Genomic DNA, 142,917 nt, shown 5'->3' with positions numbered 1-142,917 from the left:
ACATTCAGAGTGTTTCTGTAAGTAAAATCTGCCGTGGGATTGGACTTTCTGAGCAGTAAAAGTATCCTTCATTATACTTCATCAAGAGATCATTAAAACCAACCTTTAGCCCTTTTGAGTTCTGTGGTTTAGAACAGAGATGGGCAAAGGACAGACGTTTCCATTTGCTCTGGCTGGAGATATGGTTTTTCCTCATGATACAGCTGTTGCAATTTGATTTTTCTTTAAAGACAATAATAACGTATCAGTGTGCACCCTTATTACTGTTTGCCATTAGCCCTTACAAGGATCCCTGCATTTTTGTCACAGGCACTATCAAAGGAAAAGAAACAAGAAGCAGATACATGTGCGTGTATGTGTGTGTGTGTGCATGTGTGTGTGAGCTCACTGCAAGAAAGACAATTTTGCTGCTGGCCTTTCACATGGGTAATATTGGAATAAAGAATTACATAAAAAGGAAAAGGAGCATCTCTGGTACAGAACTCAATCTGCTGAAGGGAAGGTATTATTTTGAGCGATGCAGTCATTTAATTTATTACCCTCTGACAACCTAAGCTATAATTTTGCTTTGATTATATCAAACCTGGTCATCACACACTAATTCTCCACATCTCCAAAACCATGATGCTGCACAGAAATCTGTGCCACAGCGTCAGCTTGGACTGCAAGAGAAAACCTGTCCTTCACCAAGGTGGTGTTCCCTTTTCCTTTCTTGCCCTTGTCCTCCTGAAAGGAAGCACGACCCAGAACCAATTCCCAGCACATGACAGCAGGAAACAGGGACATTTATATTCTGTATAAACATTCAGTCTTTCTCACATGGCCATTAGCACTCACAGTGATGTGCAACAACTGCTAAATACGGGCTTGCGGTCACAGCACTAATTGTCTGTAGCAGTTCAGCCTGCTCCTGGGTCTGCTCTGTATCTCAGCAAACTTAGCGTAAGTGGGGTTAGCAGCCCCTGGCACCCTGTCCCACGTACACAAACTTGAATGTTTAGGGCTGTGAGAGCATGGTTTCTGGAAGCGCTGACTGCAAGAAACATGTTCACCTTGCTGTAGATGAAAATCATGAGGTACTGTGAAAGCAGTGCTTTAGATGTCTATTTTAGGGTGAGATGATCTGTGCTCTGCAAGTGACTATTTCTTTCCGCTGTTATGGATGAAGCCTAGATGAGGTATTTACACAGGAGATGTCTGCATTGGCTTAGATCAATCCCACCCCTAAAACCAAATCTAATTTTCACTATGTGTAAGTTAAAACCATTATTCCTTGTCCCTCTCACCACACACCCTGCCCCCAACCAGATAGTCCCTTTGTGGTTATAGCTACCCTTGAAGTATTCAAAGACCTTTCCTACATCACTCCTTCATGCTCTCTTTGGGTAAACAACCACACAACCTTGCAGGTCTTATTTTCTAGGCTTTCAAATTTGTGTCATTGGGGATCTTTTCAGCAGGCTGGCCTTCCTGAGGCGGTCCATTCTTAGGCATAGCATACCTACACAACTTGCGTTTAGCGGACCTCTGCTTCTGTGGTCTTCCTGCAGTACCGCACTCACCGTGGTACAACATGATCTCACCACTTTTCCTACCTTGTAGCCACTGCTGGTTTTGGAGTGCCTGAGCAAATCTCCCAGTCTTGACTGCCAAAGGCCTCCTCTCTCTTCATGCTATTTAATATAATTCTGTGGAATAGACTATAACAGAAATTATATTCTATGAAGAATAAATTGCCTGCTATAAATGCCAGATGGAATTCAGAAGCATGCTCCATGGAAATGTATCTTTTGACTATGAGAGTAGGTTCATCATCAAACCCCTAACAATGGAGAATGTTCTGTTTTCTCAGCATCTAACAAAAGTGAAGAACTCCATCTTGAAAGTCCAAATCATATCTTTTCTGTGCTAAAATAGCCTGCAGCAAAGCAATAGAAAATAATTGATTTGGTAGGTCCAGTTTCATGCTATACTCAATTCCAGCCTTTCCCGAAGGGTCTCCAACTAATAGTATCTTAAATTTATGCTGACTACTTGAAAAGGAAGGAGCTGGGAACAATGCGTGTTCTATCTGAGTGAAGTCAGGCAAACATCTAATTACTGGAGTGTGGATTTTCAGATAGCTGTTGTTTGACCCATGAAGACATTGAAAAGTCATCCCCTCCTCTAACAAACTTCACTGGTAGAGGCAGGAGCCTTGACTGAACCTTGAAAATAACACATATAACACCTTTGTTAAACTAGTTTCCATGGTAACAATTTCATGTCATTGTACATTATTAAAGACTATAAGAAATAACGAACTATTCAGTTAGCTTGTCTTTAGGGTTTTATTGACCTCCCTTTCTGAATAACTGTTCTCCTGGGACATAAGACTCAGGGCAAAACATGGGATGCAGGAGGTGTACTGCTTTGCTGTTGCGTTATTAGCAACCCTTTCCTTTGATTTTTCAGCTTGGGATTTCAGAACGAACTCTGTAAATATGAGTAGGCATGGAAACGTGGCACAGATATTTCTGTCTCTAACACAAAAATAAGGCAACTAAAGATGACTGCAGTCAAGTGGCTTGTCCAGAGGCGTAAAAAAGGGAAACATAAGGAAGCTGCATGAGAAATTACTCCCCCATTTAGCATCCTTGCCAGAATGCTATTGTTCCACTTCAAGTTTAAAGCTCGATTAAACCATTGTCAGGATCCTTTGCCACCTGCCCCTCTGGCACAGCAGAAAAAATGAAAACCCTATCAAATCTCTACATATGTGAGTAGCTTAACTCTTCTTACAGGAAGCTCTAGCAATAAAAAGGAGTGAGATAGAGTAGCAGAAAAATTCAGCAGTTGCCTGTGATTTTCTCGGTGTACTCACTTGGGTTTTTTTAGCTTACATAATTGACATTTGTTTTCTTACCCAGTGGTTCTTCGTGTACTACAGTCTCCTCTCATGGGCAACATTTGTCACTTCTGCTAGGGCAGGATTGTAGCCCCAGAAATGGGAGCAAACTATGTCTTGACTCTGGCTCTAAAATCACACTGGCTTTCCAGCAGTTTGAAGGTCTCCTATGTCATGTCACTTGTCAGGACTTCCACAGCACTAAGGAAAGACCCTTGAAAACTACTACTGAGAAAGGAAGTCAGTAAGAAGTACCCTGTGGCAACGCTGCTGTGGTTTTCCAGGCACTAGGCCTGGTTGAAAGAATCCATGAATGCCTTCTGCTCTACATGACAGCCACAGCAAGCTGGGAATGGTCCTCCAGAGGGAGGGGAGGACTGGGGAAAAAATGTCTGTGCTTTTTTTGGGCCAGAACCAAGCCCATGGATCCAAATATTTTGCATTTTGATATGCAGATTTGGTATTTGCAGGTATGACTACAGACAGCCCCTGTTCCTCCAATGTGTTATGCTGGGGTGTCAACTATATCCAGAAGGTGCAGACCATAGATTTCAAAAGACAAATGGTTCACCAGCTGAGATATGCATTCAGGATGCTACTGTCCTATCACAAACAGCTAATTGCCTCTTATCACCAGCAGGATGCCTGCACAGATATCAAAGGAAGGCTAAAGGTTTAATTTTTTCCTGGTAGAAAGCTGTTTGAGGGGGAATGAAGTAATGCACTGTATTACTGTAGAGTTATGATACAATAAAGAGAGATCCCTTTTGGAGTGACCCCAATATCAAGCATTGTTTTTCACACCAAAAGAAAAAGACTGAGAAACTGTTTCAGGTTAAATGAAAACATTTATAAAGCATTTCACAGAGGTCTTCAGCAGCTTCTGCTGCAACCTGAGCAGGAGGAGGTGGAACACAGCTGGGAGGGAGCAAGAGGAAAGGTGACATTCCTGCTTCTTTAAAAAGTTCCAGAATTATTTCTATTCAGGTACAGCATCACGCTGTTTGTTCTGGATACTGAAGACTGACATGGTCATGATATTTCTTCCCCCTTCCCGTAGAAGCCTAGAATTTGGGGGATACAGCCTAGATGTTGGAGGACGAAGTTGGACTTCATAATCTTCGAGGTGAAAGCTGTAGCTCCAAAATGCATTTCTTTAAAAATACTCTAAAATACTTGAAATTACACTGAGTCAGCAATTCCATAACCTGGTGGTGACAGGCTCAGTGGGTGGAGGGCAGGTGGGTCCTAGTTTCCAATCCACTGAGTAGTAAGATGCGGATTTTCCCACGCCGCTCCCCCATCTAGTGAAGGAATTGACACCACCAAGTGCTTTCCTCTGTTTTCTTTAGCTTTTCAATGCTGCATGAGAATGAAACATCAAAAACTCAAAGTAAAATGGTCTGATATTTTCTAAATATTTTTTTCTGCCCAAATTATTCAATAAATTCAACATGAAACCTGAATAAGAATAGTGGGTCCTAAGCTGTGTCTCACTGACAAAAAAATTATTTGTTACAAAAATTAATTTAGGTACCCACTATGATTGAATGAAGCATGAAAATATGTTACATTAACATTCCAGTTTTGTAATTTCTAAAAAAAATAATAAAATAAAAAATTTTTGCATTACATTGTCATTTTTTTAAAATAAAATTCTGGCTGCTGGGCTGAAAGGAAATCCAGGGGCTTTGAAATGAGGGAAATCTCAAATACAATCCCACTTCCAGATTTTTTAGCTGAGTTCTGCGTATTTCCCCAATCCCAAGGCAAGCAGTTCCTGAGGTTACTGAACTCTTTTGGCCGGTCCAATGCTCCTTGCCTGCTGTGTCTGCCTGATGGAGCTGTGCAGAGCTGCATGCAGCAGGGCTCCAGGACGTCCTGGCTCTGAGACAGGCTGGTTGGCTGAGCTGATAGAAATCCAGGATGAAATAATAAGAACAAAACTTTGGATTTCAATTATCAAAACATTTTTCATGTGACTTCTCTCCAATGACCTTTTAAAATTAATTCAGCCTTCTTGGCACATTTATTATCAGTGAGAAAACAACCTTACCTTTAAGCCTACCCATGATCTTTTGCTTTCCCTTTGTGCTTTCTGTGCTTCACTCTCTCTTTCAGACCTTAGCAACCCTTCTATTTTTCTCCTTCTCTTGCAGTAAATCCCAAATCTGAACAGAAATGTGTCTCATTCTGTTGGTACAGGTAGGGAACCTACCATTTACATGGGCATGGACCATGGTGTCCTTCAACAGTGATACTCATATCAGATGAAGATGATGGTGATGCAGAGAAGGAGAGGGTGGCCAGACTTTTCTGTGTTACTCTTTCAAATGACATACATTATGTTAGATGCATTTTCTTTCTCTTTAAAAGTACAGTGTCCTTGCTTAGTCCTAAAAATTATTGTCCAAACCTCCTTTCTACTTTGAGAAAATTAAAAGCTGCGACTAAGGCTCATCTCTATCAACATCTCAGATCATTCTCTAATGAAGAGAACAAAGGTCTCTGTTTTCACACAGGCTTCAGTTCAAAGCAGCTTGCTTGCAGATAGCATTTAATTGACCTCAGTGATGGAGCACGTGCAGGATACCTCTTGCCTATCAACAACCACCAGGTAGGGAAGCTTTAAGAACTGCTGGGATTTAGAAACTAGAGAAAGCTATTGTGCAGCAGTGGTGGCTTCTGAGCAGCCCAGAAGTGAGCCATCGGTGCAGGCTGGCTTCCCTAAGACAACCTTAGACCGGGGAGGCTGGCTCATAGGTCATGAGCTGTCTACCCAAACAGCTCTACTCCCAGACCCTAGCAGCAGGGTGGTCCCCATGCAAGGTGGGGTACACTGCTGGCGGTGTGAAGGAAGGTTGCTGCAAACACCAAGAGGTTGCCCCTGGATCTAATGGCACACCCAACCCTGCTCTGTCCTGCAAGCTGCAAGGATACACACAAGGATAAGGTAGTAATCCTTCGCCCATGAGCCGCTGCTGGTGCTCCTTGGCTCTCTGAGGGATGTGGTACAGGGGTTGTGGCTTTCAGCTTTGCACAGACAGCTTGTAGGTCAGGCTGGCTACTTCACCCAAGTGGTTTGCAGAGAAATATGTGGAAACTTGAAATTTCAGATGGTAATCAGAACTGTGCCTCTTTGGTAAATAAGCAACTATTACCTGGCCAGGGTTATTTTTATGCTATAAAGTATGCTATGTGACAGACCAACCAAAGCAAAAAACATGGAAAAAAGGGACTTGGAGTCAAATTAAGTGTATCCAAACCATTTTGACAGAGAGCTTTTCTCTGCACCTTCAGTTTCTAACAAAAGAGAGAATTTCCAAAGCCAGCTAACAAACAGGGTTTTCTATGATTCATCCTACTAAGCCAATGTTGGGGTCAAGTCCTTTGTGTTTTAAATACAGAGCACTTTGGAAAAATGAAGCTGATAAAGAGCATATAAAAGAACAGTCAATATTTCCATTTATCTCCATTCCAGGTACAGTTTTATTTTTGGGATTTGTGAAGAACTGTGCTGCAAAGAGTCTGTGTATGTAATAACTAAGCATTTCTTACATTTGTCTCCCTACTTTCAGAAATGTCCTTCTGCTAGTTTTCAGTAGTCTTTTATTACTCATTTTTGACTGCTTGGGATTTTTATATTATATACATGTGTGTGTGCTTGTTTCTGTATGTATATATAACTCATACAACATTCTGATGGACTTTGCAGTCAGCTCCCCCTTCTGTACTTTCTTCCCCCAAATCCCTTGTTTTTCTTGGTGTAAATCCTCAAAACAGCCATGATACCTAACACCATGACTAGATACAAGAAGCAAATCTGGTAGTTACTGTGGTACTCCTAGTCCTCTGAGCATCAGTATCCACAGCCACTCAAGGGGATGCCACGTTAGAGGTGAATAGAGCCAGGCCTTGCTAGATGAGACTGGTGCTCAAGAGGAGAGGAATGCAGGTCCACAGCCACAAGGGCTGGAATGATCTTTTGGGATGGGCTAAACTGAGGAAAAGAGGATTATGTGAGCAAAGTGTGATAAAACCGAAGAGTTCCCCCCTAAGTGCTCAAGTATCTCACATGGACACCGTTAACCTGCATTACTCTTCTCCAGCTTGTACCTTGCTGCAAAATCTGTTTAGGCCAGGAACCTGCCCATTTCTTCCCTGCTGCCATCAAAGTCTTGGACTACAAATGTCTCAGGACCAAGAATTTCTTTATGGTGTTAGTCAAGCACCATTCATGCCTGCAGTATTGTACCAGCAAAATAACCGCACTGGGGATCTGCTTTAGTGTTGAAGTCGCCAGACCCAAGAATAGGGACGCATGCCACAAACTGGCCTTGTCTGTCAAGGAGTCTTATCCCATGGCTCACTGAACCTGTCTGGTCTTTCTCAGTGGGACCTCGTTAAGCCCCAGCACAGTTTGTTTCGTGGTATCTCAGATCAGGATAATCCTATGGGGAAAAATGAAACCCTGAGTCTATTGTCTTGCTCTGTGGCTGTATCCTGCTCCATGTGAAGCTAGCAGAAGGTATCGGTCTTGTGACCTGCACTCATTTGGCCAGTGTCCTCTGGTGCAGCCATGCTCTGATGTTGGTAATGACCTGCAAGGGAGAAGACAGAGACTGATGTACACGTCTTAGTCACTGGGGTGCAAGAAAAGTTTCCAAGCTTCTTCTGCTTTTCCTTCCTGTGCTTTGTCCAGGAACATATCTCTGTGGAGTTTTGCATCCTCACACGACTCAGCTCAGCCCACACTCTGAGAGTCAGCTCTGAGATGGAAGATGGAGAGCTGCGATCTGCGTGGAGCTGAGTCCAGTGCAGAAGCACCATCCTATGAGGGACTGTAGCTAGTGCAGGTCCAACACTGTCCTAACCTGGCTGTATTATTTCTGCCTGGCTCAGAGCACTACTAAGGCAAGCTAACATTTCCCTGAAAAAAAAGCATGTAATCTTATCGCTGGTTTGTTAGTCCAAGCATCTAATAGAAACACGGTTTTCAGACATGTCTAGCTCAAATCTGGAGTAGCTGGCCATGAGATTTCAGAGGAAATTACATGTTCTCAGAAGCGTGCTCCTTTTGGCTTTACTCAAAGGCAAAAACAGAGTAGTGGATTTTGTCCTCTGCCGCCTCAGAGGGAGTTTCCAGTGACATTATGGACAGCAGTGGGGTTATTCTCCATTTATACCAGCAGAGAGTTGAGTCTGGCCTTCAGTCAAGCCAGTAGGTCTCATGGGATCTTATCTACACTGTTTTTAAAACCTATTTCTTAAGGAGAACAAAGGTAGTTCACTTAAAGTTCGTAATGTTTGCAGTAATCCAAATACTCAAAACCTATGCCCCTCCCCCCAAGTAAAACTCCGTTTCAATGGAAACGAACATGTCTTTTCCTGGTGCTTTTCTTTCTATGCGAAGGACCATCTGTATTTTCTTCAGGAGTCGACACAAAGACTACAGTGCATGTATACCTCACCAAGAAGGGATGGCTGAAAGGCAGGCTGGACTTGGGCTGGGGGGATTCAATCCCCGCTCTCGCACGAACTGCCTGGTTGGACTCGAGCATTGCTTTGCTTCTATTCCCTATCCGTCAGATGGGATTATCAGGCACTACAGGGATGGGGGCCGGGAAGGAGCCTGTAGCAAGATGAAGGCTCTCTGATCTTGCAGCTCCTGACATCTGTGCCTACGCTGGTAACAAAAAGGCCACTTTTGTGGTGTAGGTGGCTTTTTGATGTGGAAACTGAAATGAGACCTGAAGTGAACTAAGACCACTTGCTTCTGTGTCGTAATGAAAGCAACTGAACAGAGAGTAGAGCCTTTTTATTTCTAACAGGTTTGTTCTGAGAACAGGAATCCTGGTTCTTGGTGGGGGTTAGGATTATCACTTCCCATTCATGTTTACGCTGCTCCCAGTAATACCTCGCCTTGTCTTTTGCTTGTATCCTTTCCTCCCAATCCCCCTCTATTTCCTGTTTCCCTTCCATGCTCCTGCTTTTCTTTTTTCCTTCCTTCAGTTCTCAGAGTTTTTTCAAAGCAAGGCTAACTGTTAAAATCACAGCCTTCTTTCACAAACTGTGACTCCTGCTCTCTGCTCACATTTTAATGAAAATGAATTTTTCCCATCCTGCCCCTACGTGGCTGAAACAAGCAGAATGCATAAACACACTGAGGAGCATGTTTCTAATGTGTAAGGAAGGGAGATTAAGGAAAATCAGTAGCCCTGAGACTCCCAGGCATACTGGGAGCAGATACCGCTCCTTTCCCCCAGTGCTGCAGGTACCCAGGTGCCTGTTCTCTAATCCGGTGACTGGGCTTACGCTGATGTGATGGTAGCTATATTCACACTGTAATCAACATCCACCTCCTGGCTGTATTTTAAATTGGATTAGGGTGTGAGTTTCCTTCTCACTTTACAATCAACATGAGCAAATGCTTTGTTTATCAAAGCAATCTGAGTGATGCATAATGGAAAGCACTGGATCTATCCGGAACAATTATAACCATGGAATAGGTGCGTTACAATAACGGGAAATCTATTCTGCTAAAAGCTTCCTTCAAGATCATTATCTAGAGACCTGCTAACCCTGTAATTGTTCCCTCAGCACAAGCACCCTCTTCAGAAAAAAAATGAAGACCATAGCAATCTGCTTCTGAATATGAACAGCCTGGCTTGCTGGTGCTCTGATGCATGCAGCTCCCCATGTGAATGCAATGCTTCTCTCCCCCCAGTGAGAAAATGCACATCAAGGACTTTGCACAGGGATTTCCTTACTAGTGCAAATCCTTCTTGTTTAAAAACATTGGGGGAAAGAGTACCTCTCTGTGTCCAATAGCCTCCTTGATGTCTTTTTAACTAAACAGAAGAGTTTTATCTCAATTAGTCCCAAATGTATGTTTCCAAAGAGTGAGAAACTGATGTCTGTGTATAAATCAATGGTATCCATTTGTACAAAGCAGAATATTTAATGTGATATTTTCATAAAATTGTTTAAAAAAAAGTTGCTTCCTTTCTTCTCAAGGTTATTTACTCATTTTATACATGGGCAAGAAATATGTCTGGTATTTTGAGTGAGTTTTTCCTGAGCTCACCAAATGATTCCCCTATAACAAGGTTTATGTTTATAACGTTTTTTATTCATATGACCAGTCTTGATATTTAGAGATTAATTTATGGCAACACACTTTATCCTTGAACTTTTTCATAAACTTGTTGCTATGGCTGCTGTCACGTGCATGGTAAAATAGATCCGTTCAGCCTAGCAGCAGATATCGCTTGGTATGAGCAGGGAAGGGACTGAGCCCTAGCTTTGTCTCTAGCTGGTTGGAGATTCTGCCTTGGGCTCAGCCTACCTAAGTTACAATAGAGGTTGCTCCTGGTCTGTCTCATCTGCCAAGTGGACCGTTAAAACAACCAATACCTGAATATTATCACAGAAACCTCCTTTAGTCTATCTACTTAAACAAGCATTAAGCCCTTCTCAACAGAGCTTTGGCACTCACAACAACAAATGCAAAAATAATAATGAGCCCAAATTAAAAAAAAGAAGGACAAATAACAGCAGGACAGTCAGACTTGCAAAGGAGATGTTGCCTTGCAAGGCTGTCCTGCTTATCTCCCATGATTAATCCCAGGATGCACTTAAGTTAAATTGGATACCCTTGGATAGGCAGCACGTAGTGAGTAAGTTGGAGAAGGTCGAATCAGAGGGGAAATGCTTTGTAAAGTGGATATTTGAGTGTGTTAGCAATAGAAGGGAAAACAAAGGCTGGGCAGGTGAGTAATATCTGTGGCAAGGCAAAAATCTGCAGAGAATGAAAGACAGGGACAGAGCCAGGGGAGAGCTTTGCACTGGTGGGGAAGGAGAAGCTGAAGTCAATGTGAGAGCTCAGCATCCCGCTGCCCTTGCTTAAGATCCTGACTTGAACACAAAGTGCCTGCATGCCCCTGAGCTGGTCATTTTGGGCAGTAGATTGCACTAACCATGGCAACCCATGAATCAGAGCTAAAATCATCACTTTTTGTATGTCTGCCTACCAGTGTAGCACCTCCTGGTGTATTGCTCCTCTGCTAGAACCTGTTCCAGCTGTTCTTAAGCCTACATCTGTAAATCAATGAAATTAAAACAATTTGGTAGCTGCCCTGGCTCTTTCATAGTAGCAAAGCCTCCCATCACATCAGTAATACCCATTGTTCACAATAGGGCAATATGTGGCATTGCTATGGACATGGTTTTTGCAGAGATACTCCTCTGGTAAATAGGTTTTCAGTGTGTGGAGGGAGGGCTTTCCCCATCCACAGTACCTGTAGATTTCACATCAAAAGAGTTTTCTGGTGGTATAGGTTTGGACTTATATTATATTAAATTGGTTGCATTATTGTATTATATTGGGTTTTGTACTTTTTTTTTAGTAACATTAAGCATCTAACTGACTTAAAACCACACTTGAAATTTTCACTAAGAACAAGGGTTGGTGGTAATAATTATGTTTCACCTGTTAAGAAACCCTAAACCTTAGGTTTCGAGGCACTGTTGGTGTTGTGACATTCCCAGGAGCTTTGGGACACGATGAGAAGGGATTTTTTTGAGAACTGATGCAACACTAAAAAGCTACTGTCTCTTAGAAAGACAGCAGAGACCTTGGGAAGGTGGGTACACTTCTCCCTCTGATAAAGGCTGTGCACTGCTGCTAAAGAAATGCTGATTTTCCAAGCAAAGTGGCCATCTGCTAAAAGGAGTCAGGACTAGCTCCATCTGCCACTGAAGTCAAAAGAAAAGCTCACATTAAAGCAGGTCATTGTGGTCCAGCCACACAGTATCAGGAAAGTAATTTTTATTTCTCATTACTGCTGTGAGTGGCTAAAGAAGCTCTTAAATGCCTACCAGCGGTACAAAAGGATGCTGTTTATCTCCTGAGAACGCGTTAGATAAAGATGCTAGAATCTGGAGGGAATAATGTCTTTTATATAGCAGCCTGATGCAGAGGCCTGCATCCATCAGCTGCACTTGAAGGACTAGGAAAAGATGTACAAATAAACCACAAGCCAATATCCATTTGAATTTTAAATACATTCACTCTAGATATGCTGTCACACCTTTTGTGTTCATTTGCTTGCAGATATGGGGGAAATCATGGTTTCCAAATTCAAATAAACTCGGAAGAGAATTTTCAAAGTTTATATGCCTATTTGAAAAACTAAGCATTGCATTCATATTTATGAACATTTGTACTGGAAATGACTGCAGATTTATTTACCCAGGGAATAAATATGACATCACTTGATGTATTTGACCAGCCACTAGAAAACAATGTGCATATTAACGAATGTGAATAATTACTTAAAATTAACATTCAATCTACAGAGCAGTAGGTTCATTAAGATGTATCAAATAAACTTAACTAAGGAATAAATTCAAAAGAAATTTGTGATCCTCTGGCAGTTATTATATAAATAGGAGAAAAGACTGCATTAATTATATAAATTATTCATTTTTAATTATTTACTCAGCTGCGGTAAGTATTGATAATAACTTTCTGTCTCAGGGAGGGAAGAATGATGCACAAAGAAACTTTTCTTATTCTTCTTACAATGGCAAAGTAAACAAAACTGGAGAACAAACTGAAAAGTCTGGGAGCGTTTCTAAGTGCATTGGGAAGATCTTGTTCATTGTTTTCTCTTCTCTCTGCCCTTCTACAGAGCACTAGTGAGCCTTTCCAACAGACATGTTTTTTGAAAACTTGACTGATTAAAATGTTGGTTGAAAGAATTACACAAAATAAAGCAATCTTTGATCCATGGAAAGGTTAGATGATAAATGGCAAATATACTCTCTACAGAAGGTGCATGTGGCTGCAAATAAAACTTGCGGCAGCCTGGTGAGCCGTTTTGATCCTCAGAAATATGCAAGTAGAAGCATTGCGTGCTTTGGGGATCCATGAGGGTGCAGTAAAAATAAATTAAGATTCTTCTGCTTCTCAATGTGTAACTTGCAGCTTTTGATAGCTGCCGATATGCAGTGGTAGTCCCCGAGCTCCCCAAACCTCTTCCTGGAGCAGGTGTTAAATGCAGAGAGCAGCAGGGATGGTACCCGTGTTGGTGCCAGCAGACCATCCTCCTGCTTTCTTCCCACCAGGACGGGCAAAGCTGTGTGCCTTCCTCACCAGGCATTATACTGAAGACAATGCTGCAGATCTCCTCCTGGGATTTTCTCTGGTATTTGCTTTGGGATCTAGTCGGATGAAATTTTCAGGTAAGACAAACTTTTGTCAAAAACGTTGGTTCTGGTGCTTTAGCCTGAGACCACTAGGAACATTTTACCCTGACTTACAACAGCACTGCCCCATCTCCTCCCTTGTTCCCTTTCTCACGTCACCTCTAGAGCTTGTTGCCATAAGCTTGTTGGCTCAGCAAACTGGAACACCTGAAAACTACACAGCATCAGCAACAGAAGCTGAAGAGCTTTCAGACGGCTGGAAATCTTGGAAAACCCAGGACAGACATACCACCCTCACACTATTTCTAATTCTTGCTCCAAAGGATGTGAACAGCAGAAATCTTTTGAAAAAAAATGGTCACCATATATTTTCACAGATAATAAATTGATTAGTTTATTGAAATAAATTTGGCTAGAATGTACTCAATGAATTCACATTGAAGTAAATAGTTGGCATGAAAAATTTCAGCACAAAGAGCATGACAAGCTTGCAAACAATCAAAAACAATTTTAGAGAGGGAAGCATCAGACAATCTTAACTAGAGGTGCCATTTCCAATCTATAATGGATGAATATCACATCTCCCATTAAATGCCACGTATGATATTATGGGTACCTCCTACAGTACAGAGCTGTTTCTTCGAATAATGATGATGATGATGATGATTTCCCTTGCTGTACACTATATTTTCAGATATTCAGCAGGGACTGTTATTAAAGAAGCACTATTCCTCCATGCAAGAATTATTCCCTTGGCAGATCCAGCATCAGTTTATACTACCTGTATAAGACTTTTGACTTCTGCAAAGGAACATATGTCCCAGTGAAATGTTTGGCACTAATAATTTTTTCTACCTGCAGCTGTTGTCTAGTGAGAAATGAGAAACTGGCTTTCCACTTAGCACTGTCTCCCTCCAAAATGAACTAGCCATCACTCTATGTGTAAGTTATCATTCTGCTGAAATAACCTGGGGGGCACTCAGCCTCCACACAGTGAATGCGGCATTCGGCAGAGCAATCAAACTGAATCACTCCGACAGTCTCTACTCCCTTCCAAGAAACCTGCTGGTCTCACCAATTTCCTGGGGACAGTGTATAAGTAATCACTGCATGATCAGGAGGTACCACTGATATAAAAGGATGCTGTAAGCTGCAACATGTTGTGTAGCTCACCAAAAAAAGTGCCATCTGACAGCACAAGGATATTCAAGAATATTTCAGGATGCAATTATCATCTGTGTAACAAATGCTCCTGAGTGGCCAAGCTTTAGGGACATTCACTAGGATTTTCAGATGATTTGGCATCCCAGCGCTAAACCTAGATTTTTTTTACATTTGCTGCATATTGTTGGGAATGAGGGGACAGAAAAGGTGTCTCACCTCCTTCTTTGTCCCAACAAACCTGCACCAAAGGCCTCTCCTAAACTGATGTGAACATACCTGGCTACCCTGTTGTTCTCTCTGGTGTCTCAAGGGTGCAAGACGTCCTTGTGCACAGAACCTGGTGCCTCTTAGCCATGTTAGCTCTGCAGGACATCAGCCATAACCTCTATTTTGAATGTGTTGCAGAATCAAATGTGCAGAATTTGAAGTCAAGAAATTTTAAAGCACTTAATCAGGACATAGGTATAAATATTGTGACAGGATTTGCCTCTGCTCTCTTCCATAAATATGAAATTCCCTGATGTAAAAAGCTGACAGAGGGCTTGAGGTTCCAGCAGGGGATAGATTTGTGCGTGATCTCTCTGCAGTGGTGACATTTGCGTTCAGCTGACTCTACCTGTGTAGAACAGCAGGAATATTTGACAGCACAAAGAAAAAGTCAAATGAAATCAAGCAAGGCAAAGAACATAATTTAAAGCATACACCAAAGGCTTACACTATGTCTTGTTACAGAATTAAATGGAGACAGTTCTGCACCTACATTTCTCAGAGTATTTGAGATGAAAGATGTGAATTCATGTTTTGCTAAATATGGAGTGAGAGCCAACTGATTTTCACAATTAATTCATGGTACAGATGCAGTGTCCTAGAGAATACGCTCCTGTCCTGTTTTATGTACAGCTTTGCTAGGAGGAAGGGAGCAGGCTCAGTCTGTAAGGGCTCATTTGGGAGGGCTTGGTGCCGTCTGCTGAGCTTGAATGCACAGGCAGTGATCAGGGAAGAACAAGATGTTGAACCTTTTCAGGCAGAAGGATCTTAGTTGCCTGCTGTCACTAGCGCCTTCTCCTTGTCCAGTATATTGGACTTTTGCAAAGTAATTTTTCACCTAGACTGTGTTCCTCCTGGGGATTCGATAAGCCTTTTTAGTATAAAGTAGATGTTTTCTGAAGTCCAGATCTAAAATCCTAGGGGAGAAGTTCTCTTTGCTAGAAACTTTATTTGCTCTTGAAAAAACTGACATCCGTGCCAGGTAAATGCATTCTGGTTTGCAGATCCCACAGTACTTTTATAATCACCGTTGGCAATCTGTGGCAATTATCTTCTGAGAAATGCTGATTTTCTAGTAATGGCCTTTCACCTGAGTTTTGGTCTTTAACGTAGAAGCTTGGGGATTCGTGAATGTATCATCTCTGCGGCAGAAGTACAGCAGCATGTACTACGAAGTTAGTACCCAAAAGAGCAGCGGATCATCTGTGGACACAGAACCAGAGTTAGACCTTGCCCCATGACTGTATGTTCTTGGTATTAACAGGTTCTACAGAAAGTTTCTGCTGATCCATGCCTTCAGCATCCAGGATACCTGTTTTCTGGGGGCTGGGATTCAGCTCTTCTGAAACCTGACTCCTCTCCCCAGAGGGCACAGCAGCCTCTTCTCCAGCTGCTTTTGAAAACAAGGGACCTACTGAAGTCCACAACTTCAACCAACACTAAAATTTCTCAACATTTACACAATCTCCATTGCCACAGCATCAGAGATCACCCTACCATCCCCAGTTTTGAATGTATTTGATCACTGATGAAAAAGATGTTGCTATTTTTCCTTGTTAAGCATTTGGCAACTGAGGCACAGAAAGACTAAGACTACATCTGCACAAGGCAAAGCAGCTGTCAACCAGCAGGATCTGAAGAGGGTGACACAAAATCCAGTACAGCCCAGTAAGTTCTCTGCCTAGTTAACTCACCCCGCTGGCAAGCTTGGCAAAGCAGGGCTGTAGATGTGCACAGGGAGGGTGGGTGGGAAATGATGGGCAGATGTCTAATTACTGCCAAGTATGAGGACTGACTGCTGTGTCCCCATTTCTGAAAAGACTTACATATCACACTTTGTTCCTACGAACCTGAGTTAGCATGCTGGACCTACACACTACGGATTCCTAGAAAGCTGAATTCAAATCAAGATGACAGCTTCTTAGCTTATCACCCTGTAAGCCTGCAGAAATTATTACAGCAGCATTGGGAGCTGCTTGAACAATCAAAGTGTAAATGCAACATCACTGGAGCACCACGTCCAACTCTTCAAGGCTTTGGTGACAACTGTATCTAACTGCAAACTTTTCAGCTAAAACAAAAAAAAATTTAACACTTCACATTATCCTGTTGGGCAGAATCTCACTTTTTTGGTACATTTTGTATAACTTAAAATAACTTCAGCATATGCTCACTTCTTCCTCATTAAATATTTCCAGGAAAGTCTTAGTGGTTTTACACAAGAACAAAAACTTCAGCTTCAGTTTCCTGGACAACCTGCTACAACTGCACCTCAGACATCACGACAAAATCTCATTAAAGTCCACAGCTGTCTTTAATCACTGACTTAGTCCTTTTTTTTCCTTGTCCACCTGAGATGGCCAATATTGTGCCAGAATGGGACCAGGTATGACTGACAACAGAAAATCAAATCCTGGGATGAAACCCCTCTGTCTGGGAGCTTTATAAATCCAGGATGGAAAGACTGTCAGTGCTAGGCACAACTGGTGTCTGTGTGAGTTGGATCATTTCAGCACTTAACACAATCCATTTAAAGGCAGAATATTATGCAGCAGGCGCCTGATTCCCTTTCCTGACGAAGTCATAGACCTTTATGAAGGCATGGGAATGTTAGAACATGTGCGCAATTCAAGGAGAAAGCCTCAGTGTCTCAAGCTCTTTCCAACTTTACTATGTTTTTATCAGAATAGCTAATAGTGCAGACAAATCACTAATAATAGTTCCCACATTTAAAGGATCCATTACATACGTGCCAGCATGAGAGCCATGGTCTCCCCATGGAGTCCCTTATGTTATGCCTCACGCTGTCTCTACTAAGTGTACATATAGGCATATGTGTTATTTGGCAGTGGTATCCTATTCTACAAGTTGTTTACCACACATACTATTTATATCTTTTGTTATCAGAGCTTGAACATCTGTACCAGAGATGTCCATATAAACCGACAGATACATACAGTATGCAATAAATAACCAGTCCTTAAGCGTCGAGGAATGTTCCTGCTGTTAAGCTGGTTTGTTGTGATTTCACTTAGTGACAGATAAAGATGATGGAATATGACTTCTCCCTGACAAAAAATTGGGTTTCTTCCCAGAGACTCAGAAATGCCCGAGCCTCGAGACTCTCTCTGCTGTCTCCTTTGCCTGTCTGTTGATATATGATGAGTGCTCCTTTCCTATGCAAGCAGGTTCCTCCTTTCAGATCACAATGTCTCATTGGTAAGGCAAAATATTTTATGCTGACCCCTGACCACCATTTGGGAGCAGATGGATACAAACCAGCCAAATAGCCACTGTGGCTTGCTGATATTTTTTTTTCTTCCCCTGTATTTTGCATAGCACAAAGAAGAAGGGGGGCAGACAGCCCCTCATGAAGTCCTGCTTCTGTTTCTTTTAAAAGTCCCTTTAAAATGAGAGCAAGAAGAAAGCAATAACTTTATCCCAAAGACAAACAAAACATACTGGGGGCAGCAATCTTTCTCCCATGATATTGTAACAGCACCACATTCATCACACCCAAATTCACAGGAAAATTGCAAGCTATCTGTTTACTGAAGCATGCTCAGGGATAGATCCTGCTCATCTTCTTTATGTGAATGAGTAACTCTTATTTGAATGAGCAGTTCAGCCAGGGGCAGAGTTACCACACGGTTTGTGACCCACCTCCTCCTTTGCTCAGGGCACAGCTTTTCGCATCCCCTCTCTGCTTTGCCACTCCATCCAGCCCCACTTGTGAAGTCTTGGGCAAAGGGCAAAAGATCACAGGATAAGACCTTGCACGTATAACTTGCAATCTTTAAGCAAGCCTGATTGTCTAATCAATTTCTCATCACTGCTACGATGAGAAAAAAGCCCCATGCTAACTAATTGACTGAAGGGTAACTGGTTGGCTCAGGGGCTGTTTGTTTTGTGGCAAAAAATCATTGAACAAGCTGTAACAAGTGTTTCTGCACTCGCTGTGCAGTGTACCTGCCAAGTCAAATCAGAGATATCAACAAGAACATTTCAAATGTTTTGGCAAGAGAAGGCTTTCTTTAAGCTATTGGGGTGCTTTATAGGTGTATTTTCAGGTAACAAGCCTTGGCTCAAAGCCCTGCATTCAAACATCACTGAATCTCATTCGTATTCAAAAACCTCATCAGAATCTGTATTCAAGTGCTGTAAGCAGTCCCTATGCTTCCTACAATTCATCTAACCACCATGAATAACTTGGAAATAATTAAGCTTTTGACCAAAATTATGTGCTGCATGACTTCAGTCTATGGAAGATTGATTTGTTGACTCCAAAATACGCCATGGATCATTATTGTAGCTGGGCCTAATTATTTTCTCTTTTTTTTTTTTTTTTTTTTTATGATCAGTAATGTATATATTATGACAGATCATGCAGAGCTGTATGGCTTATTTAGCATCATGTCTATTCTTGTTAAACACTGTAATAGAGTAGCTCCCAAATACAGCAAATGGGTGTTCTGCAGCACAGATACACTTCAACTCAGGATACTCTTATTTCCAGAATAGCCTGAAGCAAGTACCTAACTTGAAACAATGGAATTTAAGTATTTACAAATAATTCTATTTTATTGTGGGAAATCCTATTCTATCCTATCTATAGACTTAATCCTGTGTCCAGAGTCTTGAGCAGACTAGAGCCAGTGTCAGTATGGCATTGATCACACTGATTACAAAATTATGTAAGTACGTACCTGCATTTATCAGAAGGGCCCTGACTTTGATGCACCTTGGCTCTTATGTTCGCTCTCTTCCCTTGCTTCTCTTGAGTCACTTGCATCTCCCAAGAAGTGACTCACCAGACCTGGTGAGGGGCACTGGGGCAGACTTAGCCTGTGGAATCATTTTAGTAAAAGAATTGCTTTAAGAAGTTATCAAAGGAGTGGAAATGTGCTCATATGGCTCGTATTTTCACAAATACGCAGAAGATCGTGTGGGGCTGTACACCGACAGGCAATAAAAATCCCATCTCCTGCTGTATTTGTTGAGGTAGTCAAGAGACTCCAACTCCTTCTTCTCCACACAGCTGCCACAAACAGCAGAGACGTGTTGCATCCCTGAAGTGCCATGAAGGATGTGCCATATTACTATAGCTGGATATTCCTGCTAGGATTGAAGTGGAGGTAACAGTGACTTTGGTTCTCTTGAACAGGGTCAAGGGAACATAGGATGTTCTTTGGTCTTTCCTTAATATTAATCTGCCCTGTCTTAATTAGTCTGCTAGGATGATGCAACTACTGTACAAGGGAAAGATATTGCTATCATAAAGCACGGTAAGTAAAAACAGCTTAAAAAATAAATATGCTATTACATATTTCCATGCCTACCTCAGTCAGGAGGAAGCACATTCACACGCCAGGAATTTGCTAGTCCTGTGCTCTTGCAAGAGGTATTATACTTTTTAACATTCTCCAACCATGCTGACCTTCCAGCATGGGAAAGCAGGTGCAGTGCATCATTGCTGTTCTCAACTGCAGCAGAACTGGAGAGGCAGTGCACAGCAATTGCCCTGGTACGTCAGATCCCAGTGAAGCATAGCTGCACTCACCCCTGTCCGGTGCATACAGACACCAACAGCCCCAGGTTCTGCTCCCTCTGACACATCCTCTTCTCCGTTATGGGCTTCTGCCACCTTTTGCTTATGTATTTGCAAGCTCCGAGGAGCAAGGCTCGCTCTCAGTGTTGGCATGGTGCCTAGGGTGAAGCTGCCCTTGTTAGGTATGGTCTGTAGGCATAACCACAGTATATAGTTGTAAAGCAGCTGCTTGGTCTGATCTTTTTAATAAAAGAGGACATGAAATAATTGGAAATTCAGCTAGAACACCCAGTGAGTGCCCTACTTCTCACCAGTGCGGGTGAGTACTCGTCTGGTGCTCTTTGGGCAGCTGGATGAGTGTCATGCAGCTGGGCTGAAAGCTGTTTTGGTTTACACAGTGAAAGCAAATGCTATCTCATACAGCAGCTGTGTTTCAAGCATGATGACCTGCATATTGATTAGTCTCTTTGAGACTGCATCGGCTCTTCTACCACCTGCTTCATGGACGTCTGCACTAAATACACACTCGGTTGTTTCAGGATTTGCTGAGTTTGTTTTGCTGTTGAGAATCAGAGCACGGTAGAAACCACCAACCTGAAAATCACTCAGGTGAACTTTTTCTCATTAGGACAAAGAGCACGTTTACATGTGTCTATGTCAGTGTGAGGTTATTGGATATTTCCTCAGCAGAATTTCCCCCGGGCTGACTGGGAGTCTGTGCCCATGTGCCTGTATGGTTATCACTTTAATAATTTCATTCTAGGTGAAAAAAAGTATGGAGCGGAATCTCTCATTGACAGCTATTGGTAGGAACAACACTGGCTTAGTCTTGGTGTGTTCATTTAGCTATATTACACACACTGAATGTGGGGGTAAAGAAGCTGAAGTGGGAGATCTGCTCCTCAAAAGTAGTATGGTTTAGAGTTCATGTGCTTCCATTTATAGCTTTTCAGTGTTTTCTTGTAACTTGCTTTGTGTAATTTATAGGGCATTTCCATGCAAAGGATACAATTCCTATAGACAAAGGAGAGGAATATATTTGACTAGCCAGTATATACATGTTTTTTCTCATTTTATCCCATTAGTATCTTTTCCCTGGATTCGCTTTCTAAACTCACATTCCCAAGATGATTAATCCCAGCTCTTTCTCCGAAGTGTATCGACGTTACTGTGGTCACCCATTCAGTTAAACTCATCACTGAACAATGATACATGGCCCATGTGAAACGGCTGCTGCAAAGCACTTCAAGTCTTGCAGAAGAATACTATGAAAGTGACAAATAATGTTAACAAGGATTAAACCCTCTGATTTTCTACACAATTTCCAGCTGGACCAGGGCACTGTCCATTAAGCTAATGAGAGCTTAAGGCCAAATTAGCCAGTTTTGATGGAGCTTTCATTGTGTGTGGGCACGCTCTAAATGCAGATGCAATTATTTCTCAATCCGTGGGAGCTTCAATCCATAGACTTGCATACCACATTAAGCTGTTCCAGTAAGGCTGGCCCCCAGATCTGACCTGGCTGACTCTTGTCTGAGGAAATGACTGTAGGGCAGGGAGGAGGAATGTAAAATGATACGTGCTGTTCTTGCTTGTCTCCAGCCTGAGATGGTAGGGATGCTTACAAACACTTTCACATTTAACACACATTGGGACCAAATCAGGATCCTTCCCATTACTGTTAATATATAAGCATAACCAAAAAGGAAAGAAAACCAGAAATATCTTAAGCACAAAAAAAAAGAGAAGATGGAACAACTAAAAAGAAATTCTTTGTCTTCAATAAAAAGACTGACTGAGGGAATTGTTCATCAGCTGCACCAGCCAAAATAGACACATGGACAAATTCACACTATCACAAGAGTATCACACTTTCTCAAGAAAATACACTGAAGTGAAAGTCGATAGCTATTTCAAGGGAAATTTTGATAAAAAGACGTGTGAAAGTGGGAGGGTCTCTTACTCTTCCTCCAATTTTCCTTCTTTCTTCATTTTAAAAACAAAATTGAGACAATTAAAGTCATAGCAAAGCAGATTTAGGTACTTTTGTGCTTAGCAGATCAACTCTTGTGACTGGAGTGACAATTCTTCACCTCTAGTCCTCACTCTTTGCAGACAGAGGAGAAAGGTCTGATTTTAGCAGGGTACCTATTTAACAGTATTCACCTTCAGAGCATGCTTTCTTACCTCCTAAATGCTGGAGCATCATCACAGAGAGTGGTACACCTCCATTTGCACTGTACTCTGGGGATCAGGGTGTTTTGGGGTAGACACATGGAACAACTCTTTAGCCCTGCCAACACCCAGGACTCTGCTATAGCATCCTGGCATGCCTAGACAGAAGGTGTTGATGGAGGTTAACTCCTTCACTGGAGCTGATACTACAACCAGGATTGCTACGGCTGTAAGGAAGTGCATTAGCTGTGCAAGCCTTAATAAAGTCAATGGAAAATGGCTTCACTTTGTGTTGGTGTTTTTTCCTCCATGGAATTATGTGTACAGACAGTCAATGTTTTTTGATTTGAAGTGGCCGTTTCTGCATGCTTTCCCATGCCAAATATTTTAAACATCTTAATCCAGCTATCTAAACTCTTTATGCAACAGTAGATGTACAAATCCACTAGGAAGTGACTCTCATAGCTAGCCAGTCCATCACTACACAGCCCTCTCAGCACTACGGATGAGCACTCAACTCTCTTGTGACATGGACAGTCTCACGGACTGTCTGTCCCTCGGTCCATCATCTCCGAATCAGAGGCAACTGAAAGCTGTCTCACAAAATGTAATGTTACCCTGGCTAGTTAATGCTTATAGAACTTACAAATGGAATTAGATGATGATGTGCTCGTTTGGAAATGCTGGTGACCAGAGGGGTGACTGAGGAGAACGTAAGAGCAGCCAGACAGTGGGTGATTTCTGGTTCTGTGTTCCTACATCAGAATCACAAAGAGCAGAATAGTGCTAAGAATCATAACAAATGAAAACCCACATCCATTTTAGGAAGTCTACCATGCTTTTTCCATGTTTTGATCTGGAAAAATGATAAGAGGAATCGTAAGGTAGTATAAAGCTGACATAAGAGTTACTTTCAGTGGGAAAGTACTGAATTTTATGAAGATGTGAAACTTGGTAAGACACAACCGAAATAAAGTAAAAGCTGTGCCTTGGCCAAAAGCTTTCCTAATTCTCCAGTAGGAGAAAATAAAACCCCCAGCCTTTCCTTATTTTATTATGTTAATGAATCAGCATCAGAACTGATTTGACCCCCTAAGAAATCATTCTGTTCCTCCTCATATGTCTGCAAAACTCCTACCCGTTCATTTCTCTGCAGTCATATAACCAGTTAATTGCTTTCTTATTAAAAGTGTTCATTTCTGAAGACCGATTTTTGTTTTGCCATACACATTTTCTTTTAACTGCACCTTCTTCATTAAGATGAGTAAAAAGTTGTATTATGCAGAAGACCACTGAACAATAGATTTATTATAAAAGAGGTGTCAAGATCTCTCAGGAGAGATGAGTATCCTTGTTTCCAGCTGAAATTAGCAAGAGCGAAGGGTCTTCAGTCTTCTCTAAAGCTTGGCCTTAAATATGTAAAAGATCATGAACTTCTGACACCATTTTGATTTTCTTCTTCTTTGAATGTGAATATTCCTGTGTACATTTCTGGAATACCCAGGTGATGTTGTGGGCTAGTATAAACGTACTGCGTTTTTGTAATGGTGTTGTCAAAAAGACAAATGCTCCAAAGCAACTGTGTGGAATTACTAGAAGATGAGCTGTCTGATATTAGTAAGGTATTTACTCACTGGGCAAACATCTACTCTTGACCACGTCACGATGGTTTCTGCTCAGAGGTTTTTTTCATCGCAAAGTTCCCAAACATTTCAGAGCAGAATACAAGGTACAAGAACCTATAAGAGGAACTGTGTGAAACGTGGCCCTTCCAAACACAGAATCACAGAATGGTTTGGGCTGGAAGGGACCATTAAAGGTCATCTAGTCCAACTCCCCTGCAATGGGCAGGGACATCTTCAACTCAATCAGGTTGCTCAGAGCCCCGTCCAGCCTGGCCTTGAATGTTTCCAGGGACGGGGCACCTACCACCCCTCTGGGCACCTGTTCCAGTGTTCGCCGCCCCCAATGTAATAGGTTTTTTCCCTTATACCTGGTCCGAATCTACCCTCCTTCAGTTCCCGACCATCGCCCCTTCTCCTACCGCCCCGACGGCCCCGCCCCTCCCCGACGGCGCGCCGGGGGCGGGGCCCCGGCGGGGGGGCGGAGCTTCACCCGCCCCGCCCCGCCCCGCCAGGTGCGAGGTGGAGCCGGAAGCGGCGGTGGCGCCGGAGGGGACCCGCGCCCGCCTCGGCGCCGGGCCCGTGCGGGGAGATGGCGGCGGGCCGGGCGCTGGCCGCGCTCCTCGCCGTCCTCCTCGCCGTCTCGGCGCAGCTCCTCCAGCGGGACGGTAGGGACGGGACGGGGCGGAGCGGGGCGAGGCGAGGCGAGGCGACTGTCCCTCGGCCACGGGTCACCCGGCGGCGCTGCCCGGGGCGCGGCTGAGCCCTGCCTCGCTTTTCTTGGCTGCACTGTAGGCGGGAGACCGGTGACTCCGTGTTTATCTCCGTGTGCATCTCCGTGTGCTCTGCTCATTTAATACGGTGCCTTACGGCAGCCCGGGCCCCCGGGGCGTGTGCGGGTCGTCCTGCGGCGGCGGGCGGGGGTGAGGGCCGGGGTTTGCCCGGGGGTGGCCGCTCTCCTTCCCGGGGGGAAGTCGGGCTCCTCGGCCGGGGGGGCGGCCGGCTGAGGCGTGGGGTCGGGCGTCGCTCAGAAAGGGACGGCGCGGCAGGGACATCCACTTTCAGCGCCCGTCGTTTGAACCTTCCTTTTTTCTTCCTCGGTGAAACAAATACTAGCAAGATCAAATTATTTGATCTCTACATCCTCGCTGGCTGGAATATTGATTAAGCAAGTAACTTCACAGAGTCCTTCCCCTGCGTGCCGGAGAGGCACCGAGTTATCCGTCAGGAGCAGGAGCTTGCAGGGCCGTGCTCTGTGTCGGACCGTGCCGCTGTGTCAGCTTTCGAGCAAAGAGAATGATATTTTTCCTAAGGAGCGATGGATGAACAGTACGTGCAGGGACACGGAATGGCTCGTATGCCTGCCCGGGTCAGATAGTTCAATGGGAGGCTGCCGCTCACTACCAACACTGTGTCTCTTGAAATTCTGGGGTGCTTGATGCAATCGCATGTGTATAACCTGTGAATAATTTTCTTAAATCCTGCCTGCAACCCCAAAAGAATTCCAGTTATGAACACAGAGACAGTGTGTGGGGTTTTCCTCAATTTCCAAAGTTGCTTGATTGCAAAAAATGCCCATCCTCAAATCTAAACAGTCTGGTTTATAGCCATTAGTCCTGTTAAAGACTCTTGAAGTATGAGTCCTTCTATACAAAATAACTGCTGAGTTATTTGCAGTGACTATAATAACCTAAAGAGTCTGACATTAAATTTGTGCCTTTTTAATGTTTGTTACCTTTTAGTTCAATGTTTATGCTGAAGTGTGGACTCATGGCTATTGTTATAAACAATGCAGTCTAAACATTGAGTGTGAAACTGGACAGCACTGAGGTTCAAGTTTCAAGCTGTGTAGTTTTCTAAATATTTGCATTTAATGTATTGCCTCTGAGTAGAGTGAATGACAGCTATTTGCCTCTCTAAGTATTTTCAAAGGAAAAAGAAAAACTGTTATACTGTGGTTAATTGTGTGTTGTTTTCAAAGGAAACTAACTTTTGAAGGCTTAGGTTGGATCAGTGTTAGAAGGAGAGGAGTTAGACTTTCCAAAGGTCTTGTATTATTGAAGTAGCAAATTAAAAAATCATCAGTTGCATATTTTTTCATACATAGGTCTAGACCTTCACTGGGAGATGCAGCAGCGTATTAATCATGCATTTGCACGTTATTCCTCACCCTCTGGTCAAACTGTGTTATCAAAATCCTTTGTTCCTTTTATCCCCCCAAATCTTTTTCATGTCTCACATTAAACTTCATGGGCTTTCTTTTGAGGCATAGTACAGCTCTTTTTGAGACAGTGTCTTTGATTTTTGATTATTGTCATCGTCTACTCCAACTTTCTTCCCTTCTGTCATGTTTCAAGCATCCAAATGAATTATGCATTTGCGTCAGCATTTAGAAAAAAAGTTTATACCTGTTTTATGCAAAGTTGAGCCCATACCATTGTTTTGGTTGAGTGTAGGAGTGAGCAGGATACCAACTGTGTGGTGGCAGGGAATGCAGGCTGTGTCCCTGGAGAACCAAGCAAGTCTCCTTCACGTGTGATTGTAATAGCTCTTGTCTGGAAGGTGACAAAACCAAATCAGGTGGGAAGGTGCAGGAAGTGGAAGGAAGGTGGTGAGTCTGACAAATTATGTCTAGTCAATCCTTATTGTGCAAACCTTCCCCACAAACAAGATGTCCGTGTGGGCTTTCTTAGCTTAATCTAGAGGAACTGGGGAGAGACAGCTCCCCAGCCGCTGACTTTGCCCTCAGGCAAACTGTGAAGTTGCTCTGTAAAGCAAAGTTGGCTACAGTGAAGTTGCACAAAACACCACTGGTGCACCCTGCGGTTTGCTGCCACTGATGGTGTTCTCTCTTCCTACCTTCTTCAGTCCCTTCCTTTCCAACTGTATGCTTCTGCCTGCTTGTTCCTCTCCTGCACAAGCATCCCTGCTCCTGTGTGCCAGGTCCTCTGTCATCCTGTCAGAGTCTCTAACTTGGTGCCTTCCTGTTCTTTGTGGATCCCCAGCTCACCCTGAAAAGAGGTAGCTCAGTCTCGACTGCATTAGTGGTGTGGGTTGGTAGGCTGAAGGTTGCGATGGTGTGAGCAGGACCGGAGAGGGGAATGGTGCCCTTTGTTGGCAGTTCTCATGTGCCTTGTACGCCCTTCATCCCAGTGGGAGCTGCTTTTGTTTTTGCACAACCAAAACTGGAGCTGGAATGTTTCCTTGAGCCAAGGTTTGTCCTGAAAACCCAAGATAGTTCAGATTAAGATTTTCCCCCACACCCCTATGTAGTTTGTAATTTTTAAGGGGTTCCCTTTGCCCTGGTGCTGGTGTTGGTACTGGCTCTGCTTGTTGCTGCGTTTTGGCTGCAAGTTGCAGCAATCTCCCTTTCAGCAAGGGCAGGTTTAGGCTGGGTGTGCAGAGCCGTGCATGAGGTGGGTGTGAGGCATGTGTGCCTCTTCTCAGGGACTAGTGACTCTGGTGGGACGGCTACAAATCTGGTGCACCTATCCCTAAAGCTGTCTCTTGTCATTCTTGATGACATCCTTTCTTCTCTTGCTTTCTCCCTCCACCCTTTCCCAGGAGGCACGGTGTTACGGTGCTGTCCTTACTGTCCTGTAGGAACGTGTAGGTCGAGCATGGCTGGCCACATTGTCTTCAGAAGAGCTTGTGGGTTTTCTTCAAAAGCAGCTTTACGCATAAAGTAAATTATCAAATGAAACATTTGTTAACTCATAGGTGGAGAACTACAGAAGAAAGTATTTGGTGCAATAGCTGTGCATAGATGTGGGAGTGTGAATGAAGTACTGCGTGTCTGACCTTTGAAAATGTGTTTTCCAATTAAAACCGTGTTTCTTTGAAGTACTAATAATAAAGTTAATCAGATTTTTGTGATGTCTATGAAACAAACAAATACTTCAGATTTAAAGTATCCTTATATGTATTTTGGGGTTCGTCTTTAAAGTGACATTGTTATAAGGGAATTTGCAGATAACGCTGCGTTGTTTCTTACTCTACCCTCCAGTTAACTTTTCCTTGGCAACTGCCTGATTTGAGTCACATGTTTCTTAACATTTAAAGATGCTTCTTTTAATAAAATTTAAAAAACCCCAAGCTCTTAGCAGGGTTTTTCTGCTGTTCTGACACAATGTAAATAATTGGCCTGTTTTGTGCTCCTCTGAAAGTCTGTGGAAGCTGGATTATTTCCATTCTGAATTGCTGTTTGCTCACTCAATCGAAACCTCTCCTTTTAAGACCACAACTGATGTGCATGAGTATTCGGTTGTACCTTTTTTTTTTTTGCTTGTCTCATGCCATTAATCATCTGGAATGCTTAGTTTTTACTCTCTAGAAAATAACGTGTGTAGTAAGTTACTTATTATGTGTCTTGGCTTTGGTGCTAGTACCTTATATTTTCTGCCAGAAAATATGTTTTTTTTCCTCTCAATTTCAAATTTTTGCAGGTTTGAGGTGTGTGTTTTTAACAGGTGAGTCTTGTCTGTGTCTGTTTTGCATTTGTTTGTCTTTAAGTCTGAAAGGGTGTAGAGGAAATGTGAGGTGGTGGAAATATGGAAATGTTTGAGAATTAATACACTGAATTGAACTTGTCCATAGCAGCACAAATGACCACCAATTTGAGTGCCCCCACCAGAGATCCTCAGATAGGTCGTGGTCTCATGTGTGAATGAAGTTTCTCTAACAGCCGTACTCATGGTCATGGTGTTACTCGTATGCAGAACTGAAAGCACCAGCCAATAGCAGCCATTTGGTAAGAAGTGCCCCAGGAGAGAAGAAATGTAATGTGGTAGACCAGCTCCTGAGCCTGGCTCTTTACACGGCTGGCAAGTCTTTTGTGCCTGGGGTTGTCATTTGATGAGCTGCGGTGGCTCATCAGCCAAAAAATAATTAAGGAGGAGCGGGCTGAAAAGGATTCTTTTTTGGTATTGGCTTGAAGGACTGGCCAAGGGAGAAACGGGATGGAAGGGCTGGAGGCTGCTGGAGCTCATGTCCAGGGTACCACTATGGACCTGTGGCATGGAGAAGATTATTCTTTAGCTAGAAGATTGCTCTCCTTTCGTTTTTATAATGACTGGTGTGCGTTGTTTTGCTACACTGTAACAGCAGTTTCTAGAGAGAAACCAGGGCTTGCTTTATGAAACAAGGTAAGAACCTTTCCCCTACCTGATATCACATATCCTTTGGGTCAGTTGTGTTCAGTCGTCTTTATTATTTAAATGAATTAATCTTACCTATAAATAATATTGGGATAGAAAGAAAGTAGGAGGAAAGCTACTGGAAAAAAAAGTTTTGACTTCTTGAAATATGTAGTAACAGTATTTTCTCAAATATCGCTGAAGCATAGTTTATTGGTATAGCCCTTATCACCCAGCTTAACTGATACTTATACATGTATGTATGTTAAATAAAAAGCTTTGGAATCCACATCTGTTAAATCCTCAGTCTTGGGTAGAGACTGAGCAACTTTGCCCTTAGTTCATTCCAGAAATATTTCATAAGAGGAGTCACCCTTTTCTGAGAAGAAAATACACTTTTGACTTTACCTGTGTCGACTGCTACAGCTGTGTGTGACAGGGATATGGTGTGCTTGCAAATTAGTGTAAATAACAAGTGGGTGACTCTTTTCCTTCTTCACCAGTTTCACTGTATTGATTAGATTTTTCATTTGCTTTTTGTAATTGCTGGTGGCAAAACATTCCACCTTCTTCAGGTCCTGGGCAGGGACAGATGAACACAACCTGAGAGCAGTGTGTGTGTGTGTGGAGTTGCACCCCTTTGTGTTGTGGCTGGCACGGGGCTGCTGGTGGTGGCAGGTTAGTGCTGGGGCTGTGCTGGGGGAAGCTGGGTGTTGCTCACCACTCTCATGAGTGGACTGTTCCACTGAACTGAGCTGACCAGCGATTTTCTTGCTGTGTCCAAGTCCTCCTACTGTCTTCTGGGTGTTCCTCTGAGGTCTCCCTTTGGATGCTTTCTGGCCTTGGTTTCCATGCAAGAGCATCTAGAAAGGCTCAGCTGCAGCAGCAAAGTGTGTGTTAGGCTGGAGGATATGGGAAAAATGGGCCTTGGATGCTGGTTTTGATCTAACTGGGCTCTTTTTGGGTAATCCCATATCTGCTCACCTTGCTTTTCTTAAATTTAACTTAAAATCTTTTCACAATTCTACATATTTAATAATTTTTATAATTTATAAGCCTTTGTCCAGCTGGGGGAAAGACTAAAGATGTTACCTTAACGCAGAACTTCCAGCAGTTTCTGGGACATCAGCCATCTCAGTGATGCTGCTCAGGTATTCCTGTCAAACCTCAGCTCTGGAGCAGACACCACACCTGCTGCAGCATGGGTTGATTTGTTGGAGCTAAACCATTAACCAGTTCCTGTAGAGCACCTGGTAACTTTTGGTGGTTCTTAGTAGGATTCAGCCAATAGAGGCTGGTCACCATCCCTCAACTCAAACTTTTCAAACCTGACAGGTGTGGCCATACAGGTTCCTCTTGCTCAACATCTGTTTGTGTGCCAGGGAGTGAAGGAAAGGCCGTGAGTTGTGCTGTGCTTAGTTAACTGTTGACTTCTGGCTGTTATGTCAGAGCAAACCTTAGTGTTTCTGCGTTAGCTGGTGTCAGAGGCAAGGGTTGGCTGCCTCTAGCTCAGCCTGCCCAGTGTAGATAGTATTGATGGGACCTCCTGGAAGACCTTCAGGAAGAGGCAGCTGAAGAATCTTGCCATCCCATCTGGTAGATGTAGTTTTCACACGTTAGTAAGGTCTAGTCTGCTTATGAGTGCCCAGGCTGCCAATACTAGGGGAAAACAGATTATTTTTTTTACCTATCTCCTATACGGGGGGGAAAAAGTCTCAACTTTGCCTGTTTCACTGGACACCTTTTAACAACCATCCTCAAGGGTGCCATGGGACAGCCTGCATTGATCTGTGCATTTTGATTTCTTGGGGAACAAAGTGAGCGTGGTTACTCACTGTCAGAGCAAACTCTTATTTTGAGAGGTATGATCACACTGGCATTTTGGAGTTGGCCCTGGCTTTTCTGGGTCTGTGGGTGGAGCTGAGAGGTTACCATATGGAGACAGCAAACTGTGAGGGGTGAAGAGGGATGATCTGAAATTTGTCAGAAGTGAGAGACAAAGAGCTGCCAGCAGGATGTTTGGAATGGGAGGGACCCCTGATTGTGAAATGCGCTTTTCCACCTTCGTTAACCAGAGCCAAGACCGAAGAGCTGTTCAGACATGCTCCAAGATGCTGTCGTCTTGTTAGCTTACATCAAGGTAGGGATAAACTTCAAGAAAACACCCCTTTGATCAAGGGAGGCTCCTGCAGCAACTTGTGTGGTGTCTTAGTGTTCCTTGTGCCAGCGTGACATTTTCTCGTCAAGTTGTGCAGACCCATCTATAGTACATTTTGTATGTTGTGGGCAAGTTGGCAGTCAGCTTGCAGACAGCATTTGCTGAGCTCTGCCTCTCACTTCTACAGAAGCAACAAAACTTCATATCTGTAAAATAAGAATTAAGAAAAGGCAGCTCAGAGTCAACATTCTCCTTTCTGTAATTACAGCTAAGCTTGCCAAATCACAAAGCGTCTATTTTTGCCACTTTTGGTGAAAAAAGCTTCTTTCAAAAATGTCATTTACACAAGCTATATGAGTGTCTTAATAATCTTCCAAAAAGGTTCTAGAGAAAGGGTAAATACACCTTTGAAATTTATAATTTTTTAAAAGCTAATTTAAATCTGAAGGTATGTTATTCCTGCTAGGCATTACAAATTTAATGAATTAACAACTTTTGAGTGAGCAGCTTTGTTGACCTAGGGATACTGACAGACCTTCTCTGGTGAGTTGTGCTGGGATGGCTTGTAACATCACTTCCCCAGAAGTGTCCACCCTTCCTCCCTGATGAGGAGAACTGGATGTGTGACATCTCACCTGCTTTGCAGCCCCATCCTGCTATCAGTTTAAACCATCGGTGAATATTAGGGGGCCCTGCTGTGGTGGCTGAGGAATGGATATTCTCCCCCAGGTATATTCCTGAGATATGGGTGGTTACCCTGGTAGAATAGTTATTGGCAGCATCTATCTGTAAGAGTTTACAAATTTGGCAGATTTTAAGCTTTACTTTTCTCAGTGATTTACTGAAAGCAATCCTTTGATAAAATATAGACCTCGTATCCTAAGCAAGTGTGATGTTGGAAGTCCAAATAGAAAGAAATCATTGAGCAATGTTAAGAGTGGTTAGTTTGTTTTAACTATAAACAGAAAACCTGTTTGCTTTATAAAAGTCCAACAGAATTTCAGGCAGCTTGCAACAAGCAGGGTTGGCTATAATTTGTGTTTGTGCTCATGATCTCAGTTTGCTGCTTACAGCACCATTTAGTAGGTGAGAAGAGTATAGATGGTGTGTATTCCCTGGCTGACTTTGAGGGCTTGAAGAATGTGAAGGTGATTACCTGGATGGGCATTGCAGGTGGAATAGGAGGAGTGGGTAATACTTGGGTGCTGTAGTTAAACTGGAGAGTTGGACTCAAATTGACAAGGAAAGATTCAGTAAGGCAGGTACAAAACATTCAAGTCAGCAAAGCAGGGAGACATACAGTCTTTTAAATATTCTTTGATCAGTTGTTGGCAAATTTGAGCCAACTCTGCAGTGAATAGTGTTGGAGGAGATGGGGAAATGGATGATCAGGTACAGCTGTTGGTGTGCCTGTTAGCTGAGCCGTTGGGGCATTTGCTTGGGATATGGGAGCTGGAGCCTGCAATCCTCATCACACAGGAGACAGCCTTGAGGTCCCCTCACTAGGTGTGGCGTGTTTTGGATGGATTGGCCTGAATGTGTCCTGCTAATGCTGCTGTCCTGTGCACAAAGGCTGTCCATTAGGTCATGGAGAAGAGTTTGTATGTCTTGAAGCTGAAGTAATCCAGCGTATGGCCATGTTACTGTGTTATTGGGTCATACCCCTTGTTTCCTGCCGTGTTGCCATGACCCTTGCAGTAGATTATGTGTAGTGGAACAACCTCAGCAGGCCAGGAGTGTGTCTGTGGGCCAGCATCCCTGCAAGGGCTCAGAAGAAGTGGGGAGCCTTCCAGGAGAGCCTACTGAGCTGTAGAAGCAGGCAGCATTGTGGCGCTATCCCTGTCCCGAGGCGGTGGCACAACATGCTGTGGTGGACGAGCCCATTCTCTGGAGAGGTGTGTTGATTGTGTGGGTTCAGAACACCCTCAGGCAGAACAAGGATTTGGTTCCAGGTACTTCATATCCGGGGCCAGTGTTGCTGCTGCTCATCTTCTGCAGCAGCCTGTCTCCTTCAGCTGCCACTGCCTCGTGAATGGTGTCTGAGTCAGCCCCATGAAACTGTTTTTTATTAAAAATGGCTGTAGTGGGACAAGCCCATGACTTAACCAGAACAAGCAAACCAATGGTTTCTGTATGTTATTTTGTGATAAATTAACATCTGGGTTTTTTTGGTGGTGATTCTTGTGGGTTTTGGTTTCTTGGTCTGTTTAGGGCTTTTCTCATTTTGATCCATCCAGTGGTCACATTAAACGATCCATAGATCCTTATGGATAAATTGCTGCAATAAAACACAGCCCTCTAGCCAAAACTAGTTGGACTTTGTTCTAACTCCTGCTTTGTTTAGCAAGGCACTGTACATAGCCATAAAAATCACTGTCCTGCCAAGTTCATTCCTTGTACGTACATATGCACACTCTGTGAGTGCCACTGGCTCTACTATTCTCCAGCTGTCTTTTACATTGCACTCCCTTCTCATACAAGAAAAATGTCCTTTTGACATTCATATATACATATTAAAAAATACTAGGATATTAGTGTCAGATGCAACCATAGTAGATAAATTTAGGCTAAACTCTGTGGAGTAGTCTGGCTTGGTTTACACTAAGCAGTTTGTTTCTAATTCAAGTTGGAGAGCTTGGAGCAATAAAATTGGTGAAGAGTTTGGAAAAATACTGTTGAGAAAGTTAGCCAAGGTGCGTTTATGCAGAAAGGAACATTAGTGATAAAGGGATGCTGTGACGAGACAACTGTCATGAAGGCGCAGTCTTAAACAAGGATGAGCAGTAGTGAAACCCAGTTGTGGCAGGGAAGATATAGATTTAGATTGGAGTGGTTGAAGAAAGAGCCAAAGGAAGCTGCAAAACTAATTGCTTAGAGGAAAAAAATTTAGGGTGAGATCAGATGTTCCTGTTAGCCTGTGAACCGGCTCAGGGCTGGAGGCTTTACCTCTGACATCTTCTAGCCCAGCAATTTCATTGTTGTGTAGACAGAGACTAGATCCAGCTTGGTGATGCTTTGTTGGTTTAGATATCCTGTGTGTCATCCCTGTGCAGCATCAACAAGGCGTGGAAATTCCTTCTTTACAAGAAATGTGTACAGTTACTGGTAATCCTAATAAGGCATGCAGTGAGAGTCACAGACAAAGACAGATTAGTGTGAGTCACGAAGAGACTCACTCATGTTTATAAAAGCTCTGCAGTAAAGGTGCTTTTTAAGTAGTCTCTCTATTGTGCAGCATGTGTGTGGCTATAGTTTTGGGGGGGTTAATTTTTTTAGTGACTTTGGGATCACTGGATATATTTTCCACATGATTCTTTCTCCATTTTTCCTATGAAAATTAGATTTGATAGTCTAATGTATCTTATCACGTCCCTAGCAGCTGCCTGCTGTTGACATAACAGCACTGTGCTCTCATTTCTTGGCCAAAATGATTATCTGTGGAGTTTCATTTTAGCAAGCTGTTTGTTTATGCACTAATCTAGGTGTGTGTCCTTGTGTGGGCTTCTAGCAGACAGCTTTGCCTAATTGGGTATAGATCTGCATCCTTGCTGCCTAGGGGGATGCTGATATATTGGTAATTGCAGCACTTCTGTGATTCTGGGCAGATCCTGTTTTGGAAAGCTGAGGCATGGGCCATTGTCCATGCTAGGAAGTGATACTGAGCTGACAAGGATTTGATCTTCTTGCAGGTTGACCAGATGAATGGCTACATGGTCATGAAGTCTGGAAAAGGCCGGGGGGGAGGGATGGGACAGGGGGGACAGGCAGCAGAATTCAGGCCTTTCAAAGGCTGGGGAAGACAATGCTTTGTTTTAACCCTTGTAGAAACATTTTGTTTCTTTCAAAATGTTGAACATTTCTGTTCCTTGATTTGAGCTCAGGGCATGTATTTGTTTTGTTTCAAAACTGGGCATGTGCTTAAGGTTATGCTTATACTTAATCCTCATGACTAAAAATGGTGTTAGAGCCATGTGCGAGCGTTTGGTGCAGAACTGCTGGCTGGTAGTGGCACTGGTGTGTTTCTCCATCCTGTTAGGTTGGCCATGTGGCTGTGCTGTCCCAGGGATGGGAAACGGACTTTTCAGTAATACTTAAACTGCAGATGAGAATGGCAATTACTGTGTGCAAGAAAGAAGTCTCTTTTGTTCATAGTTATTAATTAATGGTATTATGCTATTAACACTTCATATCTGGATGATATAAACATCAGAAAAATGATGATCACCATGGTCAAAGGGTATTTTGTGTACTAAGCATGATAAATAAAAACCCCAAAAGAACCCAAAAATCATCCAGTAATGTGGAAGACAAAACTCTGGGCTAGGCTGGGAGTAGTTGTTTCACTTTCTCTTCTGCTTCCTTCAAAAGAATGAGGAGGAGCAGCCCTAGTTGCTGGCTCTGCATTTGCTCTTTTCTCCACCCTGTGGACATTGCCCCTGAAATTGTCTCCTGTGTTCTTGGAAGGTTATTGCACAAGGCAGTTCCTACAAGGCAGTTCCTAGTTTATCTGGTCACTTTTTTTCTTTCCCTTGGGAAAACTCGGATTGAAAATCTTTGTGAAAGCATTTCTATGGCAACAATGTAGATGTTGAGTAGTGCCAGCCATTGGAAGAGGCAAGGGAATTCAGTGTAGGCTCTTGGGTGAGAGGACTGTCCCATCACTTAAAAGCTGTAGGAAAGTTACTCAGTGACCAGGTTCTCACTAATGGTATTAGAGGGTTGGTAAACTTGTCATTATAAGTATGTGCAGAAATTCGGCAAGCCTTGTGGTGGTTGAGGTTTTCATTTAAAGCTTTTGATCCTGGAGGCAAATAGATAAGGCAGTTTCAAGGGCTTGCTAAGTCTCTTGATTATGAGATTGTGTAGAAAAGCCAGAAAGGCTGGAAGAAGGCTCAAGACCAACAAAACTTAAATAAAAGCACAATGAGGTATCTCTGAGAACTCTTCTCTGCCCTACTCCCCCTAGCAGTGAGATTTTTGATGCCTTGTGTTTGCAAACCTGGAGCTGCTGTGTTCCCAGTGGCAGGGAAGGACAGTAGCCCATGTGATTGCTCCATCCCCAGGGCTTTTGCAAAACATTGCAGCGGAAGTCGGGCCCTGTAGAACCATGAGATTGCTGTAAAAATCAGGATATTTTAAATGGGAGGCTTAAAAATATGACAGGTGGGTTTTATGGGAAATTGAGTCACTAATACAATACGCTTTTCCCTGCAGCTGCAATGACTGAAGTTTTGAGTTGGGTGGGTAGGTTGGTTGAGGGTCTCTGGTGTGCTCATCTGCCACGAGAGGGCTCTGCCGATCAAGGGTTCCTGTGGTGTGCTCAGCCTTGCTCCCCACAACCCTCACCAGGTAAGCCCCCAGGACTCTGTGTCCTTACCACTGCGACAATAGCAGCTGTCACGGACCAGACTGGATGCTTAGATGCTCAAGGGATGCTTAGATGAGCATTTGGGCACAGCCTGGGGCATCTTGCAGATGTGTGTTTCTGAGCCAGCTGTTCTCCCGAGCCTTGCTGGCACACTGCCTGGCGATGGGAATGGCTGCGGGGGCTCTCCTGGGGGGCTGCGCTGCTGGGTTTGCTAGGGTAAATCTCTTTAGGGTTACAAACCAAGAGGATTCCCAACCTGGCGTATGGGCAGCGCTTTGTCGTGCAGCCCTGCATGATGTCCCACTCAAGGACAAGACCTTTTTGAACAAAAGTTGGGGCACGCTTATTTCTAGATCTGTTATATTTCTTTTTTATATACATAAATTATTCTTTTTTCTATAAACACTAAAAGCACAAATGCTGTAGACACTGATTTATCTTCCATACACTGAAATAAGAAAGGGAGAGCAGTGAAAACAAATACCAGAAAACTTAACAACTGACCTGTTCTCAGATTTTCACCTGGGGCTGGGATACGGTTGACTTCAGTACAAACTTTACTCACTACAGGCAGGGCTGGGCTTTAATCTTTGCTAAGCTGATGCTAATAACTTTTCTAGTCATCTTGAATGTCCAGACAGTGCTTCTTGCTGTCTTATAATGCATGTATATTTTTAGAAGACAGTCAGGTCTGGTCCATTTGTTGATAAACAGACCCATAAAATAAAAATATTGAACAAGCAGTTTATTCTGTGGCTCCAGTATTTCCTGTGAGAGCTGCTCCTTCATTCAGTAGTGCTTGAGGATGGGTTGAAATCTGTGAAGACTGTTGAGGCTTTTATGTATTCTCCGAAAGCTGTAAGTCTATGATGGTCATGTCAAGGATGGAGAGGAGATACCCAAGCACACACGGTCCATCCCAGGCCACAGATGCCTTCTGTGCTGCTCAGGATCATTGCGTAGATGTCCTGTACCTTCAGGGAATGAGTTGTAAAGGGTGGGGAGGGTGGGAGTGGACCACGACCACACGTGTAAATGTCTGTTGGTACGTGCTTTTGGTATCACCAGAATACCTCATCTGGTCTGCAGTAATTGTTGAGGTATAGCCAGAGATTCACCCGTTACCATCATGTGCAATTGAAGTTGATGCTTGCTTTGTTGTTTGGTGCTGAATAAACTTCCCAAGCTGACTTCATGGGTGCCTTCAGAAATGAAGCAGGCTGTATGATGGGCATAACAGAACAAAACCCCAAACTGGGACAACAGAAATTTGAAAGGAATAGCTGAGCTACTTTTTAAATGTGAAATAAATAACACTGCTGAAGGTAAACCGGAGCAGAACTGGTCCCACGGAGATTCCATGTATACCTCTCTCTGAGTGTGTGCAGCAAGTGGATTTCTGTGTTGTCTGCATCGGACTGGAAAAGCAGAGTTTTCTGTTGGTCCAACACCAGAGACTTCCGAGAACATGGATGTGAATATTTGTTCTGACAATGTGGCATCTGTGAGGAAGTGTGGAGAGGCTGCTGATATTTGTACCTACTAGTAACAAAACACATCTTTTTTTTTTTTTTTTTCTTAGCTGCTTTTATGATCTCTCTTCGTACAGTGGACAACATCACAGTTATGATTAAACTGAGACCTGGTGTTTTACCAAGGTGTCAAATTCGTGTTAAAAATGTCATCAGGTCTGAACTCAAGATAAAACCAGGGGACAACGTGACTTTTACCTTCACTTGTAGTACTCCAGAGAAGTATTTTATCATGGAAATTCAGAAAAATATTGGTAAGATACAGGTTTTTAATTTTTTCCCCCAATGGTAATGTTCCTGTAGGAAAACCACATGTTTTTTTTTTTTTTTTCTTGTTACTGCATTAAGGTATCCCTTATAGTCTTGGGTAAGAAGAAGTCTTTGAACACGGATAAATAACCCTGAATTACTAAAACTATGCAAATTAATGAAGTCTGTATTATGGCTAGCAGAATTAATGTTAGGTTGGCTGTTCTGGAAACAGTTAAATGGTAGTTTGTTGCTTCACTTCCTTGCCTCTTTCCCTTTTCCCATGGTTTATAAACCCATCAAAGAATCTTTTTTCCTGTCAAAAGCTTCTAAACACTAATAATGATATATTACCCACATTATTTGTTTTGACAGCTTGATTGTGCCTATAAGGGCCACAAACTTTGAAGACATGCACATGTTTCCCTATATTTAGTGAACATTATTGAAGTCAAGAAACTAAAGATTTGGAAGTGTTGTAACTAAAGCTTTGTTTGGTTTAGGTGTTATCCCTGGTGTATGTATGTTAATGTACTCTTTAATGTCATGAACATGTGCTACTTCTCAACAAGATCCCAAACTTCACTGGGCATTCAGTCTTTGGTAACATCTTTATTTTCGGGGTGGTGTTCAAGGATAGTTCTCTTCCTGTTTTGCAGTTTTATTTATATAATTCATGCAAATAGTAACGGTCACAACATTTCGTGATATATTTGTAAGATGTGTTTGTGGTATTTCTTCTAAGTTGGAGCCTAAACGTAGATTAAAGTGTCCTTATTTTCAGTGTCCAGATTGAAATATCGATAATTTGGATTTTTCAGATAAAAACTTTCTAAGTTCTCTCCAGAATTCTGCAGTGGCAGTTGTTGTTATTTACCACTTCTGCAAAGTGCAGGGCCCAGATTGTTCATCAGGGCACCAAGGAAAGGAAGATACAGTTCATGGCAAGCAGTGGAAAATTTAAAGATGAATGATTTGCCAGGAATTCTCTGAGCAAGATGGAACAAAATCAGTTCTTTAGATCTGTAATTTCTAGCTCTCCTGATATTGAATTTCTCCCTTTTGCCCATTCAGTACTCTACCCTATTCACTAAATACCTTCTAAATTCTTCAGCAAACAAGGCAGGAATACTGGAGACAATGAATCACTTCTGTTAGTCAGCCTGACTAAAGCAGGTTTATCCTGTCTACCTTATGGGCTAGGAGTCCTGTTTAGATACACCAGGTGACTGTGTTGTAGGAGTATCTTTTAATGCATGTAGAAGGCACATTAAGTGCAACCTAAAAATTGCGAAAATAGCAATGAAGGGGAAAGTGTCAAACTCCTTGTTTACTTCAGTGATATCCAGAATGTATTATGGCTGTTCTCTCTCTGCATTTAGACTGTGTATCAGGCCTGTGTCCCTTTGGAGATGTTCATCTTTACCCACCGGGGCTACCTCGCCTTAACAGGACTTTCGTCTGGGACGTGAAGGCGAGTACAAAGGCTGGACTTGAACTGAAATTTTCAACCCCGTGGCTAAGACAGATTGAACCAGGAGAGACATGCCCAGATTTTGTTAGCTACAACATCAACAGCTGTATCGATACAGCCATAGTCAACATTGGCACCTTCTGCAGGAATGGCTCGGTGTCTCGTGTCAAGCTGCTGGGAGGAGTTGTCATGTCTCTGCACCTCCCGTGGGACTCGCCTCTCACCACCTCAGGCTTCAGCATAGCTAACAGGGCTTCCATAAAACGTAAGTAAGGAGTAGTGTTTCCTCACCTGTAATCACTTTGTGCAGATTGCAGCAGAATTATTTAAACCTTTCTTCTCAGGTAACCTTCTAGTTTTGGTCTGTTATCTCTAACTCCTTTCCACTTCATCTTTTCTGAAAGCTGTCGTTGTATGGTTTTTAGTTTGGTAGCTGGTGCTCTTCTGGGGTCAGAATATCTTAGTTTGGCTAATAATGATGAACACTGTTGTGTTGCTGCTTTTGGTGCACATTACTTGTTTTCAAATTCGTTAAACTTCCTAAAACTTAAACATACCTGCTTTGTTGGTTTTGTGTTTTCAGCTAGGTGAGACTAGATATCATAATTAGAATGAGCCAAGAGAATTATTTGCTGGTTGCCGTGTGTATAAATAAGGCTTCCTTAACTTCTGGAGCCTCAATCCTATGCCTCTCTTCAGGAGAGGAAGGTAGGAAAAGGGGAAGCAGCACCTGGAAAGGTCCTGAGCCTGCTCAGATACGCTATGTGTTTCAACCTGCACGGTAACATAAAACATAGTGTAGTCATCTTCTTAAAATACCTGTGATATTACATAGCAATCCATTGGTTACTTTGATCTCATGACAAACCCTCCTTGGGGGATGTTCTTCCTCTGTACTTGAACTCTGCAGTTGTTGCCATCAGCTATAAAAGAAACCTGGTCCATGTTTGAGCTTCTAGAGCACAAGTTTCTGTAACTCCTGGCACTCCTCACAGTTGCACGTGGTTGCTGGATTCCTAGAGTGGGACCATGATCTCTTCACACTGACAAGAGTCATCCAAGCATGAAGTGTCTTGCACAGCCTCTGGGGTTCGCACTCATGCTTTATCATGAGGCTCTTTGCTGGCATGCTCTTCTTAGATCTGGGAGGTTTTCGGACCGAGAGCTCTGTGCTAGTATAAAAGTTTACATCTTTTGTTTCCCAAAACCCAGTGAAGCAGGAGTTATCAGGTTGTGTGTTTGCTCTTGTAAAGCCAGGGTCAGAAGTAGGAACTTGGATCTTTCCTGTCCAAAAAATAAAGGCTTCTCTGTCCATGTGCTTGAAAGGTGAACCCAGTAAGCTGAAAATACAACATTAGTATTTCCATTACTTTTTCTGTAATTGAAGACCAAATCATCAACTCGAGTGTATGTTTTAGTCTGAGGGTTTTGTAATAACCTGTAGATGAAGTGGATGATCTCACTGTCAAAATAAAAATTTGCTGCTGGGGTGCTAGATATGTCAGTGTGTCTTCATTAATTGCAACTTGTTTTGTATGGGTTTTCCCCCCCGCCCCGTTTTAGGGTTATGCATTATTGAATCAATTTTGAAGGGAGAATCTTCAATCACCTTGATGTCCCCAAACTACCCACTGGGCTTTCCCGAAGACGAGCTCATGACATGGCAGTTTGTGGTTCCTTCCAACATGAGAGCAAGCGTGTTTTTCCACAACTACAGCCTCTCCAACTGTGAAAGGAAAGAAGAGAGGGTGGAGTACTACATCCCTGGCTCCCTCAGCAATCCAGAGGTGTTTAAGCTGAGCGACAGTCAGCCTGCCAATATTGCTGGCAGTTTCAACCTATCCCTGCAGGGCTGTGATCAGGATGCCCAGAACCCCGGCATTCTCCGCTTGCTCTTCCAAGTTGTCGTTCAGCACCCGCAGGTCGATGAGAGTAAGTACCTGTCTGCTCCTTCTGTTGCTTTTGCTTACAGATGCCTGGGCTGAGCATCGCAAGAAAGAGAAATACTGAGGTTTTTGTCATTTTCCTTAGATCTTCCTTGAGTTTAAGGAGGTGGGTTGCCAAGCAACACGGAGGCCTGTTTTACTGCCTGGGTTACCACTGGCCATCATTATGGCAAGGCAGACAGTGGTGCTAAAATTTGCAATTTGCAATGGAGCATAAAGCTCCTTTGTAGATTTTACACTGTAGCTTGAAAATGGAGATTCCTCTCCTTTTCTAGTACCTGCATCATGTAATTGAAAAATACCTTTAATGCCTGCAGTATCAGGTCTTGCATGTTGTATAAGCAAAGCTAAGCACCAGCTAGCCCTTCCTTGTGACTGTGTTCCCTCTGGGGGCCTGATCCAGCTATTGGGCAGGGGCTGCAGCTACTTGATTGGAATTGTCCAGACTCACATGTTGCTGCCTGTTCTTCAATACAGAAATAAAGTTTAAGCTTATTCATACAGTTTTATTTTTATCTGTAAGATTCAACAGTTTAAAGATAATTCTTAAAATGTGAGCCCATGTTTCTGCTCTGGATGTAAGCAGTTGTGCTTAGCCAGGTGAAACCTGCTGTCATGGCTGATCATGATCCCTAGCCTGAACTGGTGAAACTGGAGATGTCTTCATACTATTAATGGCACCAGTATGCATTTCTTACCTTCCTTTCTTCTTTCCTCTGAGTTTTATTTTGCTTCCTAGGGAAGCCTGAACATCATCTAGTGTGAAGAAGTCACACTAGACATGGAAAATGTCAGTGATAATATTCTCAGCACATTTGGATGTTCTTTAGGTTTCTTGCTACTTGTTGCTACGCTAAGAAATTTTTTTTCTGTTTACTTGCCTCAAAATCAGATGGCTTAACACAATGATTTGTAATACCAGAGCATTTATCTAAAAACAGAAATAAAAGGCCTGGCTAGGTAATGAGCTATGAAGTTAGTGATTTATCCTCTGGCTTCTTAGCTCTGACCTCAGTTCTTGGTGGAGGTCAATAATCAAGGTACCCTCACTGCAGAGGAGCAGGTGGAGGAAAGTCCACGGTCTGGAGGAAGGCCCCCTGCAGCAGGAGCTACTTGAAGGCCTTCGAAGTAATTTTAGAGGGCATAAAGTTTGAATGGCCTGTACCTTGAAGTCCACGTATCCAGAAAGGGTCTGTAACATCTCACCACTGTAATCCTGAGTTCTTTGTCTGTCTAGCCTGGCTCCATTCATGAACAGCAAATCCTCCTGAAATTGTTAACTAAATCACATTTGCTTACATTTATTGTGTGTTGCATCTTGGAAGCTGGACAGAGTGAAAACACTGTATTCGGTTAATCAGCTTTATTTCCCTTCTACTTTGGAAAACAAAGAGTAATTTTAATGTATTTTTGGTCAGTAGACAAGACGATAATCACCTAAAAAATTAAAAACAGATTGTCATTTACTGAGTGAAATGCAAGTAATACACCACTTGGATTTAAGAGACAACGGTGGTTTCTCTAGGGGTTTTGTAGGATTTCATGAGTGATTTTGTACTTATGTAAGTCCCATCAAAGATTCAAATTCAGCCCTCAGGACAGTATTGAAACTTTAATTTAAAAAACAAACAAACAAAACCCCAAACCAAGAAATGCCATCTGCAGTGTGCAAGTTAAACATGGCTCTTATTAAAAATGTATTGGTATCTGCATATTCTCAAAGCTTCCCAAATATTTGGGTATTCCACAGCTGTCTGTGGTACTTGTCATTAAATCAGAGGAGAATATAGCTCTTTCCAGTCGAAATAACTTCTTGATCTAACCCTCTCTGTGTTTAGCTGCTACAAAAAACCCCACAACATTCTGAAGAAAGAGTTACCTTGTGGTAGAAATTCTTGGTTCTGTGCTTGGTTGTGCCAGTGACTTGGAGAATTTCATCTGACCTCTTGCCTTTTTGTGTGTCTGGTTTTCCACACAGGAGAGAGCTATTTTATTCCCCTTTTGTTTATGACTTTGAGATCCATAGCTAAAACCAGAAAATTAAGAGTAATAATAGTGTATATGTATAGATTTGGTTTTTAATCTTCTTTATAGAATCATAGAATCACAGAATGTCTTGTGTTGAAAGGGACCTTAAAGATCATCTCGTTCTAACCCCCCTGCCATGGGCAGGAACACCTTCCACTAATCAAGTTGCTTTCTTTTGACATCAGAGACACATGCCTTGTTAACAGTGTAAGGATACTGTGTGGATCCAATATCGATCTTTCCATGTGATAGTTAATCTTTAAACTAGGCTGTGATTTGGGATTTTTTTCCTCTTTCCCTATCTTCCCCATTCCAGATGTTCTGACTATTTGTAACTGCCATTAGCTTATGCGGGAGAAGGTTTTTGTCATCCCTGCTTACCCTTGTTGTTCCAACTTGCTGTAGCTGCCCCAGATAGTACATGATGGAAGACAAGGCCTTGAAGCCAGTTGGTTAGGGAAAGTCAGAAAAAAATCATAACCCTTTCCTCTTTAATATGTCTATTTTTTGTATTGTGCAAGAGTTGCTCTTATGGAGCACGCTTAAGAGACTCATGGAAGTAGGTCTTAGAAGGGCTCATGATTTTTCAGTTAGATTGGAGTAGATATGGTTTCTATCAGTCATCTAGGATATCAGACTCACAGAAATGGCTGAGGTTGGCAGGGACCTCTTGAGATCATCTAGTCAAACGCCCCTGCTCAGGCAGGGTCAGCTAGAACAGGTTGCCTAGCACTGTGTCTAGTTGGGTTTGGAGTATCTCCAAAGACTTCACAACTTCTCTGGGTAGCCTGTTTCAGTGTTTAACCAACCTGGCTTTTTTTTAATGTTTAAGCAGAATTTCCTATATTTCAATTTGTGCCTTTTGCCCTGTCACTGGGCACCACTGAGAAGAGTCTGGCACCATATCATTTACACATGCCCACATCCCCCTGAGCCACCACCTTCAGGCTAAACAGGCCCAGCTCTCATTCTCTTCTCCTATTAGAGATCCTTCTATCCCTTGAGCATCTTTGTGGCTCCTTGCTGGCTTTACTCCAGTACATCCATGTGTCTCTTGTGCTGGGGAGCTCAAAACTTGACCCAGCACTTGCAGATGCCTCACCAGTGCTTTAGCAGAGGGGGAGAGAGAGACACGCATTGCTTAGCCTTCTGTTGATGCCTTTTCTGATCAACTGTTGTGTGATCGGTAGAATTGACTTTAAAAGAAATGCAAGAAACCTCTTAGGGAAAACAATTCCAACATAGTTGGCTGAATTCCTTACGTTATAGCCTAACCTGTTCAAAAGGGGCTAGCATGCGTGTTACACTGTTAGAGCTGGCAAGTAGTAGGGGAATGGGATTTGTGTGTGGAAAGGATCAAACCTCTAAATTAGGAAGGCGATAGGATACTGCCTAAGTTCGTATTACGCTGATGCAAAGAAGTAAATAATGTTTTCTTAGCTCATAAAGAAATGGCTATGACAGCTGCTCGTCTTAACAGGGTGAGAAGATGGAGAAAGTTCTGCTTCACACCATGCTTCTTGCCAGTAATTGCTGTGGGATGTTTTTCATTGCAGATGTCACCCATCTGGTCGACCTGAGCAAGGAGTGGAATATGACTGTAACAATACACTTTGAAGGGTGGCCCAGCCGCATCCCGCTCATGTCTGAACCGATATGCCTGATCTGCAAGGATCCTCGCACCTGTGACCGCGTCTTGACTTTGGTGTCTGGAGCCATTTACAAGATCTCCTTTCTATGCAAGGACTTGTCCCATCTGAGGATCACAGCTGAAAAAGGCATAAGTATGACAAAAGTGGCTTAACGTTGTTTCCTAGAGAATGCTTTTGCATGCTTTTCCTCAGGGGTCAAACAAACCTTCTCTCACTTGGGCTTTAAATAGAGTGGTTAGAAACCAGGCGTTGGCCAGCTGGGAGATGGGTACAATGAATCTGGAGATGACCGTGTTCATTACCTCATTCTACCTTTAAAAATAGAAACTGTGTAGCTATTCCTAAAAGGGAAAGGACAGAAGGCACCTAAGAATCTTCACACTGAAAACTGCAAAATATGGAAACAGAGCAGGGGAACCATAAATCTGCCTATGAAAATGCAGGACCAAGGTGGCCATCAGGAATGCGTCTTGTGCCTCTTGCATATCCACTTGGTGTAGGATATTCCCAAATACTTTCAACTACCAGCAGAGAAAGAGTTTTTAAGTATATATCTGGACCTTGGCTAGTCTGCAACAGTGTCCCAATCAGCAAGTGTTACAGCGAAAGTAGTATCTTGATTTGAGGGATTTTGAATATGTTTGTATCTGTTGGTTTCTTTGGTGTCGTGCACCATTTTAAGGAAAGCTCTTTACTCAAACGTGTCATTTCTATTAAAAAAATTGTCTTAGGCAGATGCTTATCTGGGTCTGTAACACAAAACCAACAGTACTCTGTGTGTGTGTGTACTCTGGTACACAGGAAAACTTACTTTTCCTAGCTATTTCCTCTGCAAGAAAAATACAACCCTTGGGACTTGTTTTTTGTGATTGCAGGCTGTGTCGATCTTCGGTGGTGTCAGAGGAAGATCTATTCCCTTTCGGTGCCCAAGACTATTACCCAATTGCCAATTCGACTGCATAAGTTTATTTGGAAGCTCTTGGCTCCTGATCTGATCAACATAGAAATTATGTCTCCGTCCTTGAAACTTCAGCAACACGTCCCAGAGCAGAGGTGCAACACAAGCTACAGTTACAGTATTGTTAGTGCCACCCCAGAGGCAGAGTTGAATGTTGGTGTATTCTGTCCTGGTGGATCCATTGAAAAGATTCAGTTGAGGAATAATATCACCATATCCTTAAAAACATTTGGTAAAGGATTCCTTAATGAGTCTAACCATCAGGATCTGAAAATGTCTTTTGTGCCACATATTAAAGGTAAGGTAGCATTTTGTACCACTTTGTTGTGCAGTGTTGGATCTCTCGATACGCTTCTTAGAGCACATACGAACAAATATAAATAAGAGTTCAATTCTGTAGAGTCTAGTCCTGGAGCCATTGCTAGCATCAATCTTTATCTAAATCGGTGAGGTAGATTATTCCTGGAAGATGAAAGGAACTTTGTACTCCAGGTGGTAGATAGTTGGTTTTGGGAAATTCTGCATATATATCTGTGCTAATTGTGATAATTATTGATGGGAGAGGGGACAATAGGTGAGTTTTGTTGCTGATACTGAGATGCAATTGACTGTATAAATTTGCTGATCACAGGTATAAGTGGTGCTTTTTTGTTATGAAGAAAACCCAGATAATTTTACATGCTGAAAGAGAAGGCTTTAAAAAGAAATATCAAAACTAAGTTCTCATTCCTTTATTCTTTTTCCTTTGCTACAGATGAGTGTGCTTTCACTGTGAGTCCAGATGCAAAAGCTAAAGTTTACTTGCAGACTCCCAACTGGCCTTATGGTCTACCTCCTTATGTCTCCATATCCTGGTACATCATTGTGCCCAGCAAGCAAGTTGCCCGCCTTGGGTTCTCCAAGAATCGCATGGGCATCATTTGTGAGACAGGCCGTGCCTATGTCAACATAAAGGAAGAGACACTGGGGGCGGAGGAGACCGTGTGCCGTGAGGACGAGCAGCTGCCCGAGCCCCGAAACATGTATCACGACTTCTGGGTAAATGTCTCCAACTGTAAACCCGTGGATAAGACACAGCTGACCTTGCAGTTCTGGGTGACTTTTGCTGACAAGCAGATAGGTGAGTCCTGTAAGGTGGTTGTAGGGGTTTGCTTTCTGCTTGTTTCCTTTCTTTTCCCTGGGGGAGTAATAATGGATGCTGGTTCTCCTTGGGTGTAGGTTTTATGGGATCCCTACCCTTGGAAATAGCTGTCCCTCAAAAACCTCTGAGAGTTACAGCTGGGGAGAAAGGAGGAGTTTTAACATAATGCGGGTCTTTTTGTGGTTTTTAGGAGGTTTTTTTGAGATGCAGGATTGCAGGTCTTGGAGGAAGTAAGACTAGATTTATTTTTTTTTTAAATTTAGCTTTTTAAGTTGAAGATCACCTGATCTTAAACATTCTGGATGTGATATTTTTACCCTCCCAAGGTCACAGACCTGGTGAATGACTTGGTATTTGGTTGTGCCAACTTATTCATCCAAGTAGTCCTTACTTCCTGTTAGCAGTTCAATTAGTCATCAGAGCACTCTGCACTATATGGTGAGACCTGTCCCAGGGATGATTTCTTGCTCATATGAACAGTGACACTAACAGCAAAAACTGTATTCTTGTTGTCTTTTATCTCCCTGAAACATAAGTAGTCAAAAAAAAAAAAAAAAAAAAGCGGGGAATGAGGGGTGTATTTTTAGGGTAGCTTTTGCATATGCAAACTTACTTCACATTTGCACTTCATCTTCACCTGTGGGAGACTACTGTGTGCAGAAGTATTGGCTACGCAGGCTAGAACTGAAACACTATCAAATTAATTTTTAGTTTTTAGTCTTTTGTGTAATGTATATTCCTTTTAAAACATGTGGCATTTTTCTTTGCTTATACATGGACTTTCCAGATCAATTTTATGACTCCTAGAAAAGCCCAGGTCTGGAGAACTTTTGCATTTCAGAGGAAAGGATGGTATTGAGGGGAAGTTGGTGAAATGTCACTGTTTCCTCTGTTGAATCCCTCTCTGTCTCCCTGTGCACTTTCTTCTCTTCCCTGCCTGTTCAGCCAGAGGCATGTGAGATGCTGTGGGTTAAGTTTAGCAGCACATGAGCTGAACTCTTGGAGGTGGTGGGTTGGTTGGGTTTTTTTGGTTGTGCTCCACTGCTAGCAGCAGGAGTTTGTTATTGCTTGGCCTCCAACCTCGTGGAAATGGCTTATGTTGCCCCACAGTGAGCACAGCTTGGAAACTCCTGCTCTGCAGGCAGCTGCTATGCTTAGAAACTCTTGAGAAGGTTCAGACCCAGACAGCTTTAAGGAGAAAGCTGGATGTTGTGTCTCTTGGTAAGTGTCCTTGTACCTTGTCTGTTTGCAGACCTAGGAGTGGTACTTGCTGTTGTGGCCGGGGCCGGAGTTCTTGCAGCGATTGGACTGACTGTGTTCTGTGTTAAGAAGAAGTAAGTTAATAGTTTGGCATGTGTAGCTTAGCAGTTCAAGAAGGCATTTTGGGAGTAGTGCTGGGCCCTCTGTTTCATGTGTTGATATAGATCCCTTGAATAAGGTTCTGAAGCATGATGTAGGCAGTAGTGGTGGAATTAATGTGAGTCCAGGAATGCTGCTTTACACTAAATTGACTAACTTAAGGCTTAGAGCAGCATTCCTCGAGTTGCATTACTTCAGTCCACAGTGCATTGTCTACCTTGGCCTTTAGTACAGCCAGAAGCCTGTGCTATAAGTAAGGTATTGGTTGGACTTCATCAGCAATTCCTGTGAAATGAAATTGCAATGAACGTGGCTGCTGCACGTGTGACTCTAGACAAGATTTTATTCAAACAAGCTGTAAATTCACCCAGATATACTAGGAGCTATTGTTCATCTATGCAACCTCCAGCAACTTCTCTTGGAGTTTGCACATCAAGTAGGAGCATTTTTCTATGCGATGAGCCCTTGCGGAGAGAACTAGGTTGTGCAAAGACAACGTGCATAGCATTATTCATGCAAACGGAGTTGAAGTCATCAATAGTTTGGGATTTCTGATACATGTCTGATCAGTGCTGCCAAGGTGATTGGGTCCTGAAGCTGTAGAGCTGGAATGAATTTGTGCAATGTGATGACTAGAGCAGCCATGAGCTCACTTCTCTGCCACGCAGGAAAGACTTGACAAATATAGGCTTAAAAATCTTCAGTTTAGCCTTTGGTCTTTCCACTTTGGGGACAGTCACTCCAGAAAGTGCAACCAAGAAAAGTTCATTCGACTTTCATAGAGGACCCTCTATCTCACTCGTCTTCAGTAATGCTCAGCCTTGTTTTGTGAGGACCTGATGGCCTCTAGGTCCTATTAATGTCTGTGGATGTTGGGAGACATGGTACACTGCAAAGCCGGAACCTCCATGCCTGGGAGGCGATTGGAGTTAATTTTTGAAACTTCAGGGTCAGCAGAGCAGTAGTAGGTAACCAAATAGCATGAAGTTATCTTCTGCTCTGTTAGAAAAGCATGTCTAGACTCAAGAGTTATTTTTCCTAAGACTGGAAGTAGAGCCTTCCATCCAGGTAGACTGCTTGACACTGGGTGGCTGGGATGGGTAAACAAGCTGGTTTTATTGAGTCCAAACGTACCAGCCATGTGTTGTTTCTGACCTGTTAACAATTTCAACTGTAACAGGAAGAAGAAAAGCCAGAATCCCATGGTGGGAGTGTACAATGCCAACGTAAATACCCAGGTGCCTGGAAAACAAGGCTTATTCACAAAAGGGAGGAAAAACAATGAGTCTCATGTCTATGCAGTTATTGATGATGCTATGGTCTATGGGCACTTGCTGAAGGAATCCAATGGCTCTGTTGCTCCAGAAGTTGACGTGTACCGGCCTTTTGATGGACCCATTGGTAGCTTGCCACCTTCTCCACCTCCGTTCTCCTTCAGAAAAGACATTAAATGCTCTTCTAACACTGAGGAACCTCCGTCTCTGACAGACACGGACCATGACACTTACACATTTGCTCATCAGAAATCGGAGCAATTGGAGGACAATGGAGATAAAAATGAAAAGAATAATGGAGATATAAGCATGTCTTTGCTGGAAAATAAAGAACAGGATGGTTTAGCAGAGTAATTTTACACCAAATATAGCAGTTTCCTGTGGAAATACAGGTGTAAGGACAGGGGTCTAGGAAAAAAACCTGAAGACGAGTGTTATTTTTAAATGTGTTTTGTTGTTTTGTATGTGTGTTGTTCATTTGTTTTTTGGTTTTTTTTTTAAACTTCCACTGTTGATAGCTTTCAGTTTTAGAGTGAACATCTAGCACACTCAAAACCGCTTGAGATGCTCCAACACTAGATGCGCTTTTGGTTATGAAACAGGCGGCAAAGGTACACTCCTGCTTTTTATTATGAAGATATCAGGAAAATGAATTTCTAACTGCCAGCCTGAAACTGTGGCAATTAATAGAGAGAGTGTTTTGTCCAGTAGTTCCTCCTCACAAGTCATTTGTTCCTGAGTGTTGGTTGGTAACTCTTGGAAGGTGTAGGCTACATCATCATCTCAAGGCAGCTCCAGGTTGCACAGGTGTCTAAACGATCTGCTGATGTCTGAGCAAAGGAGGAGACACTGTCATTTTCACCACTTGCTGCTTGAAAACTCATCATATTTAGCATGTAAGTGTAGTGAAAGACCACGTGTGCTGCCTGGAAGAGCTCCATGGGTGTAAATCAGTGTGAATGCTTGAGCTTGGGCTCTTCTAGTTGTTTGAAAGTAAAGTTACGGGTTTTCTCTAATTTCCAGTTGATGTTGTTATACTTGATAGCACTGTGTGAGCTTACACCAAAGACGGTATTTTCTTTAATTTTTTACAAAAACAGTTTCAAATGTCTAAACCAATTTGCACATCTGTTTGGAAGCCTGTAGATTCACAGTTTACTAATATCTTATGCTTTTGGTTCAAAAGAGTAAGGATTCGGTGAAGAAATGATGCTGTGGCCATCCAGCTGTTTACTAATGCTTTTCACTGTCCCTGTTAGAGATGCTTGGTTATTTAATAAGGATTAAAGAAAGGGGTAAAGATGACAGATTATTTCTAGCAGGCAGTTTCCCTGAAATGTAAAGAATGAGAGTAAATCCATAGGGAAAGCCTAGATTTTTAATCTGATTTTTTTTTTTTATCAGTCTGAATTCAACAATCATGTCCAAATGGTGGGAACAGCTCTTGATTTCTGGTGGGATTTACACTTCAGTTGTCTAGCTGGCTTTGAAAGGCACCTCTTGAAATCAGGTAAATAGGTCTCATTTTTAAGTCTGTCATTAGCATGCCCCTCAGCGTCTGTGTGTTTTAAAACTTGAGGGTTGGATCTTTGTGCAGAGGACTATGGGTATATAAATAAAGTTGCATTTTATATACAAACATCTGGCTTGTCCAGGTGTGCAGTTACTGAGGATGTTTGCAATTTCGCGTGCAACAGTAGACTTGATGACTTGAGAATTTCTCTCCAACTGTTTTACCAGGACTGTTTCTTGCCTAGCGATACGTGGAGGTGCTATAAAACTTTTAGACAGTGTTGCATACAATAATGTTAAACATTATAATAATGTCTAAAATTTAAATGTCTTTACTAGAAACCTGACTGTTTAAGTTTAAAAAAAGGAGAATTTCTTCCTGTTAACTATGCTGGCATTGCAAATTGACTATTTATACGATCGTGTGTGTATTTAACAGTGTATACGATTATACTGCTTGGACCACTATAAGATTCAGTATAATGTCATATCTGACTCAGTTTTCTGTAACATGTAACAAAACACATGCCAGCTAAAAGTGCCTTTTAATTGTTTCAGGTATTTTTCTTCTTATGTTTTTCAGTTTTAATATAGAGATGAGTATTCCTAGGTCTCTGGTTAGTCACTGGGATCACATATTTCAAAGTGTACTAAGTTGTTTTAATGTCATTTGAGAACTTAAAGATTTCTGCAATACTGATAACTATTTTCTCAGGTAACTGAATTGCCACAATACATTTTTATCGGAATAGTCCAGTTGTGTATTCATCTGGTCCATATTTCTCATTCCCTTTCAATAAAAAGAGAAGTGAGAAGTCTGTAAGAAATTCAAGGCTGCCTCATCCTTCTAGCTCAATTTCTGCAGTTGCTTAGATTAAATTTTTTAGTTCATGTTCTTTCTAACCAACTGAAGAAAACATAATGGAGGTCAAGCTTTTGTTCACATCTTGATCTTTGAAGGAAGAATATGATGCATGTTGTCTGGTGTTTTTATTTGTTCTATTTTAACTCAGCTTTTGGTACAACAATATAAATCTTAGTTTACAGTTGTTTGCAGTCTACGGTTGACTTTCACTGCTTATTTTGGTACATTTAGAGTAAGAGTTCAGACAAATTCCAGTTTGCTTTTCATTAAGAGAAAGTTGTAACTTAATTTTTTTAAAAAATAAATAAAATATAACAATATTACCAGCTGGAGTAACTAGTGTACAGTTTTCGTGTGTGTGTGAACTCAGCCTTGAGTATTGGTAGCTATGCCATTGCCCTAGACAACAGAAATGGGTTTTTAGAGAATCTAGTTTGCTGGGATAATATACTGCTGACTGAGTGTCCTTTTTCTCGTATAGCCAGTGATATGCTATTAATTGCTGCTTTTAAAGGCACGTGTTTAGATCTTTGGGGAGAAGGGTTGTAAAATATTTGAAGCTTTCATATAAAAATAAATGGTTCAGTGGCTTCTTGGTAGGGTTGTGATGATTGTAATTTATTCACGCCCAACTGACGCATACCAAATTAATTTCTTTTCAGGGTTAACAGCGTAAATGTACATTTTATGAGTACTCCAACCCAGAAGAGGCCTTTATGAAAATACACGAAGACCTTTTTTGTTCTAAATTGAAATGCACAGAAACAGTACCTACTGATTGCTTTTTTGGTTTGTTTTTATTGATTTTGAGGCAAGTTTAATGCACATAGAAAATGATGTTTGAAATCCTCACTACTGAGGATCACAGTAGTTGATGGGAATGGACCCTAGGCTGAATTAGTCAGATCTACTCTTGGAAGGCATAGGAAGCTCAGCAAGGATCATCCAGTCCCTAGGCCATCCCCAAAACTGCCACTTAATATGAATGTAAATGAAAGTACTTATCATTTGGAAATTTTTCTAAGTCTGGTTAACCATTAATTGAAAGGTGGGGGTCCACAGGGGAGGGGACAGCAGTTCAGAAACTCCTGACCTGAATATAAATCTATCTCCCTGAAAATTTTGAAGCTAGAAACTTAAGAAAAATTACAGGATTCATTCCTTTAGTATAAATGGCTTTCTATATCCCACTTAGTTATTATTTTATTTTTCATAAAGCATAACTTCCCAGCAATTAAGTAAGCATGGATTACTTAATTTTATTTGAAACTTAGGAATTCTGGTGTGGAAACCTGATCCAGTCTAGAGGAAAGGATAGTCTTTTTACAGGGACTTAGAAACTTCTGTCATGTTGTTCCAACAACATAAATGAAGCATGGCAAATTGCAACATTCCTAACATACAGAAGTTTTTTGGGGGTTTTGTGTCCATCTCTTGTATTAAAGAATTGCTACGCTGGTGCACACAAGTCAGACTTAATGCTCCTGGGCAAGATGAATCTTCAAAAACTGGAGGAACTGCTTTGTTAATTGCTACATTTGTGTGAGTGTATATTTTATATATAGATCTGTGTATCCTGGTACAACTGCTACAGTCCCTCAACTCTAGAAAGAGTGCCTGATGCATCCCATCAAAGATGCTGTAACAGAGCAATACTCCATCCACACATAGCACCTTTTTAGACTTGAGGCTAGGAAAATGGCCTCACTTTCTGAAAGGTGTTTTCTCAGAAGAAAATGTGGAGAAAAGTTCTGATGATGTCCTGTCATCTTTGCAGCGAAACTATTATATTTTTTTCTAACTGGAAAGGATTTGATTTCAGAAAGTGTAACTTAGAATAAACAAAATGTTCCATGTAAAGTATGTACTCCCCTTTTTTTGTTGTTTTATTTTGAAGGGCATGGTGGTCTGTTGGAGGGATGGAGGAGAGTACCACATGCCTTTCCTCCCATTAGGGGAGAGAAGCAACGAAAAAGACTGCAGGAGGGACAAAGTTTGCTCTATGTGACTGTTTTCAAGGGAGCTGAGCCTTAGCGAGCAAAAGGCATTTATGGGTCTCCTGGATGTGTTTAATTTCTTCTGAGGTGCTTTTTTCTTTTTTCTTTTAATTTTGTCCTTTTTTGCATGTGTTTTCCCATGTTTTTTCTTTTTTTCAAATGTAGGAAATGAGGGCAAGCTTGTGAAAGGTGCAAAAAGAGTTTCCATGTACGTAATGGTCTCTGCAACAACTTTGACGTACCTGCTGTTTTTCCCAGCAAAGGTTAAATACTAGTTTTTTACCACAGCACTTGGACAGTCACAACCCCTCCATTAAAAAAAAAAAAAAAAAAGCAAGCTGTGCTTGGCTGAATTATACCTAGTTGCTTGACTTTGAAACTGATTTCTCCCTGACACATGCTGGGCCTGGCATGTCTCCATCAGCCAGTTAGGGCATCGTGTGACCTTTTCCTTCAGAACTGCAGAAGTTTTGAGCAGCCTTAGGCCTCCTGGTAGCAAGGGGTGTTAGAGCTCTCCCACAGGCTTTTCCCCAGTGTTTATCAAAGGGGTGCTCATTTCTGAACACTGAGGCTATCATCGGTCCCTGCTGAGGGCAGAAAGGCTGTGTCCTCCAGTGAGGTAGTTTGGGTACATACTAGGAGAGGTGAGGGGATGCTTCTATTTCAGAGGCCACCTCCTCAAGTGAGACAGGGACAGGTCTGGGTGTTCCTCTTTCTCAGGAGCCCTGGGCATGGTTCTGCTTGAAGGTGCTGTTACAATATCCTGAACCTTAGCCGCTTGCCACTGTGAGAGAACTATTCCTGCCTTTGATCTTTATTTTAAGGGCCAAAAAATGACAGACAGAGCCCATACAGACAGCTTTCTCCCTATGTGAGATTAATCACAATGCATCTTTTAAGTATGTGTGTATAAACCTAGTTTTCTGCACAGAATAACCCTGTCCTTAAATGAGATTTACCACTTGGTCTCAGGAGTAAGCACTGCAGGTTCCTGAGTCCAATTGTTTTAGCATCTGTTTCAAATTCATCATTGCAAATGCTTTTTATTTAAAAGGTTGGGTTGTTTGTTTTTTTTAAATTAAGCAAATTAATGGTGTTTCTCCTCTCAAACCACTACTTTTATTTAATTGCTGGATTCTGGAAAAAGTAACCAGAAAACAAATATGCATAGATGGCGTTCGGTAACATACAGTTAACTACAAAGGCAAAAAATGACTGCTTTACAGTTTAAGCTGCTAAGTAGAGTTTTGTTCATATTAAACTGCACATTTGCACTTCAGGGCATGATTGCATGAAGCTTTCAACTTCAAAGACCTTCACATCCACCGGTGTCTCCTCACCATAACTATCAGAGTTATGCTACTTAGAAAAGTAATGCATTTTCTGATGCCCTCAAAAGTGAGAGCTTTAAAGATAAATGTTTTTGTGTAAGAATAATCATCTTAGTAAGATGCAAACCCAAAAGTTTGAATCTTTATAGATTTCATGTTTCCACAGTAAATTAAAACTTGTTTTACTTTATGCCAGATCAAGCCTGTTCAGGTACTTGTTAATTACTTTCACAGCTTAATGCTTCACCCATTCAAAGCTTGAAAAGGTTCATATGTTTTCCATTAATTTGTTTCCTTAAGTTAATGACAGTTTATAAAAAGTATGTACAGGCTTAATGAAATCTTCTGGCATGATTGTTTGGTGAACACTTTATAGCTTAGTCTTTCAGAGCAATTAAAAAAAAAAAAAAAAAGGCAGCAAGCCATTAGATCTCCCTTGCTTAATTTTTTATTCAGGTTAACAGAGAAGAAGTTTCTAAATATCTTAAACCAGGCTAGCAAAGCATACAGGTTCATGCATATGTCTAATATCCCAGAAGACAATTTAGTATTTTTCCTTGCTCTTCAAACATCTGAGGGAAATGAGCAATTTACTATATACTTGTGTATACGGACATTTGTGTTTTGGCTGATCATTTCTGCAGATGAAACTCCTACAGGTTCTCCTAAGGTTTTTGTGACCACCCATCTGGATTAAAGCACAAGATGCAGCTTCAGCTGAGAGGAGATGCTGGATTTCTGTGACAACGCTTTCCAGTACTTGTGGAACATGAGTCTTAAGGAATCTGTGCCTGGGTTATAGCTGGGAAGGTAGCACTGCTGGTGGTAAGACAGCCTGGAGGGGTTTAACCATGTATCATCGAAGTTGCTCCAAGCACTGCTGAAAGACAGATTTTTGTCATTTCCCCCCTTTCTTTTCCTACTGCAGTATTTTCATGTCATGTCTTCCTTTCTTCCCACACTCACAATCAGTCAAATTCAAGACAGAAGTCTCCAGAAACCATTTTTTGGTGAATATTCTGAGATTTACAGCCAGCAGCCAATGCTGGGGTGAAATACTTTTAACCTTTGTCTACAACTTATTTCTTATTCTAACCACATCTGATTCTTCTTGGATTACAGCAAAGCTGAGGTTTGCTACAGTAAGATCCCCAGATTTTGCTGCCACAAAGCTGCTTCAGCATTGAATGAAGTGGCAGTACTTGAAATAGTTGTTTACATCTCAAATAGCTGGAGTAGTACTTGGGAAAATGTTAATATGTGTAGAAAAAACTCAGATTATTCTGGAAACTATTGCTCCTCCTGACATGAATGACCTCTTTTATGAGTAATACCTCATTAGACACCAAATTAGATGGAAGCGTGCAGAACAATAAGCCAGGTCCATGAGCAGTGCAAAAAATCATGTTGTGACTAGTAACCTCTTTCCAAGGTACACTTTACAAAATCTGTAATTGCTTCACTAACATTTGCCATAGTAAAAGTGTCTCTGACAACTCACACTTTGCTTTAGGTTATGCAGTGGTGATGACTCCGACTTTCTGTCACCAAGGAACAAAACAGAGGAGCTGTTCCCCTTCCTGCTACCTCAGAGTAGAAAAAGATGATGAGAATAATGCATCTCTTTGTTCTTGAAGGCTCAGATACCAATTTTAACTTTAATCATCACAGTGGAACTTATTGCTAATTCTGAGGGTAGGTATTTTCCTGTACGTTTTCTTCTGGGGTAATTTCACCTCATTCTGGTGTTTCTTATTGTTAACTATCAATAATGCAGGCCAAACTTTGTGTTGTTGCAAATCATCATTGTGAGGATGCAGACACAAGAGGACGATTACGTTTGCTGTGGCAGGAGCTGTGAATGAAGCTTTCTCTGTTCCTGGAAAAATCACAACCACCTTTATTTCCTGCTAATGTCCTGCAGATGCAGCAGGTAGGCAGGCTGTGCTGGGCTTTTGGGGATGATGAGAACAGAGTGTGTCGTCCTTGTGCATTCCCAAACCAGCAATTAGTTTGGGTGGTATTAGTTGAAGGTAGTACCCCTCTGTCTATTGAGTCTCCACTTCTAGCCATGATATTTAGTTAAATCACTATTCTGTGCTAACCCTTGCTAGCAGAATATATTTAGATAACTTTATACAACAGTAGGAACATGAGATAGTACCTTGGTCAACATTGATAGTGGGCCTTAACCCACCCTTTGGGTTTGGCCAAGAACTGCTCACATCTAGGTCACAGTCAGGGGAAGAGAGGGAGGGAGGAGGACCTCCCCTGCCCAGTGGGAGGGTCCATATCTGCCTGGGTGCTTAAGTTTCATCCTTTTCTGTAAAGCTACTGCTATGATAGCATTTGCTGAGGTTAGTGCTGTTGTTATGCTTGCAGTAAATATATTAACCCTGCTATGAAATTACTGGCACAGCTAACATCTGATAATATAACGGAAGAAGGGTGTTGAATCAAGGTTTGCAGGCAACCTTAATTTTCTTTTTTTTTTTTTTTTGATTATTTTCTTTTAAGGTCCAGAGCTTCACCACTTTAATGTCTCTTAATTTGTGTGTGCATGTGGTCTTTCATTGTGCAGAATTCAAACCTCAAGTCCCATAACTGCAATGTCCATAATGCATCATGATCACAGCCTAAAGCAGACACCTCTGGGTGCCCAGGAGTCCTGCCTTGACTCAGCCTGTGCCTCTAAACCAGCTCCCCAGAGCAATGCTCACACCACCTGGGTGCCTTTCCTGATTAATAAAACACACTGTTTCTCTGGGATGTGACCATGCCAAAGGGCCAGAACATAAAAGTTATGACTTTTAAATTTTCCTTCTCCTCTGACAAAGCTGGATTTTCCCTGCTAAGAGCAGCTGGGGAGTGAGTCAATGGGAACTTGCATGTGAGATGAGCAGGGGTGAGAGGGGCTAGCTGTTTTATCTGCCTGGGAAGGCTTGAATTTAACTGAGAACTGTATTCCTGGACTGAGTATGGCTTAAGACTCCAGGCATGTGTAATTTGTCATTGCTTCGGTTAGCTGAAGTCCCAGTGCTGTGCTTGTGCACCGCAACGCTATGCTAAGTATCCCAGCTTCTCCATGCTGTGGGGATGCAGCTGAGGAAGTAATGAATTTACTGCAAATACAACGCGTCCAGATAAGCTCTGACATGTGACCGTTCCTGTGGACGGATAACTAGGATGCAGACTGGGGAATTGTCAGATTATGTGGTGGGGTTTTTTAAGAGGCAATTCTTATGCAACTGCAAGTCCCTGTGCCCGGAACAACCAACTTTAATCCCCAGGGAGTGTGAATTCAGGCCACTGGGAAAGGGGAAGGAGAGCAGGAAAGGAGTGGTGTCCTCAGCCTTGCAGCTGGCAGACACTGCTTCTCCACAAGGGAATGTGAGAGCACATGGATGCTCACAAAGCAGTATCTCAGCACCATGATCTCTGCTTTACCTGATGCAGCCAGTCCTGAGACTCGAGACTCCGATTTTCTATGAACCTCCAGGGTCATCCAGGTTCCCTGACTAGCCCATGAATCAAAGGCTGAATCTTTGCTTTTGGATGCATGCACTGCTCCCTGCAGTTTGGCCTCTTTCTAACGGGCATTTGTCACCTGATAAAAGTCACGAGGTGGTTTTATATCTGGCTATGGACACCACCTACAGCTGCAGCTCCAGCAGGCTTAAAAATAGGCTACTCGCATAGTCTAGCATAACAATTCCTGCAAATGTTTAAAAGGAGGAAAAATTCTCAGTGAAAATAATTATTTTTTTTCAAGCTTTCCACATTTTATATGTAAGATTTCCCCACACACACCCCCCCACCCCCCCAGTACCATGCTTTCAGGATTACTTATCTTTCTCCAGCAATACGCTACAATTACTCGCTGTGTTTGCATCCCTTTTTGGTGCCTACATTTTAATCTAGGAATAAAAAATGCTGATTGTTGTTTTGCTTCATTCTTCAAAGCAAGTTCAGTTTCTAGGCTGTGTAGAAAACTGTCAGTCACTCACTGTAGGTACATAGCACCCCACCCACACAGCTCCTTCTAAGTCCTCGCTCTTCAATGGAGCCAATTGTTTAACTGTATTTATAACCACTGCTATTTCTGGAGCGTTTCCTAAAAGTTGACTGGTTTAAGGTCTACCCGCTTGAGGGTTTGGCTTTCTGCTCTGACATATCATAGAACAAAGTGCAAGAGCCAGCCTCCATGGGTGTGTGTTGCAGCACCTCTGTGCTGGTGCACAGACAGGTGGGACCTGTGCCATCGCCCATCTCCCAGGGTTTGGATCCCCCGTATCAGGGGGTTTAGATCCAAGCCTTCCCAGCAATGGAGCAGTGTCCATGTTGCATATGAATCTGGATGAAATTCAAGCTGCCCATGGACCATTCTGCTCTAACAGTAAAGTAAATCTGTCACTGTGCCCTTCACAACTGCATATACCTGCTCATGAATTGTGTGTTAGGGCTGATCATTTAATATAAAAATACATGTCATTTGCTTTTTGGCGCTTTGGTGGAGTTTTTTCAGTTTCCTTTTGGTTGAATAGCTACACAAAGTTTCAACTCTTGCTCTTCTGACCATGCTTGGCAGTGCAGCAAGACCTAGTAGCTAGAGCTCTGGCAACATTACAGTGTAGAAACCACATCCCATGACAGATTATTTTATTGATTTTCTTGATAACTTTTCTCTGTTGGAAGGTTTTTACATGACAGCTCATGCATCAGGTGCCTGAGGTCATCAGCCTCCCCCTGGAATGCCTGTTTTTCTCCTGTGACTGTAGAAGAGGAACCAGTTGTGTAGGTAGGATCTCAGTGTCTGTGTCTGCACAGACTAGCTGAGGTTGGCAGGGACCTCCAGAGATCACCTGGTTCCACCTTCTGCTCAGAGCAAGGTCCCCTGGAATGGGTTGTCCAGGGCTGTGTCCAGTCAGGTTTTGAGTATCTCCAAGGGTGGACAGTCTATAGCCTCTCTGGGCAACCTGTGCCAGGGTCTGACCACCCTCACAGAGAAGAAGGGTTTGCTTCTGTTTAAGCAGAATTTCCTGTATTTCAGTTCATGCGTATGGCTCTGTCTTCTCCACTTGCCCCCATCAGACATTTGCCACATGGATACGACCCCCTGAGGCTTCTTTTCTCCAGGCTGAGCAGTCTCAGCTCTTACTCTCTCCTTACATAACAGCTGCCCCAATCCCTTTATCGTCTTTGTGGCCCTTCACTGCACTCACTTCAGTAAGTCCATGTTCCCCCTGTACTGGGGAGCCCAGAACTGGACCTGGCACTCCAGATACGACCTCATTAGTCCTGAGAAACACAGAAACAAGATACAGTATTGAACACCAGAGACCTTGTTTTTGGGATTCCTGTTGATGTGTGTGACAGAAATAAGAAGCATTCCTGTTACTGCAGTGGGAAACTAAGCTGGCCCCAGGGCATTTCTGCAAAGCAGTAGGTGGTGTAGGTTTTATTTCCCCTCTTGCATTTTCTTTTATAAGATGTAGTGCTTCCCAAACAGTGTTTTTTAAACATAGCTCCTTGAGACGTGTTCTTCGTTGCCAGCCTGCGAGGCTGGCAAGCGGCCTGTGTGTTTTGTTCTCTTCAACGAGCTCAGGGTTAGTTTTCTAACAGGGTTGAAGCAAAAGCAAATATTTTCTGCGATTAGAAGTTGGCCTCACCTCTTGGCAGTGCAGCCATCTGTGGGTTTTTGTTTCCTTCCTGGGGTGAGGCTGGATGCTGAGGGCATGGTGCTGGTTAGCGAGCACCCAGGCTGCACGCACTGGGAGCCTTATGGTCACTGCCAGTACCGATGGCCCAAGCCTCTAGCACCAAGTGTCTGTGAGGGAGGTTGCAAGGAGGTGATGCAGCCACTGACATGTTTGCATAGAGCAGGACAGAGCGGTGAGGCTGCTGGGTGCGAGTCACAGCTAAGATATTTGTGATTTTCTTTTTAGCTGTATTTGCAACAGTCCCCAGCTATTACCTTTGGGCTCCCTCCAGGTACTTCTATACTAGAGACATGGGGATAAAGGATTCTTTTTTTGCTTTGCACACCACAGTCTGATATTCTCTCATGCTCTGCTTTATCTTCTACCCCCAAGGAGATTATTTTTATCAGTGTAGTGACCCCCAACTATTTTATACTTATGCTCCCAGTGGTCATTTGGCTTACCTTTGTTTGCTGATCCTCACAGATCTGTGTTTCTTCCCTGGCTGTGATGGCTTCTGAGCTGGAGAAATGTAAATTAATTTAGTTTTTTTATTTTATTTGCAAAAGGAGAGATGGGTACCAAAGTGGTGTTTAGTGCCTATGTAGCAGTGGGACCAAACAGTAGAGCCTATAGGAATAACAAGGCTCAGTGGTGCAGGGGTGGAGGTGCTCCTTCCCTTTTGAAGTGCATCCTACCAATGGTCTCATCCCACAGCCAGAGGTGGAAAGTGCCTTCCCCTTGTGGCAGACAGGAGCAGAGTTGTTTGGGAGCTGTTCCATGCTAAAGATTGATGGGGAGAGGGTACACCTGATCTGGGGAGAGCCTCTGATCTGAGTAACCCCCAGACTGAGTGGACAGGCACAAGGAGGAGAGATGTGCGGTTGGGTTGCTTGTTCTCAATGTGAATCTTCGCCTTCTCTTTGCTTGGATCCTTTTCCCATGTCACCAAACTCTCTTGATCTGAATTCACCCAGGACTGCTAAGGACCAAGTCCCACAAAAGTGTTCAAGGCTCAAAACAAGCTTTTGGCTTGTGAGTCGCAAATTCTTACCCACCTTTGCCTACCTGGCCCTTTTATTGACAGAAGCCAAAAGCAACCTGGGTGCTCAGGCCACTGATGTGTGTTAACAGTGTGGCTGTTCTGGCCCTTGCTCAAAGGGATACTTCAGAAAAGCATTACCCGTTCTATGGTTAACCATTTCACTTTTAACCATTTGGTCCTTTGCCTGTACTTCAGGACACTGGTGAACTGGGGTCAAGCAGATTAACATAGCTGTGGATGGCATAGTGCTGGGGTAATGTCTTCTTTGTGTTCACCCAGTAACTTCTTTTGTTCATAGAAATATATGCAAATTTCATGCTTCATCTTTCTTCTGCTGTGTTACAGAGCCACAGCCAGCTGAGAAGCGGCATCACTGGCACAAGATCTTACACAACATCTTCTATTTTAATAACATGAGGTTCATTTGAGATTGCAGGCATCACAATATGTTGGTTCAGACATGAGCACTTTTCACATTTCTTTCTCTTGGGGAAGAGCTGAGGTTTCTTTCCATTAGTCTGCATGCCTTTGGTTGAGACCACAGTTTGTGGACAGCAGATGTTCCTCTCTGGCTTGAGTGCCAAAAAGATTTAATGGAAGATCAAAAAAATTATGCTTGTCCCAGCCCCCAGCAGCTGGACCACATCTGCTCTAGGCAGTTCCCATCAGGCCCCCCTGGAATAGAGGCAGCCAGCCGATCAACCCCTCCACCCTGGCATTCAATGGGAGTGCAAAACATGAGGTTGGCCGCAAACAAACAAACGAGACTGCTGTGGTAAGCAAGGATGAGGATTCTTCTAGAATTTCTTTTTCTTTGGCTTTTAAAAGAAAAATTGTAGTTCATAAGGTACAATAAGATGTAGCACATAGAATAATATTAAATTCACAAATGCAGCTCTGAAACTGCAAGGTCAATTTTTGCCTCCTTGGTCCAACAACTACAGCAGGAGCAAAGCCACCCTTCCCTGTGCTCCTCCCAGCTTCAGAAGAGAAAAACAGCTATGAAAAATGGTGCTGGCAGGGGTGTAGCTATGTGAATATAGAGAGCAAGCGAGCTACAAGCAAGAAATCTGCCGAGAGCAACTTATTATTCTCTAGATTTTGACAGATTGACTCTTTAATGTCCTCTCTGGGAATATCCTTTGGCATCCATCTCCATGGCTGTTTTTCAGATTTGCACTCCACGCAGAGATGGTCTGGCTACAGCACCCACATCTTCCCCAAAGCTCAGCATAACCAGGGTCCATGGCTTTCACATCACCCGTCTTTAGTTCCTGGGCTCTCATAAAAGCCCTCTGTTTATTTCTCTGACCACACATTCGTGTTTTAAGACCTTGTGGTTTATGGCCAGTCAGGATCAAAGCCAGCAACGCTTCCAGCTTTGCTGCTTTGCATTCATGTGTATCTAAAAACATGAAGGGATCATCTGCCAAGAGAACTAGAGGGTTTATATTGAGACAAGCTGGCTTGTAGGGCGTAACCATGACCTACAGCAAAGAGCCTTAGCAACCTTCAGGATCAGGGTTCCAAAGTAAAGCTCTGTGAAGGGCTGTCCTCTTGTGCAAGACACATAATTTCACGTGCAGTTCTGCAGCAGTTGAAACCTCCCAGACTGGTGTGGAGCACTGTCTTCTCATGTATGGTCTTCTCTCCTTCACGGGATGCTGAGGAGAAGGAGGAGGAGGAGGAGGGAGAAGTCATCACCACCTCAGTGGGGGAAGGAGAAGGATGCTCAGTGCTGCTACAGCTCTGCTCGTTGCAGAGGAGGTAGGAGGCAGTCTGGAAAGTGCTGGCTCCACATTGGGACCCAAGGTGCCACCTCCCCCGGCACTGCTACCGCTGCCAAACGGGGGTGACGGAAGGACCTTTCTTCTGGGTTGGTATTTCAGAGTAAAATTTCCCACACCAAGGGGAGGGAAGGAAGGAAATCTTATTTTCCTATAAAAGGATTCCCTGCCTATATCCTACTTAGAGCATGTGACTGGGATGATAACGGGAGGGGGGGATCCTATAAACCATATCACAGGGCAAGAGGCTCTTGCTTTCTGCTTTTCCCCTCTGCCTTTGATATCTCTGACCTTCTGACAGATACCTGGAGCTGATCTAAAGAGAAATGCAAGAAGAGAGCCCTCGAATCACATTGACGCTTCATTCCTTCAGCAAGCTATATATATATTTTTTATTTTATAGTCGTTTGAACAGCAGAGAGTTTGGCAATAGTGACAGCCTCGGAAGCGTGCACCCTGCATTTGTGTGTGTCTGTGTTTCAATCCCTCCAGCCTGACTCCCACTAGACATCTTGGAATACCCACCATCATGCTGTTTTTAAACAAGGCAGCAAATTGAAATACCTCTTCCATGGGCTCCCCATGTGCATCAGTTCTTGACATGCCCAACCTGACAGCGCAGGGGATGTGACCCAAACCAAGCACCGGACAACAAAAGAACGGCTGATACCTTTCAGCCAACAGCCTGCACTTCTTTCCCATCATTGCTGTTTATTACAATTTTTTTTTTTTCTTTAACCTTTTTTTCAGCCAAGAATTACTGAGGCCAGACCTTCAGCTGGGCATGACTTAATAGGCACAAACAGTACTCAGCAAATTTATGTTTGCTGAGGACTGTGCCTGGATCAACAAAGACTGTACTATCAGCTGGGTTTCAATCCTTTAAACAGGTCAGATGTTTCCTGAAGCTGCTGAAGTGAGTTGTTCTGGGGTTCATTTTTGATACACAGTTGTTTTTTACATGGCAGCATATTCCATCCTAGCATTACTTTGTGTTATTTATGTAATATTTTCATCTTCTATTTCCAGGAATATATTTGACTGACTATGCTGCAAGTCATCCCTGCTTCCCCTGTGATGCTGGAGCATAAATAAAGCTTCTGATGGGATTTTTTTTTTTTTTTTTCTAAAAGATCTGGAAGTGGGTCTCACTCTCCCACTGAAATCAGTGAAACTGGCTTCTGGCTGATGAGAAAATGACCAACAAAGCGAGGAATGCTTCTGGAAAGGACACCCGCCTTCTCAGTAAGTCAACCCATGCCTGTTACTTGTTAATTCATTCATACACATCACTGGACTAGTCGGACAACCCGTTGAGCTGCTGGTACTCGGCCAGCAAGCCCGATTGTATCTCTCAATGCAAAGCAGGAGTAACTCCCTCTGCTTGTCAAGACCGAACCTTGATCCCTAGGAGACGGAATCAGGGCACTGTGAAGAACAAGGAGCTCCCACAGATCGCTGCCAGGGCTCGTGGGGGAGCAAAACAGGGGAAGAAAGCAGGAGCTAGCTATGCTGGTGTCCCAACAAAGCTCAACAAGATGGGAAAGGCCCTGGGCAGCCAAGGCAGCTGTTTGCCAGGCTGGACTGCTGCAGCAGTTCTTTGCCAAAACAACCAGGCCATCCTCATAAATTCCCTGTGTAAAAAAAATTATCTATAAATCATGCCTTAGTAAGAACGATGCAGCTGCTAATGGGGCTGGATGTGGCCAAATTGAAATGCTCTAATGGTCTCTAATCCGACACTGAGCTGTGACGATTCTCGTTGCAAAGAGTGACTCTACTTGAACATGTGTGCGTGTGCGTGCATACGTACATGGACACGTACACATACCTATAGCTTTATAATCCTGCTGCCAAGGGGGAAGACCCAGGTTGTGGGCGGGTGGGGGAAGGCCCCGCCGCTACACGATCATGAATTGGCAGACGTAGGGCAGCTGGTCTTTGCACCTCTTGTCGAACCACTTGCCGATCGCAGCCCCTGACAAAGCTGCGCAGTTTTCCAGCTTGCCACCGTCAGGCTGGGTGGTGATTTCAGTCTCCCAGTTCTTGTAGCGGACAGGACCGCCCGTCATGTCGACCCACTTGCCCTCCGCCGCCATGTCGTTGAGGCCCAGCCAGATCTCCGCTTCAGAGCCGATGCTCTTGCGCATGTAGTCGTAGAGAGCATCGTTCTCCTCCCCGCTCTGGGGGGTGCTGAGCGTGCCGCCCTGCGAGATGCAGTTTTCGCTGGCCTCGTGGTACGTCTTGGTCTCCGAAAATGCAAGAAAGCATTTTAGGTGAATTTTGGTGCCTTTCAGGCAAACTGAGAGGTTGCCACACAAACAGAACAAAAAGACAGAAAGGGAATTAATTTTAAAAACATCACCCAGGAAGAGGCAGCAGCAGCAAACACAGCGGCTGAACTATGAGCTTCATTTCTTAGGCTGCGCGGCAATCCGCAGGGCCATCCTCAGCAGCAGGGGAGTCCCAGGGGCCCTCTCCCTCCTACGCAGGGCACGGCTGTGGGGACATGCCCTCCCTGTCTTCAAACCATAGGGAAAAATGTATCTCGGGGTACCTCTGCCACCCTCTTGGTCTCTGTTGCTGTCAGATTACCTCTGTGTGGTCCTTCTGCCCCTTCCCCTGGCCTTGCTCTTCCCCAGCTGCTGCTACGGTTTCTCTGAAAGTTTTTTAGAGGCAGGGTTGGTTGTAGATGCTGCCGTGGTGTTGGAGTGTTTTGGGAAAAGTCTGCAATTTCAATTCAATCATCTTAATTATGCAAGCATGAGAAAAATGTCTTTTTTAATAGGCTTTGATCAGAAGTGTTGTGCTTGCACAGCTTGAGGTCTTCAGAGGAAATTTCTACTTGCCTCTAATTTTATTGTTAAGAATAGCAATTTATTTTTTTTTTTTTTTAAGATCTAAACCCTGAGACTGCAGGGTACTCTAGCCAAACAATAACTAATCAGAGCCATGCATTAATATCCAAACCAATGAACGTGAGCTTGGATCTAAAGCCTTGATTTTGCTTGTGTTCCTTTTCTTTTAAGGAAAAAATTCTCCTTAACTTGCTTTTTCATCTAATTTCTATTTTGTGTTCTGAAAATCCCTCTCTTACATATGTTGGTGGAGTTTGCACAGAATAACTGTGGGACATGGCTGGAAGATGAACATTTTGGGACTGTCCTCTGTATGTGTTCAATGAAGCATGGTGGGACTGACCTCCATGAGGTTCCCTGTGCAATATCATGATATGTATAAGAGACCAGGTTCACCATTTTATTGGATTTCAGACAAAAGAGTAAGCTACATTTGACTGAAGTGCAGACCAATCCATTACCCATCCCTCTAACTCATAAAGGAAAATGAACGTCTGGCTTAGTGTCATAGAAATATCCATAGCTTTACAAATGGGAAGCTCTAGCACATAAAGAGGGAGGCCATACGCTACACAACTCATGTCATTAACTGCCTGAGGAGCTTCAGCTGCCCGGAAGAATTGCAGCAAGACCACATTTTGCTTTGATCCCCAACCCCTCTCCCCATGATGGACTCCTTGTCACAAGGCACTTGGGCATCTCTTGTCAAAATGTGTGGAGCATTTGTAGCTGCTTTATAAGCAGCTCCTCTCTCAAAGCAAAAGCCATGCCTTCTTCAGCGAGTCATTTACCTGTCTGGAGTGCTTGCTTTTCCTTCAGTAGAGCAACCTCCTGAGAGATGTTGTCAATCATGGCCTTTAAGTCTTCAATCATTTTCAGGCTCACACCATCTGTGGGAAAAAACAAGGGAGGAGCATAAACATGGGCTGTGTCCCCCAAGGAGGCAGCTGAAGCTGTTCCTATCATCAGAACTCCCCATTTCTCTGCCTTTAGAGAAAGACAAACAAAAGGGATTTGCAAAGTCACTGTCCATCCCCTTGCACATCCATCAGAGTGAGCATTTGCTTGCTAGCCTGCTTCCACCACCAACTCTGTTTTACCATTTTGGGTTTTGGGGCTTCTCTCCTCGTGGGGCTTTGTGGGGTGGTGGGTCTCCCCTTGAGCTGCCTCTACAGTGCTGGTGTTGGGGGGGTGTCGCATCCATGAGCATCACAAGGTGCAGGCTTGTCTCTGGAGCCCCAGTGTAGGGCACTCGCCTGGGGTGGTGCTGCACTGGGGTCAAGTTCTCAAAATACAGGAGGGCAGTATCTGATGCTGCCTCTCCTGAACATGAGTCCTACCACACATGAGTGTTGTGTGGGGAACTTAAAGCTACTGATGAATAGGATGGTTTTTTTCATCCTCAAAAACATGCCCTCCCTCTCTCTATTCACAGCACACCCTCCTGACTTCCCTTAAACCCCCTAACACATGATCTTCTCTCTATGCGCTCCTTGCTGTGTCCCCACATTAGTCTGCTCTTATGGGTGTGTTGGCAAGAAAGCACTTCGCTCACCAGGCTGATGCTCAACAGGAAGGGCTGTAAGGGCTGCAGTACTTCCACCAGATCTGTCCCTGCACCACCAGCCACCCCATCCCTCAGGCCACCAACCATGCCATCCCTCAGGCCCTCACAGCTGCCTCTGCCATCAGCACCCCTGGTGCAGGTACCCAAAAATTGGCCAGAGCTGCTCTCCTGCCATGAGAAGACACCTCCTCGGCCAGGGAGTTGGTTGCAGCCTGCTACTAAAGCCTATGTCTTGCTAGGTGCATTGCTTCCGCAACAGCTCCAACCAGCTATTAATTGGTACTTGGATTTCTCCTGTCTAGGAGCAACAGGACCATTATGCCTTGGAGGTGGTGGGAGATCGAACATCGAGGCATTTGTATTGATAACGTGATCTCTGCTGCTCCAACTGCTTTACCTTGCAAGCATCTGGTAGTCCATGTGGGGTGAGAGGAAAGGGGACAATTTGCCCATGAATGCAGTAGGATGGACGTCCTTGAAGGTCAATGAGATGGGAAGCCAAGGCACCAAGCCAGGCAAGTCAGGAAGCAGGTTGGATGCAGACCAAAACCACTAGCCCAAAGATTACCATGAATATGAAAAACCAGTTACATCAGGAGGAGGGCATTAAGCTCTTTTACTCATTGCTCAATTAATTTTAATGGGTTCACTTAACACTGAGGCACTAGTTATTATTTTGCTGCCTTTGATAAAAATACTTTGTGGGAAACAGCTAATTAATGCTGGGGTTTTTTTCCATGCAAGTCTGTCTTGCAGCAGAACAAATGTCACTTAGGTTTAAGTAACACCCGAGAGCCATAGCAGGACACTGCCAATGAGTCTGGCTGGGGCAGCGCCTCACGTTGCTTCAGCCGGGTTTGCTGCTGGGTTCCCATCTAGAGGGTCCCTGCCATGCAAGGTGACATGTCTCCTTGATAACTACCTACGTGCCCTGTCCTTTTTCACCACCTCATTTCCAAATCCTGGGCCACAAGATATTCTTACAGTAGCAGATTCACCAGGATGTCGTGATGAGAACTGGGAGCGGTTAATCTGCACTTCAGCTACAAAGCAGGTACCACAGCTACATCAACAGACATCGAGTTTTCTATTTTATTACCAGAGGTTTTTGTCACTGTGCTGTCATTTCCTCAAGGCTCAGCTCCTGAAGCCTGTGACCAAGGCTTTTACAACTTGGGTCTGCTGCGATTGAAGCCAGCGTAAGGGTTGCCAATGCTGCCTGTGGGAGCTGGAGTGGGTCCTTGCGCAGCTAACTGCGAGCAGCAGGATTAAGCGCGGGCATAGGTGAGATGAAAAGGAGACTCACAGAAGGATGTGGTTTGCAATAGTCTGCTGGTTTGAAAGCCTGGCCAGTAATGTATTTGATGCTGCAAATGGGAGCTCTCACGCATTTTCCCTTGTTCTAATTATATGCTGAATAACAAACAAATCCCTCTGTACTTAATTTTCATTACTGAACTATCCCTATATGAAATCTGGATCTATATCTGGGTTGCTTAGCTTTGTCTGGGCAGTCATCATCTGGTTTGTTTCCATCTGAACAAGCTTCTCTCCCCCAGGGGGGCAAGCATCCCTCTGGTTTGCAATGTCTGACACCAGGCATTTCCACAAATGTCCCAGCTGGAAAAGTTGGGTCGCATATTGCAGTCTGTTCCCTGGGCCAGAGGAGGGGACCAAACACACCTGCAATAGCGTCCTGGGTTTGAGTGAGTGGTGGTGGTTTTGGTAGCAGGGGAGGGGTCTACAGAGGTGGCCCCCTGTGAGAAGCTTCTCAAAGCTTCCCTGGCTCCAAGTTGAACCTGCCTCTGCACCAAGGCCAGGCTAATTAGCAATAGTGACTGCACCTCTGTGATAACATATTTAAGAAGGGGAATCTGGGAGGAGGAGTTGGAGTTGTGAGGAAGAGTTTTGACGAGGACACCTATGCAAACATCGAGGTCAGTAGAAGGAAGGAGGAGGAAGGGGGGAAAGTGTGCCAGAGCAGAGCACCCCTGTATCCGATGGTGAGAGGGCAGGGCTGCCCCCCGCCACACATGGATGTCTACGGTGGCGCGGATGACAACCTGCAGCCTGTGGAGAACCTCACACCAGATCAGGTGGCTGCAACCGAAGGAGGCCGGGACTCTGAGGAGAAAAGAAGCACCCGCTGTTGTAGGTCAGCTCTGGGAAGATTGCAACGTAGTGGGGTGACCCACGCTGGAGCAGCCCAGGAAACACTGCAGCCCGTGGGAGAGACTCATGTCAGAGCTGGCTTGTGGAGGACTGTCTCCTGTGAGAGGGGGACGGCGCTGGAACAGGGGAGGAATGCCAGGAGTTCCCCCCTCCCCGAGGTGGAAGAAGTGGCAGGACTGACTGCACCCCCCATTCCCTGCCCCCTGTGCTGCTGGAGGGGAGCAGGTAGAGATATTGGGAGCAAAGTTGAGCCCGGGAAGAAGGGAGGGGTGGGGGGAAGGTGTTTTTAAGACGTGGTAATGCTTCTTATGGTCCTACTCTGTCTGTTAAGTGTTGTTGTTGTTAGTGACTGTATTAAATTTATGTTATTTTTTTCCTCCCCTAATGAGTCTGTCTTTTGCCCATGACCATAACAGGTGCGTCACCTCTCCCTGCCCTTACCTTGATTCCTGAGCCTTTTGCTTTATTTTCCCCTACTCAGCACTGGGGGAGAAAGGGAGAATGAACAGCTCCATGGTGCTCAGTTGCCCTCTGAGCATAAACCACAACAACTGGTTTATATCAGTGTAAATGTTCACAGACATTTTCAGGGAAGAGCACCCAGACTACAAGATTACACTGCAGTTTTGGGCAACATCAGGAGTGGAGCCCAAATCAGTCCCCATCCACTGATTTAAGCATCTGGACTCAAATTTCCATCTCAAATTACCTTAAAAATATATGTGAGAGCTACGCAAAGATGTTCCCTCCTGTGCCCCCAGCACCCCGCTTCAGCTGTGACCAAGGGGAGGGCCCCCTCCCCAGGGTGGTGGGTACCCAGCCTGTACCCCCAAGCCGGAGGGTGCCATCGACCCCAGGCAGTGGTGTCATCACCCACCTCCCCGGGGCACCCTTCTCAGCAAGACCCCCGGGGCCACCAGAGGAGGGCAAATCGCGCCTGCTCCCCAAGACATCAGGGTTCAAGGACAGTTTGCTGAACCGCTGCATCTGGAAATATCACTGGGGAGCAATTTGAGGCGGGGGGAAAAAACAACAGCAGGCAAAGCAAATGTGCTGTCTCAGCATTTTCTAAATGCTATGGTTTGGCTTTTTTCATGTTGAAACAGCACCGTTTTTGTTGGGAAGCAGATCCAAATGTAGGCAATAATTACAAAACAGAAGAAAAAAGAAAACAAAACAAGAAACAAAGTAAAAGTAAAAAAAATAGAAAAAGCTTGGCTCAAATCATCGTTTTCTTATCTAACATCTGTGGTTTGGCTGCACAGATTTAAAATAAATAAATCTAGCCAAACACCCCAACCCTCCAGCGGCTTCACCCTGCCCGACCCTCCCCAGCAAAGGGCAGGGGGTGAGCCGGGACAGAGGCGCTGGGGGCCTGGGATGGGGATGGGTCCATCCTGCGCTCGCTCAGAGCCCTGGCCCCTGTGGGGGGTGGGCAGGCTTGCATGTGGTGAGGGGCTGGGAGCGAAGAGGAGCCCCGCAGGGGATTTTTAGCACTTTCCTCCCTCTTTCTACGCCCCTGATGTTGATAAAAATCAGAAAAAGTTTAAGTAAGACATGCTGGAAGTTTGCAGTAAAGGCAGGGCAGTTGACCTGCCATGGGGTTGGATGTGGCTGGCCAAAAAATGCCAAGTTGTTGGTTTTTTTCTTTTTCCCCACAGAAAACTTGACCTCTCCTTTGAGAAGAAACTCTCAAACTCTCAGCAAAAACTGGCACCAGCTGTTCCAGGTGGCTTGATTTTCAGGACACCCCCCTCAAAAGTTTTTAAATCAGAGCCCAATTTTTCTATCACAAAGGTGATTTTTCTCCTACCTTCTTGAAACCAATCGGTTACAACTAGCAGTTGAAGTGATGCAGAGAGAAAAGTAAGTTTTCTCTAAGAAATGTATCTCTCTCTGTGGGTGCCTCCAGTGAGTGAAATGCACATATGTACCCTATACAAGCCTAAGGGGGTATCTTTTGCTCTAGAAAATAGCCACAGACTAGAGATGTGGAATAAGCAGCTATGCCATGATTTCATAGAAAGATCTAATGCGAGAAAAAGGAAAAACTTCTCAAGGGTGGGATCTGATGAAAATAGCCACCGGGTGAGCATAGAGAGCAGCTTGGCCAAGTGAATTCCTGGGATGCTTCTTCCTCACTCCCTGCTTCGTTCCAACCAGGAAAGCGCCTGCCAGAAGCGGTCCAAGCCCACACGACTGCAGTCGGACACATCAGACAGGCAGGCTCACACGCCACCGGGCTGCAACACAAGCCGCTTCCTTACCTGCCTTCTCCTGCAATTAATGTGCATTGAATCAGAGGGAGAAAGGATGGGACGGTAGCAAAAAAGGAGAAGGGAAAAAAAAAGAGCACTAAGGAAAAAAAAAAAAAATTTAGGCACCTTTTTGTGTGCATTGCCCTCTGGTAAACCTGACTAGTCAGAGCTCGTTCATTGGCTTCATATACACCCAGGGCAAGGTGTTTTAAAATAAAGGTCCATGTTGATATTTAATGGAATACATATTATCTACCTACACGTCTCCAAATCTACAACAGCAGTCTGTCATCTACCACTTGCTTCTGAAAAGTGAATGAGAAGGGATGGAGGTCATAGAAACAGAGATTTTAGTAGAGGAAAAGTTTGGGGCAAACCTTAGAGATAACATGGAAAATGCGTTGCCCTCTGAAATTCAGACCAAGCTGTCCCATCAAATTTATTCAGAATAGCAACCCACCAAAAATATTTCAGTCTCCTCACCATTTTACAGAAGGGCTACAGAAATATTCCCATAGGGGGGCAAAAAATACAAGTTATTAGGTTTTTAATGCTTTTGTTAGAAATTTCATTAAAACACTGTTCAATGCCCAAACGACTGGGCTAATTGCATCCCCCCCAGACCCCTCGAAGTTTCTTTGCAGGGAAGGTGCCACTGCTCCTTACCTTTCTTGGCAGCCACTGGTTTTTGTCGGACTTTGGCGTTTTGCTGGCTGGAGACCTGGGTGAGGGAGAGAAGGCAAAGGAGAAGGATGCAGGCTCCCCGGAGCACCATGCTGCTGCCGTTCGGTGCCGAGCAGAGGTGGAGTGACTCCGCTCTGCCCTCAGACAGCTGGCTTAACACCGGCTTGGAATCAGAAATGGCTGTCCCAGAAAGCCGCCCGCTGAGCCCCGGCCAGAGGCAGCCTCCCGGCCCCGGGGGGGGCTCAGGCGGCTCTGGCCAAGGCTGAAAACATCCCAGCGGGTTTGCATTTCTTAGCAGACTGCTTGTTTTTGTTTGGAAAAAAAAAAAAAAAAAAGATGGGAATGAATGTACTGAAAGTCTGCTAAACTAAACATAAGGAAAGGCTGTGAGTGTAGCTGGAATGATTTCCTACGGCTTTTAGCAAAATGCCACAAGTTTGATCTCATGTGTCAGCGATGGCAAGGACATGAGGTATGAAACTGCATTTGGGTAGCTGAGGGAATAGAGAGGGGCCAGCCTGCCCAGGCAACCCCTCGGCAGGGCTGCCTGCAAGGGCTGCTGTGAGCACCAACAGAGGTGGAGGGAGCCCGTGGGGACACTGAGCACCCCAGTCCCCGACATAGAATGATGCAAGGCCCTGCATGGAGATTTCTGGTTTATCCCCACTGCAAGGGACTGCTGTGACCCCCCAGACTGAATGCAGCTTGGGAGGGGTGAGCAGAGGGCTTTTTTTTTTTTTCTAGCGTAGTCCTTGCTCAAAGTGTAGGACAACTCTTACACCTCAAAAAAACAGTCCCGCCATGGCCTTGGTGGGATTCTCCATGAGAGATGAGGCTGATGCCTCATGCCTGCCTCTTCCCAGCTCTGAACAGGGTCCCCTCTGGAGGATGACCCTTGCTGTGGGGGTCACCCATTTCCCTGATCACTGTGGGGATGGGAGGCAGTTGCGGGCAGCCCTGCCTGCTGTGGGCAGAGCCATCCCATGAGAGCCAGCTGCTTTCTCCCCTCTGCCCTGGCAGTGATCTCTTGTTTGCCCTTAGACAGCCACAGTTGAAGGCAGCTTCCCATGCAATAGGTTTGGACCTCTATTTTTGGGACACTCCTCCTCCAAAAGGGGGGTGATGTGCACAGCAGCCCCGCAGTGTGTGTGGCTGTGCCTTTGCTCTTGTCCAGCTCCCAAATTTAGGTTGCAGGATAAGGCTTCAGTCTGTGCCCATGCAGGTAGGCTTGGTGGCACCCCCCTTTGGCTGTGGGACCTGCCTGGGACTGAGGGGCAGCAGGAGCCAACCTGGAGTTTGCCTCCCTTTTCCTTACACCGATGGCTGGAGACAGAGGGTGGCTCCTGACCCTAGGCTCAAATTGCTGGTTCTGGGGCAATTCCAGCATAAATCGTTCTCCTCACGGTGATTTCCATTCTCAGGGGTGAGGACAGCTGCGCTGGTCATACTGCACCCTACTCCTATGGCAATTTTGCAAGGACAGGGAGGTCAGTGCTGTGGGGCTGCCTGGCAGCAGCATCACACTGGGACCTCAGAGGCACCTGGGTGGCACCTCCCAGGGGAGCAAGACTCCTTAGGCGACAAAGGCATCCCCACCACCAGACCATGCCGAGGCTTCACATGCTTTTCATTTTCCAAAACTGCTTTCAGTTCTGTAGGATAGGAAACCAAACAACAGCTCCAGAGGTTTTAACCAAACTGGAGGGCTGCTCATTGTGTCGCGCTCTATCCCTTTCCATTGCCCTGGCTGGGAGCTGGAGGTGTTTTGGCTCTGTCTCACCCCACCGGTCAAGCCAGAAGGGAGATCTGAGCCTCTACACCTTTTTCCCTGAAAGTGATCTGAAACAGGACAGTGTTTCGGCAGGCCTGGGCAAAAGCATGGATTAAGAAAGCTGGGAAGATGTTTGATCTGCTACGCAGATGTCCCACTAAGAGGAAGGCTGCTCCCTCTCCACACCAAGTGCATTGCAACTGCCTGGCGCTGGACTGCTTCCCTTCCTCCTCTGGCAGTGCTCACACGTTTTGAGTCAAAATCTACAGGTGCACTTTGCACTTAGGAAATCTGGCATGTGCCAGGGTCAATAATCTGAAGCGGTGAGCTGCTTCACGAGGCATGGTGGCTCTGAAAAGCTGGTTGATGCTTCACATGCCCAGCCCCAGAGTCAGGCTATGTACATGGCAGGGGCCTTCCCTGGTGGTTAGGTGGCTAAAAAAACTTAGAAATTTGGGGTTTCACTCAGTTTTGGGAACAGTCAGGCTTCTAAATACCCCCAGAACTGTAACAGACAACCAGGATGAGCTGCACTCAGGATGAGGGAGCACATTTAACAAAAATTGATTCTTCCTGAGACCCCTCTGCAGAGTCCCAGCCAGACTTCTTGGAGCATCTGTGCTGTGCTGAGCAGCCCTGCAGCCTAAACCAAGACCACCACCTGATTTTTTGGTTGCTGGGTTGTTCAGCAGCTACAGCACAAGCAAGTGAGCTTTTCCTGCAGGAGGAGCAGGAACAATCTGAGTAAGTGAAGAAAATTCATGTACAGAGAAAAGACGAGGGACGGGCATTTTGGAGAACAAAGTGCTCCAGACATTGGCCCTTGACTTAATTTTTGAGAAAAGATTTAATGTTAAGATGCCACCCAGCACGATGTGAACCACTGGAGTCATAGGAACATAAAAGGTCTGAGATAAACAGGGGTGAGGTCGGAAAAAGAGCTGCCGTTGATTTAGTTTGGCCACAACTGTGGAACCCTGCCTCACCCTGCTTTTGCTGACTAAGGAAAACACTGCCCTTATGTCCTACCTGAACAGAGCTCCTTTGCAGTTCAAGCTTTTGAATCCAAGGAGGAATGGGTTTGATTTTCACTCTCCTTTACCACACCCCCCCCTCCCCACTCAAATTTAAGCCAGAGAACATGTATTTTGGGGATTTACCGTTCTCCTGTCTGGACTATCCCAAAATCGTATGGAAACCAAGAGATGCCAGACACCTACATACACATACACTTTCCCTTCTCTTGACACTTGAGTAGCATTTACCTATCCAAAGTACTTGTGGCAATTCAGCACCTCCCAGTTTTCCTTGGCTCCAGATTTGCTCGCCTGCCGTTGCTTTGATTCATGTCTTTCCACGCTGGGGAAAAAATGAAATGCTCTCTTTGCTGTGCATGAAACAGATGGCTCTGGTGTGGAGTCTGACAGCAATCCCTAACAACAGGTTTCTGGGTGGCTGGGACCCGCTGGAGCATTGCATTTGTCTGACTCCCCAGCTGAAAGGAGAAGGGCAGGGTGACTTTCCATTAGCCCCTGAAGGACAGGTCTGTAATGAAGGGTGCATCTGTCTGCACCAGCCAGCAGGTCCTGTGCTGGATGCCACCACTGTATTTCTTTAAAAAGAGAAAAATGAAAATAAGTAGATTCAAAAAACTTGTCTCTGGCTGTAACACCTATTCACAGGGGGCTTTGCCCCAGTTCTGTCCTATGCAGACTGAAAAAAACCCCAAAACTTGACATTATAAGAGCTCATAAACCCCCATGAACTGACCTGACATGAGCAAGCTGAAGTGTTGCTGCAGTGGGTCCAGAAGGGGGATGCTATGAGCAACGGCCACTAAAACCTGAAAGGCCCTTGCCCATACCCAGCGCATCCCCTGCCTGGGCTCCTGCTGAAGCCCGAGGTTGCAGTTCCAGTCAAATAACAGGGCTACCAGCGGTCCTTTGTAAGTTGGATCTTTGGGCAGGCATCATGGTTTTGAGATCCTGATGATTCACACTTCTTATGTAAGGGAGGCGTGGGAGGTGGGTAGAGGTAATCCTTTTTATTAGATGAACTAACAGAACTGGAAGACAGTGGTGAGGTTTTGGCCCCACAAACCCTGCCCCTTTGGGGCTGAAAGAAAAGCAGCGAAGGTCAGAGCTGAGGAGAAACAGCTGGGAGGCTTGTTAGGCACACACAGCCCATCGGAGAGAAAGGGAGCAGGCACTGGGGGAAAGGGCACAACAGTTAATTCATGGAAGGGTTAATGAGAAGTAGAAAGACTATGATTATGCCAAGAAACGAGGTTTTGGTCTATGATTTTTTAAATCTATGCAATTATGGATTTTACTTCCCAGTAAAAGCATTTTACTCCCTGGCTTCAATCCCAGTCTCCTGGTCAGAGAGAGAGTAGATCCTGCTAGCTTGTAAGGAAACCGGTTCAAGACGAAAAGAGAGTGCAGAAGAACCTATACTTATGGAAACTGTCCCAGGGCTGCAGGGAAGCAGTCAGAAAAGTTTACGTGGCTTTGGGAAACCCAGTAAATAGGCTGCAATGCTGAATTTGGAAGGCTTTCAGTTAGCAAAACAGTGGCTGGAACAAGCTCACGAAAGGAAGATGGATGCTCCTGGCAGTGATGCAGACCTGTGATTTCGTGCCCAGCTAGGCGAGGAAATGGGCAGCAAGATCAGAGGCTATTTTGATTCAGGTCCTAGGAAATGAGCAGGTATTGCCAAGCCAAGAAATGAGGCAGCACCGCTGCACAATGGCTGGAAAGTGGAAGGGTGGACTAGATAACAGTATTCACATGGTTATTATCAAAATCAGCAATTACCAGACCTGGCTTTTCAAGGCTAAGTTACCAGTTCAAAGACAGGCTACCACAATGCTGAATGATGCTTCCCTTTGACTGGCTCCTGCCTCCCCCGCTGGCACTGACAGCAGGAAAGCAAAGGAGAGACCCAAAAGCACCTTTACATGTGGGCCCGTGCAACTTGGTGGCTCAAGCCATGGCTGGGGCAGCATACTGAGTTTCATACCTCTGCTGCCTTGGCCAAATCCACTCTGCAGGGGGAGGATCCGTGTCTAAGCAACACCAGAATAACCTCAAAAGGAGAAAAACAGCAGTGGACAGTAAAAACTGCGCTGCGAGGAAGTGGGGCTAACAGAAAGAAAGTGGGGCTAACAGAAGAAAATCTCTGACATTAATTAGCTGCTGCCCAAACTCGTGCTGGCATCATTCCTGATTTCCATCAGCATAAACAACATCAGAACAGGTTAAAGAGACAAATCTGTGGATCATTGTTTTTGAGACCAATCGAGAAGAAATGCGGTAATAGTTCAGGAAAGGGCGGTTTTCATAAGGACAATGATGAGGAAAACCAAGGAGTCAGCACTTTGCCAAAACGTTATTCCCAGCACCAGCCTTAGGAAATTGGCTCTGAGCCTCCGGAGGGAGCCTTCCCACCACATCCCATAGCAAGCACAGCTCACATCCCTACCCCATGATCATCAAGGGTCACACAGGACAGAAGGATCTGTGCTAAAGGAGATCCTCAGGCCTTAAACCAGACCCGAACATGGAGAACCTGAGTTCAAGTGCTATCAGCTGCTCAAAATCCTCGTTTCCAAAAGGAGCTGCACCAAAGGTCTCACCCTCCCTTCTTTTGGAGCACGCAGCTCCTGTGGGCTAGGGTAAATCTGGCTGTCTTCACCGCTTTGCTTTTCTGCCTGTCACACCCCAAAGAAAACTATAGTCAAGTGTCTAACACCAAAACTCTGGAGAAATTCCTAATTGTGTAGGTTCGCTAAGCAGGCTGCATGAAACTGCATGTCTCAGCATCAGCACAAGTGAAGTCACTGTTGAAATTAGTCAGTATTTTAGGACTGGCAGATGGCAGTTCTGCCAGCTTATGATCTTGTTGTATGTCACTCACCTTTGAGCGATGGTTTGATTTCATACGGTGGTGGATGTTGAATTAGATTTTAAGAGAATTTCAGTGTCAGCCTCATTAGTTCCTTAATTTTTTGAATTTAGAGAAAGGTTTGCATGATCAGACAGCAGGTAAAGCCTCATCAGATTAAAGCTGGTCTCTCTCTGGAGGTAAAGAAGAGAGGTAGGACATAAGTCGTGACTTTTCAACCCATAGGTTTCCAACCCTGGAAGTAACAAGGCTTACCAATTGCCAAAACACAGTGAGAACATGTAGTGAGAGTGCTCCTCTGGGAGAGCCTGCATGCTGGTGGCTCTGAGCACCTCCAACACCCGAGCACAGCTTGCCTGGTTGCAAGTCCCTGCCATGCCAGCAGGGTGCAGGAGGGCTGCTGTATATCAGAAAGCAGCTGAGATTTCATTTCCTTTTTTCCCCTCCAAAGGTATGAGCTAAGGGGCTGGAGTAACTATGATATTCTCAAGTCTAAATCAGGGACATCAGATTTGATCTGGAAATGGTGTGATGTGAAAACTCACGTGTCCTGTGCTGCTCTCTTACCCTTATCTTGAGAACAGGGTAACAACAAAGATGTTCACAGAGCCCGTAAGATAACCACAACCTTATTAAAGAGTGTTCCAGTTGATGAAACTGAGGTTGGAAACCATCACCAGGGAGTCATTAACAGGTGCATGTTTGAGATCCTGATGTTGTTTTGCAGGAACAGCAAAAAAGTCTTTGTTACTTAATAGCTTGAAATGCAGCTGATCCAAGGGAAAAGCAAGGCAGTGCAGTCTCTGCGGGGAGAGGGGTAGCAAAGTGCCCTGCTGTGGCCGAGCACTCTCACTGTGAGCCTGGGACTTCACCAAAGCAAAAGGACTGAGCGACCAGACATTTCAGCCCCAAACCAGCCCCTGGCAGCTGCCTCCCTGACAGCAGTGACCAGGCAGGTGACACCTGCCTCTGTGTGGCACAGCTCACAGGAGCTCCCGTGTTCTGCCTCTGCCTCACTCTGGCAGGAATGTACAAGGGGTTGGGGAGCAGGGAAGAACAGCATGGAGGATGATGGCTGAGGAGCTTCAGTCCCAGCCTGCAGACCTGCTCTTGCACTTTGCTCAAGTGCGTTAAAGGAATAGGAGGGAACAAGGCTTGGGTAAGGATTGAAAGCACTTGGGTCTCACCAGTCACAGCCACTTCTTCCTCCTCTAGGTCTCAGTGGCTGCTTACTACAGGCAAAGTAAACCAGTGCCACAGCAAGGCTGGAGAACATCCCGCTGCTGAGGAGGGCAGTGGCATCTGCTGAAGATTAAAAGAAAAGCTGGAAGCAGCCCTAGCAGAAGGTAGAAAATCCCAGTTAATTCCTGTTTATAGAGAAAAAGCAGAAGTTCCTTATTATCTACATCAAATCAAGGTGTTGAGCCCCTTGAAGAGAGACTTGCATATGCCAGTCTCACAGGAGCCATAAGCTCTGGCTCACATGAACTTCTCTTTACAACAGGCTGTGCTGAGTCAAGTTTTCATAAGGCCTGACTGTGGGTGGCACAGCCCCTCTCCTCCCCACTGCCTCCATGCCCACCCCTAGGCAGAACGAGCTCCCCTCTCCTCCCCAAACTACACAATTACAATGTTGGACTGCTATCAAAGTGTTGGCTTATGGGATTCCTGGGCTTGGTAAATCTGCTGTGCATCACCCTGAGCGTAAACACAGATCTGGAGGAACACGAGAACCAAATGAGTCAGGCCCACTGACCTACAGCCTAGCCCTCTCCTGCTTCAAGGGGGCTGTCCCTGTCAAACCTTTAGACCTTTAAGCTGAGATACATGGGGGGGGGGAAAAAAAAAAAAAAAGGAGTAAATTGCAGCCGAGTGCTTTTTAAATTTAGGCAACACAAATAGAAGCCTATCAGGAGCTGCTAGACTCCTCATGTCTAGTAGAACAGCTTTCAGCCTCTTGACACTCCCAGCAGAAGCAATTAATTTCTGGGACAAACACAGCTATCCCACTCTGCAGATGTTTCCTCTTAGCTCTACTGGACTTGAGTCAATGAAAACGTGGCAATATCTGCACAGCAACACATGGAACTTTCCACCAGCCCAGATGGGAACAGGAGCAGTCTCAGTTAAAGTCTCTACTAAAAAATCTAACTGCTATTTTTGTTTGGGATGGAAAGGAGGAGTTAAAGAGAGCTAAGAAAATAGAAATGGGCAGCATAGCGCTTAGTATGCCTGAGAACCACCATCTCAAAGATTTCTTGGCAGATGTTGCATCAGCTGGGAGAGCTGTAGGCTCTTTTACCCCTGTCAGAGCTTTGTTTATCCATCTGGGACATGAGCTGGTAGCAGCAAGCCTCCAGGAGCAGCTGAGACCAACTAGCAGCTGTGTAATACTTTTGGCTGGACTCATTATTTATATCTCAGGGGTAGAAGCAGCCCCAGTCTGAGCTGGGGTCACACTCCACCCCATGCTTTGCCATGCCAACAGATGGGAGGTAGTGAATGCGGAACGAATGGGACCCCTTGAAGACCTTCATTTCATTCTGTGCCTGCTTACACAGCTACAGAAGACCTGGGGGAGAGGACACACGTGGTTAGAGGAGGCACTGCAGAGACCTGCATCATGTTAATTTACAGTGACGCTCTCAGGAAGTGCTTGGTACCAAGTGTTTTGTGACTGAGGTAGCCATTTTTGTATACACGGCTGCTCCACAGGTTTCCCTGTGCTGGCAGCAGACAGAGATGCCCAGGTACCAAGAGTTTGTTTTTTAAATGTCTTGAGCACATAGCCTAGATCTCCGATGGGCTAAATATTTGCCATCCTTAGTAAGAAGTGGAGAAGGAACACACACATATTCACCTCCGCAGAGGTGTCAGTTAACATGCTTGAAAACACAGTGAGGTTTCTGTCCTCCCACCCCCCCAAAAATCAATTTAAAATTAAAAGCATCTGGAGAACAGGCAAGAAGCATCTTAAATGATGTAACTTGCAAAACGCTTGGAGATCCTTCAGCTGGAAGGCTGTGCAGAAATACACTATTATTACCATGTTACAAAATTCACCCTGGAAGTAACTCTGGGCAGCCTTTTGGTATCCAACCACAAATCTGTAATAAACTAGGCAACAGCTATTCAGAGAATGACTGTGGTTTAAGACTTGCAATCCTCATTTACATTAACCATTTTCTGAAACATTAAAGAACACATGACCAAAGAAAAACTGTCTGTGACAAGTCTAAGATACTGTAAATGGTTTTTCTCCCTTCAGTTTTCTTTCTTTCTACATTCTTACAAGTAGCTTTGAGTGGCAAGGAATGGATCACAGATACTGTATACCCAATGTCAGCTTAGTCTTTCCCTCACACAGAGTAACACTACTGGAGTGATTAAGATGATACGTATAATCACTGTCACTTCTTGGCTGTATTACTATGTAGCACTATCATAACCTACCTAACCCATTACTTAAGGTACTGAAAAAAGTCCCACCTCTTCAAAATAGACATCTTGGGCAAATTTTGTGGGACAATTTCTTCTTTTTTTTTTTTTTAAACCTGCCTGCTTGTTATAGTAGTGGCTACACATATCTGAAATACACAGTGGCATGCAGTCACCTTGAATGATTGTGAGCTCTAGGAAAAGGGCTGAAGAGATTTGGAAACCTTATGTACACCATATATTTTAATGTGATCATGGTTACTAGTTTGAGCCATAGTATGTTTTGTCCTACATCTACAGCTCTTCTTCAGCAAAAACCTTCCCTTCTCCCCACCAGACATGTTCCAGTTAAGAGAATGTTCTTAATCTGATATTAGGAAATTAAAACAGGGAATTCAGAAAATGCTGCTTAAGTAAGAGCTAAATGATTCCTGGATTATTGTAGTAATATTTGCCATAATGTTTGTTCAAAATGATCCTTCAAACACTTGCAGCTGAAATACCAACTTATTGAAAATCAGATTTTTCCTCTGACTTCTTCCATCTGTTTTCTCTTCCTATCCTGCCAAGTAAACAGCTGTTACTCTTTGCTGGGTCAGCCGACTGATGTAGGGAGGGAATCCACTGCTTTGAAGACCTGGTGATACAACTTGATTGCATACCTTATCTGCCGTCTTCTGTCTTTCTCTGTAACAGATCATTACTGACAGCCACTATGCTTTTCCAGCTGAATTACTAAACTCTTAAAACTTAAATTATTTTCCCTTCTACCTTAGGCACCATGAGAGGTTTCGGCTAGGTTACTATTGTACCTGTTGGCAAAAGGGATAAGCAGAGCTCTAGTGAGCAGAGAAATCTTGGTTTAAAACATGAATTGGAAACTTGGGATCATAATGTATTTACAGTAAAATCTAACCACATTTTATTCAAAGAAAATAACAATGATTTGAACGAAGACTTCCACCAAGTGCTGGTCTCATCCGGCTGGTGAACAAAAAAAAAAAAAATTTCAAGAGGCCCAAAACCTGTCTTGTGCTGTACCAAGGACAATCCCATATATGCTTGAGAACACAGCAGCTGGTCTGCAGAAGTGGAACACATGACAACAGAATTAAGAGGAACCTACACCAGTCACTCTTGAAAACAGACTCAAGACTTCCCAAGCAATTGCATCAATTGCTGCTAATGCACTTCCTAGGTGTGGACAGTTACTGACATGGAAAGCATCTCAAATCTGCTTATTTGCATTTAACTGTAGCTTTTTTACGCTTAGTAACATTTTAGAAGCTTCTTAGCCAGAAGGATAACAGTACTGGAACAAAAAAATTTCCTTTTTCTATATACAAATTGACAAGATTGCACAATCAATTAAAACCAGTTTTGAACATTTAATAAAAACTCATCCTAGAAAACCAACTTTCTGCCGTGAGGTCCCCAAACTCTCTTCTTCATCCAAAATCTTCTGAAGGGCTATGTGCAATGACTTGCCTACTCTTTTTCCCATCTGTAATGCAAAGAAAACAAAACAAATTTAAGACATAAGCTTATTAACGGAAGGCAACTCTCATGGAACACTTCCTTTTGACAAATATTTTCCCTTTAATGATTCATATACACCAGCTGGTACAATAAAAATATGCTTTTAATTAAGAAAAATAACAGTGGTGGAAGTTTCATTTTAATTTCATTAAGTTTTCAAAAAATGTACACATAAAGGCAGTGCTCCCATTCATCAGAGAAGCGTTCCGTGATCATTAATACCAGATCTGTGCACTGCTGGATCACCCAGGAATACAAATTAAATTCACATCAGCCACAAGCACACATTCAAATTAGCCAGCACACGCAATATGACGCAAAACACCAGAAGACAAGAGTTACCTGACCAGCAAAGCAGCCTACTAATACAAAGTTCAGTAAACTATTCCGAATGTGCTCAGAATCAGCAGAGTGAATTTAGACCAGCTCAATACCCTGTTATGTGGCCAGAGATGCCCAAAATGCACACTGGCTGCATAACCAAATCAGTCTGTGGGCAGATTCTTCATCATGATTTGCTACTCTGTACTGTCCAAGGACCTTAAAGGAGTTAACAGAAGGTTTTCTTTACAGAAATAAATTCCAGCAGTGGAAGACCACCAGGATTAGCTCCAATGTCAGTCTCTACTCTTCCCACATGCACAATTGATCTGTGGAAGCTACAGGACAGGGAATCATTGGGCGATGCTGAAATAAAGATCTTAAGGCAGTGCTGCTTATTAGAGCGTTTCCAGGTTTCTCTAAATGATCTGAAATACTGACTCCATCCAGAGATGAAGAGAGCCCACCCGTCTCTAGAGAGCCAAAGACAGGTATGTTAAGCTGAGTTTATTAGCTCCTGATCTATGCAACAAAGCCTATGCCTGCCATACAGCTGACCACAAAGCTCTCTTTCACCTGTTGATGACAACTGCCAAGACTGTGGGCACACAAACATTAAAATAATGTACATTTCTAACAGAAGAACCAGGTGACAGAACATAACACATAGTACCAAAGGGCATTTGCCAAGAGCTTTGATGCAGCAGGATGGCTGTCGATCCTAGACACTACGAGTCATGCTAAATAAAGGGGGGCACACACATGAATCGTTACAGCTCTGCACTGGGACAAACATCACAGCGGCAGGCTGGAGTCCTGAGGGGTGATACACTTTGCGAATTCTTCTCCTCAAATGCAGGACAACATCACTCATACCAGGTCAAAGCAAATGGGAAGTGTGCAGAGCTTTGGTATTGACCCAACACTGTTGCCACCTTATTCCTGCTTGCTTCTCTTATGGATCAGATCATAAACTCAGTAAAAAAAGCCTAATGCTGGCAGCTGCCCAAAACTTTCCCATGAAGCTGCCTTCTTAAGAGATATGTCTTCTCTACCAGGCAGGGAAAGCTGAACACTGTCTGACCTGCAGGCAAATCATTAGAGAACAGAGGTGTCAAGCAAGAGTTAGGCAGCTCCTCCACTAGACATTTCCAGGCCTCTTTGGGTTTTTTGGTATCCTGATGAGGCTGCTGAGTTTGAGACAGGACCAAACTGATAATACCTGATTTCCCAGAAAACACCTTGGTTTCTTCTGATCAGCTTTATCCCTCATGACTTCAAACTGCTCACCACTCAAGAGGGAAGACTTCTTCCAAAGCAACTGAGAGACAGCACACTCACTGAGTGATTAGCTTAAGCTTTTAGCTCCTTGCACCAACAAGTAGGGACAAGCTCACTCAAGGTCATAAGAAGAGTAGGACAGTTTGAAGATTACCCATGGTTACCTTCCATATGCATCTCTGACTAGTGTTTAGAGGAGCATTATATAATCTCAAGCACAGCCTTTGGGGGTAGGCTATACAATGGAACTGCAGAAGTTCATTTCCTATTCAGGGTTCAATGTAGAATGAAATCAGTGATCAAATTAATCAAAGGCTCAGATCAAAGATTTGTGCAGATAATGTGCATGGAGGCGAGCTTCTACCATGAACCTGTATGCGACTTAGGCACTCATCTCTTTGTAACAGCCCGAGACCCAAACCCTCAGGTCTCCTATGACATTTAATCAGAACTGGACTAAAAATTCATCAAGGAAGACACGTCAGATGTCCACAGGAAGTTTAATTTCTTTACGATGCCAGATTAGCAATAACACTCCTCTACACAGATAAGGGGAATAAGTGACATCTTGGAATGCAAACAGAAAGCCCACTGGTACCACCAAGATTAGCACTCTGGACTGACATCATAAAATAGTGAGGTGTCACATATACTCGGCATGGAATTTCCACTTGAGACCAAGTGTTTTCAAACTTGGCCGCAATTTCTGCATTCCGTAGTACAGCCATGCTGAAATTAGTTCTGGATCTCTAAGAAACAGAGCCAGTTTGAAAAACTGAATTTTCATTCTGACTCCAAGTTCAAAAGCCATTTCTGTCTCACGCTTAAGGCCAAACCCAGGCATCAGAATTTATACTGGAGGACAGATTTAAGAAGAGCCTCAAGAAAGGTTTAAAATGCAATTCTTATGTGGATGTGAACAATATCCAGATACTAGTATTTTAAAAGAGTAAGGGCAGATCAAAAACCCAGTAAAGAAGCAAAGAAAAACCAACAGTAAAGTGAGAACAGTAAGCTTATCACAAAACAAATGAGTTGTGCTAGAAGAGAATATCATGTACTATCAATTCAAAGTACCATCTCTAGTTCTATAAGGACTTTACCACGTGACAAGTTTTGTTCTTTCGGTTTTTAAAGGATAAAACAAGAGACAGAACTGGTCTTTAAAAACAGTCCCAAAGTTTATCAGCTGGAGCTTCACAGTCTTACAGTTGTGAAGTACCTGACTGAAACAAATTTGAGTACCATACATTTCAGGCATCTAAAAGTTTTAGATAACATCCATTCATACTAGTTTCTGTTTCAAAGGAACTCTCTGTGACCTTCAGCAAGTCCCTTGTGCATCTAATAAAAGCACCAAGATCTCTGCTCTTAAGTCCTTACTGCAGCTTTTCATATACCCAAGTTCCAACTCATGCAGCACCACCCAAGACAGTAACTACTCCAAACTCCTTACCTCCATCATTTCAAAAATACTCTCAGGATCCAGGCTACCTTTCCCCACTTTCTTCATAGAAGTGAGGGCACCTTTACTGGTCACAGAAATAAGCAGGCTGGCCAAAGAACAGGCTTCCTCCTGAAGGGTAGCATCTACCACATGCCTATATCCAATCTGTAAGTTAGTCACAAAATGACATATTAGTTTGCAGTTTTCTAGGCTCTTTATTAATAAAAGTTAAACTGTGAGTGTTAGCTCAGATAGTTACCTGCAGCCTCTCATCCTAATATCATGTGGCCTCTGGTAGTGGTCAGAGACTGACTTTACAGCACAGTATTTAAACAGCCTCCGACCCCAAACTGTGTGTACATACATAAGAGAGATAAGACAAGCACGTCACTATTTCATGCTGTTTTCCTCTCTGACCATCCTTTCATCTATATGAAACTCCATATTCCCCTTTCCCTCCCAACTCCAAGAATGGACTGTCCTCCCACCTAGGTGAAAATTACACATCCTGAGACTCAGGTGAGCCCCTACTTCAGTGACAGCCTTTCTACTATTTATGCAACTTGCTTAAAAGAAACATCAGACAAACTGTCAGATAACTAAGTGAATCACTAACTCTTGCAATGGCAAATGTAGCATCCCTTATCAACTGTGTTAGCTATGTGCTATATGTGGAAAACAAAAACCTGTTTGAAAGGAAAGGACAGTATTGCACCCATGGAAACAGAGTTTTGTCCCCTACCACAAATACTTGTGTAATTCCAGGCAGATCACACAAACTCTGCACCTCACAACAATGGCCATTTGTTTTAACATACTGAAGTATCTGCTGCTGTGGATGTTGAGCAAAGACTAGATGAAAAATAATAAACAACTCTTCCGCATGCGAGAAGATTCATTTTAAGAATGCATCAAGTAGAAACCTGCAAGTCAGAGGTGGGAAAAAACCCCTTATTCACTAAAATGTCTTAATTAGGAGGCCAAAGATGAACAAATATAAACACATAGTGGTCACTGACCATTTCTGTAACACAAATTTTATATCTAGGGAAAAAAATAAATGGCAGGTGAAGTTAACAGAAACTGAAGTCTCTAGGTAGAAGGTCAGAAATTTGTCAGGCTTACTTTGCTTAGTGTGACGATGCAGGGCACATCATCCACATTAAGTCGAATACAATCATAAGGGTCATCAGACAGCTCAATCTCTTTAGAGCCTTCTTCGTCCTCCAGAACTCGTACTTTAGGTATTCTGTGGAAACAAAATTAGCAAAATCATTGCCAGAACAGATAATGAATACAGTTGTAGTAACAGTCTCAACACCAGGAAGTGCCCTTTCCTCTAAATGAGGCTAAAAGTTTAGAAAAACATCCTGAATGTTATCAAAGTTTTAACAACTCACTGCGACTAGGAAGAAAACATTGTAAGTGGGAACATATTTAGTCTAAGGTCATCATATTTACTCAAACTGTTAGAATTTGAGCTGGTTTTTATACTAATGTATGGGGGGAGACATTCTTTTTGAATTGCACAAGTCAGTTCTAAACAATACTCTATACATCTGCCTGGATGCACAGGAGAGAAGTGACCAACACTGAATTCTTTTGTACTGTGGTTCCCAACCTTGCAGACAACAATAAAGTTGTCAGAAGTACAGCAATTACAGTGCTTGACAAAGCTGTGACATCAGCAGCAAATACAAGTAGTAAAGTTGTTCAGGAAAGAACGACACTAACTAATGAGACTTGGGGTAAAGGGAAAAAAAGACATGAGTAAAATCCTTTCTCTTTAGCAAGATGGGAACATTGCAAGATAGTTTCATTTCTTTGAGAAGCCAGAAGATTGTTGTTTTTGTGTATCTGTCTTTAGAACAATAGAACCAGGGATAAAAACCCAGCCAGAAATCCAAGAAATGCTTTCTTCTCAATTGTGAGTGAAAAGCTCTCTCACAAGTGAGCTTAGACAGACTCCTTTGTCACTGGTATTTGTGATAGCCATTTAATGGGAGCTTTACAGGATGATTTAATGCCGTTTTCTTAGCATAACGAATAAAGTAATTTAAAACAATTTAGTAGAAGATGGTATCTCAAGCTGTCAAGAACATCAGCATCTTATATACCATCATTTATCCAGGTGCCCAATAGGATGGAATACTGACTCAGAGACTTTGCTTCACTGGCCAGTAAAACCCCCACACAGCTCAACCATGCTACTCTCTTTTATACATTTGCAATTGAGAACATAAAGTATTTCAAGATGTCCCTAGAAAGCTAACCATGTGGAATGTAACCACAATCTGGTTTTATATTAGTGCTTTTACAGCAGCACTGTGCTTTATAACTAGACTCTGGAGGTTACATTCTTTTAGGCATTCTGTACCAAATCTCTGTAAAAAGAGGAGGAGATAGGGACTGATTTAGCGAGCATTTCCCCCACCAACGCAGAGTGTTTTTTGTTGTTCCCTGGAAGAGTATTCTAGTTATTTGTGGCTAAGAGTCCTGGAGGCAAGTACTACACAACAGCTAACCCTGCTTCAGTAAGAACAAATTCCCTGCAAGAACATTGGCCTGAATCAAGATAAAACAAAAACTTTCAGTAAGCACAATAACCGTGATGTGTACTTTCTCCTGAAATGAAACTCAGAATGCTTTGCAACTCATTGGAAATGCATCAAATCCTGTTTCTGAGTTAAAAATATTCCATTAAAAATTGATGGAATAAAGTCACAAGGTGACCAACCCGCAAGCCACATAGGACTATGGACAACAGCCTAGACAAGAAGCATATGTGTCAGAGCAGTATTTAAAAAAGAAGGAAAATTTCGAGAAAATTTGTGAGATTAAGCAATTTTGAATGTCACCCTAAATCAGCTATGAAGCCAGAGCAATATTTGGTCTGCAAGAAAAAGTTGTCAGAATTAATACCTGAAAAATGCCTGCATGGAGCTGTTCTGGCCAAGATCATGAGAGAGGTACAAATTAGGACTATTGCTGAGGCAAAAAGACAGTTGATCAGACACAAGCATCATAGTTGCGTAAAAAGGGGGTATACACACACAAAAACTAGGCAGAGTACAGCACAAAGCATTTCCAGAAAGCTGGAGATTTCCTCTCCCTGTTTGTGAAGGTTTATCTTAAGAACTAGCTGTACATGTTTACTCTGCAACTTTTTATTTTTCTATTTTGATTCCTGTAACTAATCAGGGTAGAAATCTGTACAGCAAGACTTAATCACATAAGAAACAATGCTCTGTTCTGTGTGCTGCAGACCCAGATTTCACAACTGAAAAACCAGTTCTACCCTTCCAAGCAGGCATCGTTCTGCCTCGATCATGCTGCCCAGCAAAAAAACATGACATCTGCAAGACTACTGTGTTATAAACTCTGTAGCTTTTTAAAGTTGCCTAGTTTCTATTACCCCGGTTGCAAGTAGGCACATTCCACAGGATCAAATTTAATGCTAAGACTTGCACATTTTACAATACCTACTTCCATCATGGATAAAAACAGCCTTAAGCACCCTGGAGACACTGTTAAGAAGAAAGTTTGGTATCTGCAATCTTTTACACATGACCTTGATATAGTTTTTAGAACACAACGAACAATACAACCCCCCGAGGAGTAAATGTTCCCCTTAAAACAGTCATATTGTCATTGTTCCATGCCTGAAGGGGATACGATGAGTCAGGTCAGACATACAAAGGATTTAAATCCCCTAATTCTTACGCAAAATTCCTTAAGTTACAATTTTGAATTTATTTAGCCCTAAAGAAAAATATGTCCATAGGTTTTATAAAAATAATTAAGAGCAAGATTTTAAGGATGAAGCTGAGGTTTTCAAATGCCTATTTGAATATCTAAAAATTTGTAGCTTCAAAGAAAAAAACCAGCAGCTTGAGCTCCCTGCTCTTTGTTCTAAGGCTGCAGTCAAGTCTGACAAAGATCTGAAAACATAACAAAAATGTGGCTGTAAACAGATTATGAAAGGCAAGTAAGACTTGGAGCAATACATGTCAAGCAAAGTTCGGAACACTTAATCTGAAGTCATCTTCAAACCAATGTCTTGCTTGGACAGTAATATTTTATGGAGAGTGGGCAGCTACTCTAAACAACCTTGTGTCAATCCAAAGAAAACTTAGTACGTACCAAGGGAAAAGGAGAGGAACAGTGAATGAGGACAACAGGTTTTCAATCTGAATTTCACCTCTTGACTTTGAGCCTGTATGAGATTAGATGTACCAGAATTCCCTGCTCAAATCAATAGACAGGGTTTTCACAGGTAAAAAAAAATCAACAGACTCTGCATTATGCCGTAGTGTACCACATTTTGATTTGATACCTGACTTCCACAAGACCGTGGATGCTAGCCCACAGATTAAAGATCCCATGAATGATACAGTTGTCAGAAAAATCAAAATAAAACAGCATCATTAATACAATTACACCCTCCATGTTGCCCAAGATCCCAAAGCAACAGATTTTCTTTTATTTATTTTAATTATTTTTTATATCATCTTCTCTCTTTACTCAGAACCAGGATTCTAGCTGAAATAAGAAGACAGACCTAGTTATCTTGTAAATAAAGTACATGCCTTAGATCTGCAAAACAATTCACATGGGAGCAACTGTATTAACTATATGACTTTTGCACCCTGGCAGCTCACAGAGACATAGGCATTTCTTCCCTTTAGTGTACTGTCCAATCTTTTGTGAGCCATTACGTTTGTGACAGTATTTCTTAATGCTACAGATACAATCTACTGTTAAAAGTTAGTTGAGAACTCGATTAACATGGGAAATTTCTCAGCAATATATACAAGCTGTAGTCTCAGATGGATTCTCCTCTTATCCCCTTTTCAAGTGTTTATAACTTGACATACTGCCTGTCTTCAAAACCATATTTTCTGTCTCTTCTTGCACATACTTCTCCAGCACTAGTACGGTGTGCTGACTCCCTGATGAGTAAGCCAGAACTATACCAGTGACTAGCAGATCTCCAATTTACAGCTGAAGAACAATTTGAGATTGATCTTTTAAAGATCCATTTGTAGAACATTTATGCCTGTAAAAATCTTTTGTACCTCTTCCAGCTAATTTTTCTATAAACATTTTTTAGCAGAGCCATTCACCTAGTTTCTTTCTCAAGGGTGCTACAAAACTCTGTATTCCCTTTCCACATAGATAAAGAAGATAAAAACATTAGAAAAAAATAGTATTGAAAATTATCATTAACACACACACAGAGCACTCACATCATTCATTCTACTAGATTTTGTTCTTCCATTCTTTAAATTAAAATGCACAAGGTAAAATTCTTTTAAAGACACATTATTTCCCCCTCCCCACAATCTCTCACCACCATTTCTTCTTAGTTTAAAAAAAACACAAACCCTCTAGACTAACAGTTAATGAGAAAGAACGTCAGAAGTGGGAAATTAGGGCTAGTTACAAATCGGTAGTCACACTGACAGAGGGCTTCTTATTCAGGAGCATCACTTATCAGTAAATACTTATTTTAAACCCACTAGGCATCAACAAGGGCCTCCAACTACTTGCAACAAAACCACATGGTCAAGGCAATTTTTTTCTGGATCTGGCTACAGAACAGAAGTTATATTGTGAGCCTGAGTGTGCATATAATGCAATATGACACTCGATTATTAGAAACTGAATTAAAGATATTAGTTCATGTTACTTGCAAGCAAATGTACTGCCCTGTATCTGAATGAAAGTTGCTTTGGATAGTATTTAAATAATTAAACATTAAAAACATTTAGCTGCCAGAGAGTACTTCTCTTTCACCTCCCATGCCTTTTTCACTCACATGAAATGACATTTCTGCTTTACCTTGTGTTAAAGAGAGCTGCCTTCACTGCAATAGAGATTGCATCAAAGAGGTTCCCACCACATTCCAATAACTGGAGAGGAAAAAAAAGAAGCTCTTTAAAAGAAAAATCAGGCTAGTGCCTTTAAACCAAGGCTTTATTTTATTTAAATCTACTTGAAAAGGCACAAAACTAAGAACCAGAACAGGGTTTGTTTTTTTTTTAAAAAAAAAAGTTGTCTTTAAAACCTATCTATGAAAAGAAACAGCAGATAGGAAATTAAGATTACAGCTAACAGTATTATACATGCAAAATGGAAGAGTTAACGCACTTCATAATAAAATAAATTATACAATTTAATATTAGAACCTGAAATGAAACCCCCACTGTTCTTACTCTTCTTGTGCTAAGGCTCTGAACTAGACTATGACCAGAGCACTTTTTATAAACTCACCACGTTCATTCTTTAATGTTAAATCAAGTCAATCCCTTTTCTTTATTTCAAAGAGGAGTCTTTTTTAAAATATCAGCTGGACAAATTCAATTCGTAGAATTGTTTTCAAAGCAACACAAACTGTCACCAAGAACATGTTGAGAAAATATAATTATAAAAGGTATCGTTATGAAGGTACATCATGATTTATTCTCTATTGTTTATGGAAAAGGAGTCAGCAGCAGGTTTGTCTTGTAGCTGAAAAAGATCTAAGGAAATCCTGATGTCAAAGTCTACTTGTTGATTACACTACCATCTGAATTAAAGTGTGTGGAGGAAGTCTATCTTAGCTTTTTCCCCATGAAGATCAGAAGAACAGTCAAAGAGAAGAACAGCACTGAATACCAGCTAAAAAGGCAGGGCTCCCATAACCACTAATACCTTCTATAGGCTGACAGACAATTCCAAGACGTATTTGGCCATAGTCTAGTGCTCGTTCTCTGAGAAGCTCTGCTCTCAGCTGCCAGTACTATTCTACGAATATACACATCCCCTGCAAGCATTTGGAAGTACTTCAGTGAGAACATATGGAGGCTTCTCCATTACATCAATCTATGCTGTATGATAAGAGCAAAACCAGTTTTGCAACACTGATTGCATTGATTGTTCTTCAAAAATCTATTTAAGAATGAGATAAACTCCCACAATGGGAGCAAATAATAAATCAGATATTCTGGAAAGACAGTTTATTTTTATGAAGACAGACTGAACTGTGTAAAAAGAACAACAAAAAGTTGGGATAGAAAGCTAAATACAAAGGTGATCAGATTATTTCTTTGCAAACAGCTGCTGGATACAGAGAGGTTAACCTGCCACTTTCAGTCATTATTGGATTTTACTGGATAAAACAATAAGCCCCACAGTATCTTTATTACTAAAACACAGTAATGGGATGTGCCTGTACTGTTGCTAGGCTTATGTTCAGGCTGCTATTCTAAAGCCTTATCTATATTACAGTGGCACCTACAGGCTAGGAACATGGCCTGTGTCAAGCGTGGTGCAACAGTTCCTCCAAAAAGAAATGAACGCTCTCTTCTCAGCTGAAGCACCTTGTACTGAGATTCCTCCATATTTTTTTTTTATTTTTTTTTTTAAGGACTAAAAGTCTGCACAACTGAGTTGTGTGTGGGAAGTAAAGGAGTCCTTAGAAAGGGCTAATTTACTGATATGCAAATGAAAAAGTTGTTGGGGGTGAGAAAAAAAGAGAAAAATATTGCAGACCTTGCCTTACTGAAGTAAGTTTTTCCTCCCAAAGGACAGATATCTAATGTTTTTTTTCCAAACTGGAGGGGCAATAGAAAAAAAATGAGGAAATCCTCTGAGGGATGCTGAGTAACGAATTGCTAACAGAACCAAATGCACTCCCACCAACACACAAGGTGCTGTGACTGGGTAGGGAATGAAGGGATTGCACACTTGGGTTCTCCTGGCTCTCAGCACAGCAGGCTGCTGAGGCAAATTATGTGGAGAAGGCTATACATGTATCAAAAACACCCTCAAAAATGCCTAAAAGCTTATTTCTGATATCAGTGACTTAGAAGGGGAAAGAAATCGAGAGAAAGACAGCAAGGGTGAGAATAGGCTTATAGTTTTGCAGTACTGTGTATCTCCACGCTCATGAGTCACTCTCTGGAAGTGGAAGGCCTTCCATTATTAAGAAAGAATGCATATATTTTAAAAGGTCAAGGTATATATTCTTGACCTTTGACACTATGTATCTATGTATGTGTCCGTATGTCTGCATCTTTGTGGCATGTATAGTTGAAGTTTTATCTTTGCAGTCTGACTGTACACAACTATAGCACCTCCCAAGTATGCTGACCACTAAAAAACATTTGAGATGTTTTTAATCAGTAAGCTGCATGGCTATGCAAAATATACTATTTTCTCTTTTGAGGCTCCATATCTCAAATTTTGTTTACAGATAGGAGCTGAATACAGATGCTTCAACCAAAGCATGCATGGATAAATTACATAGCAAATGGTTTGTAACATTCTGCATAGGTCTTTGTCTTTTGAAATGAGACTTGAAAGCAAGTACCTTCCCAGTTGACCACAAGGTATCAGCATTTTCAGGCTTACAACAGATTTAAGGCTTATTTTCCCTCCAACTTAACTATGCAACACAAACACCAGTGTGAACAATTTCCAGGAATTCTGAAGGAAAACATCATCCAGAAGACTCTCAGTAAGCATTGTTATTATATATAGAATCTGCCTCCCTCAAATGATGAATAATACAACTCGTACCTTATATTAGCACAAGTGTCATACTTCCACCATGTACTATTAAAAATAGAATTCTATAGGAATGATTCAGCAAGAGCAGCTCCAGGAAAATCTGTAGGTATCAAGCACCTACATCAAGTATAAACTCTCATGTGATATACATGTCTTCTGTTTAGAAAAGCAAATAGTACAAATACCTCACCAATGTGAAAATACAGAGGCCTGGGGTGGAGGGGGAAAAAGAAAAAAGTGGGGGAACAGAATAAGAGACAAATGTTAATGATATCTTGTTCTAACTACCAGCAGCTCTTCAGTGGCTCACACACAAAACCCCTGCAGAACATGACATTAAAAAGCATACAAATACCAAGGCTGTTTGTAGCTGTGTACAATCAAAAATTTTGTCCAGGAAAAATCAAATGACCAGTTATACCTCATACAAAAAAATATACAGGACTACTTCTGCAGCAGTCAGCTTTATGAAAGTCTTTGTTTATGCAGTGTTTATGCAATGTTAGGTAGTACATTGCTTAAATAAGTACAGCATTTAATACTCTGTACCTCTACTTGTAATTACCTAGTAACTAAAGGCCCCAGTGTGATTTCTCAGAACTAGCACTTCATTCTCTATTAAACTATGCCAAGCTCCAATAAGCTGGTGACTAGGACTGTTAAAGCACTCAGCAGTGGTGCATATTTGATCATTCTGTATGCAGACTAAGTCACAGTATGTACCATATCTACTATAATTAGGCTAATTCTACTGATTTTAAACACATAAAGGACTAATTTTCACATTTATTTAGGTCTTAGTCTAAATGATCCCGTTTTGTTTAACAAAACCCTGTATTTAATTTTTTTGGCAATACAGCTTAACATTTTGCAAATCATTTCATAGACATGCTTGGATTTATGTGAGGAAGATCCCTCAAAATATTCTCAGTTACAAATCTGACAAATAGAAACTCAATTTTGGACCAGCCAGAATTGGAAATAATGCTCAGGAGAGTCTGACTTGCAGACTTCTATTAAATTCCCATGACAGAGTGCTTTAAATACAGCATAGTTTGGAAACTGAGTTGATGCATGCACAAGACTTATATGCACAAAATTCAGTTTCCATTTTTTAATGGGAGCAAATACTCAGTTTCTCTTCTACATCAATATATGCATACAACTTTCATCAAGAAGTGCCTATGCCAAATATTACCTTACTGAATTAGCAGTGATAATAGTGCAAAGAGGTAGACAGGATGGACAGTTATGTTAGGGCTAACATTCGTCCATGCTAAGTTACATTCACTACAATGAAAAATTTGTTGTTATATCTAGCTTGAAAAAAGTTAGCCTTCTTCAGCAGGAATTTCCTTGATCACCGATTTTTATCTGAGACAGATTTGAAGTATTCAGTGTTTTATTAGCTCTGCAGTGGAGCAGTGGCATCAAGAACAGTAGAAAAAAAGCAAGGTGGAAGTAGTGATTAACTATTACAGGGAGATTCACAAGAAAATGACCATCCATGCTGTGAAGCATTGTATCGCATTATGAGCGGCTTTTATAACATGAAAATACACAGTTATGCTAAGTTAGTCAGTGCCTTGAAAAACCTCCTCGAATCTTAGTTTCATTTTCTTACTTACCAATACATCAACATAGAGAACCCAGCAGTGCTCTCTGGGATTAATACAAAGGGATTTCAAGTCTACACTGCTCTCGCTGCTAAACACTCTGTAGAGTGTATTTGCTATCTCTGTGCCAAGTTCTTCTCCTCCCCGGCCTTCAAATTCAGGAGTGGCATTTGCAGAACTAGATAAAGAAAGAAAAAATACTTTCACTTCTGAAGCAGCCAATACCCAAAGAGCATTAGAAATATCTATGGATTTATTTGTACAAGAATAAGCATCCTATCTGTAAAGGAATTATTTCAGTTTTGCATAAGAAAATGTCTTGATGCAGATAATGTACCTACATTTTGCAACAAATTCTGATACTAATTAAATTCCACTACTATCTTCAGTTCCCAAATTACAATATTAAAGTTGATGAATTCTCTCAGGGATTATTTCTTAAGCACTCTCATCTTCTATCACCTCAACTCTATCAAAAATAAAAAAGTGAGAGAAGTCTGTACTACGTTCAGAACAGCTAACAAGACAGCCTTGTTATTAATAAGAGTTACTAAGAAGAGAAAGATGTGACACTATGACAAGTAGAATATGCTCTTTCTTAAAAAAAAAAAAAGTGACATGACTGCCTGACCTTAATTGGTAATTTCTTTACTCAGTGTACTCTCTGCTATCAAGCCACTTACAGACAGTAGCTCATTACTTTCACCAGCTGCAGCTTATGGAGAGCAGCAACTAAAGAACATTTTTTTCAGAAAGGATCTGACAAAAGTGTGTGGTCTTCACGCCCCTGATTCCAACATAACAAACTTTGTTTACAAGCAGTCGTGCAAGAAAGTCCTTGGGTGCTGGGGCTCTGTACATGCCTAAGAACAAAATTCTAACAATAAAAGAAAACAGGCCTACAAAACCAAACACACATCCCCCCCAACAAAAAACAAACCACCTCCAAATCAAAATGAAATAGAGCAGAAATGTCCAGAGATGCATATACGGAAAAATAACAAACGTATTCTGAACCTAACTTCTGGTTTCTAGAGGGAAAAAGCATTCTCAAGCAGTAGATGCATGGCCCACATGGCAGATCTTGTTTTTAAATAAACTAGTCAGACCTCCCCCAAATTCATTTCTTATTACAGAACACACGAAAAGAGGCGATTCCACAGAATTGGTTTCAGTATGTTCAAAATCTTTAATAGCTTGTATTATCCTGGCTGAGCAGCTCCCAGTGCCAGTTTCTCATGTCTGTTTCATGTTTATATTATGATACAAACTCTTAGCTCTTCCAACAGGCACACCACAGGAATACAAACATACAGTGGAAAACAAAGTCTTGGAATATAGTCCCTTCACCTTTAAAAAAACAAAACAAAACAAGAAAGATCCACATCATCTAGATATGACTTAAACCATCCAGTGAGCTGCATCAATAAGACTGCAGAGTCTAGAAGCTTACATATTATTACCCATTATTATTATTATTATTTATCAGAATTACCTCACAGTAATTCTCCCAACTTGTTCTTTTGCAGAACTGATGAAAACTCAGAATGCCAGAAAGAGCTACCGGATTTTATAGAAGTTATTTGCTGCTTCTGTAAACAGACAGCACTATATGCCCTTAAAAAAAAAAAATTACTTCAAATCAAGCCCTGACCTATGTTTCCAGACTACAATTGCCACATGAATAAGCATTGCAAGTGTAACACACAATATTACTCACAGTTGCATTAATATTAGACACCAATTTTGTAAGATAGGACCATATCCAAGTATAACTTCATTCTGGAAATATGCTGAGTTAAGTCTTCAGGTTCTACTAAACAAGCCCTTATCCACAGAAGCAGCTTTTATGCAAGTGAACCAGATCCTTCTGTTTAAAATATGGTTATGCAAGCATTATGATTCCTATGATAAGCTGAAAAGAATTATACAAACCTCAATCTATACCTCATTATTACTTCTAAACAAAGTTTTATCAAATGTTGCATGCTTTAATTATAAATGGCTGCTTTCTTTGACAGGGAGTAGGAAGAACATAAGACTCAACTGGAGTATCATTGAAAGTTTCAATGCATCTTAATTCCATTATTATTTTAACACTTAAGTTCCTTGCAATCCAAGTGAAATAAAAAAGTTAGCAGGGTATTATTATAGTAACTATATGGTAAACACTGCCACCTAATGCTCACAGACTACTGCAGTAATTTACACTGGGCAAAAATTTGAAAAGGAGTTCTCTAGCACACTAGTAAGAGAAAATGCCAAAAAACTTCTTTTATGGAGCAGAGAAAGAACGTAGTTGGCCAGGCGGAGCACAGTATTTCTATTTGCAAACTAAATGTAATTTTAAAGACTTTCAAAACATTTCAGAGTCACATTGTGTAACAATCAAGACCCCTCCTAAAGCCCAAGGATGCTTCTACCATAGACCTCTACTGAATTTCAAAACCCTTGCTGTTACCAGTCAAAATCTTCCTCACAGTAGTTAAGTAATTCCTATCCATTGCTCAGGCCATTACTATACTATAATCTACAATGACAAGAGTTAATTAAACAAAAGCTTGCAGCTATTGTCCTGGTATACAACGGTATCATTACACAGAGGATATTCTTTACTTAAAGCCGTATTTACTTTAAGCAACCAATACCAGATTTCTGTTCTTGCACCAAAAGAAACATAGTCATTTGAAACAAGAAGGCAGCTCCACTGTTTTAGAATCAGCAGTAAGTTAACCATCTCACTAACATTCCACTCTTCCAGAAAGCAGCCAGAAGACATCACATATATGATATATCTGGACCACAAAGGCAGTCACAGAAACTGATAGACCTGAATTCAGGTCCAGATGCTGTCTAACTGTGTTAATGTGATTACCATGATATTCAAGCTCACACGATAGATCTTTTCTTCAGTCAAAAAAAACAAAACCCAAAAAAACCCTTAACAAGTCAGTATTATAACAGCCCCGAAACTCAAGCATGGAAAAGCAGACACAGCAGTCTTTCAACATCAATGGCCAGGATGACTGTCTTCTCCAGTGCTGATGAGCAGTACAGATACCACATAGGACATGGACTTGTTCTACAGTAATTCGTTTCTATTATCACAAAGCAATGCTCCAAAAATCACCTCTTCCAGACACTTGCACTGAAGTTCATCTCAAAATGGGACTAAACATGCTTCTCAGATTCTAGGTTAAGGACTCAGAGCAGAATGAAATGGAATTTTGGGGCAGAAAATTATATATGTGATCCAGCAAGTTATTATCTTCATCAGTACAAGAAACATTGAGTGTTTCAGAAAATAAGCATTTTTAAAATAGCAAACACTGCAGTCTGTTTTTCTTATTAATTTCAACAATATAAAAGCAAAGTAGAACATACAGGAGCTTCATCAGGAGATTCAGTGTGTCAAACTATGCTCCGTTACTACCACCCAGCGGCAGTAGGGAAAAACATCAGAGTACTGACAGCATCTCACTTCCCTTTACATGGAACAAGTTGCCTACAGTTCACTTTTTGTCTTTTGGATCCTTCTGGAGGCTGGAGGTCAATTTTCCCTGGTGGCAGAAGCATGCGAGAAGTGACTACCCTTCTCTAAAATTTAGGCTTTCGGTCTGTGTTGTCACAGAAAGTAAGGATTACCTATTTCTAGAACTGACAAGATCCATCTTGCACAATATTGCTGCACATATCCCTCCCATCTTCTTCTGAGGCAAAGATTAACAGTTAGAAAATACAGCTAACATGATCTAATGAGTTGAAGTTTTTCTAACACTTATTTACATATGAAAGAAGTGTCACAGAATTGCAACAGCCCCACAGACCACTTATTTTAGGAAGAAAATGTGCCTGCTGCTGTACTTTCTTCACATAGAAACCACCAGAACAAAGCAGATACTATTTAGGATATTTCATCCATGAGTGTTATAAAGCAGTCAAGCTCAGATCCGCTTCAATGGCAGGACCCCACTGGAGAAGATCATCTTCCTATCTGATATTTTTTGAACAGTAATCCTAGACAAACCATTAATTCGTAGATGAGTCTTTCTCTCTACAAAGCCTAAGTTTCCACAGTTAACTAGTACATTGTGACATAGAGAGGCAGTCTGAGGTAAGGCTGCATAACATGAGAGAAACACAAACGTTAAGGCACATATAGCCAGTTAGGTCAGACAGATTATGAGATACACACTCACTTACTCGCTCTCATACCTTAGCTTTAATGTCAGAGTAGCAACACTTTTTCCTTTTAATAAAAATAAAAAAGAAGGTCACACACGAAACAGCTAACTTGATGGCGCCAAGGCTTTTATGAGAGGTTCCCAAAGCACATTACTTTATAATGAACAGTTGTAGGAAGTCTACAAGACACGGATACTGTCGTTTCAGACAGCAGACAGTCTGTAATGATACAGAGATATCACTATGCTATCTCAGAGCAACCTGAAAACAAGAGCTCTCAGTTTTCTTCTAGCTTCCTTCATAATTCGAGCACTATGAAGACTGTAAGACTAAACAATAGTCCATTTGTAGCTCAAAGACAGGAATATGATTAAAAACAAATACCATTTTAGTTAATGAAATACTGATTCACTGTTAAATATAGTTAATTTTCTAATTAACTTTTGCATCTGAAGTTTACAGTGAGAATGTTTCTTTTTTTAAACAAATGGATACGTAAAAAATGCACTTCAATCTTTTTCCACTGCTTTCACAGACAATGTAAGCCAACCTTTAAGTACAGTTAAAGCACAGTCTGTATCAGTCAATTCTTTTCTTCTGGAATACTTAATTTCTGAGAGCGATTTTCTCTATTCTACTATTGTAAAAAAGACAACTGACATTGTAGTCACGAAGTTATGTTAAATGCATGTTTAACTGAACCACTGCTCTTCTCCAGCTGCAGCGATGCTATGCAATTTGGGATTGTTTTACTTAACCTGTTTTCACTCTTTAACTCCTGTTGTTTTGTTTATTTTGAGTCTGCAGAACCAGAAGAAAGTTTCTGAACATTCACCACTGTTGAAACAGTAAAATAACTCGTTTCTATTACTCAGAGCCTTATAGGAGGTTAGTGGAATGAAAGTATAAACCTCAAAAGAATGGTAAGATCTGATCAGTCCTTTATTCCAAATATTAGACCCATTTCCTTCACTTCTCATATACTAACCAGTCAACAAAGAATTCCAGGTAACCTTCATCTGGTTTCTCTAACTTCGGTGTCCCCATTTCAGCTTTTACACCTACCAAGATATCAGTGTGTCCCTGTTAAAGCAAAAAAACATATTGCACAGCTGGAATTAGTTGTCACAGAACTACCCCTTTAAATTAAATGCCTATGGTAAGCTGTCATTTCTACCTTTCAGTTATCTGCACTGATCATTCTATCAGAGTGAACTTAAACTAACATTAGGGGTTTTTTTAAAAAGAAAGGCTTTAGAAGGACAATGTTAAGCCTAAGAAGATTCTTCAAATAATTACCATACATATTAGCTTTCTCCAGGTTAAAACAACACTCTTAACATCCATGACTATTTCTATCATTTTGGTTCTGGAAGCAGCTATTTCTGCAGAACCTTTATAATACTGCACAGTATATTTATCTTCTTCACAGTCAACATGTGCCAGAAATAGTTTTGCTTCACTCTAAAGGAGGAGAAATCTTTTTTTCCAGGGATTAGGCACAACAGTGGTATAAATTTTCAAGATTAAATGTTAGATTAGTTCAGATTGAAGGCTGTCCAGGTACTTCACAGTAAATCTAGCTCAAGCAGGTTAAGGCAGCCTGAACAAATTCTGTATCCTGTCAGTACTTCCTTAACCCATAGTTTCAGCTAGTGCTATACACACACACGTTATTACACGCACACAGAAACTCATCTACAAATAGCCTCAACTTCTCTTAAAGCTATTCACATAAACCAGAAATTTCATCAGCAAGGTACACAATCCCTAAGAAATTTACCTACCAGCTTTACTCTTGCAGATCCACTTGTGTTTGATACAACATCTGTTTCTACTTCTGCACATCTGTAGTCTTCACAGCCACGACCATCTACACGAAGGTCCTCCTAAGTATGACAATCAATATATTGTGTGTAAGGGAATCAGCAATGGAAAGTAAAAAAAAAAGAATCTGCGATTTTAAAGTTTCCTTGTCCTAAGCCAAACACCACAGTAAAAAGGATATAAAAGCAAAAGCTCAGAGTCTCATCGCTAACTTTCACTTGAGTACAACAGAAACAACCATGCTTTTCCATTTACCTCTCATTTCTCTAGAGCTTGCCACAAGCTCTCTGTAGACAGACATGAACTCCTGCACTAAATCCTTCCCATTCCAAAAGGCAGCTTCAGACTGCAAAAGTGTAAACGTCTTGGCTTCAAAAGGAACATTACTTAACACAACACGGGTCTTTCTTGGGATACTCACATTCTGTACTTTTATATACACAATTAGGATGCAGCAGACAAAAATAACCTGACAGCCTTCCCAATGGTTTCATCTGTTTGTGCTTCAAAAAACGATGTTACGTACTCTCAGATACTATGCAGCTCATCCCTATAGCGGTTTTCTCTGCAGTAAAATACAGTTTCTGGACTTTGCAGACAGTACAGTCCTTTCATCTTTGGCATTTCTGCCCACACGTCCTTCACTCCTCCACCTTGGTCCTCTCACTGTTCCTTAGCTTAGTGACACGCTAAAACTCTACACAACGGCAAAAATTCGAGAAAAAGCAAGAGGAGAGAGGAGGACAAGAAATGAAAAAACAAACCCACACCCTGTTCTGAGGCTGCCTTCCGTCCTGATGCCCTGTTCTCAGTGTGCCTGGATGATTATTACCCCAGAGATTTCTCCCCTAGACACCAGGTAAATTCAAGTTCCGTCCCTCCCTCCTCCCCAGCCTGTCCCCGCCCCACACCTGCTCACAGGGAGCAAGCCCAGGGGGGCGGGGAAGGGCCCTGCCCCACGCCTCACAGACCAACGCTACCACCAGCCCCAGGCGCGGCCGGGCCAGGCCGCCCCGAGCTGGCCCGCATGTCTCGGCCGCCACCTCCCCGCCGCCCCGAGCTAGCGGGACCTCCCCGCAAGGCGCCTGCCGCCGCCGTAACCTGGACGCCATGCACGATGTAGAGCTTCTCCGCCTCGCTCAGCACCACGGAGGCCATGGCCCGCACGCCGGGCCCGCACCCCGGGCCGCTCTTCCGCTTCCGGCGCCCGCGCGCCGCCGCCGCCCCACCAGGGGCAGAGGGCGAGAGGGGGGCGGGGCGCGCGCCCCTCCCCTCCCCTCCCCTCCCCTCCCCTCCCGCCCCGCCCCGCCCCGCCCCGCCCCGCGTGACGCGCGGCGCTGGGGGCGGGGATCGCGCCTGCGCACTGCCCCGCTCCCGCGCGCCCGAGCGGCGGGAAGGGCCGAGCCGTGGCCTCAGGCCGGCGTGTCGCCTTTCCTAGGGGCAGAGCGGCGTGTGCAGCCCTTAAACTCCCCGCAGAAGGCTCCCGCAGGGGATAGGCGTAGCGCTCTGGAGGTGGTGCCGGCTGAGCACCCCGCTGCCCGAGAAACGCCCCCTCCGAGAAGCTGACGCTTGTGGTAAACCAAAGGGGCAGCACCCGCTCTCTGCCTGCCTGGTGCCAGGGTAAAAGCTCCTGAAAGAGACTGTGGAAATACCCCAGTGCTCGGGAAAGGCTCGCATCGTGATAAACCCCGCAAGAAAAATGGGGAAGCACAGAGGTTTTTACCTCAGGAAGGTCTGAGCGAGGTGTGGAGCATAGGCCAGGTTGGGGCAGGGAAGAAACAAAATGCTCTTGTTAGGAGAGTGCTGTTGGTCCTGTGCCAGATATCCCTGGGAAAACAGCATGAGAAATCAATTAAATCTCATACTTTATATTAATAATTAAGGGTTTTTTTGGATAGCCTTAATTGGAAGCTGCATAAGAACTTCATGTAAGTTTCATACTTTTTTGCATGGCTTGTGTCTAATTTTCAAATGATTTTAAAAGTTGTTGACTTCATGCTGATGCTTAGGAGAGATTGACCCATGGCTCACAAGGGTTACACAGCACGCTGCTGGAATTTATCCAGGTGTTTCTAGCTCTCCAATACTCCTTGCTCAGTCAAATGCACAGAGCATTTCTGGCTGTGCCTATTTGAGCAAGTGGCACGATGCAGCGGGAGCAGACCTGATGAGTGAGAGATGTTTTGGTGGTTTTACTTTGGGCTAGCGCTGGTCCGCTCCCATTAGCAGGTGGCACAACCATTATTTGGAGCAGAGAGCGGATGCGTTGCTCAGATGCATCCCAGGGGTTCCCTACATCCAAAAGGAGTCAAGTCTCCACATGTCAGGATTGTGTGGGGATTGCTTACTGCTTCTCAGCAGGTGGAGCCTGACTGGTCTGGAAGACGGGGTGTGGGTTCCTTGGGGTGAGCAGGGCCAGGCCCAGGCAGCGCTCACACAGGAAAGGGGCCTGGTTTGTATGTTCTCCCTACACAGCATCAGCCCGTGCTGCTGCCCAGCACAGACAGACCCTTCATCTGACCCCGCAGTGCCATTTTTGTGTCCTCATGTTCTGCAGCATGAGCCAAACTATAGCAAGGAGAAATTAGAAACTCCCTTGTAAAAGTGAATTCCTGATCTGAAATAAAGCGTTAATGCAGGTGCACCCTGTGATTCCCTCTGGGAGCACAGGCAGATATTCTGGCTCCCAGTCCTGCCGGTCTCGTGGCTTAGCTCACAGCAGCTAACAGTTCTAATTGCAAGGAAAGAGTGATTTTTATTTTTTTTTCCACCCCTTCTGCCATTCTTGCTCAGAATCTGCCTAATGCGAGTCAAATTTTGCACAGTCCGGAGGCTCAGACAGCAAATTTTGTTTGCAGACAGACAGCGGTTTTCCAAAGGCTGGAGCAGGCCAGGTCTGGCTCTTTTTTCCTGGCGGCTGGCAGAAGGCATCCCCTCGCTCTAAAGAGCGCTTCTTATTGCATTCAAATTCCCTCCTCCAACGCAAGGCAACAATGAAAGTTATCAGACAAAAAAGATGCCAATTGTTTGTTGTGGGTTGTTTTTTTGTTTTGTTTGGTTGGTTTTTTAACAAGGGCAAAGCAACGTCTCTTCCTCTGACCTCATTACGGTAAATGGATGACACGCGTTGGCTGCAATAAAGCCAGCCCGAGGGAACCGGGAAACAGAAACTGGCACGGCGTGCCTGACGCTGGAAGCGGCGGCTCGGGATGGAGAGCGTCGAGAAAACTTTCCCCGGGGCTGCCCCGCCGGCGGACACCACACCTGCAGCCCTGCGCTCTGCCCTCGGGGATGCCGCACGATCCGCGATCCCCGCAAACCGAAACCACCCGAACGACTGCTCTGGAGCTCGGAGGTGCGCGGTGAAGCCCACCTGTTCCCCATGGAAGAAAAAAAAAAAAAAAAAAATTGAAAAGGTTCTTTTTTCCTCCCAAAACCCGCATTTCCCCTCCTCCTCCTCCTCCTCCTCCTCCCCGCCCCGCCCCGCCGCGCACGCCCGAGACGTATAGGCGCGCTCGGCAGAGGCGCGCCGCGGCCGCACGGGGCCCTGCGGCACCCAGGCGGCTGGGCCGAGCCGAGCCGAGCCCCGCCGAGCCCCGCCGGGCGCGGCGCCGGTGCCCGCCCGTGGGCCGGGGAGCCCCGCGCGCCGCGCCCGGCGGCAGGGCGGGGACGGGCCGGGGGTGCGCTGCCTCTCTCCGCCGCCGCTCACTTCCTGGTTCCTCCCGGCGGCCGCCCCACCTCCCCGCCGAGCCAGCGTAAGGGGCGGCGGCGGGGACGGGCGGGGGGGCCGTGCCGCCGCCGGGCGCGGGCTCCGCGGGGCGGATGGGGCTCACGGCGGCGCGCGGGGCAGCCTCGGCCGGCGGGGCGCGGCGCGGCGCTGCGTGGCGGCGTTGGCGGCGTGCGCGCGCGGCGTGGGGGCGGCGGGGCGCGCGCCGGGCCGGCGGCGGCGGCGGCCTGCGGGGTAGGTGGGTAATGACAGCGCGGGGGGGCGGCCCGTGCGGGCAGGTGCGCGGTGGCGGAGGGGGCGGGAGCGGGCCGCCGCCGTCGCGGAGCGGCCCATCCCATCCCATCCCATCCCATCCTTCCTCGCTCAGCCCCTCGGCAGTGCGGGGAGCCCTGGGGGTGGCGCGGCGCGGCCGGTGAAGGGCCGCTCCGTGCCCCGCTTCCCTCCGCCGGGGCCCCGGGCAGCGCCTGGGCGTGCGTCTCCTGGGGCTGCTGGCTTCGGGCGGGAGGCGGGAGGCGGGAGGTGAGCTCCCGGTCGGCCTTCGCCGGCTTTCAGCGCCGGGCTTGAAATACTGCGCGGGGAAACGTTAAGGAACGCTGGGCCGCGTCCGGGACCGAGCTCTGCTCCCGGGGCCGTCCGGAGCAGCGCGGCGTCCCCTCGGCAGGAAATTGAAACTGGGAGCCTGCAGCAATGCCGTCGGGTCCTGTGATCGTTTACGGGATCGCGGTGCTGAAACGGCGGCCTCTAACCTGCTAACGCGGCGGCCGGCGGGGCAGACCCTCACCCTTCGGAGGTGGCCGTGGGCACCCGGCGCCGAACTGCGGCTCCCTGAGGGCACCGCAGGGCAGTCACGACTTGAGCCCCGGGAGGAATCGGTGCTGAAACCATGGCGCTGTGCTGTGGCGGGTTTGGTCGAAACGGGTGGGGAGTTGTAGAAAGTAATCCGGGCTGGTTTTAAACAGCAGCTGCTAAGTATTACTGGAGTACTAGCGAAAAGTAATTTGTAAGAAGAAGGAAGAGCTTGTAATGGCTCGTTAGAAAACAGTCTTCAAGAAAACATAGGCCCGGGGGAGGAGGAAGCAGCAGCCTGGTCTCTGTTGTGCCCTCTCGCTGCCTGCATGCCACCGAGGGATGCCGGGTGCACACCAGAGCTTGCTTGGATTTCTCTCCTTTGATGCTGATTCAGAAAAGCTATGTTTTTCAGCATGTGAACGAGAGATCGTGTGCCAGACTCCTGACACGGCGGAGGTGCGCAACGTCGGATCTGTAGGAAAGGAGCCCACGTTTGGGTGGTCGTTTTGATACGGTGGAATCCCAGAGAAGGGACTGGCCGGGTGCTGGGAGTCATTACCTCCCATGCCTGCTGGTGTAGATAGCAAGGCTTTAGAGAGTACCGTGTTTTTCTTCGCTTAGTGAAAGCAACAAATAAGTCTTTTGTGTAGTGTTATAGGCATTTCAGTGATAAGAGTCATTGTAAGGGGAGCCACACATTGATTCACATGTCTTTAAAAATGCATCCCCCAGTGCAATAAAGATCTGGTCTGTCAAATACTACGACTGTCAGTGTAGCTCTCTCACTCACACAATACTGTTTGTCATACCAATGGGAGCTGCTTGTGGTTGTAAGTTGTGTCTGACAAGGCTCATTGAGATTTGGAAGGTGTGACCCAGAAGTTTTGTGTGGTTACAGGTTTATAAAAGGACACATGTAAGGTCTGGCTAAAAGCTCAAATGTCTGTTGCAACATGTAATACCTATTGGGTATTTTTTTGTATGTTTCTGCTTCCTTTTTAGTTTTTTTCATTTCAGGTGGTGTAGTTACAGGCAGAGTGCATATTCTGGTTTGAAATTGCTTGTTTGGCAGTAGACAAAAATACAATTTGATCCAACTACTGGGAGCAGGTTGCAAGAAGATGAATGCTTCATTCCTCAGCAGATGCAGGTCTGCTGTGCCCAGGTCGTTATATATCTTTTCTGGGCAGTTTCCTTTGTGTCAGCAAAGGGGGGTAACTGATAGTCTTCAGGAGAACGTGTGTAGCCTGGGCAATGGTAGCTCACTTTCAGTGAATCTCTTACCTAATGTGAATTTACTTTTGATGGGTGGGCTGCTGTGCATCTCCAGCAGAACTGGAGCTAGCAGCGTCACATAGTCGATGCAGTTTAAACCCGTTGTTTCAGGGAAGCTTGCTCGTGTGGCCATGAAGCTTGCTCATACGGGCATTTCCCATGCATCTATAATAGGTTCTCTCTCCTGTAGAGAGACTACAGGGTAGGTGATGGGCACCCACAGTGGTGTCAGGCTGAAAATGTCTTGGCTGTAGCTCAGCCGGTCTCTGCAGATGTTAATTGACTGAGCTTAAGGTTTTTTCTGGTCCTTCTGCAGTGTAGATGTGACCTTTTTCTTAGGGCAGTATTCTGCAGTTTTTCTGTCTTCCTGAGAGAAGACAGCAGGCAGTGTAAAATATGACAAAATAGAAAAGCTTGTTACCAGTTTTTATTTTCCCTCCTGTGCTTAGCCAGTTGAAGCAAACTGTATGGGAATGATGGTACCTGGAACATCGTATTTGACTTGTGCATGTAACTAATCTGAAACTCAAGGTTTGGTTAGAGAAAATGAGAAGTTAAAGCTTTCCCAATTAGAGCTGCGTGTTTCCTGGGTTGTGCAGACAATAAGAAGAAAAGCCTGTAACTTGACTGGAACTGCAGTGCAGCAAGTCTGCCAGTAACACTTTACACATTGTCCTTTTGAGAGGGAGTCCAAAAGAGCAAGCCAGCTTGCCTCTGCAGGCTATGGGTGCCAAAGACCTCCTCATATAGCGGTAGTTCCCATCTAGTGAGGTGCAAGGTGTTACAGGCAAGGTGCAGCTAGGTACTGGCTCTTAACTCCACAGGAGCACTGGCACGCATACTCCTTTTGCCTGCTTTTGGCTGTGCCCCCAGGGTGGGGGGTGCTTGGGAGTGCTTCTGGAGACTTTTATCTGGGCTTATAGCCCTGTATCTCTTCACCCCACCAGGTTACGAGGTGCCCATACAGAACTGGTGCTCATACGGGAGAAGGAGTGCAAGGAGAAAATAAAAAAAAAAGAAAAGGATAGGGATGGGAAAGTAAGGAAATGAGAAGAAAGGCCACGGCAGCAGAGTTGAGCTAGAAAAATGTTGGGAATCGCTGTTCCAGCAGGTGTAATAGCAAGTAAAACAAGGACACAAAAAACTCAGTGTTAATACCCTTGGATAAGAGAGGAATGTTGAATGGGAGGAAGTGCAAGGCCCTTGTTGATGTTTTTGCTGCTAGACCTGTGGTGGATGGTGGTGGTGCATGGCGTGTTTGTGAAGTTCAGCTGTGAGTTTTGCAATAATGCAGAACTGACAGGGGCAACCAATCTTAAACGTGGTGCGGCATGCAGAAGTTAAAACAAATGGGCTCAAGTTGAAACAGTAAGAGTGAACAAGGGCAGTGTGAAGTACTATGCTATTTAAAACAAAAAGACAGTGAAACATATGCAGTCCTAGTGGGAAGGCAGTAGTACAATGCAGTAGATACAGGGAAGGCTAGAGCAGGCAATAAAGGGAGATAGTAATGTGATATACATCTCTGTTCTTTGCAGTGACTACTTGAATTACTGATGTCCAATACAGCATAGAATAGATAAGCAATATACTATGTGTTGCACTTAGCCTGGTCTCCAACTCTCAGTATTTTGAAGGATAACAAAATGAATGTTTACACATAGAAACTGTATTTTTTACGGAGACAGTGATCCCTTGTGCTTGCTAATGCAACAGTGGGCAAACCAAGAAATAGTTTGTCACATCAGGAGTTCTTCACTACATTTCAAAAGCTTTAACATGCAGCAACTTTGAACCTGAAGGTTTTTCTAGTTCTCTGAAGTAGGAACATAGGTTTCGTCTAGGCTAACTCTTGTCATCACGAAGGTGGGTCCTTTTCAGGATAGAGGTGATAATTTTTTGGTCCCTGTTTTATTAGATGCCCTCTGTTGTATTTGGTTTAGATACATCCTTAGGTGTAGTATTTAGATTTAAAATCTAAATGCCTACAGCCTTCATACCTCTGTCTTTGCTACCCCTACATGGTAGGGAAGAAGTGTGGACTGCAAGGCAGGGAATAAAATACAGAGAGACTGACTGACTTGTTCATGCTTGTGAAGGTAGTGGCTGTAGCAGGAACAGGTGAGAGCTGAATCAGAGGTTAGACCATCTGAGTGAAGAGGTATGTCTGATAGTTAAAGTGATTTTCTGCCTTGAAAGATAATCTGAGTATTTTTTTAGACTGAGATGGTTCTGCCAGCTTCTTACTATGGTTAAAACTTTAAAGATGCAACTCTTTTCTGCTTGTCTGGAAAATACATTCCTTATGCCATGAAAGCAGTGTTGTTTTTAAAATAGATGCTAAAAATAATACCAGTTGTATAGACCAACCTTCCCCCTTTAATTTTTGTCTTTTTTTAAAAAAAAAAAGTTGATACAGGGCAAATTCAGAATTTAAATTCCCTTAATCCACTGGCTTGCTGCTTTAAGTCCTGAGTCAGCATCAAAATTGCAACTCTGTCTAGAAGACCAGGACAGCTTCTCCTGTTTTGTCTTTCATAAGGCTGTCTATTCAGGATAATGACAATGCTGTGGGAAAGCATGACACCCCATTTGTTGTTTTCTGTTTCCCAGTGCAGTCCCTTTGCAAGACTGCTCTTTCCTTCCGATGCTTACTCCAGATAGGTGGGAATGCCACAGAGCTGGTTTGTATTTATGTGTTCAGGATTAATATTTCTCTTTTTATATAGGTTAAGTAGCTTGTGTGTATTTAGTCTATTGGGAAACCGTAAAATTGAAGTGACAGAATTTCTCTGTTGCCCTTGCAGCTCCGATAGTTAAAAAAAATAGCATGTTGTTTTGTAATGGTTCATACTTAATTACAGTTCTATAAAGTACCTTCCATCTCTCATCAAAAGCTTATTAAGATCACTAACTTTGCGATCAGACCAAGTCAAATCCAAGTCTGATCTTAGTCTCTGTTGCCCTTGTGCCTTGTGTCCTGTTCCTAGATGTTGCCCTGATTTTGTCACTCACCCATAGTGGCCCAGTGTTTATGTACCTTGGACAGTAACTACATTGTCTTTGTCTCCTGTGCTCAGGCTAGCAGCTGACAGGCCTTGTAGGTGGGGGTGCAATCACCAGGTAACTCGGACTCTTAGGTCAGTCTTCATTGAACTATAACTTATTTATACAATACGTAGCCATAGTGTCGCAGATGAAAATATTAACACGGTGATGATTTAGTAGGAAATCTAGATTTATTAACTAACAGCAATTTATCGTTACAAAATAATTCAGAAATGTTGAAAGAAAAGCAAGTTATTTACAGATTCTAAAATTACAAGATTCACACTAACTTAATTAATGGTACCTTAATTTATCCATATATACATGCACATACACAAAACGGACAAACACACACACACAGAAACAAAAGTATTTGGATCCAGTAGAATGAAGTATGTACCCACACACCAAGAAACAGAGAATGAGTGGGTGAAAGAGAAGCTAGCTCAAAGAAAAATTTCTCTCTCGAGTTTAGAGAAAATACTCACAATGCCTTGGCATTCCTCAACAGGCAATAAAATTGAGACTCGAGCAGGTGGACTTTGCCCCTGGCTTCCATCAGCTCTGGCAGCAGATGACACCTTAAGGGTTTTGGTACCTGAGAGGCATTCCAGCTCAGGGGAGATGCTGGTCACAGGCCCGCTGCGATCCAGGAGAGCTCAAAGGGTCTCCCTTGTGGTCGCAATTTATAGGGTGCAAGATAATTGACTTTTGTCAGATACGAACAGTGAAGTATTCTGGTGCCTTCCAGCAGTTGCACAAGAACTTGATGAATGCGCAACTCTGTTATTTTTCCCATTTGACCACATCCCTGGTACAGGTGTGCCAGGCATTAGGAGATGATGGGCTGTTTTCAAGCAATCGGGAGGGGCAGGAACCAGGCTCATTAAGGGGGGGCTTTAAAGTTAGCAGTCCTTATCTCCACAGATTGGTGTATAGCTTAGGGGATGGGGGGGGAAATCACACCTAGCACCAAGCAGCCCAACAAGGAGGGGTGGGGAGGAGTAAAAATTGCACCACCACAACTAGTTAAACAGAAACGTTATAGACATTAACCAGGAAGCTGTTACCATCTGTCCTGAGAGATTCTGTACCACAAACGTTAGGATGGGAAAATACCATGGTTTTAGTTGAGAAAATGTGGCCTTATTTTCTTTACAGTTCTAATAATAGAATTCCTTTGGCCGTGTTGAAGTTGCTTCTTGTTTACGCCGATGTAAATGAGAGGAGAACTGTGGGATTTGTGCCTTATGTGGCTGCACCTCTTTTGAGCCTGTCACTCTCAGCCCGATCCAGGTCCTCAGGATGGAGTTTCTAGATCTGACAGATGTCTTTGGGGTAATTTCCACTTCCCCCTGCTCTCTTTAGGGAGAAGTTTCCTCTATGTATTCATACTCCTGTTCAAATGTATTCTTCAGAAGTGCACGACTTCAATTAAATCTTCCCCTCTAAGATGCTTCTAATAAAAATAATAAAAATATGATTGTAGTGTGATCCATTTTTACTAAGGTCTTGTTCATGCATGGCCTCTTCAAAATAACAAACTAAAAATAAAAGTTAATTTATCATGATTCATCAAAATAGTGAATAATGTAGAGAGTTTTCTAAACTGTGACTATAAAGCAGCATTGTAATAGAGACGTTTATTCCCTTCATGTATAGAAAAGTGTTATAACTGGGTAACCATCTGGTTTTCTGTGTTCTCTTTTCCCTTTCCCAAGGCAGGTAATCCAAGCCTGTGCATTCAGCCTGAGAAAACACAAATTTGTTTTAAGACTTTTAATTGTAAAGATTATTTTTAATGGATTCAATATAATTCACATTTGGATTTCTTTATGCCATTTTTCTTTAGTATGTGAACTGAAACTGTTGAAATTGCATGACTTCAGTAGCCAAAGGTTTCAGGGCAATTTGAGATTTTTCTAAGCCTCTTGCTAAAAGCAAACACATAGCTGATAATGTAGTAGGTAGGCTGACACTCTTCTTAATGTGGCCTGAATTTCCAGAAGAAAGATGAACAATTATCTGCACTAGGCATAATCCTGCTCCTGGGGTGGCTGGAGTAGGGCTAGCAGTACTGACTTTGCCTTGTGACATTTTGATCTGAGTCATCGGGTGTCCCGTAAACGCAGCGTTAAGCTCCGTGCCTGATCCTTCCCTATTGCTTTTGCCATTTTAACTGGAGAGGAGAAGTTTTTGACCTATTTGGGGGTTTGGATTGGAGTTGGGTTTGTTTGTTTGGGTTGGATTTTCTTTAAGCATGTGTGGAGTCCCAAAAATATTCCAATGGAAGTACAGCGCTCTTATATAAAATTTAAGCCTGCTAATAATAGGCTTGCTTTTTTTAGCTGCCTTTCACAGACTTGTTAGAAATGTCCCATTGACCCTCCAGGATTTTGCAAACCCGGGGTTGGAAACTGCTCCGCTCATGGATATCTGGATGAATCTGCAGGAGACTGCCAGAAATTCTCAGCATAGCTGGGCTGTTTTGTTCCACTCCTGCTGATCAGATAAAGCTTTTTAGGCCTTGCAGGAGCCTAAAATATATGAAAAAAATATATGAATGCTGATATTTCCTTATTATCCCTGCTAAAACTTGCTTTGGCAAGTTTTGACAGGCTTGTTGTTAGATTTGAGCTGTGTGAAAGTGTAGCAGGAGAAGCACAGGTAAATATCCTGTTAGAAACACGCTTTCTCTCATTTTTGTTGCAAAGGATGATTAAATATGCAGTGTTTTAATCAATGCAGTTTGCTGTACAGAAAAATGAAAAAAACCTTCAAAATGACCTCTCTTGCAGTTTCTATCTATCTATCTGGAGTTTGGTTTTATTTAAAGGGACATCCTGTCCTGTGGATCTAGATCGCCTAGTTTAGCTGTCATGAATATAACATGACTGGTTATGTATGTTTGCTTCCTTTTGATCACGATAAAAAGTTAACTTTAGTGTTGTTTGTCAGCTCTCAAAATACTGGCAGTGAGTTCTGTGCGTGTCATAAAAGCTTTTCCAAAGTATCTCTTCAAAGTATATAAAAACTGAAAAGCTCAAAAAGTGCCCATAATCTGCCCTGGTCTCATTCTGTTTTTTTTGTTGGGTGGTTTGGGTTTTTTGGGGAGGTTTGGTTGTGGGTTTTTTTTTAGAATTGTTTTCATGTAATTGGCAGAACTTGAAATTCACTTAATTCGTATGACAAAACGTAGCCTCTTCCCAAAGTTTAATGTTAATGGATTTCTAATGGAGGAACTGGTTGCAATGTACATAGTAATACTGTAGTTTTGCAAGCACCCATGTGCCTGACTTCACTAGCATGACTAATTTTATGAAAATCAGCAGGGTGATGATGATGACATTGTTTGGTGTAAGTTTTATGACATCAGAACCTCAGGTGGCTTTCAGATACACATTGGGTGAAGGCCCACATCATTCATTAGTTCATTCTTAATGCATTATTTGGTGGTCACAAAAAATAGATTTTTGACATGGCTTATGGCAGGTCAAAAGGCAGTTAATTTATGTAGGGTGTAGTAACATATTTTACTAGTTCATTGTAGCAGGAAGTGGGTTTTAATTTGTTTTATTTACATCTAATGTGTATATTACCTTTTGTTTGTTTGTTTGTTTGTTTACTCCCGTAATGCCAAATGCCTTCCAGATAAAAAAGAAGAAAAGGTCTTTACTCTGACATGTAGTTTAGCTAAATTGATGTGTGTGTTGTCTTTGTGTCTCACACTTACCTAGTGGCCTCTCTGGTAGTTTGACACCGTGATTAAGTCCTTAAGCCCTTTGCCTTCATTGTTTATGTACTGTTTGCTACAGAGTGGGAGGGACTGACATATTCCATCTCTGTGTTATAAAATAAGTTCATATGCAGCATGATTGAAGGACAGACCAGTTAGGGCAAGTTACTGCTTCTTCCCCACTACAATCTTTTTTTTTCTTGTTTACATGAAAATACCAGGTTGGACAACATAAACCCAGATGTTTGTGTATGTTAAGAACAGCTAACTGGGTCACATAGAAGAGAAGCTGAGGCTCTAAGCTCCTATGATTGTTAAGATAATGTACACTAAAACATACATCTGTTTCTCAAATAATGGTGTTTATGTACTGATCACTGATTTTTCATTTTTTTTTCCTGATGATGCCTGTAAAGCAAGTATTAAATAACAGAGTGCATTAAATAACAAATTTGTCCTCTAGCCAGAAGTCAGAATTGGAGGCCTGTGCTCTATCCTCTTAACCACTTCCTTACTTCACTGCAGAAAAGAGTCCCCAGACTTTCAGACTGAGGTGCCTCAAAGCTCTTTCCAGTTTCTCCTTAAACAGTTACATGGCAATAGCTTACTTTTTTTTTTTTTTTTTCCTATTGTTTTTTCTTTTCAATTTAGCTCAATAATATTTCTGAGGGAGAGCTGTAGAACTCTTACTGGAGTGAAACCACTTCCTGCATTTCCAAGAGATGAATTTTTATTTGACTCCTGAAGTGTGCTCTTCAGGACTAAACCCACAGTTTTAATCACTGAGTATTTGTCTAGCTTTCAGTCAGTCTCTGCTAATACTGACCTTAAGGTGACTTGTCAAACTAATTCCTCAGTTAAATAAGACTTTGCTTTTCCTGTGACAGTTTCATTCCTTTGCTTTGGGAAACAAAACCTCAGGGAAAAAAAAAAAAGGCTCAAAGTCTGTGCAAAAAACCCTGAAAGTGTGTGTTCAGGACTATTCCAGCTTGTTACTGCACCTGATGTGTTAAGTGTAAAACGTCCATTTGAAAATCAACACCTAAATTATTGTTTGCTTTCTTATTTTTTTAATGCAATATGATGTTACTGTCAACTAAAGACTTTTGTCAGGCATGAGTCTTTAATTATGTCAGCTTTATTTTGACTTGGCAAACCAGCATAACAATTTTAATAAGATTATTAAATAATGCAATAAAGATTAACCTGTTTCCTTGGGGGAGAGATTGAATCTTTAAAATACTTGTTCAGTTTGTGAATGTGTGAATACATAAGCATCCTTACAGAAACTGTGAAAAACTGGGAAGACATATGGGTTTACTAGTAGGTCTAGATATATCTGAATTTAGACCACTAGATTGTTTGGGTAATCACTGTTTCTGAAAATTATATAGCTTGTCTCCCTAAGTATCAGGAGTCATGAGGCTAAATTATAGCTGTGGTTAAAGTACAAAGTAATTACAATGTGGTATGTGAATTTTGTGAATGAGAAGGAGAGTTTTTGTCTTGCCAAAGTAAGTGAGATCCACACATGTGCATTTTTATCTTGTTTTTTCTGTTCTGGTGATGTATGTATAAATATGAGACTGATAGACTTTACCATTAGTTTGTGTGACTTTTTTCAGACTCATAAAACATCTTAAACTCTCTCACTTGCAAAATACTGAGTGCTAAAAGCAGAAATATAAGAAAATACCTGATTTTCTGTTTTATTTATACCAGTTATGTTAGAAAACAAATAATGGTCTGGTTCATCTACTGCTGTACACCTCGAAACTTTGTGCTCCTGGCTTTTGCCTCTCACTGCGGCAATAGTAGGTCCAGTCACTTCTTTTCCATATCACTCGTGCTAACATGCACAAGCTCATCACTTCTGTGCTTGGATTTAATTAATCATTTTGCTCGTTAATAACCTTAATCTTTGGCTGTGAGAGACTAATTCTCCTCTTATGAATTTGGTCTTCTTGAAATAACAACTAGAAAGCAAACTATTATCTCCTTCCCTTTCCAGGGAGGTGCATTAGCATCTCAGTTTAGGTTGGTGTTACGCAGAATAGAGCTTTCTTTTTGTGCTTGACATAGCCATAAACGTTTTGAGAGAAGTTTAAGTATCTTTGTGATCCTCTGGCTGCTTTCTGTAAAATGTATCCATTTTGTATAGGTAAAAGTGTCACTTTTTTAACAATTAAACACAAAAATAGTTCAGTATGAACTCTTGGCAGAAAACATCATTAATGGCAAACATTGTCTCCCTTTCTCTGAATTAAAATGGAATGCACTCTTTTTGCAAAGAAATGAGAATAATCCTTCCATGTTGAAATGTGCTGAACCCTTCTGTTTAGGTAGATGCAATTCAGTGTATTTGGTAGCAAAATTATTGTATCTGTTTTTGTAGAAGTTGGGTCTTTATATAGAGATTGTATTGGTTTTGAGTGTTTAGAGCGTTGTGCAAATACCCCGTTAAGAAGTGTCTTTGGGAGAAGTTGCTGGGTGTGTAAAGAGCTGCTTTCAAAGCGTAGCATTCCAGGTGTGCTCTAACATTGAGTGGCATATGTTCACAGTGCAGATTTATTGATCCCCTGCCAAAGACTTACGAGCACCTTTTTTGTTTCCAGAAATGCCTACGTGTGGTTGGAGTTACATTGAAGGGGCTGTGCATGCCTGGAGTAGTACAGTTTTAGGCTCCAAGATGGACCTTACCCTCTGGGTAGACAAGGTGCCTGCAGAGATGGATAGGACAGGGCAATGACAGCAAATGTCATGTTAGTGCCCTAATTAGAGTGGAGTGGAGTTAGCTAGAAGTGCTGAAGGGGATTAAAACAAACACCATTGACGGACAGAGCAAAGATGTTGAGAGAAGCATGGCAAAGCAGAAAACTTACAAGGGATATAAGGCCACAGGAGGTGACAGTGGAAGACAGCCACTGTTCAGGAAGAGCATCCTCCAGCCCAGACTATAAATTCTTGTCAAGATCTTTGCCTGTGTTACTTCTTCAGCAGTTTCTGCCACTGTAACTTCGCAGTGGTTTGTTTTTGCACTTTTACCCCAAAGCTGTGAGTCAGTGGCTAAGGAGAAAGGAAACCTCTTCCACTTGCAAAGCTTTCCACTATCTGTAGGAGAGACCCTTCCCTTCCCCAGGTCTGAGGGAGCAAAAAGGGACCCTGCCAGCTATGCCAGGTCTTTCCTTTTTTCCTCACGTGACAGTGTTTGGTTCTTGCTTCAGTTCCTGCTGTGGCAGCTCCTGTTGGCACCTACCTGATCGCTTTCTTTTAATTAAAACACTTGTTGCCTTTCCTTGAGGGGGAAGTGGACGTGGTACACCAGTGGATTTAATGTGTATTTGAGCAAGTCTTAAAAGCACTTAGTTTTCTGAGTAAGAAGTGTTCTAATAAGTGCAAGAGTCTGGTTTCCAAATCCATTGTTTTGAGTTTGATTTATTTATCTTTTTTACTTTCTTCAACTCACTTTCTGCAGTTTGGAATTTCCCACACGATCCCCATGCCATTATGCGAACGGAGGTCTACATGTCTTGCAAAGTAGTGAACACTGTTTCTGACTCTCTTTCAGATGCAAGTATGGACATAATAGCCTATGATGATTACTCCAGTCCACCGCTTCAGAGATATTGAAAGGAAACCTGAATACCTCCAGCCAGAAAAGTGTGTTCCACCTCCTAGCCGCGCTTCCCTGGGAACAATGTGGTTTATTCGAGATGGCTGTGGTATTGCATGTGCTGTCGTTACCTGGATGCTGGTGTTCTATGCCGACTTTGTAGTCCTTCTTGTCATGCTAGTTCCATCAAGAGATTATGTTTATAGTGTCATCAATGGCACACTGTTCAACACCTTGGCTTTCCTCGCTTTGGCTTCACATTTTCGTGCTATGCTGACAGATCCAGTAAGTATATCTCTCTCTGTATGTCTCGGAAAGAAACAGGCGGTGTTTTTCTTGTCTGCTAGATGTTGGATAACTCAGTTGCTGAGTGAGTGGCAGATTTAAATAACTTTTATGTGTCAGCCTGCTGAGTGAGGCTGCTGATGTGGTATGCTAATTTCTCATCCCACTCAAGTCAGATGCAAAGTCAAGGACCCAGCTTTAGATTCCCATTGTGTGAGCAGCTCCTCTTTTTGCACTGGGAAGGAGAGTGTTCCTCTCAGATGCTGTTTTCTCCACGTGGCAGATCTCGTGTTTGTGGCTTGTCGTGTCTTGACAAACAGGAAAGCTGGAAAAGCTGGTTTTAGTTGTCTGCCTTGGCAAGTACTGCTTCAGCAGAATGGAGCAGAACGGGTGGTGTTTTGAAAAGCCATGCTAACCATCTCTCATAGTAATGATTTAGTTGAGTGTATTGGACCATGCTGAAGTAAATATCATATGAGCATGCTAAGAGCTGACAGTTCTTATGCAAGTGGGGAGCATCAGAGTCGTAAGACCCCCTTCTATGTCTCCATAGGACATTGCTTTGAGAGAGATCTGGTTTGCTGCTTTCTTGTCATTTCAGCTAGTGAGACAGTACAGTTTAGCACCATGATGCTTATTTTGAGCGGCCTGTGATGGTTTATTTTGCTTAATAACCTGTGGACAGTAGATTCAGTTCAAAACTGACTCTGCACTAGTCAGTGGAAGGAAAAACAAGCTTAGACTCCTCTTGGCCCCTTTCTCCTGGGTGTTCTTGGTGCTGTTGGGAAAGGCGGTGTGCCTCTGATACTTGTAATTATTCCTTCCAAATGTTACTTCCTACTTGAAACCTTGTTAGGTACCATTAAAGCTGCAGTGTAATCTTTGTTTCATAGTTTGAAGCTCTCTGAGAAGCCACAGCAGTGCAGAAATGGCTTGATTTGGTAAAGAGTGATGAATTGCACACTGCTGCTGCTGGGCAGAACTGTAAGCAGTAGTTGAGGTTCTGAAACTTCTGGTCATTGGACTTGGGATTAGAGGTTGCAGCAATTTGTTATATAGTTTGTATCCTAGGGGTTCTTGTTGTTGTTAATTAGTGTATGTTGTGTGGCTTTAATGCCTAGAGACCTTCAAGTAACTGGAATTATTTTGCAGAGTTAGCAGGAACTCTTCTGAAACAAAAGCTGTATTCTGAAGCAGTCTGGGCAAGCAGTGTTGGAGAAGCAGATACAATCTCTATGCAGAGTAATTGGGAAAAGATATTTACTTCCTAGTGTGTGGTGGGATTTATTTGTGTGTATGGTGAGAGCCCATGGGACTTTGGTTGGTTTTTTTTATGAGGAAATCAGCTAAACAAAATGGAGGAGGGAAGATAAAGTGAGGGGATACAGCAACATCTGGCAGACTGCGCTAGTCAGGGATGAAGGAAGCTGCCGGGATGTGGGGAACAGGGACATGTCTAGGATCAGAATGAAACAGAAAGCACTGTTGAGGCAAACAAATAGAATACTTACTATAAAAAAATGAACACCTGAATTCTTCAGAATTGATAGCATGTGTCATGCTTTTCAGGAACTGCTTCCTGTGGGTTCTTGCTCAAAACATTCCTAAGGTTTTGAGCTTTGTCGCATACTAAAGAGAGAGAACATTGGTCTTGGTAATTTTTGAATTGGTCAAGCCTGTTGGGAGGTTTGTGTGGAAAAACCCAAAGACCGCTCAAGAAAGCCTTATAGTACTGGTTTAGTGTGCACTTCTCATTTATGTGTGTTATTCCTGTTTATTGCTGTTAGGAGGTTGTATAATTGTGTTAAAAAGAGAACTGTTTCATCAGCAATCTGTTAAAATACCACATCCCTGTTTTTATTTCAATATAAAAGCCTTATATCCGCAGAGGTGCATTTCTGCCAGTGTACCAGCACTGATTTCATATGACACATTTTATGACTCTCTTTAGTTTTGGTGGGGTTTTTGAGCAAATTTATGGCCCTAGAAAGGCTGGAAACTCTTGAACTCAGGCTCCTGCAGCAGCTGTTTAAAGACACATAATTTAAGGTGAAACTGCACAGCTAAGAATGTTTTATCTAGTCTTATTCAGGTGGGAGGATTCTTAGTGTTCACTGTTTGAATGTTAAACCCTAATTTAAATAATAAATACACAATGGAAGCATAGCTATAAATATATGAGGCATTTACCAGCAACTCTTAGTGTACACAATGATACTACTACAGTAGCTGCTCTACTGGAACAAGATATCTGCAGTTTGCAGTTTGTGATATGAAACACTGGCATGATAAATATGTTGATAGATGTGAAGAGAGGATTCTTAAATATTTTAAGGTTACTATAGGATTACAAAAGACTAATTACTTAAGTGAGGATTTGCTGATGTTTAAAAAAAACCCACACTAAAATTGCATTTAAGTATATTATGACCTCATTTTAATTTCTTTTCTGAATCATCTTGCTCTTCCTGAAACTGTTGATCTTAGGGAAGTTTTTATTTCTTTCTCTTCCTCCCCTCCCATAGTTTTCTGTCATCCTATTTTTCTTGGCATTCATAATGTCCACAGGTTAATCTTCTGGTTTGTTGTTCTTTGTTTTTTTTTCTGCAGGGTGCTGTACCCAAAGGTAATGCCACAAAGGAGTTCATTGAGAGTTTACAGCTAAAGCCAGGACAGGTGGTTTACAAGTGCCCAAAGTGTTGTAGCATCAAACCTGACAGAGCACATCACTGCAGGTAAGGTCTTTTCTGAGGATTGATATTTTATCAAGACCTCAAGAATCATGCAGTGGTCCTTGATCTAAATTATTACTGGAGTCTGAGACTGGAGTGGTTAAACTGCGAGATTGGCATCCCAATTCTGTTGTCAACAGTGACAGACATGTTTGAACTTCTCTGAAAAAATCTCAGGCCTTTTCTGACGAGTTTTCATCTATAGCAGACTGGGGCTAATTCTTGAAAACTGAGAACCTCTTAAAATGAATGCTGCCTTGACTCCAGAACTGTAATTGACATAAATTTTTGTGTAAATATGACTTAAAAAGAGACATTATATACCAGAATACATAGAAATCTATGAAATGTGTCTCAAAAGGTCGGTGAGCTTTCTATTTTTGTCTTTATTCACAGACTCATTTGTCTAACTTTATATTCTATTTAGAAGTGCTATTTAAGTTAAAATTAAAGTTCAGGTAACTATATATTTTTTGAGTTTAGACTTCCATGTTTTCACTGAGTACTGTGACTTTGTTTCACGCTTTGTGATAGATCAGTATGCCTACTGATCTGTCATGTCCTTTCTTTTTCTGGTAGGATAAACTTCCCCTAAAGAGAGTATCTGGTAGTGAGCTTTTTAGTACTAAAGGCAGTGAGCAAAAAAAACCCTAATTCCTGAAATTCTCTTCTGCTTTCAAAGCAAGCAAACCTGCTTTCCAGTAAGTAGTTAACAAGTTTACACTGGTGTCCCTTCCTTACCTACTCAAAAAACAATACGTACTAAGAGAACTCGTATCAGGGTTATTGTTAATTCATGCAGGGATCTTGTGAGAGGGAATTAAGTGGTAACTGAGCTGGACAAACTTGTTCTGCTGTTTGCATTTTTCATATTTATTTGCAGAGTTTTAGTTTGCAAATGGTTTTCTTTTTTGTTTTTTATTTTAATCAAAATCAGGAGTTGGTTATTCAGCAGGAGCAATGCGATCATGCCTATCACTTATTAATGCTAAATGTAAAATCCCCTCTGACACTTCTTCAATTATGAATGAAACTTTGCATCTAAAATGCTGTCTTGCTGGTGACTCACAGCATAGGTAAATGAAAAAGACTCTTTGGCTAAACACAAAACCTCAATCTCCATGGTCCTTTTTTCTGTGCTTTAAGATAACTTTTTAGACGCTAAGGTTTGGGAAACTGATCCACTGAGCACTGATTCTGATGAGAATCTTCAGTCAAACATTTTTTGTGGGATCAGGGGATTTATTGGAATTTAACACATCAAGGCAGTGCATGTGCATCAGCAAAGTGATAGTGCTAGTTGTATGTCTGAGGAGCCAGAGTGCTTTTTGATTCATATGCTATTTTGTGAGTCCCCCATGCCCAGCAAACTACTCGTGCCAGCATTTGGAAGCTGAGTGGCTGATCAGGAGGAGAGTGTCTTGAGTATGGATAATCCCTGTTGCCTATAGTTTTCAGTCTTAGTTTCTGTGTTTCCTTTTTCACCAGCTAGTTTTATGGTCTGCCTGTCATCCAACTGCTTTTGGTACATATGCATGGAATAAAAAGTCTCCTCTCATCCTTAGCTGCCTCCTTCATGGAGCTCTTCTTTGGCTCGTCTGCTTCAGGTTGTCTCTCTGGGGAACTAGGACCCAGGAGTGATTGGAGGAGTTGCTTGTGTAGGTACCTGTTTCAGAGCCCCAGGGAAACGTGTGTGCCTCTGCACGCAGTAAATTAAACCACAGGGAGGCATCTTCCTGCTTTACACCACCTGCCCCGCCTCCCTCCCCCCCCCCTTTAAAAAAAAAAAATAAAATCAGTATGAAGTATGACGTTGTCTGACAGATAAATTGTTTGTACCGTGCCAGCTGATTTTAGTCCTCATTTAGCTCAAAAATCATTTCAATCTGCTTATTCTAGCAAAACGAGACTTTACTTGTTTTCCACTGCACCTGGGACTGGTAGGAGCAGCTCCTGGTCTGGTCCGGTGCTGGGAGGCTGGGGCCTGCCTGGCCAACCTTTCATTTAGGATCAGGGCTATAGCAACTCATTTGTTTTTCAGGCATGGCATGTACCCTTGGGGATTGCCCCCTCCCATCATGCAGAGTGAGTGCAAGGCTGTTCTTACAGAGAAGTTTTCTATTATTTATTCGTACGTGCTCATAAGAATGTATTTGTTATCATTTGAATTCCCCTTAAGCATTTGGGTGTTGAAGTTTATTGTTTATATTAAGGCCAAAATATTTTTTTGTTAGAAAAAGAAAAATAAAATTAGCAGAGCCCTTGACATTTTCTGTTTCAATTCTGCCAGAATTTTTCTGGAATGGCTGTTTCCTTTCTGGGGCTATTGTTTGTTTGTCTTGGGGTTTTGTGTTTTTTCATATTTGATTTCTGTGCTTGTTTGTGCAATGTGGTATCAGGAGACTGCCTTTTGTCTCCTATCATATGAGAAAGCAACAGAGAAAAAGACTTCCTTTATTATGTGAGTTGTAGCACTTACTGACTGAGAGAGAATGATGTTCAGACAAAGTAATAATCTTTTAATTATTTGACTTCTAGCCACAATGTGCATGCTGGCAAGAATTTGAATTTTGATTTTATTAGTCTGGTTTTGTGAAGTGCTTTAACATCTAATTTTACGTTGAATGTATATTGTGGTACTGTCTTCCTAATTGACTGCCACAGCTGGTTTATGCTTGTATGTAGCTTATCTTGATGTCAAGAATCTTTTCTAGTGCTTTATTTAATTATTTTTTTTGCAAGTTCCTGCTACCAGCCAATGTTGGTAAATAAACCTTAGTCTGTTATTACCAACTCTGAGAAATATCTTTATTTATTACTGCTTTTCATATCTTCTGGATTTTTGTTTGGTTTTAATCTATGGATGTTTTCACAGACTGAATAGGTTAAAACTAAACTAAGATTTTTTCCCATCTGCCTGAATGTATTGTTCAAACCATATTTTGGCAGAACCACTGATATGGGTATTACGCTAAGGTGTCTTACTTGGCATTGATTTTTTTTACAATGGTGATTTGGGATGGTATGATTCATTTTGAACAGACTTGCTCAAGTGAGCAAAGCACAAATATAAATGTGGTGACCAGTAGATGTGTTTAGGTTCAAATTTCACCTCTGATTCTTTCCTTTAATTTCTGTGTCCCCCAAGTCCCTGTGAAATCTTGTGTTCCTGGAATGAAACGTGCTATAAATAAAGACCTGTATTCTTTCAGTGTTTGCAAGAGATGTATTCGGAAAATGGACCATCACTGCCCATGGGTCAATAACTGTGTAGGAGAGAATAACCAGAAGTACTTTGTACTGTTTACAGTAAGTATTTTGCAAGTGGTGTTAGAGGTTGTCCAGTGGGCAGCGCTGAAATCCTGTATGTAGACTGTGTGAAGCAGCTCCAAAGATTGGCTTTCTCTTCTTTCCGATTTCAGAAGAACTTCACGGGGAACTGTTGCAGACTTTTGTTTCACTAATTAGGGAGACACACACTAGACAACAACAGGAAAAAGGCATCACAGGAAGTATTTGCCAGGGTTTTGTGAGGTTTGTGTTGATAGTGTTCAGCACCTATTTCATAATTTCAGTAGTTTATTGTGGTGTTGAGCTTTTTGAGGCGTGGGCCATCCTTTTACACGATACTGTGGCTGGTAGGGTCCCAGGCCGTATGTAAGGTTCCTAAATGCTGTAGTTGTATGAGTACCTGTGTGGGATCATATAATAAGAGCTGTGGCTACATCTTAAGCGAGGAATAGGAAGTCTGCATCCCCTTTGGCAAGAATTATCCACCTTTTACTTGCAAGTAGTTTATTTTTGTACTTGAAAACCAAGGAGGTGTTTGACTTTTTGTACTATATCTGTGGCATCATGAGTAAGAAAATGGGAGTGCAAACTTGAATGCTACATATTTCTGGAAGGGTTGAAATCTGTTTCATCAAAGCAAACTGTAAATATTCTGTGGGAGTAGCGTGAAGATTACAAGGCTCAGTTTTAGTGATGCTCTGTTTTATTAATAAATCTTTCGAGACATCTGTAGGTTTGAGGAAGAATGTTCTCATATTGCCAAGTAACAAGGGGGAGATTTTCAGTCAAATGGAAAGGCTTACTGTTCCGTGGTGAGATTTGTTAGGATGTGGATTACGGAACAAAATGAATCCTGTTTTCTTCCCTTGAGTGAGAGTTTTTTCACTGTAAGGAGTGAGCTAGGTGTTTTAATTCTATCAAAAGGATTTCTGTTAAAACTGATATCTACTTTCAATCAGGCTGTATTAAACAGTTGATGTAGTTGAGAGAAACAAAATAAGGGTTGCTAGTTTTCTTCTTTGTAATTCTTTTTGAGACCTGAGGAGGTGAAAGAAAGTCAGCATGCTCAACTTGAAAGGAAAACCAAAATGCTCTCCCATCATCTTTACTGCTTCCACAGAGGTTTCTTGTAACAAAATATCTCTCACTTCTAATATCAGCCGATCTTTGTCAGACTCTGTAGGTTCAGGAGAATCATATTTTTTAGCCCTGTCTGGGTAAATTGTAGTGTATGTGTAGCATTGCTTATAGTTTAAAGCTTTTTGTTACACAGCTAAAACCTAATTTAAAACAAAAAGGGTTAAGTGTGAAGCATTAAAGCTTGAGAGGAACTTTCCATGCTGGTGTCTGCCTCAGGGAAAAGTACTTATTAAAAGCAAAAACATTTTCCTGAAACTCATGCTAGAAAGGAGATAAAGTGCATTTTGTGGCTAAAACAAATTAGCTGTTGTTTCTCTGGGAACCTGTAGTGCTCTCAAGAGCAAGGATGTAAGCTTTGACAACATTATATCTCGATGTCAGAGTGTTGCTGTTTTCTGAAAGTTGCGCTGTAGTCGGCACAGATAAGCACAGTAAGCTCTGTGGAAAGTGGTGCTGAGGCACAGGAGCCTGGGTTTTATGGCCAGCTGGCTTCGAATTAAGGAGTCTCCTTCCTGTTCACCCAGAGCTGTTAGTAAGGCCGGAATGAAGCCATGTAGTCTTGGCATTTGCCAGCTTCAGAGTGCTTGTTTACGGGGCTTGGGAGGGCTTGGGTTTTGATATGGTTTGTGGTTTGGGTTTGGGTTTTTTTTTCTGAAGTCTCAACACTTTGCTTTATTTGAAGTGTTTAGAAGATTTAGCATTTTAGTCTTCTACCTGATACCTATATTATATTCTTTGTTTTGCAGATGTATATAGCACTGATTTCTCTGCATGCTCTAATCATGGTAGGATTTCACTTCTTGTATTGCTTTGAAGAAGACTGGACAAGTGAGTACTAACAAAATATCTCATTAAAATATCAGAATAGCCTATGAATAAGATCTTACAGTTTGCTTGTAAGGCAACCCTTTTTATGCTGGTTTCAGAAGAATGCTATCAGGGTTCTGCTATGCTATCTCAATATTTTTTTTTAATGATCAGTCCTGGAACTTCATAATTCCTTCTGACCTGCTGGGATCTCTGTCCTGAAAAGTCCCATTTCAACTTAAGCCTGGTACTGCCTAGGGAGAAGCTGAGATGTAAAGACACATGGATAGTATGTGTGCAATAACCTACTGTTGACTTGAACACAGATAATTTTCTGAATGCCAACACAAGATAAGAATGTGTATGCTTTTTTTTAAAAGATTAATGTGAATCATTCTTGCAAGATTGCCAGGAAAACATGCTAACTCAGATCCAAAAATCTACCCTCACAAGAACAAACAATTCCTTTCCATTAAAAAACCCAAACAATCCCCAACAAACAAATTAAAAAAACCAGCCCTTGCTCTGGAGCAGCCAATGAATAAATTTTCACAAAGCCAGTTGTGTTGAGATGTGTTTTTAAAAACACAAATGGATATAGGAAATCCTCCAGGTAATGCTGAGACAAACAGCAAGCTGTCAAAAGAATGTGTGTGGAGAGGTATGTGCTGCTTGTGGATTTTTTGGAAGATCATTAGCTTAGTTTTCCTTGGAATTTTAGTTGTGTCATTCAATATAATGACCGGTTTTAGTTTATAATACTGCAGAGGATGGGTACATTTACACATATGAACTGAATTTGACAAGGTTGTTCTGCAGTTCAAAACTTTGTAAAACAACTGCCAGCCTGAGAACATCTAGATTTGAGTACAGTGGCCAGGGCCACAGGGGAAGGATACATCAAAAGATAGTTTCCTTTGCCCCCTTTCTCAGAGCCTGTATCTGTGGGGAAAGCACTTTCCCACCTGTCCCAAGTTTAGGTCACAGAACAAAGCTGTTAAGAGAGATGGATCTGTTGTTACAGCTGCCTTGGATTTGTGCTGATTGTGGTAGCCCCTCATTATGGTGTATCTGTAAAATCTTAACATCTCATGGGAAAAATGGTTTTTTGGTGATACTCATTCTTGGATTTCAGAAAAATCTGGAGATATTCTGACAATACTCAACACTGTGATTTTTGCCCTAATAACATTTTATTTCCTTTCTTCTGCTTCTTCTCAGATTTTTTTTCAGCTCTTGCTTGACGAAAATTAAGAATTTGGTTTAACCTGCCCTTCTTTAGTTTATGACTTAGAGCATACTTAAGAAAGGATGCATACTCTGCTTTTATGTTGGTACTACAGAAATAATTATCCTTGTGTCCTGACCACCAGCTTGAGATTTCTAATGAACTGTATCACTTTGGAAAATCCGTTAAGATTAAAGTTGAAGAGAAGCTACAGGTGAAATGGAGTGAAGTCCTAGCCAGTGTACTGGGGAAACACTAAAGTGGAAAAGAAAGTTGCATTCTTGAAGTGTTGCAGGGGTTTTACTGGTTTTGCTTTTTTTTAAACTTGGAGTGATCGTTTCACTGTTGAATATCCTCACGAATGTCAAATCTTCCCTATGCACTTTTTTGAGAATGTTGTTCATATAATTTATTTTGACTGTCTTAGTTTTGGAAACTCATGGCTTAGCAGGTTTCTCAGCTGCTGCATTACCTGATCTCTCTCCTGCCAACTCCATTGTTTTGTCTTCACAGAATGCAGTTCCTTCTCTCCACCAACTACAGTGATTCTTCTCATCCTCTTGTGTTTCGAGGCTCTCCTATTTCTCATCTTCACCTCAGTTATGTTTGGGACCCAAGTACACTCTATCTGCACTGATGAAACGGTGGGTGCCTCACATGCTCTCTCCTTTTTCCTGTCTCTCACCATTTGTAGAAACAGTGAAGGGCCACAGGGTTTTACCTCATTGCATGGGGAGTTCATGTATGTGTCCCCTCTGAGGAAAGATCCAAGGTAATAACTGAGCTGGCACAGTGCTGGGTTGTGCTCTCTGAAGGTTACTGTGAGAAGTAGCATGCACTTAGGTATTGGCTGGGATGCTGTGATGACAGTACCTCTGATAAGGCAGGCGTTGGTAACCAGGATTATTCTGTAAAGAGTGTTTATCCCGGTGGATTCGAGAACCTTTTTCCTTTAATTAAGTGCTTTTACATTGGTATTGTCTGAAATTCAGCTGTGTGTCCCCCGGTGTCACTATTTACAGCTTTACGTGCTGGAAAGCCAAGATGAGTAGGTGTGGGAAGGATATAAACACACACACGCTTCTTAGCCTAGAAGGTTTCCAATTTTAGCTGCTTCTTAAACAGTTCAAAAACTCTTGCTGGAGGGAAAAAGAAAAGGGAGTGGAGTAGGCTTATGGAAACCTGCTGAGTACAGCCTGCTGCAGAGTCACCATGTCATCCCCAGTTCAGAGATGGCACAGTAGAGGTTACATAGTAGTGTTGCAGACCGTCGTATATCCCTGCATTTGCCCACTTGTGTAGAGATGGAGCTGGTGACTCCTGGGGATGTTCCCACACTTGTGAATACTGCCAGCCTTCACCAAGCATGCTCAGATACCTGAATTAACTGCCGTGGTTGGAGAGAAGAGAGAGTCTTAAAAGGGTGCCAACTCTTATTTCCTCCCCTGCCTTCCTTTCCCCTTCACTTGTTTGCCCATGGCCAGTTGAAACTAAAATAGGTACTTTTGCTGCCATTGGAGAGCTATGACTGGCATTATTGACTGTAAGAGCCCATTGCTCCCGAATCTTTTTTGCAACACTTTTTTTAAAGCTTGGCTTCTGCAAGAGGCTGATGTTTACACTGTGGCTTTTCTGTGTTCAGGGGAAGACTTCAGCTGTTCTTTCTGCTGGGGTGAGCCCCAGGAAGAAGTGCAGTGTCATATAGAACAAACCTGCTGAGCTTGAGTTTATCAATAAGTGTGTAAATTAGCAATGTTGCCTGTGAGTTCATCATCTGAATTTCTCAGTCTTTGAAACCTATCAGCAATTTTTAGAAGCTGCTTCCTACAGCTGGGCACCCAAATAAGTCCCCCACTTTTCCATTCCCTTCAACTTCTGGGAACTCATAAATGTTAAAGGAACAGTGGCACAATTTAAAATGGAATATGTTCTACCCCTGTTGGGTTGTGGGTTTTCATTTTTGTTTCTTTTTTAATATGTACGTAAGGATTTTGCTCTGTAGAACGCCTCGTTGATTTGCTAGCATTGAACAAGCTGTGTCCAGCAAGCAACGTGTTTTGAGCAGAGGAGTATTTCCAGGTGAAATTCTTCCTGGCATGGTCTCTTGCAGTGCTTTATTCCACGTTTTAGAGACAGGGCTATGTCTTGCCCTTTCTCACCTTCCTCTTCCAATCACTGGGAGACCTCATTCTCCATCTTGTGTACGCTGTCCCACCGGGGTGGTTCCTTTCTGCCTGAAGGGGACCCCGAACCATCGTATTTTGCTTTTGTCTCTAGAGGTGACATTTGCCAGGGATCAGCACAACTCTTGCAGTTGACCCATGTTGTGTTCTGCAGAGCTCCCAGAATCAGTAATTTGAGACACGTAGATGTATTACAGTGCAGTGATCCGTAGCATGAGAGACACACGTAGGTCAGGAGTAGCTTACTTTTCAAAAGATCTAAAGTTAAAGAACAGAGTGATCTGCCTGCTGCTGCGCCCGGTGGAAGAGTAATGCTCTTCAGTGACTGCACTTGTTCGTTTTGCTTCTGTGGCAACCAGGCATTTCCTGAAAGACCAAATTCACTTTGTGGGTTTTAGATACAATACAAATAATTTGTTTTGTTTTAATAATTGACTAGTGAATGTTTCAGCTGATTGCTTGATGGCTTATTTTTGTTCTCCCTCTAACCTTTACTAAACAATGCCAATCATTTCTCTCAAATCGGTATCTTATTTAACCCTTTCTCCCTGCTGTCAGCCCATGCATGTTTTAGCAGTGATTCTAATGAAACATGAAGAGGCACCAGGTAGACTCAGCTACACTGAGCCATGGGCACTTCCTGAACTTGCTTGGTGAATCTGGAAGCATTATAGAGTTTATCTTCGGGTTTGTGGGTTGTTTGGGGTTGGGTTTTTTTTTTTGTCTGCAAGCTTACGATGGTTTCCTCTAAAACTTTTCCATCTGGTTAGCCCATAATACTTTCAGCCATTAAAGCACATATTTTTTGTTTGGTTTTAGGTGGTGTTTTTTTTTAATTGACATCAGAGGCAATTGGATGGCAGGTCTTAAAAGGTTTATGAAATATCTAGGCCTGAACAAAACGAAAGTAATGTTATTTCCAAGGAATACTTCCTATCTGTAATAATTTTTTAAAATATAAAAACAATCAGAATAAAAGGAAAAGCAGTCTAGATGCATTTTTATTTTCTTACTCCATCCTTTGGATAAGGGGTAACTGAGAGTAGACCTTTCCCCAAATCCAGAACTACAAAATCTGAGTGTTTTGACTGAAAATGTGATATTTCTGTTTTCAGGGAATAGAACAGTTGAAAAAGGAAGAGAGAAGATGGGCTAAAAAAACAAAATGGATGAACATGAAAGCAGTATTTGGCCATCCGTTCTCTATAGCATGGCTTAGCCCATTCGCAACACCAGACCAAGGAAAAGCAGACCCTTACCAGTATGTGGTCTGAGGAATTCTTGACCAGCATTTCCACTAAAATAGAAACATATTACAGCACTACTGTTATAAATTTTCCATGAATGTTTAAAACAAAAAGCAAAATAAACTTTTTTTATGTCTATTAAATGGCTGATAATTGCAGAGAAAAAAAAGCCCTGTATTCCACAGTTTTAGATAATTCTGTATCTCTGGCTGAAACTGCTGCTGCTTTTTTTTTTTTCCTCTTTCTTGTTTCTTTTTTTTTGTGGTTTTTTTTTTTTTAATCTTGTTAACTTTACTGGCCTTTGTTTCTCTCTGCTTTCTGTATGGCATAACTAATGTGAAGGGGATCCTCTTTCTCTGTTGTGACCCACCTCTTCTGAGTAGATTCTCATGCTGTCTCCTGACTGTGATGAGCTCTGTGGAAGACATATGAGTGCCAACAGCCCTACACAGACACCTTTGGACTTCCTGAAGGAGCACATTGCTCTTTCTTAAGTGAACTTGAATGGGGAAGCAGACACTTCACTTAACCTAAAGGTGCAAGACGAGAATGCAACACAGCAAAAGAGCCAGTTGACCTGGTGATCGCATACAGTTAAAATATTTAGAACAAACGTTGCCAACACCAATTCCCACCCCACCCTCCTTTTTCCTTCCAGCCGCAGGACTGATTCCATCTTTCTGGCATTATTTTGTCTGTTCCCTCCCTTGTGTGCAGGAAATTGTTGCCCACTTAGGATAACTGTGGCAGATTTAGAAGACTCTTTGGATTATTAAATGCCTTACGCTTGCAGGAAAGAAAGAAATCTAATTTTCAAGTGTTTAGAATAGCAGAATCAACTTGTTTGTGTGTGTTTGTCTTGGAAAATGACTTGTTAGAGCAATGCCTGCTAAACAGTGTTAATGTGAAAAACTGACATGAATGCCCAGATAACTATAAAGACTAATATTGACAGGATGTGTAGGTGTACCAGGGTGATTGATTCTATATTCTTAGCATTGCCCTGGTTTAGAGCTTTGTAAATCTTTTCTCATATTTATGCATACACGTGTATGTGTGTAAACATACATACATGTGTGTTTTAAATTGGGAAATATTTATGGTAAGGAGCATGCATGCTGTTATGAACTGTGTGGTGATGAAAGTGGGAGGGACAGAAGGTATTCCAGAAACGGGTAGAGCTAAACCATTCATAATTACAACTGACATCTTGTGTTCAGGCAGGAATTTTATTATATTTTTGGATCATGACTCCCATGGTCTCATCAAATAAATTGCAAACAATGGAAACGTACAAATCGGCTGTGTCCATGACTTCCAAGGAATCTTTTCATTCCTTGGTGTAAGATAAAATGGTATTTTTTTTGAAAATGACCTGTTTAGACTGCTTCAAAGCCATGGGGCAAGGGAGGGAAATCAGGGAAGGAGAAATTTAATGGATGTCTCATTTTGGAAGTAACGTGAATGCTGCATCTTTTCAATCTGTCAATGCTTCCATATGGAAAACAAATGCAATAAAACTTTTCCAAAAACTTGTTTGCTGTTCTTTCTTTCTTTCTTCATTTCAAACACTGGGAAAAATCGGTAATGGTTTTCTGAACTTTCACTTCTCTGCACATGCAGGCAGAAGCATATAAAGGTTAATTGAGCGTTCAACTTTTAAGTTTAAAAATGAGTTAATCGCTAATATACTGATCTGTTAATTAGTGGTTTTATTTTGCTCTTTGGAAGAGGCTGTTAGTAACTGCTGTGCTGCGTAAGCGGGCTGCTTCTGCAATCCTTGCTCAGGGCTAGATCTTCAGGAGTACATTGTGGTCTGCAGGAGGGAGCCACGGGCTGTGCTTGTGCCCGAGTAGGAAGACTGTGAAGGAAATGTGGCCTCTGTGTACACATTTCCTTAAAGAAGAAAAATTCAGGAAGAGCTTACGTTTTGTTTTTATAGTGCTGATACTGATGATAGTGGAAAGCTGTTGTAAATAAATCTGTAACTCTGCTTTTAGTATGCAATGGCGTTTTTCAGAGAATGCTCAAAGCTTAATACTTACGGGCTGGATCTTTGTCCAGGATCAGTTCAGCCAGTGAGAGTTGTGCAGGTGGTAACTTGAACTGGTGGAGAACCTGGCCCTAAAGCTGTCTTGACGCAAAATCAGATGTATCGAGGGGAGAGGCTTTAGTCACCTAGGCAGTTAACAAATGAATGCATCTCTCTGTACAGTTCATTGCTTTAAAAATTGTTTTGATAATAAATTCCACTGGTGCACATTCCAGTTTTGGTTTATTTTAATTACCCTTATTCATGATGCATTTTAGAGGAAGACTGGTTATGCTGTTCTGGCATTTTAACCGTTGCAAAGAAAGGTGTAATTACTCAGTTTTTCTTGCTTCAAACAAATGGAAATTGTTAAGCAGTATATAGTACTGATATTTTCAGTCAAACTGTTTTCATTTTAAAAGAGTCATCATCACAGCTTGCAGAAATTTCCATTGGTACCTGTCATGTGTGTGTCTCAGTAACTGGGGGTCCTCAGTTTTATTTGCACTGTATGACTTGGTGCAATTTGGATGATACTAAATGTGGGTCAGTATTAATATGAGAAAGGCAGACTTACCAATTTGCTCATGGAAAGTATTCTCTCGGGCAGGACTGCCTGATGTGAGGTGCTAGTTCTGTTTCAGCGTGGCCTAGAGGAATTGAAGGACAAATTTGATCGGAGGTGGGGTACTAACTTTTTTGAAAAGCTAAGTGGTGCTCCAAGCAGAAATGAGTGCAAGGAGCTGCATTCATTTCCCCAGAGAAGCTGTGGCTGCCCCCTCCCTGGCAGTGTTCAAGGCCAGGTTGGACGGGGCTGTGAGCAGCCTGGGCTAGTGGAAGCTGTCCCTGCCCATGGCAGGGGGGTGGAACCAGATGATGTTTAAGGTCCCTTCCAACCCAAACCATTCTGTATGATTCTCTATGATTCTGCTGTAGGGAAAGTCTGCCTTAATCATGATTTCTGATATCAACACTTCCTGTGCCTTCCCCTTACCAGACAAATTGTTAATACACTTGCCTCTTCTGTTTGCTCTTTCCTTTTGGATTTTAAAAGTGTATTAAAAGAAATGAATGCATTTCTTCTAAAGCGCAAAAACTGTCCTGCAGATTCCGTCTGGGGCAGGCCATGCAGCCCAGCATCTTTCCCTGGTACTGCACAGGAGCAGATAGCAAGCTCAATAGTGGCAGAAACAGGGTCTGTCCTACAGCATCGCAGTGGTAACAGGTCAACCTTGTCTTACTGTCCCCATGTGTGCAGCATTGTACCTCTTATTGAAATGGGCATGTCCAGTATTTTATATTTCTCTATGTATGTCTTCTCTTTTCAATATTTGTTCAAAATTATTAATTTGGAATAGTGACAGATGATGCTTTCTGAACACGGTTGTTTTTTAAAGTCAAATAGCTGCATGATGGGAAAAAGAAAAATGTGTTGGTTTAATTTGCAATACAAAACTCTCACTTTCTAAGAAAAATGGTGAGAGATTTTGGGTAAATATATTTTTTTAAAAGTTTTATAAAACAGTAATGCATGTTTTCAACAGTTGTGCATTCCTTCTTCCCCCCTTAAATTTTTTTTTAAGGCAAAACCTTACGCCCTCCTGACTGTGTGGCAATCAGCCAAAATCAGACCAGGATACGATTTTTTAAACCTTCTGCTCATTTTCAATACGTGCCCTGAAGGGATTAGTGAGGTCAGGCTGGGGGAGAGAAAGTATGCCCCTGCCTGCTCTGATTAACTGCTGCCTAATCTGGCATTACTACAACCTCAGCCTGACCTTGCTTATCGCCTTGATTAGTAGATAACGGTTCAGAGCAGGTGAACAACATTTTCTGGGGAAGAGAGGGGTTGCTGCCCAGAAGTGTTCCAAGATCCTTATTCCCTATCTATAAGGCATCATGGATCAAACCAAATGATGCACATGACTGAGGGCTGGCTTGTGCTGCCGGGGAAGGGTTTAAATGCTTTGTGTCTGTTTTCTCCTCCTGCCCTGTGCTACTTGTTTTCCTTCTGTCTAGATACTCGCTTAATAAATGCTACAGTCATGGTGCCGGTTTGTTACTAACTCATTAGAAACCTCTGCAGTTTACTAAGGAACAGCCAACCAAAGGTGGTCTTCTGCTTTAAGGTGCAAAAGCATCTGCCTCCTGGTTGTGCAGCTGCAGGGTGCTGGCACTGAGTATCCTGGGTGAAAAGCACATGGTAGTGCTATAAAATGCTTTGCCAAGGCTCTGCTGTGCCGTGTGTGAGTGCTGCTCCTCTCCTGGCCTGCCCAGCATGGAGGGAAGGACGGGCACTGCCTGCCATGGCACCAAGTGTCACGTCCCACAGAGACAGAGGCTGCAAGGGATTTTCCCTGGAACAGTCGAAGCTGCACGTTTGCAAGCTTGGGAGCAGAGCGAAGGGACACGTGCCTGTGCTTAACATGGCAAGACACACGTTTGTCCTTCAGGGCTTGAATTTTTCCTGGAATTGCATCGCTGAAGTCTTCAGTTTTGGTATCGCATCATTTCTTTCTGCAAATTCACTGCTGGATTTCTCTTAAGTCAGCACGAGAAATGAGGCATGAATGAAGCTCGCAAAAGCCTTGCACGTAATTCTTCTGTTTATGGTGTGTTTTCTCCCGGGCCTGCTCGTGCTGACTCAGTGTTACTGCAAAACCAAGCTGCTGCTGCATTGAAATGTCGTGTTATTTATAAGGCTTCCTGTGAGCGCAGCTGTGGTGCCGCTGAGCTGTTACGTGTATTTATTTCCCCTCCTCCAAAGCTTTGAAATATTTTGGGGGTTTTTGGGGAAAATCTGCAGAATTAGGATGTGGCAAGTGTATTTTTCATCCAGCTCTTCTAAAACTGCTCTTTTAAGTGGTTTTAACTGAATTTGCTCTTTTTTCCTTTCCTTGAGTATCTCAAAACTTGCATCTAGTATTCTTGTTTCTCTAAGAACAGAGTTTCTGCATGGTCACTTGTATATCATTGTGAGCGTATCATACACAGCTGTAGATCTGACTCCTACACGATACAGAAGATGGGCATAAAAAATTGTGCCCTATTTCACATAGCAGTAGCCTTAAAAAAAAAAAAATCAGTTACTTATTTCTACATGGAGAATACTACCAGAAAAAAAAAAATCGCTACCCAAATTTGATGGATCTGTTATTTAAGTAGAATCAAAATGTTTGTTTTATTAAAAGTGATATTCTTGGAGGGAGAATGAATCAGAATATTGACTGACCAAGGCTCCGGTTGCATTTTGAAACCTCTCCTTCCACCTGTACAGATTTCCTCACCTCCCAGCGGGTATCCAGCTTGCATTGTGATTTGTTAAATGGAAATTGTGTTCTTAAATATTTCCTCTTAACTGACAAAGCGTAAGCTTGTTCTTACATCAGCTTCTAGTGACAAGCCTAGATATGGCTGTAGTAAATTCCTGGTCACTGGAAGAAGTTGCAGTATTTTGCCTGTATCTGAATTATTTTGAAAATGTCCAAATAAGGTGAAAACTTAAATTCTAATTGTATTTTGTTGCTCCTTGGAGGGATTCAAAAAGCAATGGAAGAAAAGGTTCATGTTTCCAAAAGGGATGGCTTTTAAGAAGGCATCTCTTCACCATAAAAATCAATAGGCACTGATACCGAAATGTCACTGAGATTCAGATAGTCAATGAATTTGGTCTTGTCTTAGGGTTTTGTTTTTAAATTTGGGTTGAAACTCTCAGTAATGCAGCACATCTGTCTTCATGGTTAACTAAAATATGAATAACATCCTGGATATAGGTAGGCAGTGTTACATGTGCTACAGCAGTGCTGTATATACCTGCTATAAATGTGAGACGACCCAAAACTCTTCTCTTCTTGCAGGGTATTGAGCGTCTTAAAAATCAGAAGCCAACCTGGCAGAAGGTCAGCGGCTGGGAAGGAATGAAGCTGGCATTCGGTGGTGCCTTCTCCTTGAATTGGTTCAACCCTTTTTCGAACCTGAACTGCAAGAGCCCAGCGCCCTCTGAAGTGGTGGCAGCAGCTCCTGCATCTGCAATAATGACCCAAGAAGAAATTGAGCAGTTTCTCGCTCAAGACGTTGCCATCCAAATGTTACAGGAATAAGCAAAAGATCCTCCATGGTGTCAGGAACAGCTTTCAGTTTTGGTTTTTTTTTTAATAACTACTTGTGCTGGAGATCTAAGGGGTTGTTTTTTAACATACTTTTGGTGCATTAAAAAATTCAGGAGTATTTATCTGGAAGCCAGGTACAGCACTAGCAGAAGCAATGCAAATCTCCAGAGAAAGCTGTGTAAGTGATGAGATTCATAAGCTCCTTTTTGGACCTGCATCAGCTGCTTTACTGAGCTTTTCTTACTTGGCCTTTAAGGAAAGTTTATAGTCATCAGATCGGTTGGTCCCAGCTCCCAGAAATGTGCAGTCCTAAGGAGTCTGGTGAATCTTTTGTTCTTAGCAGCCTTTGGGGAGGCCAAATTAGCCCAGCTCTAAAGGTTTTCTTGAAAAAGACATCCTTTTTAGCTTATCCCATAGATGCTGCCTCTGGATTATGAAAGCTGCTGGTGCTGAGGTCTTAGCAGAGGTGGGATACAGGGTTATGGCCACAGCAGATAAGCGAGCTCACCCTGCGTGTAATTCCTTTGGGCTCTGAAATATCTCCAGGGGTAAATTTTAACCCTCTGTGCTCATGGGGCTGCCCAAGACTGGTGGGGCTTGCCTGAGCAGCATTGGAGCCAGTGGGCTGGTGGTGGTGCCGGGCTGGCAGGAGTGTTCGCCTGTGGCCAGCGTAGCTGCGAGCAGACAAGTATTGGCTGGGTTGTCGAGCTGCTGGTGGGGGGAAGCTTTTGCCATGGGGCTGCGATTCATTAGCACCTAGGAGGTGTGGAGCGGGAGCTTCCTGGCTGAACTATGCAGCTGGTCTAGGCCAGGCACTGGGGCTGTTTCTGCAGTGAAAGAAGAGAGGGAGACGTGAGCACCCTGCTGATGGAGGTACTGGCTCTGTCCATTTGACTTGTCTAATTTAGATGTGTCACTTTTTTTCTTCTCTTAGTAGCTAGAATTAGTTGAGAATGAGTAATGCCTCGTAATCTTATTGGGGTTTAATGTACTACTAGTACTTGCCATTACGTGGGGTTTCCTTACACTAATTTTGCAGCCAGCTTCTGGTGAATGTTGGTGAACAAGTAGAAGGAACATGCATCGCTCAAGGAAGGTGTCACTGCAGGTGACAATAGTTGCAGTAAAATCATGCAGAGGTGACATTAGCCACTGCATTCAAATATGCTACAAACATTTGACATGTTCCAGATGTCAGTGTAGTTTTGATTTAGACTGTTTGTCAATTGCTTTTTTTTAATTTCCCATTGTCTCCATTAGCTTAATTGCCAGTAAATTTTGGAGTATATTAGAGACATGCCTCTGGTTTTCCCCCCACAGAACATGCTTGACATTATCTCCCCCTCCCGTGTAACATGGACCAAAGATAATTGCTTCCTCTTGAAAGTAAGAAAGGAATTTGGGGAATGAAAGCATGGTATTGTGGAAGAACTGTATGAAGTTTTTGTTATTTATAGCAGCAGTACCAAATGGAATTTGTGCAAGATTTTTTCTTTTTTACCCCCAAAAAGCATTTTAATATGTATTAATGGTATGACATTCAGGGCTACTGTGGAAGGATGAGATTCTCTCCCGAACTTGGCCTCTGCCACAGCAGTCCCTTTTTCTGGCAAAGGGACTGGGAACAAATGGGAGTGCCGCGACTGTTGGAAGCACAGCGTGGCTAAAACCCCGGGGGTATTTCCAAACAGTCATCCCATCCCCTATCCGCTCTGGATGTCTCCTCTTTGTCAATGCAAAATAGATACAAAAAAAATCATTAGGAACTGTGTATTTATACAAACCTTTTAGGTAAAAGGAAATACCCTGCACCTGGGGGGAATTGAGGTGTCCTCTCATGTCATTTAGACATGAGGTCTTGAATGTCTTTGCCCTGCGCAGCAGTGTGATAGTGAGGGAGGAAGCTCTTCAACTTCTGCACCAGCCTACATTCCTCTTTGTCAGCGTTCCACAGAAAAGGGACATGAGGGACATACAGACATACAGTAAGGGATTTCCTATAGGGAGCAATAGGGATGTTGAAGGAGGACAGATAAGAGTGCCCTTTTTAGCTCATATTTTCTAAGTTTGGCTTGCTGCTTGGCCTCTACATCCAGTTAGCATCCCTGCCTCTGTGCTGTGTCTGCAGTGGGAATGGTGCTACGGCGTCCTGGAGGCACAAAGTAGTTAATGGCTGAAAATCACCGTGAGGCAGGAACATGGGGACATCGGCTTGGGAGAGACCCCTTTGTGCTGCCTTTCGGTGATGCTTCTCAGGGCGTGGACCCCACTGACGTGGTTTTGGTTGGGCACGGACAGAGGGAGTGTATTTCCTCCTCCACTCTCAAAGCTGATTCACCTCATCATGAGAACAGGCGTCCTTCGCTTCTGTTTCCCACCTCTCATGTTGTTCCTCAGGTGCTGGAATTTCTAAGTTTGGGGTTTTTTTTAATAGCTTAATCAGAAGATCAGTGTGAAGAGGACAATGAGAGTTAAAAGAGTTGTCTCCCCTCCTCCCACAGTGTGGTTATAGTCTGAGTGAGAGACGGGGACATGTCCCTGTACCTTACACAGAGCTGTGGGCAGCCAACCCAGCCCTGACTCTGGTGCCCGCCAAGACCTGGTGGGGTGACCTCCTACATCCAGCAAATCAGTTCTTCTGGTATCTCCTAGCTGTCAGTCTCCCTCGTCCCCCTCTTCTTCCTCCCCCCCTCAAAGTCCCAGTACCCCTTGGTACTCCTCTCTGTCTCAGTATAGCGTGTCAACTGTCGGAAACTGCAGAAGTCTTCACAAGTCAGAAAAATCTGTTTTATCCACAGCTCTAGTATAAACCTCCTTCTTTAATGACTACCTGGTAGCTTGAGACCAAATGGGATTTTCATTAAATTGAAACCAAACCCACTGTTTTCCTTCACTCCACACACTCCTTGCCCTTGTTAAATTGTGCCTTCATCTTCAGGTCATGCTGCTGTGGTCCCGGCCAGCTCACCAGGCCCCAGGGAAGATGCTCCTTGAGAGCACGCTTGTGGTGCCACAAATGCGGCAGGCTGGGGAGGATGCTCCCCCCGCACTGCTCAGTGTGACGTGGTCTGCTAGAGATCCCATCCCTGCTCCGGCCTGAGGTGTTAATACATGATGGACAGGGTCATGGCAGACGGGGAAAGTGTACTTGTACTTCTTATCTGGTGTCTTCTACAGCAGATTTTCTATGCAAGTAAAGAGTTTACTTCTGTTGTAAATATATATATTTTGCTGTTTGTAATTCCTTTTTATGCCTCCGGTCGCTATTGTACTTATTAAAGAACTAATACTTCATCTCCAAGGACCACCTGCTCCTCCCTTCCCCGCAGGCCCCACACACGGACCCCGCACCTTGTGGAGAGGGGCTCCCGCTCCCTGTCGTGCCACCACAGGAGGTGGCCTTGCAGGAACTCAGTGCTGCCATGGGGTGCCGGGACCTGATGGGCAGAGGGGCGACAGGGGCTGGGGCAGCCTGACCACCTCTCGTGGCCAAACAGCTGCCTGGGCACTCCTCTGGGGGTTCCCCAAATCTTTGAAACACAAGGGAGTGGTCAAGACCTTTCTTCCTCTTCCTTTCCTTCCTCCTCATTTTTTATGGGCTGGCACCTAACCAGGTGCAGTCGCCGTTTCTTTTTTCCTCTCTACAGCCCTAATGCTTGAGTATTTACCTTTCAAATAAACAAATAAATAAGCCCTTGTACTATTGCATGGCTTAAAATCCTGTTTTCTCACCAAAATGCTGGAAACCCCAGCACCTGGCTGCTGCTGGCCACGTTGTGGCGATGCCATGGGCAGAGCAATCTCTGGCTGCCAGTGGGCTCAGGGGGTGCTGGGGTGTGCAGCACAGCGGCAGGCTCCAGCTGT

At 42.9% G+C, this 142,917-nt stretch overlaps 4 protein-coding genes across 6 annotated transcripts; 2 read left to right on the top strand and 2 right to left on the bottom strand.

Moving 5' to 3' along the window:
• Nucleotides 1–24,438: 24,438 nt before the first annotated feature.
• Nucleotides 24,439–53,285, top strand: CDCP1 (CUB domain containing protein 1). 2 transcript variants are annotated; one of them, XR_012633066.1, is made up of 10 exons: nt 24,439–24,543; nt 38,119–38,322; nt 39,700–40,056; nt 41,355–41,723; nt 45,322–45,549; nt 46,293–46,673; nt 47,130–47,495; nt 48,769–48,850; nt 50,056–51,659; nt 53,189–53,285. XR_012633066.1 is itself a non-coding variant. In XM_074898141.1 (9 exons), exons 1-9 carry the CDS (start codon nt 24,468–24,470, stop codon nt 50,501–50,503), a joined length of 2,511 nt encoding a protein of 836 aa, XP_074754242.1. In that variant the 5' UTR covers nt 24,439–24,467; the 3' UTR covers nt 50,504–52,740. The 2 variants fall into 2 exon arrangements, 1 of the variants encoding a protein (XP_074754242.1); XM_074898141.1 differs by lacking the exon at nt 53,189–53,285 and having other exon boundaries at nt 50,056–52,740.
• An 11,464-nt stretch (nt 53,286–64,749) lies between these two features.
• On the bottom strand, nt 64,750–74,167 carry CLEC3B (C-type lectin domain family 3 member B). Its single transcript, XM_074900697.1, has 3 exons — nt 73,907–74,167; nt 68,035–68,133; nt 64,750–66,687 (listed from the first exon to the last, which is right to left on the bottom strand). Exons 1-3 carry the CDS (start codon nt 74,013–74,015, stop codon nt 66,287–66,289), a joined length of 609 nt encoding a protein of 202 aa, XP_074756798.1. The 5' UTR covers nt 74,016–74,167; the 3' UTR covers nt 64,750–66,286.
• A 10,236-nt stretch (nt 74,168–84,403) lies between these two features.
• On the bottom strand, nt 84,404–105,060 carry EXOSC7 (exosome component 7). The gene is made up of 8 exons (XM_074900695.1): nt 104,913–105,060; nt 103,772–103,873; nt 102,973–103,067; nt 97,812–97,977; nt 93,472–93,542; nt 88,753–88,876; nt 87,637–87,792; nt 84,404–84,543 (listed from the first exon to the last, which is right to left on the bottom strand). Exons 1-8 carry the CDS (start codon nt 104,967–104,969, stop codon nt 84,439–84,441), a joined length of 876 nt encoding a protein of 291 aa, XP_074756796.1. The 5' UTR covers nt 104,970–105,060; the 3' UTR covers nt 84,404–84,438.
• A 2,362-nt stretch (nt 105,061–107,422) lies between these two features.
• On the top strand, nt 107,423–142,695 carry ZDHHC3 (zDHHC palmitoyltransferase 3). 2 transcript variants are annotated; one of them, XM_074900693.1, is made up of 7 exons: nt 107,423–107,566; nt 119,955–120,284; nt 122,895–123,019; nt 126,229–126,325; nt 128,194–128,275; nt 129,996–130,126; nt 138,802–142,695. In XM_074900693.1, the coding sequence occupies exons 2-7, from the start codon at nt 119,979–119,981 to the stop codon at nt 139,042–139,044; spliced, it is 984 nt and encodes a 327-aa protein (XP_074756794.1). In that variant the 5' UTR covers nt 107,423–107,566; nt 119,955–119,978; the 3' UTR covers nt 139,045–142,695. The 2 variants fall into 2 exon arrangements, with proteins under 2 accessions (XP_074756794.1, XP_074756795.1); XM_074900694.1 differs by lacking the exon at nt 138,802–142,695 and adding an exon at nt 132,781–134,518.
• The last annotated feature ends 222 nt before the right edge of the window (nt 142,696–142,917 follow it).

Source organism: Athene noctua, chromosome 2 (assembly GCF_965140245.1).
Source record: "Athene noctua chromosome 2, bAthNoc1.hap1.1, whole genome shotgun sequence".
NCBI classification, from domain to species: Eukaryota; Metazoa; Chordata; class Aves; order Strigiformes; family Strigidae; genus Athene; species Athene noctua.
The sequence above is the reverse complement of the archived record's forward strand: the minus strand, read 5'-3'. Positions and strand labels throughout refer to the sequence as shown.

Bases quoted from the DNA above. Each gene is read 5' to 3' on its own strand.
- CDCP1 (XM_074898141.1), top strand. From the start codon at position 24,468: ATGGCGGCGGGCCGGGCGCTGGCCGCGCTCCTCGCCGTCCTCCTCGCC. The intron at 38,323-39,699 runs GTAAGATACAGG...CTCTGCATTTAG, and splicing joins GGAAATTCAGAAAAATATTG to ACTGTGTATCAGGCCTGTGT. The intron at 45,550-46,292 runs GTATGACAAAAG...TTGTGATTGCAG, and splicing joins CACAGCTGAAAAAGGCATAA to GCTGTGTCGATCTTCGGTGG.
- CLEC3B (XM_074900697.1), bottom strand. From the start codon at position 74,015: ATGGTGCTCCGGGGAGCCTGCATCCTTCTCCTTTGCCTTCTCTCCCTC. The intron at 68,134-73,906 runs GTAAGGAGCAGT...TTTTTCCCACAG, and splicing joins ACCAGTGGCTGCCAAGAAAG to ATGGTGTGAGCCTGAAAATG. The intron at 66,688-68,034 runs GTAAATGACTCG...GCAACCTCTCAG, and splicing joins AAAGCAAGCACTCCAGACAG to TTTGCCTGAAAGGCACCAAA.
- EXOSC7 (XM_074900695.1), bottom strand. From the start codon at position 104,969: ATGGCCTCCGTGGTGCTGAGCGAGGCGGAGAAGCTCTACATCGTGCAT. The intron at 88,877-93,471 runs GTAAAGCAGAAA...TTGTTTCCACAG, and splicing joins GCAGCTCTCTTTAACACAAG to AATACCTAAAGTACGAGTTC. The intron at 87,793-88,752 runs GTAAGCCTGACA...ACTAACTTACAG, and splicing joins GCATCGTCACACTAAGCAAA to ATTGGATATAGGCATGTGGT.
- ZDHHC3 (XM_074900693.1), top strand. From the start codon at position 119,979: ATGATGATTACTCCAGTCCACCGCTTCAGAGATATTGAAAGGAAACCT. The intron at 123,020-126,228 runs GTAAGGTCTTTT...GTATTCTTTCAG, and splicing joins GACAGAGCACATCACTGCAG to TGTTTGCAAGAGATGTATTC. The intron at 128,276-129,995 runs GTGAGTACTAAC...TTGTCTTCACAG, and splicing joins CTTTGAAGAAGACTGGACAA to AATGCAGTTCCTTCTCTCCA.